The following is a 144,179-nucleotide window of genomic DNA, read 5'->3' on the forward strand; positions in this document are numbered from 1 at the left end:
TATGACCCTAACCCTGAGTAGCATCCTGCCATCACCCAGAATGATACCACAGTACAAGGACAAAATGATTGACTTCAACAATTGGCTAAGCTTCTGGTGTCATTCTAAGGGGATCCAGTATTTGTCTGCCTGGGACGACATGATTGACAGTCCACGATGCTTTGCCAGAGATGGCCTGCACCTGTCGCCCTTAGGATTCCGGATACTGGCTAAGGCTCTTGCCACCCCTATAGTGCCTTTTTTAGGCAAGGTTCAAATGACAAATTCACCACCGTAACAGGTACAAGCAAGCAAAATCTGAGGGTAATGCTACTCAATGCTAGAAGTCTAAACCTCAAAATGTACTCACTCGAGGCACTCCATAAAATGGAGAACATTGACATCTGTGCAGTGACAGAGATCTGGTTCAAAGCTCCAGAGAGCACCCCTGCATTACCAGGCTTCAATTCCTACCACACCTTTCGGCCACCTAACCCAGAAAGAAGCACTAAAGGCGGAGGCGTGTCCATATTCATTAAGGATATCCACATCTCCAGGCTAGTTGCACAGCATAATGCATCCGAGATTATCCAAGTGCAACTAACTCTGGGCAAGACCGCAATCCAAATTGTAGCTTGCTACAGACCCCCCACCATGCCCCAGGATTCGCACTCCTCATTTCATGATACACTGGAAAGTATTAGGGTACAATCCAACACCCTAATAATGGGTGATTTCAACTACCCCACCATTAACTGGGAAAACTACTCATATACCAACTCTTTTGCTCAACATTTTCTAGAATTCATAAATTCCAACGCCTTGGATCAACTTATTCACACCCCCACCAGGGGCAGCAATATTCTAGACCTGGTCATTACCAACATGGGAAACCGGTGTTCCACACCAGAGGTCAATTCCTCGTTGGTTAGATCCAACCACAAGCTAATCAGCCTAGACATCCACATCCCACCCCCAATTAGGGAAACCATTGTAAAAAACTTCTCCAAAGCCAACTTCACACTTCTTAAGACAGAAGTGGCAAACTTCATGACACCCATGCAGACTGACAATAGAGGTATGACTGCCGAATCCTACACAAATGCACTTTATAAGCACTTACATGAGTGCGTGGATCATGCTATCCCTAATAGAACCAAGATGTTATCCTCCAAAAAAAGGATGCCAATCTGGTGGTCCATTGCCATAAACAAACTCTACAACAGAAGAAAGAAACCGTTGCAAAAAAGAGTAAAATCCCATGACTGGAGGAACTCCCTGGTCAACCTCAGTAAGAAGCTGAGATCCCTCATAAAATCCTCCAAAGCTAGTTACGAAAACAAAATTGCCACTGACTCTAAAGACAACCACAAAGCATTGTATAGCTATGTCAAGAATCTAAATGGGAACACTCAGATCTGCTCTGAGTTACAGCACAATGGCACTAAATATACAGAACCAACTGATATTGCCAACATCCTAGCAAATAGGTTCAGTGCTAAATTTACCCCCCTCTCACCCCCTAGAGGGCCCATCTCTATACCGGAAGAATGCAAAGTTCCTATAATCACGGCTGCACAGGTAAAAAACACACTCTCCAAAGCCAAGAACACAGCATCCATGGGACCTGACAATATCCCAGGCTGCTTTCTACACGAACTACAGAATGAACTGGCACCCTTCCTAAGTACCATGTTCAATCATAGCCTCACCTCAGGCTTTGTACCCACTGAATGGCACACCGCGATGGTTATCCCACTCCACAAAGGGGGAGCCACGATGGACCCCGGGAACTACCGCCCCATTAGCCTGACGAGCCTGGTCTGCAAGGCCATGGAACGGATCATCGTGGAACTCATAAACAAAGACATTGGTAATCTCCAAACTCTGGACCCTACCCAGTTTGGATTTGTAAAAGGCAGATCATGTCTCCTAAACCTGATTGACTTCTTTGAAGCAGTCACCAAAGCCATAGATGAGGGTAAAATGGTTCACACAGCTTATCTAGATCTCGCCAAGGCTTTCGACACCATCCCCCACTCTGGAATTATAGATAAGCTCACTAAACTAGGTATAAATCCCTATGTCACAAGATGGGTTGCCAGCTGGCTCATGGACAGAATCCACACTGTGAAAGTAGTGGATTCCAAATCCGACATCAGACCAATGACAAGTGGAGTACCACAGGGTTCAGTCCTGGGTTCTCCCCTATTTGGTATCTACTTCTCTGAAGTGCAGGCCAACACAGAAGGTCTTTGGCTAACAAAGTTTGCAGATGACTGCAAACTAGGAGCCATAATCGAAACTCCTAACGATGTGGACAAAGTACAAAAGGGCCTCACTGAGACAGATGCTGGTGTCAAAGCCATGGCCTGAAACTCAATGCCAAAAAGTGTATTGTCATCCCCTTTGGTAAAAACTCTGTACCCATGAACTACCACATAGCTGGTAGTCTACTTAATGCCGAAAATGTTATAAGAGACCTTGGGACACAGGTGGACAGTAGTCTCTCCTTTGATAATCACATCGCCACAGTGGTCAGGAAATCCTTCTATATGGCTCATCTCATTACAAAAGGATTCTCATCCAGAAAAAAAGAGGTCATTGTTCCCCTCTACTCATCACTCATTACACCTATTATAGAGTACAACGCCCCTTTTGGTATGTACCTCACAAGACATCTACAACAACTGGAAAGACCACAGAAATACCTCACAAAGAGGATTACTGGCCTCAAACAGATGCCCTATGCAGACCGTCTCAAAAAACTACAGCTTTACTCCATCGCATATCGCCTACTCAGGGCCGATCTCTGCCTAACATACAAAGCTATGTCAAACCCAGAGCTGTTGGACATGCTCCACTTAAAGAAATCCCAATCCCTCCGAGCTACACGCTCTAGGGACCTAAACCTTGTCACCACAATAAACAGAACATGCTGGAGGGATAGATTCCTGTCCCAGAGACTTCCCATACTCTGGAACAGATTACCTATCTATGTCAGACAGAGCTCCTCATTAGCACTCTTCAAAAAAAATCTTGATTATTGGATGGGAAATGGGAAATTCACCCCAGGGATCACTTCTGTGGCTCTGCTCGACAGGGGCACAGGAAAATAATTTTCTTGGGTGGCGAAAGTCAGGGTACATTTTTTGGCTAGGCTTGTATGGGCCCTAGGGCCGATAGCCTAGTACCTAAAAAGAGGGTTGTCTGTGTACATGAGGCAGTTGTAACATTGCCTCAAGATTCCCAGATTCACCAGCTGGACCAGAGAGGAGATTGACAACTGACCTTTGGACATGCTAGAATAGTATTGGGATTTCCTTTATAATTGAAAAAAGGGCCAGTGGGGAACAAGGTACTCAAGGGGAGTTTGTGAGGGTGTAGTGCTTTTAATTTTTTAGTGCTGACTTATATAATTGCTTTAGTGAGCAAGTGGCAGGCTTTAGAGTAGGAATAGGGTGTTTATTATGAGAACTAGATCAGTTCTAAAGGAAAAAGTGAAGAGCAGACTTTGTGGAGCCGAGAATGGTTTAAACACAATTAAGCGGCACTGCCCGATGCTACGCTATGCGCAAAATCGCGCAAAGCCACGCTAAAGTGGGTTTTATACAGGGGGACTTGAAAGAGCTAGAAATTGGCCCAAAATGGCCAATAGACTACTAGATTCTTGTGCTAGGAACACTCCTCCAGGGATAGATAGGTTGCTCCAAGCTCCCCACTGCCACTGGTGAACAAAGAAGCCCCCCTTTATCCAAGAAAGGAAATGGGCAACACAGGAACTTTCCAAAAGTCCAAAATACAGCAAAGCCTGTATTTGGACTACTCTAGCTCAGGAAAGATGGGAAACAAGGATAATTTTTTTGTTTTTTTTCTTTTTTTGCAACAAACAGCAGGAAAATGCAATAAATATGTAACACAAGCTAGCGCACTTGAGTGTGTAGCCTCAACAGTTAAATGCAACAAACAGGACAAACTTTAAAAGTGCAGGTGCAAAAACAACTTTAAACAGTTTAAAACAGTTCAAGAAGAAGAAATACTTGCAGTTAAGCTAGATTGGACAGTCACCCTGGTAGTAGCAGGAAAAACACTTTTATCAGGTTAGCAGTCGCTCTTTTAGCCTCTCTGCTGCTAGCACCGCTCTGCAGGACCATGAGGAGTTTGGCTGAGTAGTAACAAGTGCAAAAACCGTGCCAAAGCGGGTTTTATACAGGGGGACTTGAAAGAGCTAGAAATTGGCCCAAAACGGCCAATAGACTACCAGATTCCTGTGCTGGGAACACTCCTCCAGGGATAGATAGGCTGCTCTAAGCTCCCCACTGCCACTGGTGAACAAAGAAGCCTCCCTTTATCCAAGAAAGGAAATGGGCAACACAGGAACTTTCCAAAAGTCTAGAATACAGCAAAGCCTGTATTTGGACTTAGTTTGCCTTCATCATTACCTCTGCACCTCATGGCTCTGAAGAGTAGTCTTCACCAGCCCAGTTCTGACACCATGTCACTTGCCAGGTCAGGAAGAAACAGGCGAATGTTGTGCATTTTTGTTCAAGCAGCTTTATTTTATACAAACACATTGTAAACAAAGTTAAGTAATTTGAACAGATAAACAAACTAGATATCATGCACATATATTGTAACACTCTGGCTGCACCTTCAAAATGGCACTGAAGATAACATGTGCTGGGAATTTATATGCATACACAGACTTAGAAATGCTTCTAATTTTAAAGGTAAAGCACACTTGTTATTCTACAAGTTTAGTCAAAGATAGAGTATTGTTGGCTGCTGGAGTACTCTGTGTGCTATGTTTAAATAAATATGCGAGATTTGATGTAAGAGTTCAAGTCTTTTTAGTGTGTCTAGGGATAAGCAGTGATGGACTCACTGTGGAAGAATGAAAGCACATTTACAAATTTTGTTATAATACTGTTATAGTACAGTTTAAGCTTAAGTTGGGTGGAACAGTGGAAATTAGTAAAGACAGATAAGATATAATGGAGGCTGTGAAGGAGAAAACTATTAGCTATTTAGGACATGTTTGGCTCTGTATAGGGAACCTAGTTTGATGTGTCTGTTTTTTCATTGCCAAGTAAATATGGAGATGAAATGTTAGTTTGTTGTCAATGGTGACATCTAGCAGTTTGGCATGGGTTACCTGATCTATTATTGTGTTGTTTGTTGAGACTATGTTGAGGGTGTTGGTAGATATTTTTTTAATTTTTGGGATGAAATAAAATCAATTTGGTTTTCTTTGGGTTTCGTAATATCTGAGAATCCTGGAGACATTTTGCAATGGAGAAAAATATATCTTAAGTGATGGTATTTCATGTTGTTAGACACTGAGACAAGCAGACTAAGGTAAAGTTGTCTGCATACTGTATGGTGTAGGTATAATGTAGGCAAGTTTTGATTCTTTGTGCGTGTCATTTATGATGATATTGAAGACAATGAATACTAGCATAGAACATTGAGGAACACTTGATAAGACTGGAAGGAAGCTGAACTGGGGGTTTAACCACTTCTCCGAGTGTAATTGTTGACATAGCTGATAAACCGGCTAAGAGTAGAGGGTGCCAGGCCAACGTGTTGAAGCCTATGGAGGAGGACTTAGTGGGAGAGCATTTGAAGGGCTTTAGAGAGATCAAAGAAGAGGATGAAGATGATTTGACCAGAGTTGCAACTCTGATTGACAGTATCACAGAAGTTCACTTGTGCTGACTCAGTAATATGGTAGGGTCAAAAACCTATTGAGTCAGAGACAGTAGTTGGTTTTCAAGAAGAAAGGATAGGATTTGTTGATAACTACATCTTTCTGGAACTTTAAATTGGGGAGATAAAATTGCAATAGGTCAATATTTGGATTATTCAGTGCTCCTTTGTGGAATTGTTAAAGACAATAGATTACAAGGTTGCTTATTTATTTGATTGCTATTGCAAGTTTTTTGCTTGGTAGGTTGTCTGGGGCTGGTGATATGAACTTTAGTTTTTGGAAGTATTTTCTAATGGTTTTACTGGGGGATGTAACTAGAGGTAAAGGAAGTTTGGGTGGATGGGTTGGGTTTATTGTTTGGGGTAGATGTAGGTGGCAGAAATGATGGGTTTGTTGAATGTGACAGCAAAGTTTATGTTACATTATGATGGGAAAGGATTCAGAGTGGGTTTTCTGCCTGGTTTCAAATTATTATTTAAGTTTAGCCAGAAATACTTGAAATTAGTATGATGAATGTTTTGGCTAGTTCAGAAAAAAAATTATTTTATCAGTTAGGATTTGTGTTTTGGTACAGTTTCATATGCAGTGTTATGCTTTAAGGTTGGTTTGGCTTCTGTGTGTGTGCCATTATTTCCAGACCTTATCTCTGGCTTTCATAACTTTTTGGCTTGGAGTTGGAAATGTGGTTTGTGGTTAGGAAAGACTTGTTGAAGGTAGGAAACAGCTTCATTTGGAGGAAGGCATTTCACAGGGTTCCAATCACATTGCGTGATGCTTTCATTAAACATGGTTTTATTGCAGTTATTTAGGTTTCTAACTGTGTTCAAACTGAGAGATTTTAAGGACCTTTGATAATGCCTGTAAATGAATGTGGAATGATGGTCACTAAAAGTATTTCATAGATTGCCAGTTTGTCTGATTTTCACTGGGTTTATTGAAAAGATACAGCCCAGGGAGGATACTCTACTGGATTGTTTGTCTCTTCTGGTTGGTTTGTTGACTAGTTGTCTGAAGCAAAATAGGCTGATGTGGTAAGGGTGAGAATTGTGTTTGCAGGTTATACAGCAAATCATAATGTTAGACAACAGAAATGGGGAGGGGGGTTCAGTTTATATGAATGAGAAATTAGTTTCAAATGTATTGAGTAACAGCAGGAGTTTTGTGACTATTTCAGTAAATATCTGCCTTAATAAATCCTTTGTTAGGGTATATTTATTTTATAGACCACCAAGTCTAAACACAAAAGAGATAAGGGAATTTAATAAGATTTGATATCTCATTTTCAGAATAATTAAGAGTTTACTGGAGGAGATTTTTAACCCCCACCCTCGACCCCAATTCAGTAGGAGAGCATCTCAAGTGTTACAGGGGTAATTGATTATGTGGTAAATTGTAGTGTAGTGTGGAGCACCAGTATACCCAGTTAATGAGCAAAAAAAAAACCTACAGAAGGAAGTATATTTGATGTCGTTTGGACAAATAATGATGCAAATGTGAGTGTATTACTGATCCTGAATTAGTAGAATCTGTCCACTCTAGTGTTTCACACGGATACCAGATAGTCCCCCTTAAATTACCTAAGAGGCAGAAAATTATTAGACAACCTTATTACAGAGCTGATTTCACCTAGGACTAAGAGACAAAGAAATGGAAGTGGGAGGAAGTTATATTTTCTGTGAACATTGTTACTGGATGTGAATGATTTATATCTGCATTTACCAACTTATAGATGAGTACATTCCTTTAGTAACTGTTAAATCTACAAAATTTAAGACCCCTTGGTGGAGCAGATAGCTGGATAAGGCTAGTAAAAGAACCAAGTACTTTTGGAATAAGTATATGCAGCAACTTAATGTCTGTAACAAAGGAAGATATAAACAAGCTAGGTCTAATTTTAGAAGACAAATGAGGTTTATTAAGAGTAAATATGAGAAGAAACTTGCCTGTCATACTACAGATAACACAAAAGCATTTTTAACACATTTGAAACAATATAAGTGCGACAATTCTAGTAACAACATTATGTGGAAGGCAGGTTAATGACTGACCCTTAGCAGATTTAGATTTAGATACTTTCTATATCTCAGATAGATAATCCTAATATGGGTTTGGTTTCCTTTAATCTTGATGGATGGTGTCCCAGTTTGTTTATAAACAAAACTGAAGATATGCTTGTCAAGATTAAACTTTGTTCAGTTGTTGGTCTGGATGAGATCAATGGATATTTTTTTAATTTATTGTTTAGACCCTTACTTCTTGTTTATTATATGTTTTCCAAATTTCATTGGAGACATGATTTGTTCCTCATTTATAGAAAGATATATTAGAAGTTCCAGTGCCTAAGGGTGGAGATTCGACTGTAATTGAGAATTACAGGTAGATTAGTTTGACATGTATCATGGGAATGTATTTTTAGAGAGTTATCTCTAAATATATACTTGACTCTTTGTGTCTAAAAAAGGATTTGATTCAGCACGGATTTGTTCAGGGGAGATCCTCCTTGTAGAATTTGTTGTTCTTTTATTAATCTTTATGGGAAGCCTTTGATGACGGGATGCCTGTTAATGTCATATATGTGGATATGGCAAAAGCCTTTGATACCATTCCTCACTACTGAGTAACCATGGTAATTGGGAAATGATATGAATCATTGGTTTCACTTTACATGCTAGAGATACTGAAATCTCTAATTTCAGTATCTTGACACCAGAAGCACAAAAGTGCAGTTGCTTGAAACTGCATATTATCGAATGTTAGTTTGTCCAATAATAGCTAGTATGCTGTAACTTTAAGGTAAGTGGTTTCTGGGTAGGAAAGATGGTGGCCGACGTGTGGTTATGTTCGGATGGTTAGGAAGGTGTATAGCTTTTAGTATTTTGTGTAGGAATGTGGTTTGGTGTAAATTTCTGAGAACTTTTAGAAGTTAGAGTAGGTAGGTGTGAGTGTGTGTGTGTGTGTGTGTGTGTGTTTATCGTGAGATAGGTAAAATAGTGTGGAATGGGTGAGTACTGTGCATTCCTTTAGGTTTGTCTTTTTTTTTGTGTGTTAGTTGCGACCTCAGAGTTTGGTATATATAAATAGCAGGGGTGTGGGGGTGCAGGCATCTTGCCCCCCCCGCTTATATGTGTGGCAGTGGTATGTGTTTTATTTTTTGTTGTTTTAGTATATTTATGTTGAGGGTAGGTTGGAATTTGCTTTTGGAGTGTTATTTTCGATGTTATGGGTATCGATGGTTTGGGTTTTCATGTTTTTGCGGTTTCTGTGTTTTGGTCTCGAGATACTGAAATTCGTGATTTCAGTATCTTGAGCTTGTAAAGTGAATCTGAATCTTTTTGTTGTAAAGTGGGTGAAGAACTTCTTATATCACAGATACTGCAGATTAAGATTTAGCGATATCCTCTCTGCAGTGAAATCAATTAATTTTGGTGTATCTCAGGGGTCTGCATTGTGTCTGGTTCTTTTTGGTTTGTTTATGGCATCTTTTCCTATATTTGATAGGTTATGTTCATGTAACTATGCCAATTACTCCAAAAGAGGTTCAGTTATAATAGACGAACATCGTCTGCACTTTTGATTTAATATCTCTGTAATCTGTACAACTGTTTTTACTCTCCTTCTTGTGCGATATAGCTGAATATCTCGTAGTGTTGACCTCAGTTTGTAGTAAAATCTTTTGTCTAGAGGCCTATCTGTTTTCTTAGTGAGAGAAAGTTTACAGAACTGGTTCAATCTAGCTGAGGTATTCCTGCATCTGTTATTGTTTCATAGGTTCATGGGCAGGTACTAGGCTATCAGCCCAAGGGCCTACGTAAGCCTAGCCAACAAGGTTCCCTGGCTTACGCCACCCAAGAAAGTTATTTTCCTGTGCCACTGTCAGCAGAGACACAGAAGTGATCCCAGGGGTGTATTTCCTATTTCCCATCATCAAGATTTTTCTTGAAGAGTGCTAATGAAGAACTTTGCTTGACATAGATGGTAGCCTGTTCCAGAGTATGGGAAGTCTCTGGGACAGGAATCCATCCCTCCATCATGTCCTGTTTATTGTGGTCACAAGGTTTAGGTCCCTAGAGCATGTAGCTTGGAGGGATTGGGATTTCTTTAGGTGTAGCATGTCCAACAGCTCTGGGTTTGACATAGCTTTATATGTTTGGCAGAGATCACCTCAAAGTAGGCAATATGCTATGGAGTAAAGCTGGAGTTTTTTGAGGCAGTCAGTGTAGGGCATTTGTTTGAGGCCAGTAATCCTCTTTGTGAGGTACTTCTATGGCCTTTCCAGCTGCTGCAGATGTCTTGTGAGGTACATTCCAAAAGGAGCGTTTTACTCTATAATGGGTCTAATGAGTGTCGAGTAGAGGGGAACAATGACCTCTTTTTTCCTGGATGAGAACCCTTTTATGATGAGGTGTCCCACATAGAAGGACTTCCTGACTACTGTGGCGATGTGACTATCAAAGGAGAGACTACTGTCCACCTGGGTCCCAAGGTCTCTTATCATGCATTCGGTGTTAAGTAGATTGCTGCCTATGTGGTAGTTCATGGGTACAGAGTTTTTACCAAAGGGGATGACACTGCACTTTTTGGCATTGAGCTTGAGGCCATGGCTCTGACACCAGGCATCTGTCTCAGCGAAGCCCTTCTGTAGGATGTCCACATCATTTGGTGACTTGACTATGGCTCCTGGTTTGCAGTCATCTGTGAACTTCATTAGCCAGAGGCCTTCTGTGTTAGCCTGTACTTCAGAGAAGTAGATACCAAACAGAAGAGGTCTCAGGACAGAAGCCTATGGTACTCCACTTGTCACTGCTTTGAGGTCAGATTTGGAGTCTGCAACTTTTACAGTGTGGGTTCTGTCAGTGAGAGAGTTGGCAACCCATCATGTGACATAGGGATTTATACCTAGTTTAGTGAGTTTAGCTATAATTCCAGAATGGGGGATGGTGTCGACAGCCTTGGCGAGGTCAAGATAGGCTGTGTGAACCACCTTACCCTCATCTACGACTTTGGTGACTGCCTTAAAGAAGTCGATCAGGTTCAGGAGGCATGATCTGCCTTTCACAAACCTGAACTGGGTGGGATCCAGAGTTTTGAGTTTACCAATGTCTTTGTTTATGAGTTCCATGATGATACGTTCCATGGCCTTGCAGACCAGGCCCGTCAGGCTAATAGGTCGATAGTTCCCGGGATCAGTGGTGGCTCCGCCTTTGTGGAGTGGGATAACTGTTGCTGTGCACCATTCAGTGGGCACAAAGCCTGATGCGAGGCTATTATTGCACATGCTGCTTAAGTGGGGAGCCAGTTTGTTCTGAAGTTCATGTAAAACGCAGCCTGCGATGTTGTCCGGTCCCATGGATGCTGTGTTTTTGGCTTTAGAGAGTGCTGCTTTTATCTGTGTAGTTGTGATTACAGGGACTCTGCATTCTTCCTGTATAGATATGGGCCCTTTAGGGGGTGAGAGGGGGGTAAAGTTAGCACTGAACCTATCTGCCAGGATGTTGGCAGTATCAGTTGGTTCTGTAATTTTCTTGCCTTTGTGCTGTAACTCAGAGCAGATCTGGGTGTTGCCATCCAGATTCTTGACATAGCTATAGAATGCTTTGTGGTTGTCCTTGGAATTAGTGGCAATTTTTTTTTGTAGGTAGGTTTGGAGGATCTTATAAGGGATCTCAGTTTCTTACTGAGGCTGACCAGGGAGCTCCTCCACTCATGGGATTTTACTCTCTTATGCAACAGTTTCTTCCTTCTGTTGTACAGTTTGTTTATGGCAGGGAACCACCAGATTGGCTTCCTCTTTTTGGAGGATAGCATCTTGGTTCTGTTTGGGATAGCACGATCCGTGCACTCGTGTAAGTGCTTATAGAGTGCATTTGTCTAGGATTCAGCAGTTGTAACTGTTTTGCCCATCTGCATGGGTGTCATGAAGTTAACCACTTCTGTCTTAAGAAGCATGAAGTTGGCTTTGGAGAAATTTTTACTGTGGTTTCCTTAATGGGGTGGTGGGGGCGGGATGTGGATATCAAGGGTGATTAGCTTATGGTCGGATTGGACCAACGAGGAGTTGACTTCAGGTGTGGAACACCGGTCACTCATGTTGGTAATGACTAGGTCTAAGATATTGTTGCCCCTGGTGGGGGTGTGGATAAGTTGATCCAGGGCATTGGAGTTTATGAATTCCAGAAAGCGTTGAGTTAAGGAGTTGGTACATGAGTAGTTTTCCCAGTTAATGGTGGGGTAGTTGAAGTCACCCATTATTAGGGTGTTTGGTTGAACCCTAATATTTTCCAGTACATCAAGAAAAGAGGAGTGGGAATCCTGGGGCATGGTGGGGGATCTGTAGCAAGCTACAATTTGGATTGCAGTTTTGCCCAGAGTTAGTTGCACTTGGATAACCTCGGATGCATTATGCTGAGCAAGTAGCCTGGAGGTGTTGTTATCCTTAATGAATATGGACACACCTCCGCCTTTGTTGTTTCGGTCCAGGTTACATGGCCGAAAGGTGTGGTATTAGTTATAGCCTGGCAGTGCAGGGGTGCTCTCTGGAGCCTTGAACCAGGTCTCAGTCACTGCACAGATATCGATGTTCTCTATTTTAAGGAGTGCCTCGAGTGAGTGCATTTTGAGATTTAGACTTCTAGCATGGAGTAGCATTACCCTCAGTTTTTGCATGTCTGTTCCTGTTATGGTGGTGAATTTGTTATTTGAACCTTGCCTATAAAAGGCACTATAGGGGCAGCAAGAGCCTTAGCCAGTATCCGGAATCCCAGGGGCGACAGGTGCAGGCCATCTGTGGCAAAGCATCGTGGTCTGTCGACCATGTCATCCCAAGCAGACAGATACTGGATCCCCTTAGAATGACACCAGAAGCTTAACCAATTGTTGAAGTCAATCATTTTGTCCTTGTACTGTGGTATCATTCGGGGCGATGGCAGAATGCTACTCAGGGCTAGGGTCATACCTGCCTGGGCTACAAGATCAGAGAGCTCTTCCATGTCTCTTTTCATGTAGTCCAGGGAGGTATATCTCAGGTCATTCACACCAACATGGACAATGACAGAGTCATATTTGTACTTGTTGTGGAGTGACCTGAGTGCATGGGTTATGTGGCAGATCCTGGCACCCAACAGGCAGCTGACAGTAACCTTCTCCTTGTTTAGCCTAGTGAGTGGGACATCAGTGTGCCTGACTATAGAGTCATCTATGACTAGTGTGTTGGGTACGTTGTTTTGCCTTATTGGCTGTGGTTGAGTGGCACACTGAGTCTGTGGGCTATGTGTCATTTAGGTTGTGTTGGGGGATGGAGGTTGCTTGTGTTTATGCTTTGGAGGTCTCTGTTGCTTAGACAGATTATTATTTAGAGCCTCTGCAAATATTTTTGTGTTACTATGTGTGGATTTTGGTGGTGTAGATTTAGTGAGACTATGTGATGAGTGTGGTGTGGTGCAAATGTTTACCTTCAACTCATGACTGTCAAGTTCAGTCTTGGTTGGAGAGAGCTTTATCTCCAGTTTAGCTAGATAAGTGCATCTCTCACAGGTTGTAGTATTGGGTGGTAGGAGGAGAGGGTTGTCTGTGTACATGAGGCAATTTCTACATTGCCTCTAGATGCCCAGATTCATCAGATAGACAGGAGAGAACACTGAGAGCTGACCCTTGGACATACCTGAATAAAAAACTATTTTCCTCTACAGGACAGAAACAAGTGCAAATGCAGGCTTTCAAATCAGAAAGTTGAGAGAGATGGAAGAGATTGCTCAAACGGCCAGTAACTACAATTTCTGGGCCAGAACCACACCTTATGTGGTAGACAGGTTACCTAGTGCTTACCACTCCCACTGATACGCTAGAAGGCTTCCCTCCAACACAGAAAGGCTGGGGGGGGGGGGGCTCAGAAGCTTACATACAGTCCTGGATACAGCAAATATGTATCTGGAACACTAGTTACAGGAAAGGTAGGAAACAGGCTTACAGTTTTTTTTTTTTTACAGAAAAGTACCAAAAACAGTAGTAAAACAATTCACATGCAGTACAAGCTAGCACACTTGAGTATGTAGCAATATTAGACCAAACACAGTTTAAAAAATGCAATTAAATTAAAAAGGACTAAAAGCAAGTGCAGAAAAAGTTTATTAGGTAGAATGTGGTAAAGAGATGGGACTGGGAGAGTGTCCCAGATCAAATCTACAGTGAGGCAGGCAACTGCAAAAGCCACCAAATTTGAACTACAAACCAAAAATAGAGAGGGTGGATGGAACAAAACAGTTTCAACAGAGATCTAAGCAACAATTAACAAACTCTATAACCAAAAAAATATATACTCAGCTCTGTATATTTGCAGATAGTCTGGAAGGCAGTCTCTCAGAACACAGATTCCAGCAATTAAATGCAGGCTGTTACTAACAGGTCAAATTAAATGATCCTTGAGTTAGATAACACACAAGCTGTAAAAAACAGTTATACCAACTGAAGACATGGCAGAAAAACAGAGATCTAAGCAATTTTGGTTAATTGGTCTAGTTTCTGTCCTGTGCCTTAAATAGCCAGTGTTTTAAATCAGATACACCTGTTGCTCAGGCTGCTGCAGAGGGACTGACCTACTGCCAGCTGGGATACTGAGAAAAGATAAGTGTTTATTCTCATTTATCATCTGCACTTTTGATTTAATATCTCTGTAATCTGTACAACTTTTTGGCTTAGTGAGAATTTAGCAAAGGCCCACCCCTTTAGCTTCTGCATATTGAATTATCTCATTATCTTCTGCCTCTTCACTTTCTACTAAAAAAAAAAAAAAAACTGTTTCCTACCTTTCCTGGCACTAGTGTAGCCCAGATACAGATTTGCTGCATTCAGGACTTTTTGTAAGCTTCTGAGCGGTTCTCTTCAATTTTATTCCCTTAGATCTGCTAGTTCTCTGCTCTCCTGCACTTTTATTAGCTTGTTAGTGTAGCACTTTAAACTATTCCTGGCGCCAGAAAGTCTGCTCTTCAAACTTTCCCTTAGAACTAGCTGGTTTCTCAGTAGTAGCACTAAAATCTGAATCCTTGTGACTAGCAATTGCTCTCAAACCTACTGGAAAGCACTAGAAGCCTTAAAATGATACAAGCACTCAACTCTCCTTGTTAATAAATAGAAATTAATTGTAGGGACTAAACAGCCTATAATTGCAAAGTACCTTGCCAAGGTAAGGGAAAACAGCTCTTGTACTTTACAAAAGAAACACCAAACCAGGCATGTCCAAGGGTCAGCTTCCGGTGATTTCTCCTGTCCACCTGTTGAATCTGGGCATACTGGGGCAATGCAGCAATTGCCTCATGTACACAGACAACCCTCTCCTCCTACCAACCAACCCTACAACCTGCGAGAGATGCACTTACATAGCCAAACTGGAAGCAAAACTCTCTCTAGCCAAGATTGTGCTAGACAGTCAAGAGGAGAAGGTTAACACCTGCACTACACCTTAAGCAACACATAGCCCTTCAAAACTCACACCACCAACATCCACACATAGTAACACTAAACCCACTTATGTGGAGGCCCTTAACATTAACCTGCCCAAGCAACAAGGACCACCGAAGCTGAAACGCAAAAAAACACCAATCACAACCAAAGTGACACAGCTCAAAACATCAGTGTGCCACCAAACAACAGCCGCTAAGGCAAGACAACATACCCAACACTTTAGTCATAGGTGACTCTATAGACAGACACACTGATGTCCCACTCACCAGGCTGACCAAGGAGAAAATTACTGTCAGCTGCCTTTCAGGTGCCAGGATCCGCCACATAACGCATGCACTCAAATCATTCCACAACAAGTACAAATACGACTCTTTCGTTGTCCATGTTGGAGTGAATGACTTGAGACATACCTCCCTGGGCTACATAAAAAGAGACATGGAAGAGCTGTCAGATCCTGTGGCCCAGACAGGTATGTCCCTAGCCCTGAGTAGCATCCTGCCTTCACCCAGAACGATACCACAGTATAAGGACAAAATGATTGACTTCAACAATTGGCTAAGCTTCTGATGTCATTCAAAGGGGATCCAGTATCTGTCTGGCTGGGACGACATGATCAACAAACCACAATGCTTTGCCAGAGATGGTCTGTACCTGTCGCCCCTGGGATTCAGGTTACTGGCTAAGGTTCTTGCCATGCCTATAGTGCCTTTTTTAGGCAAGGCTCAAATGACAAAACCACCACCGTAACAGATATAAGCATGCAAAATCTGAGGGTAATGCTACTCAATGCTAGAAGTCTAAACCGCAAAATGCACTCTCTCGAGGCACTCCTAAAAATGGAGAACATTGATATCTGTGCAGTAACTGAAACCTGGTTCAAGGCTCCAGAGAGCAGCCCTGCAATACCAGGCTACACCTCTTGCCACACTTTTCGGCCATCAAACCAAGAACAAAACACTAAAGGTGGAGGAGTGTCCATATTCACCAAGGATATTCACACCTCCAGGCTAGCTGCCCAACACATTGCATATGAAATTCTACAGGTGCAACCAACACTAGGTAAGACTGCAATCCAAATTGTAGCTTACTACAGATCCCCCACCATGCCCCAAGATTCTCACTACACCTTTCTAAATATACTGTAAAATATTATGATACAACCAAACACCCTAATACTGGGTGATTTCAACTACCCTGCAATTAATTGGGAAAACTACTCAGGTACCAACACCTTTGCCCAACGGTTCTTGGAATTCATAAATTCCAATGCCCTGGATCATCTAATCCATAGCCCCACCAGGGGCTCAAATATCCTAGACCTGATCATTACCAACATGGGTGATCGATGCTCCACACCAGTGGTCACCCCCTCGTTGGTCAGGTCTGACCATAAGCTAATCACCCTTGATGCCCACCCCCCCCACCCTCCAGTAGGGAAACCTCCATAAAAAACTTCTCCAAAGCCAACTTCATGCTACTCAAGTCAGAAGTGACAAACTTCATGACACCCATGCAGATGGGAACTGAAAGTTCGACTGCTGAATCTTACACTAAGGCACTGTACGAGCACATCCACTTGTGCATGAATCATGTCATTCCAAATAGAACCAAGACACTCTCCTCCAAAAAAAAAGAAGCCAATTTGGTGGTCTCCTGCCATACACAAACTATACAACAGAAGGAAGAAACTGTTGCAGAAAAGAGGAAAATCCCAGGATGCAAAAAACTCCCTTACCAGCCTCAGTAAGAGGCTGAGAGCCCTCATAAATTCCTCCAAAGCTAGTTACGAAAATAAAATTGCCAAAGATTCCAAGGACAACCACAAGCCATTCTATAGTTATGTTAAGAATCTAAATGGCAATGCTCAGATCTGCTCTGAGCTACAACAGAATGGCATTAAATATACCGATCCCAGGGATATTGCCAATATCCTGGCAGATCAATTCAGTGCCAACTTCACCCCCCTCTCACCCCCTAAAGGGCCCATCTCAATACCAAAAGATTGCCAAATTCCAGAAATCACGGCCACACAGGTAAAAAACGCACTCTCCAAAGCTAAGAATATAGCATCCATGGGACCAGACGACATCCTGGGCTGTGTACAACATGAACTACGAAATGAACTGGCACCTCACCTAAGTGTCATGTTTAATCATAGCCTCACCTCAGGCTACGTGCTCGATGAGTGGCGCACAGCTACAATTATCCCACTCCACAAGGGGGGATCCACCTTAGATCTCAAGATCTATCGTCCCATCAGTCTGACGAGCTTGATCTGCAAATCCATGGAGTGCATTATCATGGAACTTATAAACAAAGACATTGGCAGCCTTCAAACACTGGACTCCACCCAGTTTGGTTTCATAAAGGGCCGATCTTGTCTTCTCAACCTGATTGACTTCTTCAAATCAGTCTCCAGAGCCGTGGATGAGGGTAAGGCAGTCCATACAGCCTATCTGGACCTCGCCAAGGCCTTCGACACCATCCCCCAATCTGGAATCATAGATAAACTTACTAAGCTGGGCATTAATCCCTATGTCACTCGATGGGTTGCCAACTGGCTTACTGACAGAACCCACACTGTTAAAGTAGCCAATTCAAGATCCAGCTCCAGACAAGTGACAAGTGGAGTACCTCAGGGTTCAGTCCTGGGACCGCTCTTGTTTGGCATCAACTTCTCTGAAGTACAGGCCAGTACTATGGGACTTTGGCTAACAAAGTTCGCAGATGACTGCAAACTGAGAGCCATTATTGAATCCCCAAATGATGTGGATATTCTACAAAAGGGCCTTACAGAAACAGATGCTTGGTGTCAAAGCCATGAGCTCAAGTTCAATTCCAAGAAATGTATAGTTATCCCCTTTGGGAAAAACATGTACCCATGAATTACCACATAAGTGTCAGTACACTAAACACTGAAAGTGTGGTAAGGGACTTAGGGACACAGGTGGACAGTGGCCTCACCTTCGATAACCACATCACCACAACAGTCAGGAAATCCTTCTATGTGTCACACTTCATCACTAAGGGCTTTTCATCCAGAAAAAAGAAGGTTATTGTCCCACTGTACTCATCCCTCATTAGACCCATTATAGAGTACAACGCCCCATTTGGTATGTACCTCACAAGACATCTGCAACAACTGGAAAGGCCACAGAAATACCTCACTAAAAGAATCACAGGCCTAAAGCAGATGCCCTATGCTAACCATCTAAAAAAATACCAGCTATACTCTGCCGCATATATTATCACCTGCTCAAAGGCGATCTCTGCTTAACATACAGGGCCATGTCAAACCCAGAGCTGTTGGACATGCTACACTTAAAGAAATCCCAGTCCCTCAGAGCCACATGCCCCAGGGATCTAAACCTGGTCATCACAATGAACAAAACATGCTGGAGGGATAGGTTCCTGACCCAGAGACTCCCCATACTCTTGAATAGACTGCCCATACATGTCAAACTGAGCGCCTCTTTGGCTCTCTTCAAAAGGAACCTTGACGATTGGATGGGAGATAGGAAATTCACCCCGGGGATCATGTCAGTCTCCGTGCTAGACAGGGGACTAGCGAAGTAAATATTCTGGGAAGAAATAGCCAGGGAATTGTTATGGCTAGGCTTGTATAGGCCCTAGGGTCGATAGCCTAGTACCAGCCTATGAACCCATGAACCTATGAACATGTATTTGAGGAATATTTGGATGTGTTACTTTAGTGGGCTGCCTCTAATAGTATAGAGTTTAATAAAAAAAAAAAGATGTGTTGTGCATTATGGATGTGATAACCTATGCCACCCATATGTAATGAATAACTTTTTGTTTAGGGAGGTGGATGCTGTTAAAGACTTGGGAATAAAGTTTGATAATAACTTACATTTTTAGTCATACCTACAGGAAACTATCAGACAGTTTTATTATGAGATTAGAAATATATTGAGAACAGTTCAGAGTAGGGATAACAATGTTCTAATTCAAGTTTATAAAGCAATTAAAAGGCCAGTAATGGAATTTGGTATATCTCTTTGTACTTATAACACTCATAACTGTATAGATTAGAAAGAGTGAAGAAGTATTTCACCCATCAAATTACAGGTTTAAGGGGTATGAGTTATAGTAATAGATTAAAGTAGTTATCACTCTTTTCTGTTAAATATAGATTGCTAAGGGTTGACTTAATTCCTGTTTATAAAAGTTTACATACTGAAATTATGGTGCTAGCGTTGGGATAAATAGGATAAGTTATTATTCGAAATAACAACTATCTGGTGGAATCTGGTGGTTGTAAAATTAAAGGTTTTACAGAATTCCTTTCACTTTCATGTTGGTAGTTGGTAGAATTCTATTCCGCTTATAATTGCTTGATTCTGTTGCCCTATTTGATGGGTGATAGGGTGTTTAAATCAAGATATGCTAGTGGCAATCTCTTTGAAGGCCCTTCTAGGCTTTGAGTTTGTTTTCTGCACCACTGAATCATTGAATTATTAACATTTATGGACTAGTCTAGAATTAGGTCTCTTAATTTGATGATTTCTTGACTGATATTGGTAGCTAACAAGCTTATGGAGTTTTCAGTGGTACTGGCATTATTTTGAGATGGGTGGATGTAGATGGCTATAATGAATAAGTATTGCTGATTATTTTACTTGCGTTTGGGTATTAGTAATTCTTTACTGCTGATTTTTAGTATAGTGGAGTGACAGTTGTGCAGTTCTAGTGTGGCCTGAAAGATTATGACTACTCTGCCTGCACATTTATCAGTTAGATCTCTATCTTTTCTAATGATATGATAGCCGGGGCAAATTATTTCCTCATCTTTTGTGTCTGGTTTTAGTGGTTTCATTGCTAACTAAGATGCGGAGGTGGTAAAGCTCTACCTAAGCAATGACTTCAAGTATTTTGTTATAGATGCTGCAAGCGCTTTGATCAAATATTTGTAATCCATTGGTGTGGGGGAAGGGGTTGTTGTCTAACTCTCCTAGGAAGATTGAATAGAGGTATGGGTGGAGTCAGAGGTTAGGAAGCTGGGGGGTAAGTATGAAGATGGGTTAAGGCCAGTATTTGAGTGTATATCTCCACTTTGTGCAAATGTTTTAAATTTAATGTGAGTATATTTTTTGCCTAGATAGCAATAATTGTTTTGTTTTAATGGTCTGGAAACTGTAGTTTTTTTGTTAGCAGGTAGGACATGGCTTTTTTATAAGTACACTACAGAGGGGATGGTAAGATGGGGAGGAATAAGAAGGGAGGGCTGTAATGCTATTTGTGTCATTTTTGAGGTGAGGGAGATGACAGAGAGGTTTCACATTGGTTAGTTGCATGATCAGAGTTAAGGTGCATGGTGAAAGAAGTAAATTATGAGACCCGTTAAGCTGTGTTTGTTTGAAGATACACATATTGATAGGAGCTGGAAGTAATGGCAGATTGAGTGGGGGTAGAGAAAGAAGGGTGTTTTGAAAGGATGGATAGATGGGTCAGATTGGGAGGGTAGTGAATGAGGTATAGAGAGTACAGTCTATTAAATACAGAGAGTAGAGATGGTGAATAGAATGAAGGGTGCAGTATAGAGCTGATGTGAATGAATGCAGAGACAACTATGGCTGTCTTATAAAAGTGACTGTTCGGTGCAGGTCATGCTGATTGGTTCTAGAGTTGAGTATGAGGAAGGTTTTAGGTAATGCTATAAGCTGGTTAGTTGCGGGCTAAACACTGAATCATTTTTAGCTTGTTTTTTTTTTTTGAGTGTTCACATTGGTGTATTACTGGTACTACTGGTCAACTGGAGGTCAGGTGATGGGTGCTTATGGGAGGTTAGTTATAAATTAAATGGCATAGGGGAGTATGGGCATGGGGATAGTGTGGGGTCTAAAGAGTAGCGAGCACAACAGGGCTTACCCCACCTCCGCTGTACTGCTCCAAAAACAATCAAATGAGTAAAGACAGTAAGATAAGAGAAAGATGTAAGAATGAGGTAAAAATACAAAAAAGGTGTCAGTGACAGGTGATGAGGAAAAGGCAGTAAAGACCTTTTAGGAGTTATTTTGTGAGTGATCATCTCAAGGCCACAGCAGCAGGGAAAGTTGTTAAAAGATATTTTCAGTGTATTAACTTTTGTACAAAGAGGGTAGTTGAACGGAAAACAGAAGGATCCTCCAGAAAATAGCTTGAGAAAAGGAAGAGGGAAGTAAAAAATCAAAGACAGGCATACGGAATGTGCTAAATAAAAACAGTGCACTATATTCACTGATAGCAGGAAGGATCGAGGGAGAAGAAAAACAGGATAGCTGTTTTAGCAACACATAACTACAAGTTAACTATTTTCAGCAGCAGGTAATTGCTAGAATCCCAAAACAGTACCTCATGAGTGTCATGAAACAAAGTTGCATTGCCCTTAGTTAGAGAAGGCATGTTGTTGTAGGGCAAATTTCTTACTGGATTTCAGTCCCCATACTGCAATCTGCAGGGTCAAAGAGTTCCAAAGCCACATTTAAGTGAGGGGTGTGTGACACTGCCAGCCCACCTAGATAGAATTTTGTAAATAATTGTATGTCATTTGTAAATAATAATATGATTTGTATGCTTACCTTAAAAAAATGTAAGAAAACTGTATGTTCTGTACTGAGCTTCAAGATTGTAACCACAGTGCACCCAGCTGGAAAAGAGCAGAAATGTGTATAAACTCTATGCGTATGTAAATGTATTTTTCATAGCAGAAATTGGGATATGCAGAGTTAACTTGCAAAGCTCTAAGAACATAAGTTGTTAGGTAAAGAGTTTTATGATGTGTTATAAAGTCAGTTTATCTCAAGCTAAGAGACATGATGTCTAGGCTAGGGGCTTCTTTCTGTTGTCTGGAAACAGTGATCACTGTTGTCACTGTGCTGAGTTAATGTGTATTGTCTTGTGCTTTTATTTATTATTAAATATATTTAAACCTTTTAATTGTGGTTGGTTTGCTTACAGATATTTCAGCTCTTAGAGTACTTGCATGTATTTGGTAACACTGTACATGCCATTCTAGAATAGCCTTAAAACTTTGGTCACACTTACCATTTGGATAACAGTAACATTACACAGTGGAATCGGACACCCTTTGGGAAAGACCTTATAAGTAGGGGTTCTGGTGGCAGTGCTAACTACTTTCTGGTCTGGGCAGAAGGGGCATAGCTAGTAAAGCTGTGCCAGCCTTCTCCAGGTGTGTGTTTGTGTATAAATCAAATCTCAAAGTGTGTGTGTGTGTGTGTGTGTGTGTGTGTGTGTGTGTGTGTGTGTGTGTGTGTGTGTGTGTGTGTGTGTGTGTGTGTGTGTGTGTGTGTGTGTGTGTGTGTGTGTGTGTGTGTGTGTGTGTCTGTCAGCTACTTGGGCAGGGACATGAAGCACTGGTTGGACAGAGAGAGTGCTGGGAGGACATGGCTTGGAACCCTGGCTAAGGACTCTACTCTATAGCTGCTCCAGTGGCAGTCTTGTTGAGGATCTGGAGAGGGAGAGAGAGAGAGAAACCAGCCCCAGACTGACTGTGATCTCTGTGTGCTCTTAAGGGAAATTGTACTTTATTGTGTGTGTACTGTTCATCCTCCCAATGTGCAAGTCCCTCACTGGTGTTAATGGTAAGGATTGAGGCTCCTTGATTACTGGGCCAGTGCATGGGCGTCACAGGATGCTCCAGTTTCAGTAGCCTGTGCTCCTGTTAGAATAAATTAGAGATAGTTTGTAGTAACTGGTAAGTATGCACGTAATGTGTACACTTAAGATCTGCTGTTCTGAAACAGTATTGTAATAAGGATAAATGGAACAGCTTTTCTGACTATGTAATATATTCTTTACCAAAACTGTTCATAATAAGGCTATCAAACAAAAATGTAAATCCTTGTGCTGTCTTACTGTCTTTTATCAAGTAAAAATGATGGTAATATTCTTTACACAGGTACGCTAGATTGCTAGAGGGTTACTAGCCCTGAGGATAGCACCAAGATGGCAGCTCTTGACTTAGGGATACAGTGCCAAGAGGTAGTTAGTGTGGATGCTCTAATGGGGTGAAAGCAGCTAAGCAAATGGAATTTCTGCTGATTGCATGGCAATCAGCTCATGACTATAGTGCAAAGTGAGTGGGGAACAATATTTTACATCTCTGGACAGTAAAAACTGACTAGATAATAAAGGTCTAAGATGGATATAGGTTTGGCACATGTAACTGGGGAAGCTTACTGGTTATTTAATTACAGAAACTCCATTTGAGTGTTACAGCAGTGTTTAGATAATGTAAGCCAGGGTCAGGGCAAGCAAATAAATTTCAGCACACTTAAAGTACAAACAGAAGAGGTAGAGGTCATTGGAGTCTAATATCGATCAGATAGGGCTACAGTACTGCTTTAAACAAAAAGTTGCTAACTACTGAGTACAGTCAGTCTCAAGTTTTTAAAGACCAAAGAAAGGTTTCTCAGTGTTTACTGCATACCTGATTAAACACTACACATATATTACTGTGGTGCCCTAATGGGAGCGCACCTGACAAATCAATCTGTGAGCTTTTTGCTCCTTGCTATGTCATGAACTATCTGATTCATGGCAAAGCAAGTAGCAAAAAAACCTGTAAATATTACACAGCAAAATAGCAGTCCCAGTGCAAAATAACAGTATGGCAGTGATAGCATGAGATACGTTTTTTTTTTATCCTAGCAGACAACCTATTATAGACAGTGAACAGCATTGCATGATAAGTACTTTCCTTTGGAAACTGTCAAGCAACTGTGTTTGTGTTAAACAAAGTGAAAATACATTACTGTATGGCCATTATTTACTTTATTGAACTTTTTAAATTTTATCATAATCAGGCATCCGAAATGCACACAAAGTAGCTAAAATTGTTGGGTTTAGGACTGTATGCACATGAAAATGACTGAATGCTGTCACTTGGTCTGGCTTTGTAGGACTAGTATTATTTTTGTGAGATATGTTGAAAGACCTTACTGTGGCTAGTGTCTGTGTGTGAAGCAAACATGAAATACATTTACTATGGGCCATTATTTTTATCACAATCAGACATTTGAGATGTCCTCTGTTAACAATGTGGTTAGAACTCTTGTGTCTGGGGTTGGAGACTATCTGTCAGTTAAAATAGTTTACTCTCATCTGCTTATTTTAAACAGTCATTAATATGACTTTACAGGACTAGTGTGCATTTGTGTGAAGTAAGTTAGAATACTTTACTGTGGCTACTGTGTGTTCTTGTAAAACAAACTTGAAACATAATGCCATTATTTTTATCACAACCAGATGTGTCAGTTGCAACTAATCAAAACACTGACTGTAACTGCTTGCAAGGGGTGGAGTTCCCTGACTTCTCACCTCCTATCACCCCATCTGTCTTCTCTTACTACTGTCAAAAGTTATTGAGAATGCTAACTTATCTTTGATTCCCTCTTGTTTAAACTTTTATGACTTCCTCAGAAGGCAACAATATAGCTTGAGAAAAGGAAACAGGACATTGACTAACCCATTCTCCCTATGAAACAGCTTCCGTCAGAATTAGGGTAATGATGAGCTAACCACAATTATTTTACTGAATCTGTTAAAAAGTCTTAATTCAGTCCATCACCAAACTTTTGTCAAACTTTTCCCAAAGTGGTCTCTCAGATAGCTCATATTTAACAGGTGAGGAGCTACCCGACAGGTCAATATTTTCATGTCAAAACAAATAACTTTTGCCACTGGAGAGCAAGATGTCCTCAGTATTCTCACTGTATTGACCTGGTGTCACACTTACTTAATGTCCTCATAAATGTCTGTGATTTATCTGTTTAGCATTCCATTTATTTTTTACCCTGATGGCATGGTAATTTGGTCAGCTGGCAAGTTTCCTGTCAGCAGTAGTAATACATGGTTAGTGCTGTGGTGTAAAAGGATAAAACCATGACTATGACCAAGGCAACATGGATTTGATTAGTGTTCAAACTTCTAAGGCACTAGCAAAGAGGGATGGACATGCCTGTTCCAGGAGTGCAGGGTGGTTGCATGGATGTTTCTTGTGATAATCCCTGGTGAAAGCTGGGAACATATCTGTAAGGGGGCATGGTCTAAAGAAGAAAAAGAATGGTGGATTTGTCTGAGCTGCTGCGGAGGTTGGGTGATACTTCACACGTCCCACACTGCACACTCACCCATTGAACACAACCATGCAAACCATAAGGGAGAGGGGGGAGTAACAGGTTAGGCCATTAAGATAACCCCGTGGCTGAAGGTTGATGTCAAGACTCCCCATGACAGTCCTAGGTTCAGAGCTGTCCACAGACTAAATTAGAGGAAGCTAGAGGCATAAGAAGAAGCTGGTAGACCTGGCAGTGGTTGTGGGGCACAGGGATATAAATTGCAAGATAAAACAGATAAGTGAGAAAGTGCACCAAAGAAAAAATGTATCAGTAAGACATTGTCCAGAAAACTTTCCAAGATGTTATGCTTGATTTAGAACCAAAGAACTCTCTCTATAGTTCCAAAAAGTGAGGATATGCTCTTTGTCATGACCCAGTGTCTCTTTCATGTCCCTAATACTCATTCTGTCTTTACCACAATGAAGACTCCTTCATTCAATATACTGTTTCAAATACTTGGACTTCTGGATTGATCCTCAACTAACATTTTCAGACCATTTGTAAAATGTGTGCCAAATGCAAGGAACCATTCGATACCCTCTATAAAATCTTCTATACCTTAATATCTGTATTGAGAGCAACCATAACTAAAAGAGTCCCGTTACCAATTTTGGAATCTTGTTTACCAGCAATAACTGTAGGTCCTTTGTTTCTTCTACAGTAGATTGCAAATGATGTTGTAAAGGATAGGCAGATTTATGGTTAAGGATTGCAGGCTTAAGCACCATGCATCACTCGCATCAAAGCAAGGTTACTGCATATCCCACAAAAGGCAACATTGCCTCTTGTTCCCTGAACTTCAGATTTCTTTTCCTGAAGTACTTTCAGCTCTCTGCTTAGAGAAAAGCCATTCATCACAGTTTATATACAACATCATCCCTGTTTTCCCTTTATATTCATTAGTGTTTCAGTAAGGATTTTTCACTGTATGAGACAAAAGCTTGGAATGCATTATCATCACTGCCTAATAGAAGTATACCCACTTACCAGCAGTTTAACTTCATTCTAAAAACTATCATCAAAAGAACACTGTGTGATTGTGTGAATCATAAGTAAATAAACACTGTTTATTGTTTCATAGTTTAATTTGACTGCAAATGTTCTTCTTTGGCCTTAAGCATTGCAGAGTACATATTTATATTTATTTTCCCCATATAATCTTCCAACCTTTTTCCAAGAGCAACACTAAAGAAGAATTTCTGACATAAACAGGTATACCATTCCACAACTTAGAAATCCTTTGTGTTATAAACCTATTTCTTGTCTTTGTTCGATTTCTGTTTATTATATATTTAGGACCATGGTCCCATATAATAGGATATTCTACAGCCTTTATTAAACCAATTGTTTGCCTAACCCTTAGACAGCTATGCCTACAAATGTTGTTGCAAGTGCTAGCCTGCATGAAGTAGCAGGTAAAATGCGCTACTCTATTTGTGACTGTACCTGCATACACTGTCAATTTCATTTTTTTTTTCTTAGTTGATGTTGCACATAGGCTGTTTCTGAATATGGGCTTGGAAGATGGAAGGGTTTTGGGTAGGACTGAGACCAAGTAACTGAATTGCTACCTGGAAGAATGGTAGGATATAAAGGGTTTTGGTGTGAAGGGCAATATCAGGAATTAGGGAAATGACAAGTGGAGTACCACAGCAGTCTGTCCTGAGGGATCACAGAGAGCAGGATCATCCTCTTTGTTAATGATACAAAAGATGTCCGGCAGTAAAAGACAGAGGCAATAGTCTAATGAAGACTATGGTAAATGCTGACAAAGTGCACAGAATGGTGGCAGTTGAAGTTCAGTGTAGTCATATGCAGAGTACTACACCTGGGTTTCTCCCCCTGTTCCACCTTAGCATGCAGGTAACACTAACCCTACCTTGCATCTAAATTAAAAAAAAAAAAGAAACTTCCCATAACACTACCACTACAAAAGACAAGTTGGCACTCACCACACGCAAACACACACACACACACACACACACACACACACACACACACACACACACACACACACACGCACACACACACACACGCACACACAAACTAAATCTACTCCCTAACCTAACCTAAACCCTAAAACTAAAGATTTACAATCATAAACACTTAATCCATCCCCTTACCTAACTCTAACCATAACCCACACAGATTTGCAAACACACACACAAACACATACACACATGCACGCACGCACGCACACACATACACCTACTACATATCTCACTTACTTGTTTTGATGAAACACACACAATAAAACATCCATTTGATAAAGCAGAGGTTCACCCTTAAAACACCACACTTCCACCTGTCGGCAAATGCAAGCAACGACCAAACCCATTGTACCCATATGTGTAAATCTGACTTGCTTATATACACACATTATATATATATATATATATATATATATATATATATATATATATATATATATATATATATATATACATGGGTCTAGGGCTCTTGCACGAATGCACTTTTTACCGAATCACGAATGGGCGGGCATACTTACGCGAAAATGCTTTTCACTGAAGCAGCATTTTCGCATAACTATGCCTGTTGTGCCAATCGTACTATGGTAGAGTTAAAGGAAAATTCCCTTTTCCTCACTGTAGTGCGATCTCAGAGTGAGAATATTAAAGAAGGGGGGTGTAGCGGGGCGCATAAAAGTAGATTTAATGTTTTTTTTTTTAACACACTTTAGCAAAAGTGCTTTTTCAGTGAAAGCGCTTTCGTTAAAGTGTTTTCAGTGATAATGGATTCAGACTGTTGAACTTTCATTCAACGGCCCTAGATCCATATATATATATATATAGATATATATATATATATATATATATATATATATATATATATATATATGTATATATATATATATATATATATATATATATATATGTAGTGTAAAATAAAACTGTCTTTTGGCTTTTCCCAGTTAGGGGTCGCCACAGCAGAACTCCTTCAAGGAAGGCACAGCCACACACACATGCACCTACCTGCATGTTTTTAAATTCACTCGACCATGGGGAGAACATGCAGACTCTGCAGAGAAGGTGCTCCAGCAGGGAATCAAACCAGAGAACCTCTTGCTGTGAGGTGACAATGCTAACCGCTGCACCACCGCAGCCTCTCTCATATATATATATATATATATATATATATATATATATATATATATATATATATATATATATATATATATATATATATATATATATATATATATATATATATATATATATATCTGTGAGTGTGAGTGTGTGTGTGTGTGTGTGTGTGTGTGTGTGTGTGTGTGCACATCTGTATTCTGTATGTGCATATACACATACACATATGTATATTTTATATATATATTTACTTATTTATCAAGTTGACACAGTAAAAGCATAAAAATTATTTACAGAGCTAATTTGTTGTTTGACTTAAGATAGGTACAAGGACAGTATGCAGAGTTAAATAAGTACAGCCAGTCTAGTTAGAGTTGGCAAGGATTTGACAGGTAGTATATAAGTAGAAGTATTTTAAGAGTAAGTAACAGGTAATATATGCAGTACATATATATATATATATATATATATATATATATATATATATATATACACCTGACTTGTTTTGCTGATATTGAATTTTGCTTCTTCTCCTCACCCCCCCCCCCAAGTAAAGATCCAGTCCTGAACAGAATTCCCAGTGCAAATTACTTTGCAAGCTTAAGTATTGACATGTATATAAAATATGGCAGGCTGAACCTTCCTTATTTTATGTGATGGATGGGTGGAAAAGCATCAGGGGACTAAGTGAGTGGAATGCCATGGCAAACTGAAACTTACTACAATGAACTTCTAATAAGAGGCAAATTAAATCCACACTGAACGTATTAGAGAAACATAACAAGATGTCTGGCAAGGTGTTTTGCTTAGTATCATGAAAATACCTGCTGCTACATATCAGGATGAAGGAATGGGGGTCCTAACCACTGGACAGTAATCCCCATCCTGGAGTAGGGGCATGGGGCTGACTAATGTGACATGAAATATGAAAAAGTATAGCTCACGAAACAGTAAAGCAGATAGGGTCTTTGCACGTTATGTGCTACAGCATCAGTAGCGTATCACTAAAAAGTAGCTGAACTCACAGTTTTATAATTTTGCAGGCTATTTATACCCAAAGGGATTCAGCTTTGTTTCAAACTTCAGAGTTTTTCCCATGCAAGTAGCAGATGACTTCCCTTAAGTTGTACGAACTTCCTTTTAAGCAGAATTTTATTTGATGCCCAAGAAATGCTGTTGTCTCTACATCATTGTATGCAGTTTGTAGAGTGGAATGTATCATCTGTTCAAATACCATTTTTTATAATGGTTTGGCCAGAAACTGTATTAAATGTGTGGATTAATTTACAAGGTATATAAACCCAACTTTGCCTTTCTCTAGTCTGTATTCATGTGCCTAACACCAAGAAACTAGTTTATCTAGAGATAAAAGAGAAAATGTCACAAGATTTATCCTTGTATGTGCCTCGGACATGGCATGATTGTTACTCAGCAGATGCTAGATCCTTATTTATCACGGATTAAGACTCCATTTACTAGTCTTTAGTGAATAAATCAAGGATTAGCTAATCTGGCATTAAAACAGTCCCTGCAGAGCTGATGACATACCTATGAACTAGTATGTATAGGGGGTTGGCATTTGTGGGAACTAGGCATGAAAGAATGTCAGAAGTGAAAATACCCATTAGCATGAAAGAAAATTAAATTTAAAACAACACTTCTAAAAATAGAAAATGCTGTATATCAAATGGAAAAAAGTGGAAGGGTTTATGGAGTCTCTTAAAAGAATGCTGTCTTAGTGGTCACTTAGGGTAACTTTTGGCATGGAAGAAATATTGTTAGGCTTTTGTTTTCTTTGAATGCTTCCTAACCCAGGATGGTTTCCATGTGTAGCAGGTTTATGAAAGCACTGGACAACAGAGGTTAGGGAGCAGGAAAGAATGAAGCTGGAAGTTTTCATTTAAATGAAAAGGTCGAGGCCAGTCAGTGGACATGACATTACTCTCTTGTGAGGGATGTGGTGGGAGATAATAAATAAATGTGATTTGAATAAAGAAGAATTCAGAGCATGTTAGCTCCCACAAATGAACCCAGTAAAACTTCCAGCTACACCAGTAAGTACATCAATGCAAAAAACAATCAATCTGTACAGTCAAACATTGTTAGTGGTATGGCTAATGATAGAAATATACGCATAACTGTAAACTGGCATGCTTAATTTCATAAACAGGCAGATTGATGATGTTAGGTAATATGACTAGTTCTGTAATAGCAGGAGCTCCTTCTTTAAGTGAATCAGTCGTGTGTGTGTGTGTGTGTGCGTGTAGACAGACAAACAAACAGATAGATAAATAGGAGTGTTTTGAATAACCCTTCTGACAGAACTCATATAATTAGCAAAAATTTGCTGACTGCATGTTCAGTTGAAAGTCCAATAAAACACAGAAAATGCTTTTTTGCATGGGGGCAAGCACCCACAGGGCCCCCCGGTCCATGCTACTTATATAAAACCAACTCCAAGATCACACAACAGTAGTGAAAAATTAAAACTCTTTAAACCCCACTATCAGACGATCTCACAATAAGTCCACTCCCATACCTTCGACAAAGTGTGACTTGAATAAAGCATTTATCGGATTCATACTTTGCCAAAGTAAATATTTGACCACTGAAACTGCACCCATATAGACACACACACACTCACACACACACACACACACACACACACACACACACACACACACACGCACACACACACACATCTATTATATGTATACATTGTACGTACTAGTCACAGTTACTAAACATATTTTCTGTGTTGAACTTCTGCACGTGTAGGCTGTAGAAACACTGCATACTGTACACAATGAGGATGATAAGAATCTTTATATCTCTTGATCCAAATACATTAACTTAGTCATGGTAAATCATGTACTAATCTGTACCCTGTCATGCCTTGGTTTATTACTGTGACAAATTATCGTGATATTCTTCGCATGTCACCCCAAAGAGCATTCAAGTTTTAAATAGGCTCACTAAAATACAGTACAACTCACAACCATTTTATCAAAGCCAGCTAGTCTGAGACTACTCAACCAAGCAGAGCTTCACAAAAGTGTAGATAAATAGTGAATCTAACTTTTTAATACAGGTGGATTTTGCACCTCACGTCCTACACCACCTTCCTTAACTTGATAAGCTCTGAAGTCATTGACGTCTGGGAAAGTGACGTCCAAATTTCACTAAAGTTCTTTTCAACTAGTCTCAGATGAACACAGGCTTCAGTGAAACACCCATCAACCATTTGACATATTCCTCATCCATTCACATTCTATTAATTACTGTGATAAAATTATAATAGTGGGAAAAGAAGGGCTATATAAACAAAATACCAGATGATGTCAGGAATCAATTCATTGGAGAAACAGACATTGAACCTAAAGAGGTATGGTTAACAAGAATTACTCAACATGAAATTATGACTCCACCACAACTACAGTTAGCCTGAGAGCAGGCAACCAAAATTATAGTGTCAATAGCCAAAAGAGATGGTGTAATTGTTTGTGAAAGTCATATCTCAGTTTTTGTTAAGATGCCCTCCCAATTTGCTGTTTAGATACTGAAAGGAATCTGTCTGTACTTTTCTTTTGACCCAGCAGTTTCAGACGTCTGTCTTCTGTATCTTTTCATTTTGTATCAGTATCCTGGCCATTACTGCCAGGTGTCATTACTGATTATTCTTTATTCAAGTTTTTTTGACTGGAGAAATGGAGCGAAATGCCTACACGTGCAGCCATTTCAGTCACGGGCTTGTTTTTTTTAGTCATAATTCTGATGGAATGAGTAGATAGTATAACGTGACAGATTGTGCATTGGACAGTTTTAATGCTTGCTTAGACAGGTATGGTGAGGCAAAGAAAAAAAAGCAAAGACTGAATGCATCCCAGCTTGCTTAACCATATGTTAGAAATTACTAATCACATCCTTGGAGTAGTTTATTACATTTCTGATTTTGTTTTGTATTGACTGCATCAATTAAAAGTTATGAAGAGAGAACAGATGGTGTCAGATGGAGATTGTACCAGGTCTTAATGATGTTGTTGTTGTGTCTTTCAGCTTTTCCCGGTTAGGGGTCGCCACAGCGGAACTCCAGTCCACTAATGATTGGCAGTAGATTTTTATGTGCCGAGTTGCCAGCCCTAATGCGCACAACCTTCAACAAAGGTATGCCCATTCACGCATGTCTCCACACAGAAGATGCTCTAGCTGAGAATTGAACAGGACAACATCTTACTGTGAGGCAACAACGCTACCGCAGCACCACCACAAAGCTGACATTTAACATACATTTTAATGTTTAATACTGCAACATGCATCTGCTTAAATATGAAATAATCACTTATTTAATTAAATATTTTGTCTAATATTAAAGGTAGCATATGTGTTTTTATGCTCGTGAATATCATTAATTATTGGAACAAAATTCTTCATGTTATGAATTACTCCATATCGAATGATTTTAGGGTACTGAAAATAAATAATTATTTAAATTATATGACATGTTGGTATGTACTTTTAAATGTTGCAGAACTTTGTTGAAACGTACATTTTCCTTAAGGTGAGCTGGCATTTGGATGCTATGGGCCCAATTCCAAAAGACTTGTACTCAGTATAAGTGACTTATTCTAGTGTAAGGCCTCTTTATAAAGCAGGCTTACATGGGGATCTGATTCCAATAGACTTGCTCCTGACCTACGTGACTTACCCTCTGCTGTGGGTTTGCATCTCATATATTTTAAAGGCAAATTAGTGAGGTGGCACAGTGTTACAGTGGCTAGTGTTCCAGTCTCACAGCCCCAGGATCTATTTGAATTTCCAATTATTGGGTATTTTTGTTTCTTATTTCTATGACCGCACAGGTATTCTCTGGGAACTCCAGTTTCTTCCCATCTGAAGAAATGCTGTGAAAGATCAGTTCCTTAACAAGTGCAAACATAAATGATAAATGCTCTTTATTATGGACAGTTGGAGTTTTCTTTGTGGCCTTTCAGACATTAACCGTGTTATTAACAATGCAGTATTTCAGTGGGCACTGCTATTTCATATATATCTTGCTTTAAGTGGACAGTATTACTTTTGCATAAGGCAAAGGCTATACATAAGGGTGTCCGGAGGATTGTCAAGGCATTCTCTGGCATAAAAGGTGGTGGGGACCAAGTCATCCCTGTCTAGACTTTGAAGGATTTATTTTTCATTTATGGAGAATGATTTTAGGATTATAAGGAGTTTGCTCCCATTCTTGTGCCCAGTTGATGGAAAGTGGTTAATACCATCTGGGAGATCTGCCAAATTTTAGGAAAAACACAGGTTACATATACAGGAGTATTTTACAATGGAGATTGAGTTGTAACTGTTAACCTTGTATATAAAATTGAGATATTGTTTAAAATGCTGTGTACAGTTTGGATGGCCAGAAAAATTACTAAGTCACATAATATGGGCTGAATCAGTCCAGAGAACAACTACAGAGATGTTTTGTGAGTCTCATGAGCAGATGTACAGAGAGAGTATGACAGACTTATGTATTCACTGGAAGCAACAAGGATAGTGACGATGGAAAATGTAATTGTATTAAAGGCATAATTAACAATTGCATGCATCTTATAACTAAAAAGCTCTGAGTGTTTGTAATGATTTGAAATTGCAAAATCAAAGTTTTAAAATTAAACTGAGGCAATATAAGTTGCCAGCAAAAGTAGGAGAGAAATATCTTTCAGAATTTGCATTTATGTCTTTGTTTAACCAGGTAAGCCAACTAGGCACAAGTGCCTCTTTACAGGTGTGGCCTCCGAGCACTATCCGGTTAAATAAGTTGTTCAGAGTCCACAGTACACAAAAGGAGACCATGGGACTCAACAATGAAGCATGTTAGTAGCCTATATCCTTAATTCTTATCTGGCAATTATAATTAATTATGACCACTGCAAACTGAAAAAAATGAACAGTGGGTGGTAGTGGTGGTGGATGCTGAAAATATAAGCAATTTTTTTTTCCTTTTCACTGTATTTTCAATACTTGCAATGTATTATGTGAACTTCATCCCTACCCCTAACTCTTTCTGCACAACACATACAAGTGTAACATTTACAAAATCAATCTGAACATACCTATAAAGAATGAAATCTACAGTCATTGCTTGCCAGAAATGTTCCAGGCTGTTATGTCTCCCATACTTTGTCTGCAATGGAGGACCCCCCCTGCTGACAACTGTGCTTAAAAAAAAACAAAAGCTATGGGTATAGTCATCTTTTATAAATATATACACAAAAAAGAAATACTACTGTTATATATTTTTACATCTGTGAGTGCATCAGACCTACTCCCAGGTCTTACCCATGTATTTGAGGAACTCTGGTGATATTTCTCTACTTTGGTTTGGTAATTTGCATCTTGTACAGATTAATATCTTCACTATGTTCTCATTTTCTGCTTGTACCACTCATTCAGCTTTTCTGCAGGTATAACCAAGCTTGATCTAACAAGTATCAACAATATTTTTTTCTTCAGAAACCAAGAAACCATACACAATTACTGCAGACAGTGATAATGTAAGACAAAATTCCCAGGGCCTAATCACCTAAGCACAGAGTCACAGCAAAGCCGACTGAACAAATGGCTGACCCTGATTGATTACCCTGTTTTTATATTGTTGTAAAAGAACTTACAAGGATTACTTAAGCTCAGATACCCTGATCACCATTTTCATTGAAAGAAGAAAAGTAATTAATGGTTAGTATTGATGCCATTGCAGCAGAAAAACAATAATGAGGCAGATAAACTAGCTTTTGTTTTGTGTTGTTCATTGTATTTGTAATGCACTGTCTCTTAAGAGAATTGTCTTAACAAAAAAGAGCAAAGAACAAAGGTACTAGGCACAAAACTTTTACCTTACCTTTTAACATAAAACAAAACTGATTGTTAAGAATTTGCTATTTTTAATAGGAAACATATTTTAGTTCCATAACAAAGCAAATATCTTAAGGCTGGTATATTTAGATTAAAAGCCAGGAGAAAATAAAGATTTCAATAAGCATTTTGTCAAAGCAACTATAAATAATAAACCTATTAGTCTGATCTTATTTGTAATAAGAATAAATGATAAAAGCAGCATTTCAAAAACAATTTTATAGTTCTTTTGTCACTAAAAACATTTACAGCTGTGAATGGTAGTTTTCAGTCTGTGCAGTGCAGTGCTACTAGTTTAATGAAATACAATATTATATCCCTTCAGAAAAATAGGATTAGTAAATGAAAGACATCAAATTACACACACACACACACACACACACACGCACACACACATATATATATATATATATATATATATATATATATATATATATATATATATATAGAGAGAGAGAGAGAGAGAGAGAAAGTATTCTGCTTAGTCAGAATCATCGAAGTTAAAGGATAAATAAAGCTCTCGTTTGGGACTCAGACCCAAGATCTCCAGCATAAATGCGTATTAAAGGCAAGCTAGATAAGTATACTGCTTCCTTCTGCTATCAAGCAATTATTGTTTCCTTCTGCTAGCAAGCAAATGTGATATACTATATCAACATTAGTATGAGATGGAGTGCTAAGGATTGCTTCTTATGGCTCTTACATTGATATGGGTTTTTTAATGCGTACATCTGCATTGGGATTGCTCAGCTGGATGTTGTATGTGTGTGTGTGTGTGTATATATATATATATATATATATATATATATATATATATATATATATATATATATATATATATATATATACATACATGGATGAAAATGCAGTTCTTATACAACTGATCCTGCTAGCTGCAGTGACTGATTTTGCTTTTACAATGTCACAATTTCTTAGACACTATCAGGACCACCACCTTAGCAGAGCACAAACCTGTTTTGCTCAAATGATTTTAGAAGAAATGTTGTAATAAATCATCTGTAATTAATAATAATAACTAGTCAGAATATATGCTTCCTAAATAATCCAAAAACAGTGTTTCAGGATAATGGACTATCAAACGTAGTGTGGTTCTTACAGACTTGTATACATTTCCAATTTCTTTTCTTGATGACATTTTTAAATTTGGTGAGTAAATTATGTACAACTTCAAATTATTTACAATACCGACACATAATCAGTTCTTAAAAATAATGTATATTTTTAAATTAATTCCTCATTTCATTTTGGTCATGTCAGCATATTTTGTGTTTACTCACCTAACCTTCCAACTGAGAAGTACAGGTATACATCCATCAAAAACAGTACCTGCAGCCTTGGATGCTGATGCTATTGCCGCTTGTATTTCATATTTTTCATTGACAGCAGTCAGCTTCTTCATTTTTTTGAATGTCTCAATATCTTTCTATTGCTACATCTGCAATACTGTGCTTGCATTCCTGTGTTGCTGCAACTGAGGTGCATAGCCCCCTTGGAATAACTTTCAGCACTTTTTCCTCTGGAGGTAGAAATCTGTTTGTTAAAACATGGAACATTTAAAAGACAATTCTTTGCTAATCCACTTTTTTTGTCTAAGCTGCTGCTGACTCCATGATTTTCATCCTCTCCCATAACCAATTCATTTCTTTCTCAAACTCTTTGCCACTTTGTTCTCAGCATTATCCTTTAAGAGTACATCTATGTTGTCCCAATAACCACCCTCTACTGTATTTGATTGTGGTGATCAGTATGATGGGTGTGAATTGTGAGATTTCAGTGGTCAGTGGGCCATCATAGCTGTGTGGATGTCTTTTTTTCTGGTATGATATGCTAGCTTCCTAGGGCCACTGTCTTAAGTTAAAGTTCAAGTGGATATACCTTTCTGCTTCACTGTGTCACTCATCCCATGGTCACTGGCACAGAGATTTATCATTCAGTCTGGCACTTCAGACTAACTGTAGCCTCTGCTACAGTGACTCTGTGATGATGAGAAGCCCATTGGACAGTCTCCATAATGGTGGCCTTACAACTGATAAAGGCTATTACAGATGTATCAGTCCTACAAGCCTCATCTGCAAAGTCATGGAACATATAACTGACATCATAAAATGTGATATCAAGAATCTTGTTAGACTTTACCCCAACAGTTACCTTTTGTGAAGGGTAGAACCTGTCATCTGGTAAATTTCTTTGAAATGGTTATTGAGGCTGTAGATGGTGGCCATGCAGTGCACATGACATACCTTAACTTGGTTAACACCTTTGACACTATTCCACATGCTGTCACCATACACATGCTAATTGCTTTAAAAATCAACCCATACGCAGTAGGATGGATAACAAACTGGCTGAAAGCTAGAGCCTGTACAGTAACAGTTGCAGGTGCCTCATCATAAAGTATAAACACTGGTATTTATTCTCAGACTTTCAAGCAGAGAGCCAAGTCCTCTCCCTAATAAAGTAGCAGATGACTGCAAACTTGGGGTTGTTGTTATTATGTCGTCCTATGATACCCAAACCCTCCAGAATGAACTTTCCCTATTAAATTCTTGGTGTAGTAAAAATAGGCTCTAATTAAATGCAAAAAGTGCAGTATCATCACTTTTGATAGACAACCCCCCTTCCCTCATCACACTGTCTAGACAAAACACCTCTGCAAAGCATAATAGTAATTTGGGGACCTAGGTACTTGGGTTGATGGCTCCCTTTCTTTTGGCCATCATGTTTCAGTGGTTGTCAGGAAATCATTTCCCTTAACTCAGCATTGATCAGTCCAAACATCAAGTACAATGCCTCCTTTAGGATGCATCTCACTAAACATAAACATTTAGAAACACCCCAAACATTTCTAACTAAAAGATCACAGGCTTAAAGTCCCTGTGCTATCAGGAGAGAGACTTTGGGGGGATCTCTGTGTTGCATATGGATGATACATTTAGAGACTCAGTTACCCTGGACCTTGTGTCTTTCTACCAGTTGTCTATTTGTCTATCTGCACCAGTACTAGAAACAGAGACCTATATCTTTACAAACAGGTAAGTAAAATACAGTGGAGGGTCAGGTTTATTACCCAGTGCCTTCCAAACCTCTGGGATAAACTTCCCCTACAAGTTAAGCTGTATGACTCACTATTTTTCTTAAAAATAATCTAGATGACTGGATGGGTATCAACAAATTTTCTCTAGGATTAAATGGTACATCCATCCTGGAGGAAAGAGGTTCTACCTGAGGGAGTGTAGTGGGAAGGCAGAAATGGTCCTGAGACTCACTGACATTGTAATGTCTATGAATCTATACATCTATTTTTCTGTGTGGTATACCCTCCAATATGAACCCAGGTCACTGTATCACAAGTACGCACCTTTCTCTTGACAGTGTAAGACTTACATGTGGGACAGAATAATAGTTTTAAAACCATATGTTATAACATCTGATATGAACTGCTTGGTCCACTTTGTCCTCACACTTTTTTGCCTGTGGCATAAGCTGACAAACTGAGTTGGCTATTGGCATAGAATTAGGACATTCATCTGCATCACTGTTAACCAAGGTTTGATTGGTGGCCAGACGAGAAAAAAAGAGAAAAAGGAGTGAACAGTGACCAGCTCACCTTTCTTGAAGGAAGTGCAATGAATATTTTCAAGCACGTACAGACCTCTCATCCCCTAAGGATGCATTCAGTTCACTTCACTTTGAGCTACAGAAGTACTAGCATACCTGGATTTACCATTTTTGGTGCATAGAAATGCTCACTTATAAATGTTTGGGGGTCTTCACATGACCACACAAAGGTGGGATGGATTTGGGAATGTTGCATAACAGAACCCCCTACCTAGGTTACATTATAAAGTTTCTCTTTTTCATTGCTGAAACTCTGTACCCTGAACAAATGAAGACGATAATGATGGGCAAATGGAGGCCAACTGGACCCAGCAACAAGAAGTAAAAAAGCCACAAATCTTAGTAAATCAAACCTCATATTGCATGTAACTTGGGTTATCAGTGACAAATCCCACATACAAATCGGTAAGATCACTGACCCGTAGACATGATATATGAAAGTTATGTCTCTTCATAGATAGCTAGTGATGTCCCCTAGTGTAAATCTGTGTGTGGTTCCAGGAGCCCCACTGCCCTCACTACTCCCTCACATCTCCTCTGGTCTCAGGACAAAAAGCTCTGGTTTCTCTAGTCTGTGGTCATACCCCTTCCCTTCCATCCCAAAGATCTTTCCAGTTAGCTTTCCTCTGGAATCCTTCTAGCAGCATGATGTCCTCTTCCTCATGTGGCCCCGAGAACTGCATGCAGTGCTCAAGGTATAGTATAAGCTAGGCCTTTTGAAGCAGATGCATTACCACCTTGCTTCTGAAATCGATATCCCTGAGGATACATCCCAACATTCTGTTTGCTGATGCCACTGCCCTCCCAATTTGCTCTTGGTGGCTTAATACAGGTGGTATCAACACCCCCAGATTTTCTTTCTGCTCAGTTATCATCAGCTGTCTTACTGGCTGATATGTCATACAACAGTTTCTGTGGTGTAAGTGCAGTACTTTGCAATTTTAGTGAACTTCAGGTGTCCCCTTTTTGCCCACTTCTTCAGCTTTTTCAAATGCTTTGCTACACTCTTTCCTACACCATGTAAAGCTGCACTTTGTATCATCAACAATGAGGGTGCATTATTCTGTTGTCTGTGCCCTCGGATAGGAGTACTAGACTCAGGACAGACTCCGGTGGTACTCTAGTAGTTACTTCCCTGAATAATGACGTTATACATCTCACCACAACCCCCTGTATCCCATCATCTATTCATCTCCTAGCTCTTGGTCCTTCCCCAACTTTTCCAGTTTCTCTATCAGCTACTGGCGGGAAACTGAGTCAAAGGCCTAACCAAAGTCTTGGTAAACTGCACCTACTGATACTATCTTATTAAGTTGACCGATAACCAAATCATAAAGCTGGATTTAGTTCGACTGACAGACATTCTGGCCATGAGTATCGATTGCTCTCCTGGACATTGTTATCCTCTAAAAATGCTACCATCTTTCTCATCAAAGTACTCAACACGATTCTCCCTGCCACTGTGGTTAAGTTAATAGCCTGCAGTTGCCCAAATGCAAACCAATAAGATCACTGACCTGTAGGCATGATATACATGTGGTGCCCAGATGTTTAGGTTTTCCCCATGCAGTTGTACAAGAGCACCAGCATTGCTGTCTTTCATTCCTCTGACACTTTTACATTAAGCAGTCATCTGTTGAAGATCTCAGTCTGGGAGTCTGGCAACATACTGGCTATTTTCTAAGGATTCTGCAAAACAGCCCATCTGATCCTTGTGCCTCATCCTGCCAAACGGCAGACAATTCCCTCTGAATTTCTTTCTCTTTCTCTCTTGCAGTGTCTTTCCACTCTTTTCCCTTGTATGAATGCTGTCTCTCATCTCTGAAAGAGACATAAGACTCATTTAACCTTATCTCATCTCCAATTTTCAGTGAGGATCTTGATGAAATATGTACCATAAGACAAAAGCCATAATCCTCCACCCAGGAAGAAATGAGTAGGCAATGACACATTATTCCTAGTCAGCTCTTTTGGTACCGGTACAATAATTGAACTGAGGTTGTCTGGGTTTTAGTTAGGGCTTCATCCCTGTAGACTGAAGCAATGACTATATCATGTAACTAGTACATGGGTTTCTTTTTGACTTCTCCCACATCAATAAATTGTGCATTTTAAGTTTACATAGTATGTAGTTAGAAAGCTCTATGATTCATTGTTATTTAATGTGATCTATTTATTTTAAGACTTTTGGCAAACTATCAAAACAATGAGATTCACTTAAAATGTGAGCTGAATTATGTCGCATTATATGTCAGTCAAATAGTGTTGGTGTCACACTGACTAAAACAATATCATTATTAAATTAAGCCACCCTCCATGATATGACTGCAACATTAACACTTTGATGATATAATGTCAGTATCTCCTCTTAAGTGATTTTGTGTTCATCCCATTACTTTTAACTTCCAAGGCAGCAGAATGCATTATTTTTTTTTTATATTGACACATAATTTGCCATTTGACAGACCTACAAAACAAAATCCCCTCTTACATTTCCCAGCTTGTAATATATACCAACTTCTTCAGTGAAGTAAGTGTCTTTGCATAGCAAATGTAACACCCCTGTTAGTGCAACTTTGTTTAGAATATGCATCTTGCTTCCCCATTCCTCATAATCTGCTGCTGTGCAATTACACCCTTCTCTGCTTCTATTCTGAAATGCTCTGTGCAAACTTGTGTACCTAGCAATATAGATGTTTAGTATTTTCTTTCATTTTTTTTTCTTTTTTCTTTTTGTAGTTAGACGAGTCCACCCTGGCAAAGGTTTCTACTTTCAGCTAAGACCAGAAAAAAAAAAAACAAGAAAGCTATGTCTTGCTCACCCTACTAGCCTGTAGTGGTATAGGCAGCACACTGCATCAGTCGTAAGATCTTTGTCTCACTGGCCCAAGGTTCAGTCCTGAACATTATTCACTCTCATGGGTTCATAGGTATATATTAAGCTAATGATCACCAGGGCTTTTACAAGCTGAACTGTGCAACCCAACCCAATTGTGTCCCCATGTAACATGGGCATCTATTTGGTGGGGTATGTTAGTTAGGAGGTTGCTAAAGGTTTAGTGGGGGGGTGTTAGTTAGGGATTATTTACTGTAGGCCTCTGTCTGTCAGAGTCATGGGGGCCAGACCGGTGGGAAATTTTCGATTTCCCATACAATGGTCAAGGTTACATTTGAATAGGGTTAGGAATGGACTCTGTTTCACTTGGATGGGGAGCCTGTTCCAGAGCATGGGGATCCTTTGAGACACATATTCGTTTCACCAGCATGTTCTATTTATGTCACAAGCAAAGTTTAAATCCTTGGATCTAGTGCTTCTGGTGCTATTCATTTTATGGATGTGCAAAAAGTCCATCAAGGCTGGATCTGAGGATGCCTTACATGCCAGACATACATCTCTTAGTAACTTGTAGGAGACTGAGTAGAGCAGTAGGGCTTTAAGGTGATCTGTACAGGACAATGTGTACCCTGGCGTCTCCTGATGAAGACCCTCTATGGGCATTCCAGCTGTTGCATATGTCTGGTCAAGCACATACCAAAGCGGAAATGATGCTTGTGATAAGGGCAGAGTAGTGGTACCATAACTTCATTGGACCTGGATGCCGTAACCTTACTTATAAGTTGAATGACATTGAAAGATTTTCTTACTACCTTGGCTATGCATTAGTCAAAGGCCAGATTGCTGTTTATATATGTTCCCAGATCCCTAACTGCGGGAGTCAACTTTTAAGGGTGTCTTATTGATGGAGCAATTAACAAGCATGGGTGTTTTCCCAAAAGGCACTATAATGCACATCTTGGCATTGAGTTTTAATCCTTGGCTTCAGCACCAGACAGTTGTTTGTGTTAGACCCTCTTGCAGGATGTTAGTGTTATTGGGGAATGTATTATAGCTCTCAATTTGCAGTTGCCTGCAAACTTGGTAAGTCAGAGGCCCTTGACATTATGCTTGGCCTCTGAGAAGTAGATGCCAAACAGGTGCAAGCCCAGCACTGAGTCCTAGGGTACTCTGCTGGTGACCAGTTTCTTGGTGGAGGTGGTCTCACCAATCCTGACTTCTTCAATACTATCTGTAAGGTAGCTGGCAATCTGAGGAATTATGTAGGGATTTATGATTAGTTCAGTGAGTCTGTCAACAAAACCATAGTGGGGTAATGTACTGAAACTTTACCAAGGTCTAGGTAGATGGTATGCACCATTTTCCCCTTATCCACTGCCTTGGTGCCCTTCTCAAAGAAGTCTACCAGATGAAGTATTCTTGACCTTCCTTTGACAAAACCAAAGTGGAATGTGTCCAGGGTCTGTAGGTTGCCAAAGTCTTTGTTGATCATTTGCATAATAATTCATTCCATGGCTTTGCATATTAGACTAGTCAGACTAATGGGTCTGTAGTTTCCAGGTTTGGTTGATGTTCCACCCTTATGAAGAGGGATAATCATTGCAGTCCTCCATTCCCATGGTATATAGCCTGTTTTGAGGCTGTAGTTGAAAGGTGATGTAAGTGGTCCTGATAGGACATGTTTCAAGGTATTTAGGAGGCAACATATGATATTGTCTGGGCCCACTGAGGCCATGTTTTTGGCCTTAGTGAGCACCACCATGTCCTGCTTCCTGTTAATAGTTGGGGGAACATACTAGTAGGAATTTCATGAGGGTTGGCATAGAGAGTTTGGGGTTGAAGTTAGAGCATAATTTGCCAGTCTGCTTGGTGAAGGTGTTACCGTTTACCTCCAGTTCAGCATACTGCTGTGTGTTACCTTTAAGGTTTTGGACATAGCTGTAGAAGGCCTTCTGGTTGTCTTTAGCCTGAAATGCTATCTTGACCTTGTAATTGGCATTGCTGGATTTAATTAGCCCTCTAAGTTTCCTGTTCAGTTTAATGAGTGATTGCTCTTGTCTGATTTTGACCACGACCTTTTTTCCTTTTGTTATAAATCCAGTTAAGGTTAGAAGTCTACCAGTATGGTTTGTTTTTAGGGTTTGTTATGAGCTTACATCTGACAGGTACAGTAGCCTCTATGCCACTATTTAAATGGTTGTACAGAGTTTCTATGAATAATTCTGCATAGAACTTGGGGTTCAGAGGAGCACTGAACTTTGACAAACTGTCACTTAATGAGATAACTGTTACAGGTTTTTCTGGGTTTGCCAAGTTGTTTTTATTTTGAAGAGATGGCTTTGTAATCTGACTTCACCAGTGGAGACATGAAACAGGGGGCAGTGCAGTGCTTTCTTATATTGGTGAGTACTAGGTCCAGTATGTATGAACCTTTGGTTGGAGTGTGCACTATCTGGCCAAGGACATCTGTGTTATTAAAGTCCAGGAAATGCTGTACCTGGACGTTGGAGGAAGTGTATGTATCCAAGTTTATAGAGGGATAGCTGAAGTCTCCCATGAACAGGGTATTGGGCTGGATGGTATGTGCCTCCAGTAGGTCTAGGTATGAGTTATGGGATTCTTGGGGCATAGATGGTGCCCTGTAGCTTACTAGTTAGTGGTAAGGGACTTAATCTATGGTGATTTGCACATTGATGAACTCTAGGGCATCCTCCTGTTTAAGCAAGCTAGAGATATACTTGTTGCTAATGTAGACTGAGACACATTGCTAACGTAGATTGAGACACCTCCACCTTTAGTCCCTGTCTGTGCAGCTTATGGTCTAAATGTGTGGTTGGCACTGAAGCATTGCACTGCAGAAGTACTTTCTGCAGCTTTAAACTATGTCTTGCTAACAGCACAGATGTCTATATTCTCCAGAGTGAAAAGATCTTGTATTTATTTATTTATTTCACATTTATTAACCGGGTTAGTCCAACTGTGTTTGCAAACAAACCCATTTTCAGTGGAGGCCCGAGGGGAAAAGCCCCAGCAAACATAAATAAAGATAAAGTTACCATATACAAATATTAAATAATCACAGTACAAAATAATTATAAAAATAGAAAAGGTTATTAACTATTTGCATTGCATTGATAGTAAGCAACCCATTTTCAGTGGAGACCCAAGGGGAAAGAGCCCATAAGCAAAGATAAACATATAGGACAAAAACTATTAAAATAACAATGCAAATACGGAATTAATAAGAAGAGAAAAACACAAGAAAAAATTATGAACATTAAGGGCTGCACTGATAGCAGTGGTCTAAATTTGCTACATATAAGAGTAAAAACAAAAAGATAATTGTTCAAAAGAAGGAAAATGTACATGCAGACAGTGATAGGAAGTGGGGGGGTAAATAGTGAGGAGAATGGGAAGGGGGAGAGAAAGGAGGGGGCTATAGTAAGGTATGTATGCCTTGTAGGGTGTGGAGTTTCTTCGTAAGGTTCCTAACACTGAGCAGTAACACCTTTAGGTTGTATTTCGCTTTTATTTTCTAACTTTGTCAGTTTGGTATTGCCTAAAAAGGCTCTAAGGGGGTGGATGAAGTTTTAGCCAATATCCGGAAGCCCAGGACAGACAGGTACAGACCATCCTTGGCAGTGTGACTGGCCTTAGGACTGGTGCATTTTCCCAAACTTGGTTCATGCATATATCAGTTCAACACATTTCTGCTGCACTATGTGGGTGGGCCAATTAAAAAGTTATTGGGGTGGGGGATGGTTTAACATGTTTGTTCCATCCATTTAATTCAAGCTGCATTAGTTATATCAGACCTTACCTAGCCAACTCAGAGCGATTTACAAATGTTCTTGCAACTCAGGTTAAGCTGTCTTCTGCAAAATGAATGCTGTTAAAATCAGAGATGTTGGAGCTGCAGACAGTGATCTGATGTGATGGTATAGTCCTGATTTTTCTAGAAGATGCTCATGAATCTACACGGTAGAGCTCTTGCCACTTTGCACTAAATATGATGATGTTCTGAGCATTTCTACATAATCATTTTTTAATATTTCATTAGAAACTGGTTGATGGTAAGGTGTACTAATCATGATGAAAAATCTAGACTGGTGACATTAAGCTGAACCTAGAAACATTTATTTTATGGAGTTTTATGGTGAGTGGAGCACGTCCCAACGACTTGAACGAATGATGATGTCCATGTCCTTTGCTATGCAAAGCTGATTTTGCAGATTTGAATGGCATTTTATCAAACATCTGCTTCAGTGTTTTAATAAGATTTTGCCACCACGGAATGAAAAATATTGTTACTGTGATGTTGCCATTGTGTTGGACTGTATTTGACATTTTGTTGTCAGCCATGCTGCTAATGTTATGACTAATGCCACTGTGACAGGGCTCCATGCTTTTTGTGCCCTATTGCCATGTGTATGTTGCCCCTCTGCTATGTCGCATGCTCTACAAATGCAGAACAGAAGAAGCAAGACTCGTACTCTATTTCACATGATAGTCTCTAGTGACTGAAATCTTTCTAATTCACCTCTGCAGTCCTGGCAGGGTGACTAGTTGTCAGGGTTATGGTAAGGTGAGCTAAACTGCAGGGAAGACTAGCGTAGTTAGACTGTACGAACCTCAGCTGATAAGAGATGGTTGCTAAAAAAAGTGAGAAAATGCAATACAATCAGTTGTCATTTAGATGACTCCAGTGCTTGTAATGATAGAATTGCTTATAATAACATGGTTAGCTGTGAATCACCTATTAAAAAAATACTGAGACAAAGAACAGGAAAATTTATCTAGTGGTAACATACAGACTTCATTTACCTGCCATTTGAAGAGCAGAACAAATTTCTGAGAAAATGATGGTGACATTTTTGTTTGACTGGTAGTCACTAAATAATAGCACGGGGGGGGGCAACAAATGTTCTTTGAATATAAAAGAGGTGGAAATGGGGTGTAAGAGGTGGAGCTGTGTTACCAAGGAGCTTTGTCACAAATGTTGATGTCACCTCTGAACCCTTTAAATTGCCTAGCAGACTGGAGGGAAACAGAATGACCCGTCCTGAAACTCTCAGGGCAGAATAAAGAAAAAAAGAAGAAAGAAACAAAGAAATATAACAGAAATTGCACTAAATTTCAAAAGGAAACCTCTTCCACTGAGGAAAATTTTATTTCACTTCATTCTGGCAATCTTTTTTGTTTTGAAAGTTTTATTTAAAATTTGTTTTAACTTAACACCATTTGGCAGAGATGAACTTTGCACACATCTGCATGTTTTGTCTTTCTCTGCTGAATTTGACAATGTTGGTGTACTCACGGCCAACAGCACAACAAAAGCGACATAAGGTAAGTTTCCACATCTCCACCTGTAGCTGTTTCTCAATCCTTGAGCTAGAAAATACAAATCTGCTAGCTAGGGTGCTGCGTGTGCCTTTTAAAAAATGCTTTTATTGTTGTTTCTTTTCAAGAATCTGTCAATGTAACTACCATTTATTATGACATGCACAGATAGTGCTGCTTTGGATGACGAGAGCTGTAAGGTTCAAATTCCAGTAGAAACAGATGTAGCACAGTGAAAAAAAAAAAAAAAAACAGGTCCCCATCTGAAAACTGGATGATTGGATCTCTATGTATAACAGGGCAAGAAAACAATCTATGAGAAAACAGTGATTTTTGAGAGATAATGTTAAAAGGGAATTAGGAAAAAATCTTATTCTTTCACTATTGCAACTATTACACACGCACAAACACACATACACACACACATGTATATCTAGTTTTATATATATATATATATATATATATATATATATATATATATATATATATATATATATATATATATATGTATATAAATATATATAAAGAGAGAGATAGATATATAGCTATACATGCACATATACACAGTAGGTGGGTGTTTCTTTCACTGATTTACTGTTAATGTCCATTACTGATTTTTAAATCAGGATTGTATGCATCAGCTTATACAGTACTTATATCTGTTTAGATCTGTTTTGCGTGTAAATGGATTGTTTACTCTTTTTCTTTTCTGGGAACCAAAAGAGAAAAAAGTTTTGTAGCTTAAAATTATGTGGTCTAATAGGATCCAAATCCAGTATTGCAAAGTTGCTGACTGATTATAATCATACTTACAAATGAACTTTCTGCTTACTGATACTACTTGCCAAGATAAAAGCCCAAAGTTTTGCCAAGCTTAATCTTTTTATAGATGGTAATTTTGAAAGTTAGACATACCAAAACATTTATCACACAATGGTTACTTAGACTGCTGTTTTCTAAAACTGTTTTAAATGTGTACATGTTTTTATTTAAGGGCATTTCTGCAAATTTATTTGCAACTGGCAAATTAAGCAAATCATTGTAATGTCATTCCTTGTCAGACAAGCTAAGAGAACTACACATTTTTTTTTCAAAACTCCTCAGAATTTCTAGGAAATCTTGAGCAGTTTGAGTCTTATCAGAACATTTAATTTTACTTATTTCACTCAATTATAAACATTCAGATCAGTTTAATGTTTACTGAAAAAAATAAATGTTTTTGAAAACTGAAATAACAATAAAACAACAAACCACAAGTTTTATCTTCTTTAACTTTGCCCTTTTTTAATCTGAAATAATAAAGTATGTACATTAATAGTCTGGTTTAATATATTATTAGTATTAGCATGTTTGTTTTCTTCAGCATTCTTTGTAATACTTTCTGCATAATTAATTTGTTCTATTGAGTAAAATTAATTAGCATTCATGTGGGGGTTTCATATTCAGAGGTAGCATGATATTAGATGTACAACCATTAATTTGTAATGGTACATACTATCTGTATGTTAACAAAAAGATTACAGTAATAATTTAAATGAGAAACAAGATACTAAATGCAATAGAATTGATGAAGTAAGAATGCTATTCAAAGTAATATGGGGAAGTATGAGCCAGAAATGGTTAAATGAAAGTAATTGTCCAAAGTTGTAATGATGCTTTTAAGATGTTAGTTTGTCAGAACTTGTGTATTATATCATTCCTTGTTAATCGCATATTTGTTACTATTCTTTGACAGAGAAGAACAGAAACTTTGTTATTCTCCCAGTTGAAAGCAATTGTTTGCTAATGGATTTTAGACTTTATTTATTTATTTTTATTTTACATTTGTTTACTGGGTAATGTCTGACTGGGCTAGGAGCATATTTTCAGTGGAGACCCAGGAAGCAAAGTTCCAACTAATATCAAATGAATTCAGCATAATAAACATGATGAAGAAAATACACGTATTACAGCAGAACATAAACATGTTTAGGAATACATGTTACAAATATTTTTGCTTTATCAGTTAACATAAATACTATGTTAGTAAAAAATAGAAGTAATTTAAGAATTGTACATATAGCAAAGTATCATAAATTAGCAAAGAAGGCAAAACAGTGTAGATTTATTTTATAACAAGTCCAAGTTGTAGTCCTAACATAAGATATGTTGGTGGGAACATAGGTGGCCGAGACTAGACTAGGTGTTTGACAGATAGTGCAGGTAGACTAAAGAACATGCTAAATGTAGGCTATATGTATTGAGTGAAGAAACTGATGCAGTGGTGAGAGATACAGGAAAACAAAATTGGTATATACGTTTTTACAAATTTAGAATAATCGTTGCTACTTGAGTAAAAGTTTTTTTTTTTCCTCTGTTGTTTGCTTTTACTTAATGCCACTTTATCTGTTTTGGTAGGAGCAGCTACCATGCCTTTCTTTAGGACTAAGTATATATTACATCACAAAATAAAGCAAAAACCCATAGTTTCAATATATATATATATATATATATATATATATATATATATATATATATATATATATATATATTGTGTGCAACGGCTGAAGTTCAAGGGCCAAAAGGGGGAAAATCATTTTAAAAAGTTCATGAATTCTACCACCAAGAGCACCCTCAGTTATGAATTATGCATTTTGTAAAATAATTGACATATTCTTAAAACAAACATGCTGAGTGTCTTTTAAACACACTAACTTTCAAAGTCTGTCTGGGAGATATTTTAGCCCCTAAGAAAGATTAGAATGATTTACATTGAGTGTATAATATAACTTCTACAAAAAAAAAGTCTGGTTAGATGATCTGGTCCTTCTTGGAACCTCTTTTAACAACACCCAGGAAACCTAGACCACAAGATATAGTAGATTTGCAATTGCCTCCGTTAACTTGCAAGAGGTGGATATTTCCGTCACTCATTTACTGTTACTGACCATTACAGACAGTAGTTGTTAGCTGGCAAGGTTAGGTACATTACTGAATTTTTTAGGTTATTGCTAGGAATCAGCAACCTTGGAAATCAGCTACTTAGTATTAAAAGAGAAACATGAGTGATGATGAAAAACATTTTATTTAACTGAAATATGACTACAGGATTGCTTTCAATTCACAAAAGAAATCATTAATAAACTGTGATCCTTATGAGTTATATTCAGTCTGAAATGTTTAGTGTCTTCAAAATCATTAGTATGGTTTGCAGCTTAGGTCCTAGAAACAGGTACCCCTGAATGTTAAAGGGAAATCTCTGCACTACTGCAAGTTAGAGATAAGACGAGGGGCTATCATGCTTTTAGACTAATCTCAATCACATGTATCATATTTGTATCACCAACTCTGAAAATGAATGTCACTTGATCCACTGACTTCCTGCTGGCCAAGTCTGGATGAATCTGCCTAAGAACTAGCAGCAAACTATGGCTGCATAGTGCATTTAACTTTCTGGAGCTTTGTAGTAAGAATTGGTAGAAATGTTAAGGTGACCTTTTTTAAACATATATAAGATGAGAAAAGAGACTGTCACTTGACTTCTTCAAGTCTCTGTGACATAGTACACAAAGGGCAAGTATCCCTTTACAGGACAAAGTGTAAAGATTGTATAGTCTCGTTCATCAAAGTGAATCATATGTCTAAGGCACACAGTGAGTTTTACTCATTTTTTGTATGATTTTGATGGTCCTCTGTACTTAAGAAAAAAGGAAATTCCTAAAAGGACATATCACGTTGTGTCTTAGGAAAGGTGGAATTTGTGATTCCCAGCGGGTGTAGCACAAGCTTTTTTACACACATCATAACATCTCATGATCACTCTACATAGCAGAGATTGACTGCATTGTTTGTTTATTTTGTTAGTTTTAATGTGATGGCATTACTAGCCATCTGCTATATCCCATTGCCACTTACCAAAATGTCTGTATAGCAGGGCAGAGGGGAGATAGCAGTGCACTGTCACAGTACCATGCTGACAAGTGGGAAATAAAACCTGATATACAGCTTTCCTAATGGTAGACGATGCACATTTTTCCTCTGCTCTCTTCTAATCCACACCCAAACTATGTGGCATGCAGTGATGTTAGTGATGTTCATGCAATTCATATTCACATGCCACATGCACACCCCATACTATGCATGATCTGTCCGCACTTCTTCTTGTCTGATGTCTACCAGACCTACAGCATTTTAATCTCTAAAGGGGCAATAGCAGTGCAGTAAACAACTTCACACCATCCTCTTAAGAGTAAAACAGTTAGCCACCAGACAGCAGCTCTCTCTCTGCTCCTGTGCACTAGTCAGAGACTGAGTAAATCATGATGGCAGTACAGTGTATACCTCTGTTGCATACATGTAAGAGTTATCAGTGGAGTCTATTTCATGTACTGGTGGATGAATGAAATAACCAGCAGCGTTGCAGTCAACCTATTACATTGTAGTCCTTGCTATGCTGGAGAGTTCTGTCTCCTGCTGTCTGCTCTTCAGAATCATTTGTACCTTATGTAGCTCACTGATTTAGGAACAGACATGCTTATGTAACCTATATTCATGGCACGTAGATTGTATAGGTGTATTGTGTGCTGAAGTTGCTACATATATATGTACAACTTTCATGACTTTCTCACCACAAAAATAACAAGAAAGATGATGACGAGTGGCAGCTGTATATGCCTACCAACACACCAGATGTCATGACCATTGTCCCTGGACATCAGATCGGGTTAACATGTTTTTACTGTACCAAACTCTGTGTGCACTTGCAGTACATCTGGGCCGTATGTTACGCCTACTGCAACTTCTTAAATTAGAGGGGCACCCATCATCCTCAGCAGAGACTGGTATTTGCATACTGTCTTTGTAAAATAAACTTAATGTAACAAAAGGTGTCAGAGGTCACTAATGGCATTATTATTATTATCAGAACCTCTTTGTCTCTGAAATACAAATAGCCATATTGCACTTTATACCAGGTGCAAACCCAGCCCCACATCTGGTAAGTATTTTCATGAATCTTACTTATAAAAGGTATGTATCTATGTATGTATTTATTTATTTATTTGCATTTCTTAACCAGCATAGAGCACTAATCCATAGGAACATTTTTCATGGAGCACTGTTTGGTTAAGTGAATTCCTGATTGTCACACAGGTAGGCAAACAGAGGATGAGGAAAGCAAACTCTAAACCAAAGAAAGCAGCACAATAACAGGTCATAGTCTTATACTTCTGCACTAATAGCTTGCCATCAGTAGGATTCAGGTAACATTTATACATGCTGTTTCAATGTGTTAATAATTGCTTAGTGACTTTACTGTATTATAATTTGTTATGATAGGTTTTACCTTTGCCATTCTTACTGTTTATAAAATAAAATTTAGCTGAAACCTTTAATTCTGGAATTAGAAGTGACAGGCTATTAAATGTCTTGACATATTTCCCTGAAGAAACAGCAAATAATATATATTATATTATATTATATTGTATTATATTATATTATATTATATTATATCTATACAAACTACTGGGAATTTAAGATTTTCCCATATAACACCCTGTATTACAACAGCAGTATAACTGAAGATCTTGTGTGTGTCACCTGCATTTGATAACAGATTGTTGCCATTTCAATTGTGAAAATTAATAATAAATATTTTGCTATGAAACATCAATCAGCCCAAACTTAAATCAGCTAAATCCCCTACACCACAGACCTACCTCAGCTCTCCTCTTCTTAAACATCAATGTAAGAAGTATACTTAACAAACTTCATGACCTTCATGCCCTACTAGCTCTATACAAACCAGATATCGCTGTGTTAACTGAAACATGGCTCAAACCACAACATCACAATAATGAGATTACTGCCCCGGGTTGTAACATTATCCTAAGAGACAGATCAGAGAAAAAGGGCAGAGGTGTTGCAATATTATTCCAAAATCATCTTGCCTTAGAACAACTAGATTACAATACCCATGAATTCAAAGATGTAGAACTAATCCTTGCCAAATTAAAAATAAGTTCCAACAAGCATATAATTATTGCAGGTGGCTATATACCACCAGGCAATAACGTCACTGTAATGGAAAGCCTGCTTAATTGGACCTCCAACTCCCTTCGACATGAAACCATACTATTAGGAGACTTCAGTATTGACTGGCTTCACTGCTCCAGCCATAACCCCTCTGCCTTCATAAACCTCCACAGGTTTACCCAAACTAGAACCACCCCCACTCAAATTGACAAAACTTCCAAATGCCAGTCCATCTTAGACTGGATCCTGGTATCTGACCCCGCTCTTGCCCAGCAATCTGGTTGTCTTCTAGATACCCTAAGTGATCATCATCCAACCTACCTAATAAGGAACAGATCCCAAACCATCAACCAACCTATCCTCAGAGTAGTTAGAAGCAAAAAAACCTTTATAGCTACTGATCTCATTAATGCTCTAAAAAGCTGCAATTGGACCCCCGGAAAACATCTACCTCTAGACAATGCCATCAAGTACTTTAATACAACCTTCATAAAAATCTAAAACCATCATGCACCCCCTAGAACCATTAGAATAAAAACTAACTATGCCCCATGGCTAAGAAAAGATACTAAAACTATAATGAAAGAAAGGGACAAGGCCTGGATTCAATATCAGAAAAACAAAACCACTATTTTGAGACAAAACTGTGTAGAGCTCCAAAAACAAAGCCAAAAAACAAATCAAACTTGACAAATCCAGCTACTATACAAGCATGCAAGAAAAATATGTTCACAAACCACAAAAATTCTGGGCCTCAATAAATGGTATACTGCATCCAAGAAAGTCCACGACTCCAGCCACTGTGCTTCCAAATAACCATGAAAACATTCCTACTCAGTTTAACAATTTTTTTACCGAAACAGTCCAGACCTTTGCCAATGCCCAAAATAGTACTAGCAGCCCCACACCAATAACTACCCCAACCCACGCCAGTATACAAAACAACAGCCCCAATTTTCACCTCTACTCTGTATCCACCAAATCAATATCTAAACTCCTTGGTAAACTTAAACCAGCCACTCTAGTAGCTGATAAGCTGACAGCAGACTTCCTTCGGATCTCAGCTGAAGCTATAGCCTATCCTGTTTCTATTCTCATAAACAGATCTTTCTCAGAATGCAAAGTCCCCACCTCATGGAAGACATCATATATAATTCCATGGCTTTAGACCTTCCCATAGCACCACAACAGCACTACTATCATTCACCAACATAGTTAACCACCACAGAAACAAGGGTCTATTTGTTTCTTCCATATTCTTAGACCTATCAAAAGCCTTTGACATGGTAAACCACAGTCTGTTTCTTGATACCGTATCCACCCTAAATATAAGTCCCTCCTCTATATCATGGTTCAACAGCTACTTATCTGCCCATCAGCAAGCAGTCCTATGGCAGGACCAATTGTCCCCCCTGTTACCAGTAACCATAGGAGTCCCTCAAGGATCCACCCTTGGCCCATTGCTGTTCTCTCTATTTACTAATCAGATCTCTTCATCCTCTCCCACTGCCTCAATAGTACAATACGCAGATGACACTACCCTCATATGTGCTGCCCCTACCCTTAGTGAACTGCAAACCCTTACCCAAAATAACTTCACCCTAGACGAAACTTGGTTCACTAACATCAAACTTCTTATTCCCAAAAAACACAAAATAATTATTTTCAGTCCTGGCAGAGCTCCTCCCCTAAATAATAATTAGCTCCAAAAAAAACATTCAAATCAGTCCAACCACACACACTAAACTGCTAGACATAGAAATAGACAATAACCTGAAGTTCAACATCCACATAGCACAAACCATTAAAAAAGTTAATAAAAAACTTGGTCTCCTCTACAGGAACAAACAGTTTATGACAAAATGCACCAAAGTAACCATCGCAAGGACTCATCTTCTATTTACCCTTCTCTATGCCTCTCCCATCTTGACCAATCTCTGACAAAATGATCTAAATAAAATGGAATCTTACTACAAAAAGATTGCCAAGTTTGCTATTGAAGCCTCATATAGGTCCCACCACAATGTATCCCTTAAGCAACTCAACTGGCTTGAGTTGCCTCATATACTTCTACTCAATCAACTCTCTGTAGCACACAAACTCTACTACCTTCCTGAGATAACTCCAGCACTTCAGCACCTAATTCAGCCCCACATTCCCTCTAGAGCCTTAAGATCTAACAACCAGAACCTCATAACTGTCATCAAACATAAAAACGAAGCTAGTAAGTCCCTCTTTGCCAACACCATTGCCAAAACCTGGAACACATTACCAAGCCAAATAACTTCTGCCACCTCCTTTAGTCAATTCAAAAAACTCCTGAAAACCCACTATCTAAGTAACTGGCTATGCTCATGCCACTCACCAGGTTAATCCATACCAAGAGAATTTGTCAGGGTACAGCTATGTATAAACAGTTTCTCCCCTGAAAGCTTCCAAACCCGTATACATTTACCTTACAAAACTTACAACTGCAAAAGAAAAATAATTGTACCTCTGATTGTCTACTGTAAGAAATGTTAATCACTAGCATGATGTCCTGTTGTGTGTATATATGCTATATATATATATATATATATATATATATATATATATATATATATATATGTTTGTTAATCCCCAGCATGTTGTCCCAATGTGTATATACACCATATGTATGTATGTTCTACTTCTTTTTACTCTCATGTAATGTATTGTAATGTGGAGCTTTTCTCCCCGGGCCTCTGCTGAAAATGGACCTGTCTCCAGTCGGACTTTCCCGGTAAACAAATATAAAATAAAAAATAAAATAAATAAGTATTTTTTTTATCATCTTTTGTAAACTGTCATGTGTCCCACCTCGCAATGTATCATTTTCTTCCACCCATATCTCTAAACTTCTTTGTTCAAAAATTCTGCATAAAGCCAAAAATAATGGGAGAACAAAGGCCCAAAATCAAGACAATTTTTAAATATTACCAGAGAAAAGGATAATAGAGCAACATGTTTTATGTCAATGTGCACTTTCTGAACAATAAGAATTAAATTTGAATAGCTGGCATTACTGGCTAACTGTGGTCCTTGGGAGACTTACCAAAAAAATCAAAAATGTTATGAGGGACAGAACAAAAACATAAGCAAAATCAAGGGCATTCTGCAAAATCAGGGGCAACTGAAAGGTATACTTCAAATTTTTTTTTTTTTCTTCTCTCCTCCCTCCTCTCTTCCTTTCTTCTGTCTCCATTTAGAGCATAATTGTTTTTAATGGATGAAAATTTGTTCTTGGCCAAAACAAGCTTTCTCCGAATTAGGTCACTGTATGTAGAGTTTATCTTTGCCCCAAGATTCAGTATTCTTGTAACTGATCGTGCTAAGTTTGGAGGTGCAAGGGGCATGGAGAGTTTGGAGACTTGATCCCTACAGAAACCTTCTGTTTTTGGAAATCATGCTATTCATGTTGCTTTCAGCTGACAAGTTCATTTCACTTTACTGGATGGTACACTTCTGCTTTTTTTTGTCATTCGTATGATAACACTTTGTTGTACACCTGTCTTTCAGTAACTAATCATGTCTTCTGCAGTATGTTCATTTTTGCTCAGTCATTTCAATGCCTTCCTGTACTATGTTGACGTATGTTTGTAACTAACCAGACATTTGTAAAAAATGTCATCTTTGCTTACTTTCTCATAAGACTATGGCTGATGATTTACATAACTTTCATCAGAACCATCAAAAACAAAACAAAAATTAAAAAAAAAGCAATTTTAGGGGGACAAGACCCTCCCTCCTTCTCCCCATAACCCTGCATCTCTAAATATATTAACTCTAAGGTTGCACAACAATGCAATAGAAAGAAATGTCCTTATCCTCATGATTCTGTGATCCTGCTGTTAAACATAAAATGTTTTTCAATGTAATGGAAAGTTGCCAAAACTGTCTTGACAATTCCTGTTTCACTGAAAACCTATTTGATGAGCTGCAAGAATTTATACATATATATATATATATATATATATATATATATATATATATATATATATATATATATATATATATATTTATATATATATATATATATATGTATATAGTGTTTATATAAGTACCTTATAAAGTGGAAATAGACTGAAATTTATGTTTCAGTTTCTACTGATTAATGTGCAGGTACAAATGTTGCTTGCGCATTCACAATAAACACTATGAAGACAGCAAAACTGAAGGAAGCACGAAGCATCCTTCAAATAAAATATTGTTTATTTATTTATTTATTTATTTACATTTGTTGACTGGGAGTGTCCAACTGGACGTAGGTCCATTTTCAGTGGAGGCCCGGGGAGAAAAGCTCCACAGTTAAAATAAACAGACAGTAGTTACGTTGGATTACATAGCAATTAACAATTTAACATAGCAATTACTTACAACATATTTACAGATGAAGAACATAGTACATCAGTAGACAACTAGAATCTTTATCTGTGAAGTACATAACAGACATTAACAAATGTTACAATGAGAATTTCCTGCTGTATAGTAAGTCCTAGGCTTATGAGCATCTGAGCTTGCTATAATCAAGGTAGTTAGTGGAGTGGAAGGAAAGGTAGTGGTTGGATGGGGTGGGTGATATTAGAGTGGGAGTTGCAAGGGCATAGCCAGCATGTTTTTAGATGTGCTTTTAGTAAAGTTTTGAAGTGAGTGCATGATGGTACGGAGGTAATTGTGGGTGGAAGGGAGTTCCATAATTTGGCTATGGTGCAAGAGAATAGTGCTTCACCAGCAGAGTTATTGGCTTTAGTGATATGCAAGTGATTTTTGTTGCTGGATCTTAGTGGTCTGGTGGTGCGATAAGGTTGGAGTAGATTCTGGAGGGATGGGACATTTAGTGGATGGTTTACTAGTTTGTGGGCGAGTGAAAGTTGATACCACTGAAGGAGGTGAGGGAGTTCAAGCCAGCCCATTTCATCAAGTGATTGACAGTGGTGACTATGGTAGGATGCCCCTGTGGCGAATTTGGCGATTTTGTTGTAGCAGGTCTCTAGCTTGTTTAGATCGCATTGCCTTAGGTTGGTATATATTGGAGAGGCATAAAGTAGGGTGGAGATAAGGTGAGAATTTGCTGTTGAAATCTTTGCTGCTTTGGTGAGAAATTGCTTATTTCTGTATAACGCTCCTAGTTTTTGTGGACTTTTTTTATGGTCATAGATATGTGAATGTCAAATTTTAGTTTACTGTCTATTTTCACTCCTGGCAATTTGGTGCATTCAGTTGAGTATATAGTGGTGTTGTCTTTTGCTGTGATGTTAAAGTAAGAGTTGTTTTGAGTATGTTTGGTGGGTTGGAAGATGAGTAGTTTAGTTTTGTGTGAGTTGAGTATTAATTGAGGAAAAGGCTTCCTGTGTGACTTTTTGCAGTTTGGGTAGGGACTGGGCTGAGCAGATGATGGTTGAGTCATCTGCGTATTGTATGAGTGTGCCATGTTTGGTGGCAGAGGCTAGATTACTGGTGTAAACAGAGAAGAGTAGGGGTCCAAGGATGGATCCTTGGGGAACCCCTATGGAGACAGGTAGTTGGGGAGATATGTCATTCTGCCATACAATGGATTGTTGGTGGTCAGACAGGTAACTCTGAAACCATTGGTGACTGATTGAGAGAAGGATAGGTTATTGAGGACAGAGATAAGTTGTTTGTGTGGGACCATGTCAAATGCTTTAGATAGGTCTAGGAAAGTAGCAGAGGAGAGATAGCCATTGTTTTTATGCTGAAGGATAGTGTTAGTAAAGGAGAGTAAGGCAGTGGTGGTGCTATGGTTTGGTCAGAAACCATGCTGAGTACTGGAAAGGAGGTTGTTAGTAAGGAGGTAGTCTGAGACCTGAGAGTGTATGCATCTCTCTAGTATTTTGGAGAGTGGAGAGAGAATAGCTATGAGGTAAATTGGTTAGTTCTATGGAGGGTCCGCCTTTGTGGAGGGGAATTATATGTGATACTTTCCACAGTGTGGGAACGTAACTTTCTGACAGAGATCGGTTAATCAAAATGGATACTGGGTAGGCCAGAGCATCAGCTGCGATTTGTAGGTATTCACTTGGGAGGTTGTCTGCTACTAATTTGGTGGGTTTAAGTTTAGTTAAGAGTTTTTTTATGTTGGAGGTAGGTACAGGAGAAAAAGAGAAGGTAGTGGGGAGATTACTAGTTGAAGGTGTGGGTTGGAGGGGAGGGGGGTTATGTTGTTTAGCTAGTGATAGTATGGTTTGGGTGAAGTGTGTGCCGAATGAGGTAGCAATATTTTCTGAGGAGTGAGGGATGTTAGGAGGAGGGGTACTGACTTTACCTGGGTGGAGGATGGAGTTTATGGAGGACCAGAATTGTTTGGGACTGTGTTGTGAGGAGTCTAGGGCAGACTGGGAGTATTGGAATTTGTCCTGTTTTATTAGCTTTTTGACTCTATTGCGTAGTTCTAGGAATTTCTGTCTAGTTGAGGGGGTTTTGGTTTTGCGCCAGTGCTCCCAGGCTTTATCACTGTTTTTCATTTCTGACTTAGTGGTTTTCTGTAGCCATGGGGAGAGTTGTGTTTTGGTTCTAGAAAATTGTATGGAGGCATGGTAATTAAAGATGCTCAGGAAGGTAGTATTAAAAAATTCAACTGCGTCATCTAGACTGAGGTACTTTAGAGGATGCCAGTTACATTCTTTGAGGGATGAGATGAATGTGAGTGGGTTAAAGTTTAGTTTTTTACGTATTTGATGGTAGATGACAGGTTTAGCTTGGTATAGGTATTTTTTGAGTAGGAATGTTGGGGAGTGATCACTGAGGCCATCTGATAAGCAGCCTGTTATATATGACTGGGGGCTCTTACTGACTAGTATCCAATCCAGGGTAGTGTGCTTGCTGGAGTTTTTATTTATCCTGGTTTCAACAGTAAAACATCATTAGAGAAAGAGAGAAAACTAAATGGGCTGGTTTTACATCAGCCAGGGATCGGGACTGTCTGATGTCATTCTTAACATCACAGAGGAAGCACAGACCAGTAACATCGCAATTACTTTGACAGCAGAAATATCTGACAGGCCTGAAAGGTCACTATCATACAACTCAGCTGTCTAGATTTTTGCAGAATGTCCACATTTATGCCTTGTATTTTTGGTCTGTTCCTCTAAAATGTTGTTTTTTCTGGCAAATCACTGTGGAATGCTGTCACTAAATCATGACATACATTTACATTTCAGACTTTATTTCCTCCAGAAAATGCATGATAGCACAAGAACTGTTGATTATTCAAGCAACCTTGTAAGAGAAATATTTAAAACCTGTCCCTATTTTGGCCAGTTTGCTCACTACATATCTCAGCAGGAGTACGGCTTGGAAATGAGCCGTTTGCCCTCTTCGGAATGTGGTTGCGATAATATGGGATGGCTTTACATCACCAAGGATCAGGACTGTCTGATGTCATTGTTACCATCACAGGGTGAAGCACAGACCAGTGACATCGCAATTACTTTGATGGCAGAAATATTATCTGACAGGCCTGAAAGGTCACTATCATACAACTCAACTGTCTAGATTTTTGAAGGAGGTCCAGACTTATGCCTCGTATTTTTGGTCCGTTCCTCTTAAAAGTTGTGTTTTTCTGGCAAATCACTGTGGAATGCTGTCACTAAATAATGACATGCATTTGCATTTTGGACTTTATTTCTGACAGAAAATGCATGATAACACAAGTCCTGTTATTCTAGCAACCTTCTAAGAGCAATATTTAAAACCTGTCCCTATTTTGTTTCCTTTGCTCACTACATATCTCTGCAGGAGTACGGCTTGGAAATGAGCCGTTTGCCCTGTTCAGAATGTGGTTGCGATAATACGTTAAGTACCATATATATATTTTTATGTCTGTGTGTGTGCGTGTGTCTGTGTGTGTGTGTGTGTGTGTGTGTGTGTGTGTGTGTGTGTGTGTGTGTGTGTGTGTGTGTGTGTGTGTGTGTGTGTGTGTGTGTGTGTGTGTGTGTGTGTGTGTGTGTGTGTGTGTGTGTGTGTGAGTGTGTGTGTCTGCTCACATGCGTGTGTGAGTGTCTATATATTTAAACTATTTTCCAATTGTTATAATAAAAGACTGGTCTTAAAAAAACATTCATACCAAGTTTGCTATTTTCAATGTTTTAAGATCGATACTTGATATCAGAGATCAGTGAAGTGGGTGAAATTAATTTGAAAATAATTTATTACATTTCCAAAATACAATACTAGATCTTTTTCATATCTGAACAAATTCAATATCACCTGATGTCTTTTACCATCAGAGAACCTGGCTTGACAAACAACAATGTTCGGAGACATCAAATCAAGTCAACTAGGAGGAGGTCAGCTTTCATACTCTCACCTTTCCAATTAATTCATATAGTAAACATTATTCATTTTGTCTATCATAGCTTAAGATTTTTCCAACTGTACAAAGAGATGAAAAAATAACCAAAAATGCTACAAAACTCTTTACAATGCATTCATGTTAAAATTCCTTTTATTAGTACACATTGGTTTATAGTTCGTTACTAGACTATTGGACCAAGAACCATTTTAAGCTTAGTTAAGCTTACCACAAATTTACCAAAATATTGCTGACATGTCATGTGTCAAAACCCCAAGGAATTTTACATCTATGATATAGACTTGTACACATCAAGCATTCACATGCTGTCCTGTCCACTGGAAACTTGAGTACCAAACCAGAGAAAAATTTGCGATTTTCTATCCATTGTTCCAAGTTACATTTCATTAAGGCTAGGGGTGAGCTTTGCTTCACATGGATCAAAAGCATGTTTCAGAGAAGGGATAATCTTTGAGACACATACCTGTCCCTCCAACATGTCGCATTTTTGTCGCAAACAAGGCTGATGTCCTTAGAATGAGTATTTCTGATGCTGTTTTACAGATGTGCAACAAATCCATCAGTTTGGGATCAAAAGATGCCTTGCAGGCTAGGCATAGTTCACAGTGCAGCAGTCTGTAGGACACCGGCTTTATAGTATTGTTGGGCAGTACTCAGAATGCTTTCTCCAACTAATTGTTACTTTTTCTTATGTTTGAAAGGGTAGTAAGTTGCATCTAACATAAGCTAAGATTAAAGTGCTTCTGCTGAGCTCCATTTTACAATGCAATTGATATTTTTCTAGAATTTTGATATCACATTGAGGGACTGAAGGTAACATTTCCTGATATGCAGAAATGTATGATGACTGAACTGTGTGTTATACATGTAGGACTCGCTGACTACATCAATGTGCACATAATCGCTGACTGAAAATAACTGACTTACTAGTCCACATGTTAAATAATTGCATATTAAAAAATGCAATGGTCTGTCAACAATTCTGAGCACTCTAGTCCCAAGTTCATAAGTCCTACATAAATAGAATGCAACTAAGTGCACACTTTTATTTTATACAGCTCTAGAAATGTCATATTTAATTTAGCTGCAAGTAGCAGCTTTTGAACCTGGCTCCAGTACTGAAGTCATTAACAGGCTAACAGCTGTAAAATGGAACTCTGCAGCAAGCCTTGGTATGTTATCCAAGTTATTATCGTTCTAAAGTATTAGGAGCAGCAGTTAGCTGAAGTAACCTGTGAATGCAGTAGTCTGTAGTATTTAAACGACATGCGAAGGGAGAATTTCACTTAAATAGCAAAACATATAGTATGGAAATAATAGGTACAAGTATCCCTTTTCACCACTGCCAGTTTGAGTTCTCCAAGTATTTTATTTTATTTCCTGTTTTAATGATTACATTTCCTCTGAGATTGTCAGGAGGTGATTTCTTAGAAAATTGTAACAAGTTACTGCAGTGTCAGGTCTGTTTTATACATTGTGTCAAGGGAAACTCTCTGTTGGGTATGGGAACTAGAAAAAAAGTTACCTCTCAGAGAAGTTCTGTTTAAAGTCTGTACTTTGATGAGATTAATTTGCCAGTACTACAAATCTAAGCTCTGGTTACCTCTGCAGTTACTGTACATTAGTTTAAGTAGTTAAAAACAGATTAATGTCAGCTGCAAACAGAATCCTACCTCTGCAGTTACTGTACATTAGTTTAAGTAGTTAAAAACAGATTAATGTCAGCTGCAAACAGAATCCTACCTCTGCAGTTACTGTACATTAGTTTAAGTAGTTAAAAACAGATTAATGTCAGCTGCAAACAGAATCCTACCTTGGCAGAGTCTGGTATAGTAACTGCTCTATCAATGATGGTGATACTTCATTCACAAATTAAAGCTGCATTTATTATTATGTTAATCTCTTGCAGTTAACTGTTACTGCTTAAAAATAAGAAAAAGCAGCAATTGTGGTACAGACATCTGAAACAGAAAAAATAAAGTTAGTGACATCCCCTGTGTTTGTTGTAGATGCCTATAATACTGTTAGAATACACCATCAAATGTAAGATGTCATTCCCGAATAAGAAACTGACATTGAGTGACATTATTTCATATAGAAACTTCACTGTTTAAGTACAGAAAAATATATATTAATATATATAGGGCAGAAGACTGAGACAAAATCGAGGCAGCCCAGTACATCATGACTGGCTAATGATAAATTATCATTTATTTTTTATGTATGTATGCATCTAAGTATTTAATTACTTTTAATGTCAGCGGCACTTTATACGGTATTAAATACCACATTATAAGGATGAGAGGTAATGGGCACATGCTACATTTTAATGTATCTCTATGCAGCTAATTTATATTTTTAAATCTATGCAATGAGGAAAATGAAGTCATTACTTATAGAGTCTACTATCTTACATCAAAATGCACAGGCTCCGAACATTGTACTGAAACCAACTACTATATATATATATATATATATATATATATATATATATATATATATATATATATATATATATATATATATATATATATATATATATATATATATATATACACACACACACACACACATATATATATATATATATATATATATATATATATATATAAGTACTAGTCATATTTATTCAAGGTGATTAGGTTTTCATGTATATGTGAAAAAAAGTGTTTTAGCAGAGGAGCAAGCCTCCTTGTACCTCCCCATGGGTTTCACCATCCACATATTATTTATTTTCACTCTGAGGTCACTCCAGCTTCAAGAAAGAACAATCATTATTTAAATATTTAACCATTGGTCACTCTTTCTCTGCTATTTGTTCCTGAGTGGAATACCTTGTACCTCTATACATTGAGTGGTCAACTAGTAAAGCAAACAGCACCTCAAGCAAGAATAGTGCTAACAAATGCAAAACAAGCAAATACAGCTCAGGCAAATCAGGGCGAGCCTTACCCATCAACGTGCATGTTTATGTAATATTACCAGTTTTTAAACCATTAAAATGATTGGATAGAGTGGTGCATTTATGACTTTTTTGATCTGCTTTGATGGTTTTACATTAAACTGCCCCTGCCAATATCATCTTCCTTTCCAGTTTTGGCTCTACTTCCTAATACACCACAACATTTCATCATAATGATAGTGGGTCAGCTTGTCATCAAGCATTCACTGAATCCTTACCTTTCAAGCTTTGTCTTAGTAACTCTCAAACAAAAACACTTATTTTGTACTCTAATGTTATTGCTACTAAAATATTTCTGCTCCATCGTGTAGCACCATTTCTGGAGTTATTTATATTGATGGATTTGGGTGTCATAGAGGATGTCAAGGGCACAGACCCACAACCATACATACAGCAGAAGAAAAATTGTATTCACTTTTCAGTGAATTGTTTATCAGGAGCTTTTTAAGAATAAATAATTTGGATTCAGATTTCAGGACACACCATTTACTAACTTGTCCTCTACCTTGTATTATAAACAACTAAATGACAATAGCTCCAATGTCTATTTCTTCAGGTTGAGTCTGTTCCATGTTCTCAAAGTTGTTTCAGTAAAGGAGTGTTTTATAACACCACTCATAAAATTCACACATCATGATGTAGTGTCCAAAAAACAGAATCCTGCACCTTTCTTTACTGAACCCCACTTCCCACTTCCCTAACTGTAGGGGATTTTCAGATCCCTTTTAGGCTTTTTCTCCATCCAGGAGACCATGATTTTTGTGTCTTCTGTATATAAGCTGTTTGTTAATCATCCTCTCGGCCATACCGGAGATGAATATTTTTATAGTGATTCCCCAGTACTGATTCATGAAATATTCTAGCATTCTACTCATTTTCCTAACCTTGAAAGCCTGTCAGTACCATCACTGTCTGAATTCTTTGTTGTAGCCATTCCCCATCTAGTTTTTAAGGCTATGTCCTACCCCGCCCTTTCAGCTTACCAAATAGCTTTTGAAGTTGTAGTGATGCAAAAGCCTTACTGAAGTCCAGATAGAACACATCCATTGGCACAGCATCATTCATTTCTGCTATTAACCAGTCACAGAACTAAAATAAGTTTGACTGGTAGCTATTCGTGGCACTGAAACCATGCTGATTTGGGTAATTCAGCTGGGTGCCTTTTAGAAAAGTTTCAGGATTTTCTTAAAGGATCCTCTCCATCACCTTCTTAGCTAATGATATCAGGGTAACTGCCCTGTTGATGCCCGGACTTTTCTGTTATCTCTGTTAAGAAAGAGGACCAAGACGCCTATTTTCCAATAATCTGTTACTTCCCCGTTTCTGTTGATATGTTAAATATTTCTGTGAGTGATTCTGCCAGAATACTTTCTAGGTCTTTGAGTACTCTGGTATTCCATCAAGACTCTGTGCCTTGTCCTCATTCAAGTTGACCATTTCCTTTTCCAAGACTATCCCTTACTTAATGGCCCATCTCTCTATCTCTTACCTTCCTCTGTTTTCTTTCCCTTTCAGCATAGTACCCATTCCTCTTTTTCTTTTATGAATACAAAGAACTCATTCAGTACTTCAGCAATCCACTTGTCAGCCCTACCCTCCCTTCTATCCTTAATCAGCATCTTAGATTGGTTTCCCTTCTTTCTCTTGTGAAATAGACCTGAAAATTCTTTCCCTGGGGTTTTTCAATCTGTAGTTCTGCCTTGGCCTTCCTTACCAACATAGTTGATGCTCTCTCTCTCAACCTTAATACAATCTCATGTGTCTTCTTCCTCCCCTGCTACATCTTTTACTACTTAATGATTTCCCCTTATTGTTGACTATTGTCTTGCCTTCTCTGGATAGTCACTTAGGTCTCCTCTTAAGCTTTATCTTTCTTTTTCTGGACAGGCACTAATGCATACCTTTCAGAATGTGTTTTCTTCTGAATCTTACACAAGATTTTGTTGCCCCTTCCACTTCTCTCCTTCTTCCTCATTCTTTCTGTACCACGTCTCCTAGCTGCCTGTATTTCATGTTTCTGTTGTCACCATTATCTTTGTCTTTTGGGTTTCCTCTGCTCTGTTTACTGTAAACCAGACTCTAGTATGGCCACTATTTGCAAGACAAATCTCTTCTCATTATGATTTTTTTTTATGGTAGCTTCTTGAACCAAATTAACACATTATTCCGGATTCCAGATTTCTGTATGGATCTTTTGCTTTTCTATTCTGCATTTAGGAACTGACCATAACTGACCCCTCTGAAATGGAAGCATGAGACTTGCCCCATCACCAGCTCCACCGTCTTTTTCTGTCCTTAGCTCCTAAACCTATCCAACAATGGTTACACTCCTCCATCAGTAAGTTTGGAGGATGCTTTCTCCACAACATGCAAATAGTTTGTCAGTGTACTTGCCTCCTTTGTGACTCTGCCCTTTCCAGCTCCTCCTTCTTCCTATATCACCTCACAAGCTATCTCATTTTTAGAATAATCTGTCAGTCTTCCCTCTCTCCACTTTTTGTCATACTGGAGGATATGACAACCTAGAACTATCATACCCCAGTCCCTGTTTTCCGTTCTGTGCAATGCTAGTGATGTTCATATTGCCACATGGTCTGTATTTCCTCATCTTTTTTCCAGACTACTGGAATTTCGCAAAATAACTTCCAAAATTTCCAAGCCCTTTTTGCCTTTTTGCCACACCTTCATCTTTCTTTCCTTTCTGAACATCCTTTTCACTCATTTCCACTTTTCTCCTTTGCCCATTTCTGCCCTGTCCCCCTACTTCTTTTCCTGCAGTGTTTACTTGTTCCTTTTCTTCTTCCCCATATAACCCCTACTTCATATTAAAGGCACAAAAGTGTCCCCAGACCAGTAAAACTCTTTCAGTAACAGTGCACCACTCTTACTAAGGGGGAGCCTAACTGCAGAATAAAGTTAATTCCTATCCCATGTTACGCCCCCCAACATTGTTACCCACACAGCTGAATGTTTTCTTCTCTGCCTAACACCATGTATTGTAAACTCTTAGCTTTCTTGATGCAATGGCTGTAGGGTCTGGTAGGGCATCCAAGAAATCAACCATACAGTCAAGATCTTGACATCCTTTGGCCGCATCTTTTGCCTCCTGGATGGTTCCCATCCTGCCCCAAGAGGTTTAGATGAGTATTTAAAGGTAATTTGTGAGAGTGACAGTTGTGTGAGTCAACAGTTGCTGAAAACTACTTTCACTGATCATTGACTTTGCTGCATTCCCCACTGTAGTAATTTGTGCAAGTCAAAAATCACTGAAACCCACTTTTAGCATTGAAGTAATTGACTGTGCCCTTTCCTCAGTGTTGTGTGACCATGTGTGTGTGTGTTTGTGTGTGAAAAGGTTTAGTTTGTGAATCAGTGAAAGTGGTTTTCAGTGAAATGTATTTACATAAATGGTGATCAGAAAAATCACCTGTGATCAGTTGTTATGAATCTATTAGTTCAAATGTGAGGTATGAAATGGTCCTGGTCTTGACCTTCTATGCCTCCACTACCCAGCTTGTGATCAGTCCTGGTACTTCCTTAGCTATGGCTCCAAAATGCTCTTAAATTACACCTTATTAAAATAAATGTAAGTACTTCAGAGATGCTTGCTAATCCCCCAAACCATCTTACCATTCTGACAATTGCTTAATGTGTAAATACAATTTTTTTCTACATGCGGTTTCAGCTCTGTGTTGTAAAAACTGTCTTCTGTCCATTTTTCAATATCATGATGTAAATACTGCTAATGTTATTACATTTTGCTTGTAAATAAATTCTACCTCTTGACGTTTTTCTTTTTTCATTTGCATGTTGTAAATGCTACTGCTTTTATTATCATGTTAAAGTAAAAACTGATTCTATTTATTGATTATTTTTTATGTTTATGTTATCTGTTTTTATTGTAAAAATACTTCTGTGCTGTTTTTCATTTTGATATATTTGTCTTTGTCTGCCTAATCCCAGACCTGACTGAAAAGGGTTCACAGACCAACCCACCTACCCAGTTAACAAATGTGCTAGATAGATAGATAGATAGATAGATAGATAGATAGATAGATAGATAGATAGATAGATAGATAGATAGATAGATAGATAGATAGATAGATAGATAGATAGATAGATAGATAGATAGATAGATGGATAGCCCTGCTTCCCAATGACAATATTCTGGTGCCTTGATGAGAAAATCTCAGATTATCAGTAGCTTGCCTACATGCAAGCATTAACCTTCTGATCATGCTTGATCCCGCTACCCTCAAGTGCTGGATCTCCTTCTCTCAGCCCTTCCTGCACCCCTTATTGCCTCTTACTGTCTATTCATTTTCCTTTTTTCTCCTTTTGATTCCTCTCTCCATATTACATCCTCACTCTCCATCTTTCTGATCTCATCCATCTTCTCCAGGGGTTCCTGTGCTCCCACCTAACTCTGCTCCAGGTCAGTACCTCACTCCTTTTAGTTTCCCCCATCTCATCTGTACTCACTTCGTCCTCCTCCTTCCTACCCACTGTACCATGTTTTATTGCCCTCACACCCTGTAAGTTCCTCTCCAGCTGAGTTTCCCTTTTTTCGAGTCACTTGCTTCTCTGTTTCCACTCCTTCTCCTGTACTCCCCTTCAAAACTATCCCCTATTCTCATTTCCGACACCGGTATTCTGAAACCTGCATTTTGCATTTCAGACTCCATAGTTTTCTGCATTACACACAGCCTAATACCCATACCTGAAATACCTCACCCACCCTCACCTTTTTTTCCCTAGCCTATGCTACCCATATCTTAGCCTAGAAATCTACTTCACTGACACTGAAAAATGTTAGGAAAGACAACCAGGGGGTTGCATTGTGTCATATCTATCTCTGATTATTTTTTGTTGTAATCCAACCTAAACTAGAAGGAACTTTTCAGTTCTTGCTACTTTTTAACACCCAGAATATTAGCTATTACTTATGACTGAGCCTGTTTATTTAATTTGAGCTGATAAACCTCTTTCTGTGGTATTATTTTCCATTGCAGTGTGAATCATGGTTTTGAAGCCATGGTGTTGCAGCATTTAGCATTGTCGCCTCACAGCAAGAGGTTCTCCCGTTCGATTCTTGGCTGGAGTGCCTTCTGTGTGGAGTCTGCATGTTCTCCCCGCAGCTGAGTGATGTTTAAAGACATGCAGGTAGGTGCGTGCGTGAATGGGTGTGCCTTCTTTGAAGGTTGTGCGTCGGGCTGGCAACTCGGTACCGTAAAAAAATCAACTGCCAATCATTAGCGGACCGGAGTTCTGCTGTGGTGACCCCTAACTGGGAAAAGCCAAAAGACATTAGTTTTTTAGTGTGAATCATGGTTTCCCTGTCTTCAGTTGACATAAACAAGAATGACTTGCACTTTTTCTGAATGTTCAACACAGAACGTAACTCAAAAAAAAACCATTAAAAAACACAAACAAATTTTTTTGTACCCCTATATGAACTGTTGTCTCCAAACACTTTAATGTATATATACTCCACATTCACACTACAGTGGAGAAAAAAGCAAAAAGAACACCAAAGGTCAATGCCAGTTTGCACAATCAAACTGAATAATGCAAAGGGTACTGGGAAATTCTAAACTGGACAAAACAGCCACTTGGAGGAGTATGCCTGAATGCTGAATGGAGTGTAGGAATGTCATGAAGCGATAGTGCTGATTGATGGATTAGGATCTAAACTGACATATTTACATATTTTTTCTTTCCTCCCTATTCTGCTGCTTTTACTTGGTCAGATTTTCAGATCACTGTCACCTATCAATGCAGAGACATCGTGCATTTAAAACCAGTGGTAAACTTTGTAAAGGAATGACAAATGGCTTAAATTAGCTTGCAACAAGACTATTTGCAGCCTGACTGCCCTGACTGCTTGTGATGTCACTGGCTAATGGATTGGCTCTGGATTGGGTGGAAAGGGCTGATTAATGACAGCTCACTGATAACTGTACTCACCTCCAGAGATTTGGTTCCTATAATATGCATGGTAGGTTGAAGTCACAGCCTTAACTTATCTCACCTCCAAGGGAGTAAATCTCAGGCACTTGCAGCTACTTTTATCCTGGAACTTACCCTCCACTACAAGGCTCTGTTCTCAAGTTAGTTTGCTCCTCCACACAGAGCCTTATCTCTGAAAAGAGCCTTCTGTGGCTATATGAGCTCTGTCTTACTTCTCCTTTCTGTCTTCTTCACCATCGCTCTGCTGCACAGTTAATTTTCCACCCCCCCAACACACTGAGGAGATAAGCCTGTTCAAAAAGCCAGCAATGGAAATGTAATGTTTATCTGTTTCTTTCTTTCCTTTGATTATATCCTTTTTTTAAGTGTACCATTTTACCTAAATTCTCTGATGGTGTTTCTATATTCCTGAGATTTTGGTTAGGAACACTTAGAAAAACACAGGATATCATGAATACATGGTTGTGACATTGCAGTTTATGTGGGAGAAGCACTTCCTCATACAAGGTACAGTTATGGAATGAATACGGGTTTGTTTCTACATTTCAGGAAAGGAAATTCAATGAACTATTAATGGTACACTAAAACATTTTTATAAACAAACAGGCATATTTTATATGTAGATTTCTCTGTCTCTCAATTTATATATATAGATAAAGGGGTGTCATACCTTTCATCAACAATTTTTTCATTGAAAAGTGAAAAGTTGTTCAAAAATTACTGGCTTTTTTGTGAGATCAAGGAACAGCGAGGATCGGCAAGTTTACTCTTTCCCCACTATAGAGTGATCTCAGAGCTGGTATATAGAAATTTTGGGGGAGGGTGCAGGGGGACTATCCCCCTGCAAAAAACATGCTTTTATTTTTTTTCAGTTATGTGTAGATCAAACATTTGTGCTTCATTATTAGAGGTTAGATTTATTTTAGTGTCAATTTCATGTCCCATGGCATCGATCAAAAAGAGCCTGTATTATATACAACTATATACAAATTTACATATTTACAAAAAATTACATTAAATTTACATTCCTCCATCATTTACATCTTTTTGTTTCAGATTTATATAGATCCCGTCTCCTTTTTCCACAACCACCATTTAATTTTATGTATTATATTTGACATCATTCAATTTCCATTAAACATAATCACAAATAATCTTTCATTTCATATTACCCATACAAAATAAAACATATTCCTATCCACATTTTTGACATATTCCTTACTACATTTCTCATACAATCCATATTCAATTATATCCATGTTTTTCTGTTTGCAATCTCATATTTCTTTCAAAATATTCTTTTCTATTATTTTCCAATTTTTTTTACTCTTTTACATGTTAACTACAGTTTCTAATTCACCACAAAAATGACATATTCTTTCATTTACGTTTTTATCGAGCATATTTCCTTTTACAGTCAGTCTATTAATTTGTAACCTCCATAAAACATCTTGATATTCAGCATTCTTCATACATAATTTATTTCTTTGTTTTATAGCTTTTATTTTTTTCTGCTAAATTTCTCATGGATTCACACAGTGATGTTATATCATTATGTTTTCATACCATATTTTCTATTTTCTTTTATGTCCTCTGTTCTTAACTTCCATATTTTTACTTTGTCTTGATACATCTTCATTTTGTCATTTCTCTAATCTCTTTCCCTTTTATTTAATTTTATTAAATTCCACTCTCTTTCATATTTTTCTTAAGTAATCTTACTACCAGCTTGTCTTCTTTCCCATTTATCCATTTTAACACCCTATATAGATTGAACAATACCCTATATACTATAGGGTTCAACAAACCCAAATCCAAACTGTTTCTCCAAATGTTTTGGTATCATATATACTCCAGACATGTAATATATGTTTAATCCATATGGAATTAATCAGATACACTTTTTAAAAAAGGCAGTCTATACATACTCCACATAGCACTAAGTCCTATTGCTCAAGAAACCATTTTTTATTCCTATACCAAATTTTCTTTTGTTCCAAACTGAATTCCTTTTAACTGTTCATCTAATCCAAATCCCTTACTTTTTTCTCTATTCAGTGACATCCCCATTTCTTGTAAACTATTATTTACACACAAAATAATTTCTTCCATTGTTTTCCTGTCTTTGGTCTTAAGAATAATATAATCCACATTGGATATGATGACAGAAGATTCAATACCAGTATTCTGTATATACTGCACTTTTCTCATCTTTTCATATGTCTTTTTGATGGGTTCCTATCATATGATCGAAGTCTTACAACTTCAAATCATTAAAGAACGAACTTTAATGATCAAAGTTGTAAAACCTCGAAGCATATAACGGAAATCACCATAGAGCACGGAAAGGGAAGATTTCCCTTTACTGCACTGTAGTGTGATCTTGGACTTGGTATATGTAAGTAGCGAGGGGTGTACGGGGCGCAGCGGGCTTTCCCCCCTGCATAGATCGTTGTTTTGGGGTTTTTTTACTGTTTTTACTTTTTTTATGTGTGTTCAAAGTTCTGAGACTTCGGTCATTAAAGTTCGTCCTTTAATGATTTGAAGTTTTGGAACTTCACTCATATGATATAGACCCCTTTTTGACTATCCAATTCATTACTATTACAAATAAAATGCTACTCATTGGGCATTCTTGTTTTAAACCCCTATTCATCTCTGTTTCTTCACTTAACCAACCATTTATCAAAATACTTATTTTACTATTCCTATATTGTGATCTAATTACTTTCTGAATTTGTTTGCTAAAATTATATCCTACCATTATTTTCCATTACATCATGATCTATTGTATCAAATGTTCTACTTATATCTCCCAACAGTAACTTTCCTTCATTATTTTTTTAACATCATCTGCCATTTCCCTAATAATCATTAATAGTTCCTGACATCCTTTTCCTTTAACTCCATAGATATTCTCTTCTAATACCTTATCTGTTTTATTCTCTAATTGTATTTGCATTATCTTCATAAATATCTTATAATCAGTCACAGCAAGAGGTTCTCCCATTCGATTCTTGGATGGGGCGCCTTCTGTGTGGAGTCTGCATGTCCTCCCTGTGGTCGAGTGGCATTCGAAAGACATGTGTGAATGGGCGTGCCTTCATTGAAGGTCGGACGTCAGGCTGGCACCTTGGCACCATAAAAATATACTGCCAATCATTAGCGGACTGGAGTTCTGCTGTGGTGACCCCTAACCGGGAAAAGCCGAAAGAAGAACATTTTCTCACTTTTCTTCCAAATAAATCTCATAATTCCACTACAAATTTGTGTATAACAAGTAACATTCTTTAGCCATTCATTAAATACATATACTAAAATTTCTTTTTGCCATTGCTCCATATTCTTATACATTAAATAGCCTATAGCATCTGAACCTGCTGCAGAAATAATATTTACTTTCTTTATCATCATGTCAAATTCCATTAAAGTAGTCTATCCAGATCTTTATTTATTTCTTCTGTAAATTGCTTAACCTTCCATTTATTGTCATTTTCATCTCCCATTTCTTTATCTCTTTAACATGCTGTACTACAATATTCATAATAATTCCTTGTTATTTCTCAACTTTCCCATCTTTATTTTTCGTTTCTGTCATTATACCACGTTCTTCTTTTACTGTTTTACATAAATATGGAGATTCTCCTTTTTTTCTTGCAAAAAAGTATCTTTGTTTATGCAACATTTGTTTAATTTTTGCTTGATTTTTTCATCTATCTCTTCTTTTTTTCTATAATATACCTTTTAATTTCTCTCTTGTTGTTGTTGTGTCTTTCTGCTTTTCCCAATTAGGGGTCGCCACAGTGGAACTCCGGTCCGCTAATGATTGGCAGTAGATTTTTACGTGCCGAGTTGCAGACCCTGATGCACAACCTTCAACGAAGATACGCCCATTCACGCATGTCTCCACACAGAAAACGCTCTAGCTGAGAATCGAACAGGACAACGTCTTACTGTGAGGCGACAACGCTACCGCAGCACCACCACTGCAGTTACCTTTTCATTTGTCTCTAAACATTCTAGTACCTTATTCTGCATTTCCATGTATTCTTTTTTTGTCATATTCCATATTCCCATTGTATATAATTCTTTTAATATTTTTTTAAACACTATCCACTATTCTGACCAATTACAAAATCTCTCAGTCACATGATCTTTCCCTAATTCTAATGTGTTGTCTTTTCCTTTCTCATTCCACACTTTATAATTTATTCTTTTAATCCCTTTCCAATTTTTATATGTTCTTTATTTTCTTCTATTTCCATCCATATTGCCATATGATCCAAAAATCCTGTTTCCCCTGCTTTTTTCTATGACTATTTCTATACTTTTAGAAACTAAGAAATAATCAGTCTCTATTTTAACATTCCCTCTCCTATATGTACTCATGTTTATATTCCCTAATACTAAATTCCAACATTTCATGATTTCCCTCATTTTTCTTATCTACCCTATCTTTTTTTTATTTTTATTCCTTTAAGTCACAATTGAATTATAATATCCTTATTCAATATTGTATAATTCAGTATGTCTTGAAACATCGTTGCTCTCTCTTTATATTTTACATGCGCTTATACTGCTATTAAGTCTATAAATTCTATTTTCCCATCTACACTAATAATTATCCTAATCTAACTACGTAAAAGCCAATATTGTAATTGCTGTTATATAGTTCAGCTATCCATGCACAGGTTTCTCCTCCCAAATTCCATATTATACCTCCTCTCCAAAAAATGATGTTTGTAATCTCTCTTACAACACTCTAACACTCTAGTTCTGGTTAATAAACTTTTTATACTATTAACAGATAAAGTTCTAAGATGATTTGTTTCTCTCCTTAATCTATATGGACTTATGTATTTTTATTAATTTCTTTTAATTTTTAATTTCAAGCATGTGCCTTGGAATTTCCTTTTTTATGTTTTACTCTTTTTTCCAACATTTTTTCTTTTTAACTGCCATTCAGTCTATATTTTCCACATCACTAACCTCTGACTTACTATCTTCTTTCTGTATATTATTTGTATTTTCTACAAAATCACTTTTTTCTTCCTGTTGTAAATACACCTTATTATTTTTTCACCTTCACTTACATTTTCTTCTACAAAAACTTTTCTTTCTGCTCTTTGGTACAATCCATCCATAAATGCCCTGTCTATTTACATTTATAACTTCATTTCACATCTTTTGCATCATATCCAAACTCTCTACATACAAAACATTTCTTCTTATCACAATTACCTTCAAAATGTCCCTCTTTCCCACAAAAAAAACATGTTTTCCGTTGTCCCTAATGCTTTACAAGATCTCTACTTCCTTCAACATTAATCATGCTTGGAATATGTACAATTTTATCATTTTCCATTTTCAAAATAACATTGCAATTCCATCCCCAGCCCATAGTTCTTTGTTATCAATTACTTTTGAAATGTTTTTAAAATCTTTACAAACATTCTCTAATAAATATATTTTATAGTTTCTCTTTTTGTCTTTGTTCAAAAATGTATATACACTTTCTTTTGTGTTTCATTGTAAAAAATCTTAATCATATAGTTATTCTGTGGATGCACATCTTTTCTTTTACCATACTTCCTCCAAAAAGTCTCTAGTCCTGCAGCAATCTCAAAACAAATGTCATAATATGTCTCTTTGTTTCAGAATAAATGCTTTAACCTCTTGTGCTTTGATTCCTAAAGGCACAATCACTGTATCCCATATTTCATACCTGACCATCTGTTTGTCTTCCTTACTCTATATATGAACAGAATATTTTTTTCCATTTTCTCCATCTTCCTACTCTGTCTTTTTTCTTTTCTCTTCTGTCTTACTGCTTCTGCAAATGTTTACTTATTAATATCCTTCACCTCTTCCTTTTGGATCTTGTCCATAATCTCACCCCAGGATAGCCCTTTTCCAGTCTCTGGCTCACTTTCGTCAACCAAGTCCATCAATAAGTCATCCCACAACCCTCCTGACTGGAGGGCTGTAATAATAATATCCTCTTGTTACCGTCCTCTCTTCTTGAATCCTTAAACAGATTTTTCTGAAAAAAAAACCCTACTATTTCTCCACTACAAACTCTTTTGTGCTAAACATCTCCTCTGAATATTTCTGCAACAACCCCATGGAGTCAGAGTTCTCCTCAACTCCTGTCTCACTGCCTGCCAATTTGCCACCAGCCACCACTGCACCAGGAATGGAACGTGCAGACGCACTCATCAGACATATAGACAGCAAATGTGTGTGTGTGTGTGTGTGTGTGTGTGTGTGTGTGTGTGTGTGTGTGTGTGTGTGTGTGTGTGTGTGTGTGTGTGTGTGTGTGTGTGTGTGTGTGTGTGTGTGTGTGTGTGTGTATTTTAGATATTTGAGTGTCTGGAGTGTGCTGCATGACGTCTCTTGTACAAATTCATGATGAGTGCCTTTTAAGTGCCTTTAAGACATTCTATAAAGAGTAACCTTGGTGTCTATTTCTCATCCAGTATTGCAGGATTTGCTCTTCAGACTAAGGGAGTATGGAGGTATGGCAGCCCCCACAACACACACACACACACACACACACACACACACACACACACACACACACACACACACACACACACACACACAGCCTTTTCAACAATCTCACTCACAGACACACTTACTCATTCACCCATCCACCCCCACACACATCTGTCTTATCAATCCCCTAACTAACCATCCTACTTTGACTACCCAGGTAGACATACAAACACACACACCAAAAAACACTCATCCTTCTACATACATTCAGACATGCAGCAATAGGCAAACACACACACACACACACACACACACACACACACACACACACACACACACACACACACACACACACACACACAACACAACCTTGCCACTAAACTCCCTGTTAGTTACCTCTAATATGGTCTTACCCACTGGAAGCAATGAGTGAATGTGAACTTTTGGTCATGTTCATATACATAGCCCATTGACATAACTTATGCAGCTGAGCAATTCACTGAATCTTACAGGTAAATAAATGTCTTAGTGCAGGCACTTCCAGGGGAGAGGACATGGCTAATCAGCATAGGCCTCTACCTTGGGGTGCCTCATTAGCACTTGCAGTAGGCCATAGAGACAGCTCACCATGCTGGTGTACCTCTTTGTGTTACAGCACTGCAGATTAGCTGTCTCTAAACCAGAAATTGTTATCCCAAGGATAAAATATTATTACCACTCCTAGTAACCATTCAGAATTATGCCCATTGTTTCCTATTCATTTCAATAGGATGCTATAACCACATTGTTTACATAGTTTCTACTGAAATGGTATTTAGTTTTTTTTCCTGTGACTCTTATGAATAGACTGTCACGTGGGTGTTTTTTGACTCCATTTCTGAGGTGATATTTAATGTATGTTCTGAATATATTAGTTAAGTTTTTTGGTATTATTTCAGCAGCACAGTGAGGATTATTTTAGGACTTGTCAGTTTCATAGTTTAGTTATGGTTTGAGGTAGTGTAAACTTAATTTTTCCTGACAAAATCAGACTATTGCTTTCTTTTGCTAACAAAATTGTGTTGTCTTTCTGTTTCTATAGTTGCTGGCTGAATTATGGGGAGAAGAACTTGCCAGTTTGCTGTCTGCAGAAGAGAATGTTGATGCTGCCCTTGATGACTACGATAGCAGTGAAACAAGTAGATTCCTAGATGGTCAGAAACCTGAGTGGCGATCCCTAAGGGACACTGTAACTGAATCCCAGCCTAGTAATGACCGTGTCTGGCTCCGCTTTTTCAATGACTTTATGAGTAGTCAAAAGATGTTTCGTGGTAGAACAAAGAAGGCACCATCCCGAGGGTGCTTTGGAATGAAGTTGGACCGAATTGGAGCATTGAGTGGATTAGGATGTTAGAGACGACACCTATTTGGTGGTAAAAAAAATTTTTTTAATTTTTTTATTAGGAATTGTTGTAAGTAGTATTTGAAAATGTAAATCCATAAACCATGCTTGCAGTAACTGCAAAGCCTTAATAGTGATAAAAACAGTGATTTTTCTTTGGAAAAAATTAACATTATTTGATTTCTTTGATCTTTCTTTACTTTAGCTTACACTGGATAGCAGTCATTTACCTGCTGTCAGTTTGCTAAAGATGTAGTACCCAAACAGATAAATTAAAACAAATGCACAGATATCTGCAACCACAATATACTTAGATGGTTAATTTACAGTGCGAGTTGCAGGTGCCTCATCAGAAAATCAGAAAGTGTCTAGTGGTGTCCTTCAGTGTTCAGTGCTGGGACCGACCTCTGGCTAACAAAGTTTGCTAATGACTGTAAACTTCAGGATGTTGTTAAGTTACCAGATGACACCCAAACACTTTAAAATGCATAATCCTTAGCAAACTCCTGGTGTACTAAAAATGGGATCAGACTAAATGCTAAAAAGTGTAGTACTATCACTTTTGGTAGACAACCCTTCCCCTCAATATACTGTGTAGACAACACACTACTACAAAATGAAAATGTAATCAGTGACCTGAAAACTTGGGTTGATAACTCCCTCTTTTTTTTTGATGATCATTTAACAATGGTTGACAGGAAATCATTTTATGGAACACAGATGATTGTCAAAGGAATAGCATCAAGGTCTAAAGAGGTAATCACTGTTCAAACTACTTTCCCTCAGTTGTCCTGTCTGAATATAAATTCTTACCAAGTTATAGAAGTATGGGTACAGCTTCATTATTTGGAAGTCATTCTTCAATCATGGTAAGTGTTTCTATGAGTATTTCTCTTACATCAAGACGTGTTGGGCAAAGCTGTCTTAAGGAGGTGCATTCCAAGTGTACTGTGAGAAGTAGATTGTAGCCTTTTAAGGTTGATAAAAGACACCTTCCTGGGCTCATATTCTGCGTACACTTCATTACTATTTTACTGTTGTGTGCCTCATATATATGTAATTAGCTACAACCCTATTTAAACTGCATTAGACTAATAACTGAGGCTAACACCCTGTTTGGTATGTACCTCTCCAAACATCTGCACCAACTGGATAGGCCATAGAAATACCTCACAAAGAGAATCCCTGGCCTCTAACACCTGTCCTATGTGGACAGGCTCAAATCACTATCACTCTACTCAGTACTGTACAGCTTGTTCAGAGGTGATCTGTGTCTATAAGGCAATCTTGGACCCTGCCCTACTAAGAGGCTCCATATCCGTAAGTCTAACACCTCACACATTACCAACTCGAAAGGCCTGAATCACCAATATGCGGCATCAACAAAACCTGCTGGATAGACAGGTTTGTCTCCCAGAGGCTGCCCCGTTTCTGCAATAGACTTCCCATACACATCAAACAGAGTACCTCGCTGATCCTCTTCAAGCACAACCTTGATGAATGGAAGGGAAACCGCAAATTTGTCCCAGGGCTTCCACCTGTGTCTCTCATTGACAGGGGCAACAGTTCCTGACTGAGGTTTATTTTTTGGGATAAACTCTTGGCTAGGCTTGTAAGGGCCCCAGGGCCATTAGCCTAGTAACCTCCTATGATCCTGCGATCCTATGTAATGGTCAAGGTTATTGCTTACTTTTACTTCTGTAATTGTTTTGTGGGGAATATGTGCTCAGTGCACATACCATCCCTGACATTTTCTTAAAGATTGTGGGTAGTCATGTATAAACTGTAAGCATAAATCATGCATGTTATATGGCCTAATAGGATAGGAGTTTTTTACAGATGTTTTACAGTTATACAAGAACAAAGCTAACAATTCCCTTGTTTTCTATGCCAACAGAGCAATGTCTAAAAAACAGAACGTAAAAAAAAATAAGTGATGGATCTGGAGGCCTATCCACAAAATTTATGGATGTGGAAAATTAGGTTGTATTACAGGCCCTCCATCTCCATGGCCGACAGCTTTTCACTGTCCATGCCTATGACCAGCTGTTCCATGTCCATGCCTGGCTGATATGGTCAGTGATTCATACATACATATATACTTACATACCAATATTTCAGGCAAGGGCAATAATGCCCTTCTAGCCTGCCAATATACTAGAACACTCATTCATATAATAAGTGTTCAAGCTGCTCTTAAAAATATCTAAACCAGTGTTTGTTTTAATATAATTTCGTAGTCTATTCCATGCATCTGTTTCTTTCTCAGAGAACCAATTAGTGCATCTCTCATTCTTATATAATCTCTTATACAAGATGCCTGATGATTGTCTTCTACTAATGACTTATCACTAACTTAATCACTATCAACATTTACACTATTGGAAAGGTCAGTGTCTGCTGAACAACTTTCGCATTTACATTTTTAGTCTAGCTGTTATGATTAGAGAGTTATGAACATTTATTTTCTGTATGGTATTACAAATGGATTATCTGAAAATAAGCTCAGGCTGCACTGTTGTTCCTATGGTGGAAGTAAGCAGTCAGCATTTTCTGAGCTGCTCCAGAGTGAATGAATTAATAACCCCAAGCATTTCCCAATGGTAGTTGTCTCTATATGCCCTATATACTTGGATAAGATCTCTTAAATATCTGTTTGAAACACTGTGCAAGTTAAGATATTTTAATCTTTTATAATAGCTTTAATTTTCACATCCATGGATGCCTTTTGTATATTCCACTTTACTCCTTCCAATTTACTCATGCCGATTTTCTTATAAGATTTCCATATTACTATTCCATGTTCTAATCTAGGACTTATGTAACTTACAATGATTTCATTATTTCTGATTTCCTGTATTTTATAAATCTTTTTATACAGCCTACAGTTTTATAACTGTTATCAACCAATTGGATGATACAATCAGAAAACCTCAAAGCTGGAGCTACCCATACTCATCCCTGCTGCTGGCTCCTCCTCTGACTCATCTGCCTCAGTTGGTGCTGCCTGTGGTGCTAGAACCCATGGTCATGTAAAAGGTTTTCCTGCTGCAATTGCTTCCTAACTATCATATTATGTAACACAGCACATACAGTCAGTATTTTTGCACATGTGGTGGGGTCATTCTGTAAGGCAGCACTGGATGTATCCGGAGAGTAAAAGTGTGACTTCAGCAGCCCAAACACATATCCTATAATATTTCTGGTTTGCGATAATGCATGGTTAAACCCCTGCTCAGTTTGATTGTGTAGATTTCTGATGGGTGCCATGAACCAGGGTTCTATGGAATTTATAACATCTTGCAAACCATTAGTAAAGGCCCAGGTGTGCCAAATGTGTCAGCTGTGAAAGCTGCCTAGGTGGCCAGCACACACAATGTAGATGATACCTTGTTAATTACAACCCACCTGGCAATTCACCAGGTAGGGGCCTTAATTTCAGTGTGGTTACAGTCTATGGCCCTTAGAACCTCAGAGAAATAGTAAATGTCACAGAACTCCAAAATAGTGTTTACTACCCCCCCATGGTATGGGGAAACCTTTTATGCGCTCCCACGTGCTGAAGCATGACATTGAGGAAATGATGGAGTATTCTTTTTTAATACATTTATTAAATTATTACTTAAGACATAAGCAAACATTTATTAATATAAAGAAAGCAAACTATATTAATATGTTTCCAGTTACATACATTATCACATATGTTCTTTTTTATAACTATCATCAGTCTTATAGTACATAAATTGCTCAATTCCTGCCTTCCCTTAAACCTCTCTGATCCTGTTGAACATCATTCTGCATGCACTGTTGTCAGTTTCCATTTGTTTCTATGTAATTTGCTCCTTCCATTTTCTAAAGTCCCTATTTCTAGTTCTTTAATGTCTGTTACAATATTCAATATTTCAAATACAGTGACTTTGATTTCTGTTTTCCAGTAATTACTTTCTTGGCAGCCACTAGAATTAAACTTAACAAGGCCTTACTGTGTCTAGGCAATTCAGATTTCATGTCCCAGTTCAAAATAATTATTTCCTTAGTTACACCCATTTGGTCACCCAACACTTTTGACGAGTACTCAGAAAATTCCAGCCCCCCCCTCTTGCCTATTCTACTTCCAATTATCCTTAATGGCAAGATTTCCTTTCTCCATTCACATGCCTTAGCTTTTAGAATACTTTCTAATACTTAATGAATATAATATTCTGTGTGGCTATAATTCTCCTTAAGGATCTGCCTCCAAAATCCCACTTTCTCCTTATTTCTTAATTTCCTCCTGCTTCATCATCATCCCTTTCCACTTTGAACTATAACCTTCTACTTGTGCTGTGTATATGAGCCTTAATTGTTTAGCTCTAAAATATCCCTTTAAATCGGGTAATCCTAAACCATCTTGCTCTGTTGGAAATATCAACATATCCTACTTAACACTTGCTGTCTTCCCCTCCAAGATAAATTCCTTCAACTTTTGATTAATTATTGACCATGACTTCTCTGGTTGGTAAAATATACCTGACCTGTATGTAAACACAAAAGGACTAAAAACATTTTCACTGCTAGTATCTTACTATCCATATCCATAAACAAGAGCTTCCAGTTTCTTAGCTTTTGTAATATCTTTTGTTTAGTATCTTCCCACATATCCTTAGCTGCCATAATAAAAGCCTTTTTAATCCATACTGCAAAATACTTCATCTTATTGTGACCCCAGAAATATGGGGTCTACTTCAGTTTGTTGAACGCTTAATTGAACAAATTGCTGTTCATCGAACCCTATTCAGCCGAAAGCTCAATTAAGCAAATGACAATTTCAGTGAAAATTCTCCCGGGGAAAGAATGTGGTTGGCTGCTATTGGGTATTTGCCCTTTCCCCCATTGTAGTGCAATCTCGGAGTTGGTATATTTAGTTGGGGGGGGGCATAGCCCCCCCACTTTGTAGAGTTTTACATTTTGTTGTCTTTGTTACGTTCGGATGCTGGCCCAGTGGTTATTTTGCCTGGGAAAGTTTTCGCTGAAATTGTTGTTCGCTTAGTTGAACTTTCGCTTAATTGAGTTTGATGAATAGCGATTCACTCAATTAAGTGTTCGACAATGTGATACAGACCTGAAATTTGGGTATTGCTGAATCAATTCATGTGTGGTTGCATAATTTATAGTAATAGCCTTTGTTTTATCTTCATTTATTTTATATCTCAAAAAGATGTGCAACTGTCTCAAAATGTTCCACAACACCGAGATGTCCTTTTCTGGTTTTATCAGGTACAAAGTAATATTGTCTGCAAAGAAAAAAAATCTTGATTACTATACCAAATATAGCCTTGAATTTCTGAGCCCCTTATCATATATCCTCCTAATTAACCTTATTATTGTATCAAGAAAAGCAAATGCTTCTACTGCCCTAGTCATAAAAATCACAATTTACTCTGTCAAATGCTTTCTCTGCATCAAGACCCACCAACAATAGCAGCATTTTCTTGCATTCTGCTTCCCTCTGGATCATCATTGTTATATTAATGTTGCCAGATGTTAAGCCTCCCCTCCGCAAAACCACATTGATCTATATCTATCAATTTTGCCCACACCTTTGCCATTCTTTTAGGTAGTATAAACACAAACACTTTATAATAATGATTTAAAATTGAAATGGGTCTATATGAAGCTGGATCTGACAGGTCTTTACCATCTTTAGGTATTATAGCCACCACAGATTTCTTCCAATATGTTGGTGCTGCCCCTCCTTTTAAATAAATCCTTCTACGTCTATATCATTTTATTCCCTCCTAACTTCCATACTTCCACAGGAGTACCATCTGTTCCTGGAGGCTTTCCTGAGATTGATTATATATAACTGTTTTTATCTCATCTTCCTCTATTTTCACTGTTAATCGTCGAGGCTCATCTAACTCTAACCATGGCATAATTGAGTCTTCCATAAATATTTCCATTTGTGTTCTTTCTTGATTTCCACATTTCTCTGCTTTATACAAATTTTCATAACATTTCTGAAATACCTCTAGTACTTCTACAGGATCTCTGGTTATTTTTCTTGTTATAGTCTTACTAAGTTTGGTGATAACCCTTTCCACTTTCTGTTGCCTAAGTCATTGTGTTAAAGGTTTTTGTGCTCTGGGGTTATTATCAAAAAATAGTTGCTTAACAGCATTTTTCTAAACTTGTGCATATTATCCAGATACTCCCTTATCTTCTTAGCACTCTGCAGTTGTGCCTCTTCTAGTTCTGTGAGATTTCTGCAGTACTTTAACCTTTATCAGCCTCTCTACATAACTCATATTCATTCTTAAACTTATCTCTTTCTCTTTTATTTCTACCCTATTTTTAAACCTCACTCTCATTTTATCCCACTCAGTAGTTATAAAGTCTGAAGAAATTTCTATCTTCCCTAATAACTCTTGAATAACTTCCATTACTCATTCCTTAACTTCCTCTTTTTAATATGTAGGAATGAAAGTACCAGTGTCTTATTTTTACTTCATTACCCTGCATTTTTATCTTAGCTTTTATTGGTGCATGATGTGAAACAGTTATTGGATATGTGTTGAAGCTTTCATATAAACGCATGTGTTCCTGTGAAATATCATTTTTATAGCACATAAAAAGGAGAGCACTTCATGTAAATTTGACCTCGTCTAACACAGTTGTTATACCTTTGGAAATAATATTCAAATTTTCTTCCAGTTCCTACTATCACATCTTCCATACCAAATATTTTCATAAATTTCTTCAGAAATCACCCTCTTTTTTATATTTTCTCTTCAGGATTCCCCTGATACATCCACACTGTCGCAAATCAAATACCAGTCCCCATCTATAGTAATATTCTCTGCTGAAAGCTGATTATTTCTCCCCCAAATTTTTTAAGCTTCATAATAACAGTTTATATATATATATATATATATATATATATATATATATATATATATATATATATATATATATATATACACACACACACACACACACACACACACACACACACACACACACACACACACACACACTCCAGCATAATCCTCCTCCCTCACCAGCACTGGTAGAGATTTTAGTAGAATCTGGAAAAGCATATAAATATTGCACAATATCTATAACTATTAATCAGGTGAGGTTAGAAATGACTGGGAAGAGAGACTGGCTAAGCAATTTATAAAGGAACAATGGGGGAAATACATGTATGTTTCCTAAATATGTAACAAAATCTAGAAGCTTTACCGTCTTTGCTTGGAAGTATTTACATAGGTATTTTATACCTCCAAGTAGACTCAAAAGATTTTTTTCCTCAAGTAGATGGCAAATGTTGGAGGTTTAATGGGAAGAAAGAGGTAACTGGGAACATATTTTTGGGAATGTAGTGAGCTGGCAGACTTAAAAAAATCCCTACTCTATCAGAAATATTAGGTGAGCAAATTGGCATAACTTAGGAAATGAATTTTTGAACTATGATACAGAATCAGAATTGCGTAGATATAGTAAGGCTTTGCTGAGTCTAATTATGGTGGCTGCCAAAAAAAGCAATTACTAGAAAATGGAAATCAGAGTCTAAACCAACTGTTCCAGAAGTAGTGAATATAGTAACAGAGATTAGCAGTTGGAAATAGGATCTTTAAAAAAGGGTAGGAGCAAATTATGAAGGAGCTATGTAATGTTTGATGGACAATGCCTCCATAGATTATAAGTGATTTATAATTTTTGCAACAAAATATGTCAATATGGTTTGTTTTCCTTTATATAAACGTATGATTGCCTATGTCATAAGTGATAATTTAATAAAGACGTTTCTTGTTTAAAAAATCATCCTCACTGGCCAATAGCCCCTTACTACCACAAATCTACAATTATTATCTTTTCTTTCTTCTAACACTATTGGAATTCATCTAGCATTTAGTATAATTGCTCCCCTTTTCCTTTGTTCCTGATATTCTCATAGGTTGATAGGTAGGTACGAGGCTTTTGGCCCTAGGGCCTATATAAGCCTAGCCAAATGGTACCCTGGCTTTTGCCATCCAAGAAAATGATTTTCCTGTGCCCCTGTCAAGCAGAGCCACAGAAGTGATGCCCGGGGTGAATTTCCTATCTCCCATCCAATCATCAAGATTTTTCTTGAAGAGTGCTAATAAGGAGCTTTGTTTGATATAGATAGGTAGTTTATTCCAGAGTATGGGAAGTCTCTGGGACAGGAATGTATCCCTCCAGCATGTTCTGTTTATTCTGGTGACAAGGTTTAGGTCCCTAGAGCGTGTAGCTCGGAGGGATTGGGATTTCGTTAAGTGGAGCATGTCCAACAGCTCTGGGTTTGACATAGCTTTGTATGTTAGGCAGAGATCGCCTCTGAGTAGGCGATATGTGACAGAGTAAAGCTGGAGTTTTTTGAGACAGTCTGCATAGGACATCAGTTTGAGGCCTGTAATCCTCTTTGTGAGGTATTTCTGTGGCCTTTCCAGTTGTTGTAGATGTCTTGTGAGGTACATACAAAAAGGGGAGTTGTACTCTATAAAGGGTCTAATGAGTGATGAGTAGGGGGGAACAATGACCTCTTTTTTCCTGGATGAGAAACCTTTTATGATGAGGTGTGCCACGTAGAAGGATTTCCTGACTACTGTGGCGATGTGATTATCAAAGGAGAGACTACTGTCCACCTGTGTCCCAAGCTCTCTTATCACACTTTCAGTGTTAAATAGACTACCGCCTTTGTGGTAGTTCATGAGTACAGAGTTTTTACCAAAAGCGATGACAATACACTTTTTGGCATTGAGCTTGAGGCCATGGCTTTGACACCAGGCATCTGTCTCAGTGAGGCCCTTTTGTAGGATGTCCACATTGTTAGGAGTTTTGATTATGGCTCCTAGTTTGCAGTCATCTGTAAACTTTGTTAGCCAAAGACCTTCTGTGTTAGCCTGTACTTCAGAGAAGTAGATACAAAACAGGAGAGGACCTAGGACTTAACCCTGTGGTACACCACTTGTCACTGGTCTGAAGTTGGATTTAGAGTCTGCTACTTTCACAGTGTGGGTTCTGTCAGTGCGCCAGTTGGCAATCAATCTTGTGACATAGGGATTTATACCTAGTTTAGTGAGTTTATCTATAATTCCAGAGTGGGGGATGGTGTCAAAAGCCTTGGCGAGATCTAGATAGATAAGTTGTGTGAACCACCTTACCCTCATCTACAGCTTTGGTGACCGCTTCAAAGAAGTCTATCAGGTTTAGGAGACATGATCTGCCTTTTACAAACCCGAACTGGGTAGGGTCCAGAGTTTGGAGATTACCAATGTCATTGTTTATAAGTTCCATGATGATACGTTCCATTGCCTTGCAGACCAGGCTCGTTAGGCTAATGGGGCGGTTGTTCCCGGGTCCGTGGTGGCTCCCCCTTTGTGGATTGGGATAACCATTGCTGTGTGCTATTCAGTGGGCACAAAGCCTGAGGTGAGGCTATGATTGAACATGGTACTTAGGTGGGGTGCCAGTTTGTTCTGTAGTTCATGTAGAACGCAGCCTGGGATGTTGTCATGTCCCATGGATACTGTGTTCTTGGCTTTGGAGAATGTGTTTTTTACCTGTGCAGCTGTGATTATAGGAACTTTGCATTCTTCCGGTATAGAGGTGGGCCCTTTAGGGGATAAGAGAAGGGTAAAGCACTGAACCTATCTGCCAGGATGTTGGCAATATCAGTTGGTTCTATATATTTAGTGCCATTGTGCTGTAACTCAGAGCAGATCTGAGTGTTGCCCTTAAGATTTTTAACATAGCTATAGAATGCTTTGTGTTTGTCTTTAGAATCAGTGGCGATTTTGTTTTCGTAACTAGCTTTGGAGGATTTTATGAGGGATCTCAGCTTCTTACTGAGGCTGACCACAGAGTTCCTCCATTCATGGGATTTTACTCTTTTTTGCTTCTGTTGTAGAGTTTGTTTATGCAGGGGACCACCAGATTGGCTTCCTTTTTTTGGAGGATAGCATCTTGGTTCTGTTAGGGATTGTACAATCCATGCACTTGTGTAAGTGCTTATAAAGTGCAATTGTATAGGATTCAGCAGTCGTACCTCTATTGTCCATCAGCATGGGTGTCGTGAAGTTTGCTACTTCTATCTTAAGAAGCATGAAGTTGGCTTTGGAGAAATTTTTTATGATGGTTTCTCTAATGGGGGGTGGGGAGGGGGGATGTGGATGTCTAGGGTGATTTGCTTGTGGTTGGATATGACCAACGAGGAATTGACCTCTGGTGTGGAACACCGGTTGCCCATGTTGGTAATGACCAGGTCTTGGATATTGCTACCCCGGTGGGGGTGTGGATAAGTTGATCCAAGGTGTTGGAATTTATGAATTCCAGAAAATGTTGAGCACAAGAGTTGGTACATGAGTTATTTTCCCAGTTAATGGTGGGGTAGTTGAACTCGCCCATTATTAGGGTGTTAGGTTTTACCCCAATATTTTCCAGTGTATCAAGAAATGAGGAGCGAGAATCCTGGGGCATGGTACGGGATCTGTAGCAAGCTACAGTTTGGATTGCGGTCTTGCCCAGAGTTAGTTGCACTTGGATAACCTCGGCTGCATTATGCTGAGCAACTAGCCTGGAGTGTGGATATCCTTAATGAATATGGACACACCTCCACCCTTAGTGCTTTGGTCCAGGTTAGGTGGCTGAAAGGTGTGGTATGAATTATAGCCTGGTAATGCAGGGGTGCTCTCTGGAGCCTTGAACCAGGTCTCTGTCACTGCACAGATGTCGATGTTTTCCATTTTTAGGAGTGCCTCGAGTGAGGGCATTTTGAGGTTTAAACTTCTAGCATTAAGTAGCATTACCCTATTCTGCTGGATATCCATCCTAAAATCTTTCCTTATCAAATTCATATGGTCATTTCTTTCCAAATGTGTCTCCTTTGGCATTGCTATTTGCACTGTGTATTTCTTAATATAATTTTATACTCTTTCCTTTTTATATATAACTCTAAGGCAATGCATGTTCCAAGATAATATGTATACTGTAGCCATTATGATAAGAAGTTATTATTTCCACCAGGTCTATGTTATGTCCTCGAAAACTGAATTTGCTGAACTGCATCTACATCGGAAATGCAGTTCAGCAAACTGATAATAGTGAAACCATGGTACAGTGAAGATTGGAAAATTTGCCCTTCCCTCACTGTAGTGTGATCTCAGAGTTGGTATATATAATTAGCAGGAAGTGTGTGGAAGAGAAAATATGCTGAACTGCATTTCCGATGCAGATGCAGGTTGGCGAATTCAGTTTTTGATAAGATAATATAGGCCCGTTCCCACCTACTATACATGACAGTTTTTTTGAATATGTATTCCACTTTTCTATTACATGCACCCAGTAATGTTTGGCAGGCTAATCTTTTAGACAGTTCTTTCTTGTCATCACATTTGAACCTATAACACATTTTCAAGACTTTTTCCTTTAATAAAAGCCCTCAAACAAACAAAAAAAAAACTAAATAAATTTTCAGAACACAACCATAACCTAAAAAAAAAAAATTCTAAGCTTGTTTCCTGCCTTTCCTGTAACTAGTCTAGTCCAGATACAGATTTCCTGTATCCAGGACTGTTTGTAAGCTTCTGAGCCCCCCAAGCCTTTCTGTGTTGTAGGGAAGCCTTCTAGCTTATCAGTGGGAGTGGTAAGCACTAGGTAGCCTATCTACCACAGGAGGAGTGGTTTCTGGCTCAGAAATTGTAGTTTATTGGACGTTTGGGCAGTTTTTTTCCATCTCTTTAAACTTTCTGGTTTAGAAGCCTGCATTTGCACTTGTTTCCTGCCTTTCCTGTAACTAGTCTAGTCCAGATACAGATTTGCTGTATCCAGGACTGTTTGTAAGCTTCTGAGTCCCCCAAGCCTTTCTGTGTTGGAGGGAAGCCTTCTAGCTTGTTAGTGGGAATGGTAAGTACTGGGTAGCCTATCTGCCACAAGAGGAGTGGTTCCTGGCCCAGAAATTGTAGTTTATTGACCGTTTGGACAGTTTTTCCATCTCTTTCAACTTTCTGGTTTAAAACCCTGGATTTGCACTTTTCCCCTCCTTTCCTGTAACTAGTCTAGTCCAGATACAGATTTGCTGTATCCAGGACTGTATGTGAGCTTCTGAGTCCCCTAAGCCATTCTGTGTGGGAGGGAAGCCTTCTAGCTTATCAATGGGAGTGGTAAACACTAGGTAGCCTATCTACCACAAGAGGAGTGGTTTCTGGCCCAGAAATTGTAGTTTATTGGCCGTATGGGCAGTTTTTCCATCTCTTTCAACTTTCTGGTTTAAAAGCCTGCATTTGCACTTGTTTCCTGCCTTTCCTGTAACTAGTCTAGCCCAGAAAAGACTTGCTGTATCTAAGACTGTTTGTAAGCTTCTGAGTGGTGCCAAAGTCTGCTCTTCAATTTTTTTTCCTTAGATCTGCTAGTTCTCTCCTCTCCTGCACTTTTACTAGCTTATTAGTCTAGCACTTTACCAGACTTCTTGTAGCAATTATTATAGCACACAAAAGTGCTACCAGCACTAAACATTCTACAAGGAAACAGCTCCAGTACTTATTATTAATGCCCACCCCTCCAGGCATGTCTAAAGGTCAGTTCCCTGTGCTGTTCTACTATTAACCTGGTGAACTTTGGCATCTTGAGGCAATGTAGCAACTGCCTCATGTACACCGACAAACCTCTACTCTTACCTCCCAACACTCAGACTTGTGAGAGATGCACTTATATATCCAAACTGGAAGCCACGTGCTCTCCAGCCAAGACTGGAATAGCTGGTCAAGAGGATAAGGTCAACACTTGCACCACACCACATGGAACACATAGCCCTCCAGAACACACACCAACACTGCCTTCACATAAAAACACAATCCACACACCCAACTTCATGGAGGCTCTCAATAAAAATCTACCCAAACAGCAGAGACCTCCAAGGCAGAAATACACTCGACCACCACAACACAACACAACACTAATCATGAGACACATAACTCTCCTAAACAGTGTGACACTCAACCAAAGCCCCTAAGGCAAAACAGCATGCCCAACATACTAGTCATAGGTGACTCGATAGTGAGGCACACTGATGTCCAACTCACTAGGTTGAATAAGGAGAATGTAACTGTCAGATGCCTGTCAGGTGCCAGGATCCACCACATAATGCACGCACTCAGGTTCCTGAACAACAGGTACAAATATGACTCTGTCATTGTACATGTCGGTGTGAATGACCTGAGACATACCTCCCTGACTACATGAAAAGAGACATGGAGGAGCTCTCAGATTATGTATCCCAGTGGGTATGACCCTAGCCCTGAGCAGCATCCTACCATCACCCAGAATGATACCACAGTGCAAGCAGAAAATGATTGATTTCAACAATTAGCTAAGTTTCTGGTGTCATTCTAAGGGGATCCAGTATCTGTCTGCCTGGGATGACATGATTGACAGACCTCGATGCTTTGCCAGAGATGGCCTGCATCTGTTACCCCTGGCCTTCCAGATACTGGCCATAGCTCTTACCACCCCTATATTGCCTTTTTTATGTGGTGTCCCAAAGACCACATTACCACCGTAACAGCTACAAACAAATGCAATCTGAGGGTCATTCTGCTCAATGCTAGAAGTCTAAATCTCAAAATGCACTTGCTTGAAGCACTCCTTAAAATGGAGAACATTGACATTTCTGCTGTAACAGAGACCAAGTTCAAGGCAGCAGGAAGCACCCCTGCACTACCAGGATTTAACTCATTCCACACCTTTTGGCCTCAGAACTTAGATCGAAGCTCCAAAGGTGGTAGTGTTTCCAAATTCATAAAGGATGCTCACACCTCCAGAATGGTAGCCCAACATAACACATCAGAGATACTTCAGGTGCAGCTAACACTGGGTAAGACAGCGATTCAGGTTGTAGCCTGCTATAGGTCCCCAATCATGCCCCAAGACTCATACTTCATGTTCCTAAGCACCCTGGAGAATATTAGGGTCCAACCTAACACTCCCATACTGGGTGACTTCAACTACCGCTCAATTTACTGGGAAAACTACTCATGTACCAATACACTTGCCCAACATTTCCTGAAATTCATTAATTCCAATGCCCTGGACCAGCTCGTTCTTACCCCAGTAGAGATAGCAACATCCTTGACCTGGTCATTGCTAACATGGGCAACTGTTGCTCTACACCAATAGTCAACTCCTCCCTAGTTAGATCCAACCACACACTAATCACCTTGGAAATCCACATCCCTCCCATCCCCCACCCCCCCAGAAAGGTAACCACCATAAAAAACTTCTCCCAAGCTAACTTTGGGGTCCTAAAAAAAGGGGTGGCTAACTTCATGGCACCCATGCAAATGGAGAATAGTTGCATGGCCACCGAATTATACACCAATGCACTGTACGAACATGTACACAAATGCATGGATCTCACCATACCCAATAGAACCAAGACACTCTCCTCCAAAAAAATGAAGCCAATCTGGTGGTCCCCTGCCTTAAACAAACTCTACAACAGAAGGAAGAAAGTGATGCGGAATAAGGTGAAGTCCCAAGAATGGAAAAACTCTCTTATCAGCCTCAACGAAAAGTTGAGATCCCTCATCTTATTATTTCCACCAGGTCTATGTTATGTCCTCGAAAACTGAATTCGCTGAACTGCATCTACATCGGAAATGCAGTTCAGCAAACTGATAATAGTGAAACCATGGTACAGTGAAGATTGGAAATTTTTCCCTTCCCTCACTGTAGTGTGATCTCAGAGTTGGTATATATAATTAGCAGGAAGTGTGTGGAAGAGCAAATATGCTGAACTCCATTTCCGATGCAGATGCAGTTCGGCGAATTCAGTTTTTGATAAGATAATATAGGCCCGTTCCCACCTACTATACATGACAGTTTTTTTGAATATGTATTCCACTTTTCTATTACATGCACCCAGTAATGTTTGGCAGGCTAATCTTTTAGACAGTTCTTTCTTGTCATCACATTTGAACCTATGACACATTTTCAAGACTTTTTCCTTTAATAAAAGCCCTCAAACAAACAAAAAAAAAACTAAATAAATTTTCAGAGCACAACCATAACCTAAAAAAAAAAAAATTCTAAGCTTGTTTCCTGCCTTTCCTGTAACTAGTCTAATCCAGATACAGATTTCCTGTATCCAGGACTGTTTGTAAGCTTCTGAGCCCCCCAAGCCTTTCTGTGTTGTAGGGAAGCCTTCCAGCTTATCAGTGGGAGTGGTAAGCACTAGGTAGCCTATCTACCACAGGAGGAGTGGTTTCCGGCTCAGAAATTGTAGTTTATTGGCTGTTTGGGCAGTTTTTTTCCATCTCTTTAAACTTTCTGGTTTAGAAGCCTGCATTTGCACTTGTTTCCTGCCTTTCCTGTAACTAGTCTAGTCCAGATACAGATTTGCTGTATCCAGGACTGTTTGTAAGCTTTTGAGTCCCCCAAGCCTTTCTGTGATGGAGGGAAGCCTTCTAGCTTGTCAGTGGGAATGGTAAGTACTGGGTAGCCTATCTGCCACAAGAGGAGTGGTTCCTGGCCCAGAAATTGTAGTTTATTGACCGTTTGGACAGTTTTTCCATCTCTTTCAACTTTCTGGTTTAAAACCCTGGATTTGCACTTTTCCCCTCCTTTCCTGTAACTAGTCTAGTCCAGATACAGATTTGCTGTATCCAGGACTGTATGTGAGCTTCCGAGTCCCCCAAGCCATTCTGTGTGGGAGGGAAGCCTTCTAGCTTATCAATGGGAGTGGTAAGCACTAGGTAGCCTATCTACCACAAGAGGAGTGGTTTCTGGCCCAGAAATTGTAGTTTATTGGCCGTTTGGGCAGTTTTTCCATCTCTTTCAACTTTCTGGTTTAAAAGCCTGCATTTGCACTTGTTTCCTGCCTTTCCTGTAACTAGTCTAGTCCAGATAAAGACTTGCTGCATCTAAGACTGTTTGTAAGCTTCTGAGTGGTGCCAAAGTCTGCTCTTCAATTTTTTTTCCGTAGATATGCTAGTTCTCTCCTCTCCTGCACTTTTACTAGCTTATTAGTCTAGCACTTTACCAGACTTCTTGTAGCAATTATTGTAGCACACAAAAGTGCTGCAAGCACTAAACGTTCTACAAGGAAACAGCTCCAGTACTTATTATTAATGCCCACCCCTCCAGGCATGTCTAAAGGTCAGTTCCCTGTGCTGTACTACTATTAACCTGGTGAACTTTGGCATCTTGAGGCAATGTAGCAACTGCCTCATGTACACCGACAAACCTCTACTCTTACCTCCCAACACTCAGACTTGTGAGAGATGCACTTATATATCCAAATTGGAAGCCACGCGCTCTCCAGCCAAGACTGGAATAGCTGGTCAAGAGGATAAGGTCAACACTTCCACCACACCACATGGAACACATAACCCTCCAGAACACACACCAACACTGCCTTCACATAAAAACACAATCCACACACCCAACTTCATGGAGGCTCTCAATAAAAATCTACCCAAACAGCAGAGACCTCCAAGGCAGAAAAATACTCGACCACCACAACACAACACTAATCACAAGACACATAACTCTCCTAAACAGTGTGACACTCAACCAAAGCCCCTAAGGCAAAACAGCATGCCCAACACACTAGTCATAGGTGACTCGATAGTGAGGCACACTGATGTCCAACTCACTCGGTTGAATAAGGAGAATGTAACTGTCAGATGCCTGTCAGGTGACAGGATCCACCACATAACGCACGCACTCAGGTTCCTGAACAACAGGTACAAATATGACTCTGTCATTGTACATGTCAGTGTGAATGACCTGAGACATACCTCCCTGACTACATGAAAAGAGACATGGAGGAGCTCTCAGATTATGTATCCCAGTGGGTATGACCCTAGCCCTGAGCAGCATCCTACCATCACCCAGAATGACACCACAGTGCAAGCAGAAAATGATTGATTTCAACAATTGGCTAAGTTTCTGGTGTCATTCTAAGGGGATCCAGTATCTGCCTGCCTGGGATGACATGATTGACAGACCTCGATGCTTTGCCAGAGATGGCCTGCATCTGTTACCCCTGGCCTTCCAGATACTGGCCAAAGCTCTTACCACCCCTATAGTGCCTTTTTTTATGTGGTGTCCCAAAGACCAAATTACCACCGTAGCAGCTACAAACAAATGCAATCTGAGGGTCATTCTGCTCAATGCTAGAAGTATAAATCTCAAAATGCACTTGCTTGAAGCACTCCTTAAAATGGAGAACATTGATATTTCTGCTGTAAAAGAGACCAAGTTCAAGGCTGCAGAAAGCACCCCTGCACTACCAGGCTTTAACTCATTCCACACCTTTCGGCCTCAGAACTTAGATCGAAGCTATAGGGGACTTGCAGACATTGGACCCGACCCAGTTTGGCTTCGTCAAGGGAAGATCATGCCTTTTGAACTTGGTCGACTTCTTTGAAACAGTCACCAAGGCCATTGATGAGGGAAAGGCAGTCCATACAGCCTACCTTGACCTTGCAAAGGCTTTCGACACAATACCCCACTCCGGTATTGTAGAAAAACTTACCAGCTTAAATGTAAACCCATATGTCACAAGATGGGTTGCAAACTGGCTTAAGGACAAAACCCACAGGGTTAGAGTTGCTGGCGCTATGTCAGACTCCAAGCCAGTCACAAGTGGTGTCCCACAGGGCTCGGTCCTTGGCCCCCTATTGTTCGGCATCTACTTCTCAGAAGTACAGGCCAACATGGGAGGACTTTGGCTGACAAAGTTTGCAGACGACTGCAAACTGGGCGCCATAGTGGAAAGTGCATCGGACATGGATATCCTTCAGAAGGGACTCACGGAAACAGATAGTTGGTGCCAGAGCCATGGCCTGAAGTTAAACGCCAAAAAATGTATAGTCATACCCTTCGGGAAAAACAAGGTAACCCCAAGCTACCATATAGGTGGCAATCCACTAAGCACAGAAGAGGTTATCAGGGACCTGGGGACCCAGGTTGACAGTGGCCTTTCTTTTGACACTCAGCGTTGCTAAAGTGGTTAGAAAGACCTTCTCGTTGCCCACCTGATCATGAAGGGATTCACATCCAGATCTAGTGAGGTCATTGTTCCCCTGTACTCTAAACTTATCAGACCAATGATCAAGTACAATGCCCCATTCGGGATGTATCTCACCCGACATCTGCAGCAATTGGAGAGACCCCAAAAGTTCCTCACCAAAAGGATAAAGGGACTCCAAAATCTGTCATATGCTGCCAGATTGAAGAAACTCCAGCTCTATTCAGTTGCATACCGTCTGCTCAGAGGTGACATGTGCCTGACATACAAGGCCATATCCAACCCGGAATTAATGGACATGCTCCACCTCAAAAAATCCAAATCCACCAAAACCACTAGAGCAAGCGACTTAAACCTTAGCACAGATATAAATAGAACGTGCTGGAGGGATAGATTTATCACTCAGAGACTCCCTATGCTGTGGAATAAAACCCCAGTCCATGTGAGGCAGAGCACCTCGCTGGCTCTGTTCAAGAGAAATCTTGACCTGTGGATGGGAGATCGTAGGTTTACCCCGGGAATCATCTCTGTGTCACTGCTGGACAGAGGCACAACAAACTAATGGGCACAGTATTTTTTCATATAAGGGGTGGTGTAAGCCACAAAAATTTGGGCTAGGCTTATAAATGCCTTAGGGCAGATATTCTAGTATAAACCTATGAACCTATGAACCTATAAAGGTGGTGGTGTTTCCAAATTCATAAAGGATGCTCACACCTCCAGAATGGTAGCCCAACATAACGCATCAGAGATACTTCAGGTGCAGCTAACACTGGGTAAGACAGCGATTCAGGTTGTAGCCTGCTATAGGTCCCCAATCATGCCCCAAGACTCATACTTCATGTTCCTAAGCACCCTGGAGAATATTAGGGTCCAACCTAACACTCCCATACTGGGCGACTTCAACTACCGCTCAGTTTACTGGGAAAACTACTCATGTACCAATACACTTGCCCAACATTTCCTGAAATTCATTAATTCCAATGCCCTGGACCAGCTCGTTCTTACCCCAGTAGAGATAGCAACATCCTTGACCTGGTCATTGCTAACATGGGCAACTGTTGCTCTACACCAATAGTCAACTCCTCCCTAGTTAGATCCAACCACAAACTAATCACCTTGGAAATCCACATCCCTCCCATCCCCTCCACCCCCTCCACAAAGGTAACCACCATGAAAAACTTCTCCAAAGCTAACTTTGGGCTCCTAAAAACAGAGGTGGCTAACTTCACGGCACCCATGCAAATGGAGAATAGTTGCATGGCCACCGAATTATACACTAATGCACTGTACGAACATGTACACAAATGCATGGATCTCACCATACCCAATAGAACCAAGACACTCTCCTCCAAAAATATGAAGCCAATCTGGTGGTCCCCTGCCTTAAACAAACTCTACAACAGAAGGAAGAAACTGATGCGGAATAAGGTGAAGTCCCAAGAATGGAAAAACTCTCTTATCAGCCTCAACGAAAAGTTGAGATCCCTCATCAAATCCTCTAAAGCTAGGTATGAAAACAGAATTGCAGCAGATAGTAAAGACAACCACAAGGCCTTCTGTAGTTATGTAAAGAATCTCCACAGCAATACCCATATCTGTTCTGAGCTACTGCACAATGGTACCTCCTATACCGAGCCAACAGATATTGCCGATATACTGGCAGACAGATTCAGTGCCAACTTTACCCCTCCCCCCAAGGACCAATCACAATACCAGTAGATTGCCAGGCACCCAGTATTGCTGCTACACAGGTTAAAACATCACTGTCCAAGGCCACGAATACAGCTTCTATGGGACCTGACAATATCCCTGGCTGTGTTCTACATGAACTACAGAGTGAACTGGCACCTCACCTGTGTGCCCTGTTCAGTCACAGCCTCACCTCAGGCTTTGTCCCTACCGAATGGCACACTGCTACAGTCATCCCTCTCCAGAAAGGAGGAGTGACTACAGACCCTGGGAACTATCGCCCATTAGCCTGACAAGTCTGATATGCAAAGCTATGGAGCACATCATCATGGACCTAATAAACAAGGATATAGGTAATCCCCAAACTCTAGATCCCACACAATTTGGTTTCGTGAAGGGTAGATCATGCCTGTTCAACTTGGTTTGACTTCTCTGACTTAGTCACCAGAGCTGTGGTTGAAGGCAAAGTGGTTCATACAGCCTACCTTGATCTGGCTAAGGCCTTTGATACCATTCCCCACTCAGGAATCATAGAAAAACTCAATAAGCTAGGCATCAACCCCTGTATCACTAGGTGGGTTGCAAACTGGCTCACAGTTAGAACCCACCGTGTGAAAGTAGCTGACTCTAAGTCAGACTGCCAACTAGTCAAAAGTGGAGTCCCACAGGGTTTGGTCCTGGGTCCTCTCCTGTTTGGTATCTACTTCTCTGAAGTCCATGTCAACATGAAGGGACTCAGGCTGACAAAGTTCACAGACAATTGCAAGTTGGGAACTATTAGTAACTCTCCAAATGATGTCGACACCCTACAGAATGGCCCTACTGAGACCAATGACTGGTGTCAGAACCATGGCCTTAAGCTCAATGACAAAAAATGTGTCGTCATCCTCTTTGGGAAAACCTGGTTCCCATGAATTACCACATCGATAGTAGTCCACTGAGCACAGAAGGCATTATAAGAGGTCTGGGAACACAGGTTGACAGCAAGCTCTCTTTTGATCACCACGTTGCCACTCTGGTCAGAAAGCCCTTCTATGTGGCACATCTCATTACTAAGGGTTTTGCATCTAGGAAGAAAGAGGTCATTGTCTCCCTCTACTCTTCTCTCATTAGGCCAGTCATCGAGTACAATGCCCCATTTGGCATGTACCTCACTAGATACCTGCAACAACTGCAGAGGGCACAAAAGTACCTCACAAAGAGGATCCTAGCCTTAAACACTTGTCCTATATGGACAGACTCAAAAAACTCCAACTATTCTCTGTCTCATATCGCGTACTTAGAGACAATCTCTGCTTGACTTACAAAGCCATGTCTGACTGAGCTCTGTTTGAAATGTTACATCTAAAGAAATTCCAATCCCTCCACACCACATGCTCCAGAGACCTCAACCACATTACTACAATCAACAGAATGTACTAAAGGGACAGGTTTATAACCCAGGGACTGCCCATGCTATGGAATAGACTTCCCATACATGTCAAGCAGAGCACCTCGCTGACCCTCTTCAAGAGAAATCTTGATGAGTGGATGGGAAATAGAAAATTCACTCAGGGATAGCTCCAGTGGCTCTACTCGACAGAGGCACTGGGAACTAAGGTCAGGTGGCACGATGTCAGGGTAATCCTATGGCTAGGCTTGTAACGGCCAAGGGCCATTAGCCTAGTACACACTTATGAATCTATGAACTTAGAATGAAACACACAAAAAAATGAGTATATCTTCAAAAAATGAAGTTTAACCCTCCAGATATAAACAATTACCCAAAATCAGCAGCTGCACCCCCAGGCCTTACCAAACCTAAAATTAAGGTTGCTCATGCTAAATGGCATGTTGGAGCCAGTGCTACCACTTACACTGATTGGTGTCTGTTTTTTATCATTCTCCTCCTCCCAGATGTAAAAAATGGCTTGTGAGATCAAGTATGTTTTCACCTCTTGTGGGATGGTGACTAGTTGTTCCATGGCATTTGAGTTTATGAACTCCAGGAACCTTGGGGCCCTAGAGTGTTTGCTTGAGTAGTGATCCCAGTCTATATTAGAGTGTCAGTCTAGTATAGTGGTGTTTGGAGATACATTTATCCCTCCTTATCCCTCAGTGTTTAGCGGAATGTGAGTGAGTTTGAGGAGTGTTTGAGAACATGCCTGCAAAATTGCAGAGCAGTCATCCTTTTAGAAAACAGTAACCTTTAGCACTAAGAAAAAGTACAGTAAATTATACACTGTGCAACTAAATGTGTTAAAGTATTAAGGCTGCTAGGGAAGCTGCTATCTCTTATTCACTTCCAATAATTTCTAACTTTATTTTTCACTGAACTGCTTGCCCTTGTACCTTTGAATCCTGTATTTCCCTCAGCAAAGAATGCTCAGAACAGTCAAGGTTAATTGCTTGCACATGCAGATAGCCTGTGTCAATGGAAACTTAGTCAGCAATGACAGAAAGAAAACTAAAAAGGTAAGTCTGCAGATGCATGAAGGAATATGTGTCCATTTCACTCAGCACAGAACAGAAAGTGCAACTGCTTTCAACTGTAGACATATTGGGTCTATATTATGTCCTCAAAGAGGTATTCCATTGAACGCCTCTTCATCGACCCTTAAAATGCGAACTCTCAGAACAGCGAACAGCCACATCAATGAATTCTTCCCTGGGAAAGAAATGGCTTGGCCATCCTTGTTAGTTTCCCCACTGTAGTGCAATCTTGGAGTTGGAATATTTAGTTAGGGGGTGTGGTCGCGAACCCCCCCACACTTTGTAATGTTTGTAGTGATGTGTTTTTTTTGTTAGAACAAGTGATTTCGCATTTTAAGGGTCTATGAAGAGGCGTTCGATTTAATGCCTCTTCGAGGATATAATATAGACCCGACTTATAGATTCCTACTCTACATTTGCTAATGGAGAAATACAAGCTAATATTACTGGATTTACAAGAAACGTAGAATTACTCATGGCTTTCATTTGTCTTATTTTTCAAGCCTACTTGCTTAAAAACACTTGTTTATAGATTAAGCCAAGGACACTAACCCAGATATTTAACTTTACAAAACTATGAAAAAACAACTCAACCCTATGTATAATATAATCCGTGTACTTTTACATCCCACCCCACCGCAGCAGCCCAAGATCCCAACATACTAAGTTCAGCATTCTTCTGTTCAGCCTTTCTTCTATTACATTGTAAACCCTATTAAAAATACTTGTTTACTTTAATATTTTTATTTCATACAACAATCACTAAAAAGACTCCCCCACCCCCACATTTAACATACCCATGATTACATACTGCACAAAGCTGATTTACTATATGACAAAAGTGGGGTATATAGTTTACAGTCCACCCACAAGTTTTACAAAGTGAGCAAAAGTCCAATCTTTCTCATCCACTTTTTCTTGCAAAGCCACATTTCAGAAATGTGACTTATGATTTATAATCTCATGTTTATTCACTAATTTCAGTGTTGCTAGTCTTCTTCCTGTTAGTCCATCTCCTTGTTCAAGTCTTAAGTACTCCAGATTCTTCTAGTCACCTTCTTTGCTTTTTTTCCATCTCTCAAGCATTTTCCTTTGGAGTATTGGAAAATATTTCACTTACAAATTCTCTCTGTGAGCTTTATTGTCATAAGAATTAGAAGTAGAGTCCCCTTCTGTTTGATGGCTCGCTTTTTTCTTGGATACACTTTTGTATTTCCTCATTAGCCTGTTCTGCACCAAAAATGCCTTTGATCTTCCAGAAAAAAAATGCTCTGAAGACAGATGGATACAGCAGCTTGAATCTCACACCTGTTTCTCAACATTCCCTGATTACTGGGATACGTTTGCTTCTCTTATACATGGTGTACAGTCTCCAGTGTTTAATACTTTTCCTTTATGCCACAGTTTTGTCTGGATCAACTCTTTCTACTGGTATGATTCCAATTGAACTTAACTAATTTGACTGCTTTCTCCTGGCCAGGTTTGAAGCATATTCTATGTGTGCCCTTTCAATTAACAAATCCTACTCTAGAATACCAGTCCAGTTGCTTATTTGTGCTTTCATAATATTAATACAGTCTTTTCCTTCAAGTTTCTATGGTGCAGCAGAAAATCTTAAGTTTTTCTCTTCTAACTGTACCAATTTTTTGAAACAGCTTTTCTTGAGAAATCTCATACCCAGTCAGTCTTTTCTTCATTTTCTTCATTTCAACCTCTGGTTTTTGCAGTTTTATCAGTTCATCTGACTAGCTAGTTAAAGCTTCTTCTATTTTTTCCAGCCATTTGTTATTTGAGTTGCTATGCTCCTTCAGTGTTTCATTTATTTTAATGACCTCAGGAAGATTTGATTTACTTTTTCCTTGAAATTACTGGAAACCATCTCTTTTACCAATGCTGAAGCTTGAACTGTTTTTTTTATGAACAGCTGCATGATTCTTTCCAGCCAGTGTTTTCTCTTCACCTTTTTAAGTTGGTTTTCTTTCAGCTTATTTAAATTTCTTCTTTGCTAGAATCCAGACAGTGTGCTTACTAGCCAGTAACTGAATTTTACTCAAGCTGGCAGAATTACTAGATCTTACTTCTCAGTTTCTTTTTTCATACTGTAAGAGCTGAAATTATGCTGTTACTCAGTGGCAGCCATCTTGGAAGTCATTGATGGAGTATTTGTGAGGCAGATGCCTGCGATATCCCCATTGAGTCTCTAGTAAGTCAATGAAAGGTCCCTCTAACTAATACGTCTAAAGCCACACATACTTTAGTACCTACTGGGATAGATATTACATGACTCCCATGGGGCTGTAGATGAGGCCAACATATGCCCATAAAGGCCTACACTGTGTCCCTGTCCATGCTGTACCACTGCACTTTGTCAGTGTCTTAGAGGGCAAGAGAAGGTAAGCGTGGCTGGATGATTATGCAACTCCAGGCAACACTGGGCAAAGTGGTTGCAGTGAAAGCCTCTTGTAGATACACATTTATAATGGCTGTGGCAGACCCAAGTATATTTGCACAATGACATTTCTCAGCACAGCCATATGGCAGAGTTCAAATCAAACGCAAGCACAGTATCACTGTGCTGCACTTAAACTTTTCTGAATCACTATGCCATGTTTTTGTCTATTAAACATGCTTCATTATGCAATCATTATCATATAGCACGACTTGAGATTATTTGGCCTGGCCTTTTCATCTAGTTGTACTTTCTGAATCACACTCTTCCAGCATGTAGCTGCTCATCACACAAATTCACTGACCATGATAAGGCAAAGTTCTCTGAATCTGGCACTATGTACGTGTGTGTGTGTGTGTGTGTGTGTGTGTGTGTGTGTGTGTGTGTGTGTGTGTGTGTGTGTGTGTGTGTGTGTGTGTGTGTGTGTGTGCGTGTGTGCATGCATGCATGTGTATATGTGTGTGCATGTGCAGGTGTGTACATGTGTGTGCGCATGTGTGCATGTGTTTACCCATTCTAAGAGTCAGTAAATAAATACTGAAGAATAAAAAAGACATAGGTCTAGGATTTATAACAACAGGGGACCTTTTTTCTATTTTTATAGGTGCATTTTGAAGTCTAACAGGGAAAAAAATCATTAAACAGTTGCCTGACATGAAAGAAAATAAAAAAGTGACTTCTAAGTTGCTTTGTTTCTCATGTCTCCATGATGTATGGGGGCTTTATCCCAGTATTTCCTTTTTAATATAAGTATGCTGAAGGAATGAGGGACAGTATGAACACAAATTCAATCAACCAGGATCAGTTTATAACACTACAGTCAATAGTGCATTTTTTTCAAAAATAACAGTACCCACTACCCTCAATACCACCACAACCCCAAATGGTGCTGAATCCCCACTAATACATGCATTGTACCTGTATTACTGTATTTCAGGTGAAAGAAAAAACACTCTTTGTTTCTGGTAATCCTGGAGTTAAAGGGTTGTTTTGTTTTGGTCTCAACCAAACAGTCATCCCCTCAGTTTTGCAGCACTACTATTGTGACTCCATTCTTGTGGACATGAATTTGCTGTAATGTTTAATACCCACTCTGAGATTTTAGCACCTCAGGCTGATTATCAGCTATTTTGGCCAAATATAAGCCAATCAGTTCAAGTTCAGTCCTACAAACAGATCCCATTTTTATTACTAAGATTGTATTAGCTCTAAGATATGATGATAATTGGTCCTTAACCATTTAGCATTATATTTTAAGCTTTTGTTGTGTTTCAGAAATCTTGTAGGTATTAAAAGTGTCTTCCTGCAGTTTCCTATCTACTTTACAGTTCTTTAGAAGTTCATTCCCAGCCGGCAGCACTGAAAGATGCTACTTTCTTTTCATCAAATATAATGTCATCAGAAAGAATAACTATGAACAATTAAGCACATTCCCACCATGAATGAGTGATATCCAGTGGTAAAAATACATCTACACTGCAGTTAGCATTGTTACCTCACAGTGCTTGGTTCACCAATGTGGCTCTCAGCCGGGGTGTCTTCTGAACAGCGTCTGTACATTCTTCTTGTGTCTGCATGAGTTTTATTGGGTGCTCCAGTTCCACCCACAGACCAAAGGCATGCAGTAAGTGAAATGGTATTCTTCCAAACTGACTGTAACTTTGCATTGTGTGTGTGTGTGTGTGTGGGTGTGTGTGTGTGTGTGTGTGTGTGTGTGTGTGTGTGTGTGTGTGTGTGTGTGTGTGTGTGTGTGTGTGTGTGTGTGTGTGTGTGTGTGTGTGTGTGTGTGTGTACGAATGCACTTGTGCAATGTCAACCAACAAGTACACTGAAGGGTTAATCAGTATGTGAACTTACCAACCTGAAGCATGTAGAGTGGAAGTTGTAACACTATTGCTTGCTGTCACCAGGACGTTGGTGCTCAGTAAATAAAATAAATGCCACTTGAGGTTGATTATCATCATTATCAGTCCCCTTTTCCCATTTTCTACATGGGGTTGGGGGTGTTGACCAATTGTCACCATCTCTGTCTCTATTCTGTGCCACTCTCCTACCTTCTTCAACATTCATGTCTGCCTGTCACAGGTCTTTTCTCAAACAATCCATCCACCTCTTTGCTGGATGCCATGTTTCCTCTTGTCTTCTTCCTGAATGTCACAACTCTTCTTCACCAGTTATCTTCTGCTTTTCTGCACACATGCACAGACCACCATAATCTGTTTTATTTCTTTTGAACTTCTCTGCAATTGGAGCTACTTTGGCTTCTGCTCTTATGTCCTCATTTCTTCATCTGTCCCACAGTGTGCAGCCTACCACCTACTTTAGGCACTTCATCTCCATTACTTCTAGCTTTCTCAACTGCTCTGTCTTTACTTTCTATGTTTCTATACCATACCACACAGTAGTACTGGTTACACCACTGTATTGTACACCAAACATTTCAGCTTTTTTGGCATTTTTCTGTCGTATACTATACCTGTCACTCTGTGCCAGTCGGCTGCAGCACCTTTGATTCTAGCTTTGACCTCCTCATTCAAACATCTTTTCTCCTCAACCTCCCCTCCCAGATACTTGAACCTGTTAACCTGTTCCACTGTTTTCCCTTCTGTCTCATCTCTCATCTTCTTCTGATTTCCCCCATAAGCTGCCATTACAACTGTCTTATCTGTACTCAGTTTCATCCCATGTGCCTTCAGTTTTGCATTCCATTCTCCTATCTGTTGCTGAAGTTCTTGCTCATAGTCTACCTGTTATACCACATCGTCTGTATACAGCAACTTTGTTGATCGGTCCTCTCCAACCTGTCCATCACCATTATGAACAGCAGTGGGCCCAGAGCTGAACTCTGATGCACACTCACACCCACTAAGAACCAATCAGTAAGACCAAACACTGTTCGTATTTGAGTCATTGGGTCCTTGTACACAGCTTGAACTAATTCTACCAGTGTTTCTGGGACTTCATCTCAAGACTGACTAGATCAGCTTTCTTGGGGCCTTGTCATATGCTTTCTCCAAGTCTAGGAATGGCCAGTTGGACTCTTTCCTCATCTCTAGCTTCTTCTCTACTACCTGTTGCATTGCAAGCATCAGGTCACCTGTGTTGCATCCTGATCTGAATCTGAATTACTTATCTCTCATCTTTCAGCTACTCTGCATATTCCTTTATCAGTTACCCTCTCCAGAACTTTCATGCAATGTGACAGGAGTTTGATCCCTCACATTTGTGAATGTCCCCTTTGTACACTGGCACTAGTATGCTTATTCTCCAGTCATCTGGGATATGCCTTTCTCTCCACACTGCTATGAGTACCCTTAGGAGCCATTTCTCCTCTATCACATCCAACATCTTTATCATATCTGCTATTAGCTCATCTGAGCCTGCTGCTTTCCCTGACTTCATTTTCCTTAACACTATTCTTACTTCTTCTATGGTGGGTTGCTTCTCTTCTCAAATCATAGGCTGTGCCTGGGGCATATAGCTTCTGTGGGGGTTTCTTCATTCAGAAGCTGCTGGACTGCAAGCAGGTTGTTGCTGGCATCCCTTAGGAGGGGTGTCTATTTTCTTTATCTTTCTGTCTTTGGCTTGCAACCTGATATAGCTTATTTGTGCCATCTACTAAGTCACTTTCCAGAAGGTGGTAGAGTGTCTTTGATGCAACTTGTGGTTGAATAATATTATCTAATCCCAAACTCTTGCGTATTTTACCTGGTAGAATTTCTGGTTTGGACAGACTTTGTAAAAGTGAATTTTATTGCATGCACAGTTTCACTGTTAGCATATCTTGCATGCCAACTGCCAAAGTGTTTACCTACCTGTACTGTTCATCATCCGCTGTTGCAATTTCTAAAGTCAACACTCTCTGTCTCCCTGTTGATGGTTTCTTATGAAGTCGGCAGTTTATAAATCTGCTTTGTCCTATTGCTGTAGCATTCTCCATTTCATTTAATATAACAACAAATGCATCAACTGACAAATCATGCAAAGCAATTCTGCAGTTTTAGTAGTCATACATACGTTTCACCTTATTTTCATTTCTTAATTTGCTAAATTTTCATGATCTTATTTATTTTATTTCTGATAATATTTATTGCTTTCTTTCTTTGTTAATATTAGTAGTTCTATGTTGTTAAATAAAAGCATTTTCAGTATCTGAAGAATCCAGTATGTATCCTGTAAAATGGATAGATGGTTAAGTAGTTAAACATTAATGCACTGTTCAGTTTGGAGTAAAAAATATGTAAAAGAATCATATGTCTCTAGTAGGTTTGGCTGGATAACTTGGCAGTGTAAAGTTCTACACTGCTGTAAAAGTAAATGGGAAAAAAAGGGCTGACATTTGAAGCTACAAAAAGTGCTGGCCTTAAACACAACCTTGTAATAAGAGCACTGTAGTCAAAGTCTAGTAAATCCAGTGCAAAGAATTAGTACTATAAAGTGCTAATGAGCTTCATCCTGTAGTAGTACAATGCTTGATTCCTTCAGATGTCTACTCTATGACTTTGATAAGTCATTTAACCAGACAGTGCTCCTGAGTTGTCTGTGACCTGTGGCTTGTGCCTAGTAGGTTTACATGGTTAAAAATGAATAATGTACAAAGGTAATACGTTAGGCACATGCAAAATGTAATGCAACAGTAACAAACTGCTTTTCCATCTGTCTGCATTTGCTTCATGTGTCTTCTTTAAGGATCATGGATATTTCTCTATGTGTACTAGATGACGTACTGTACACTGTCCTAGATAAGTCCACAAAACAAAATATGTACATCCATGTGACATAGAAAAGCATAACTACTTCTAGCTAAATTTTGACCTTTTCTAAACAATAACTTAGGTACAACCGAAGCAGGAATAATCATTTTTCTATATGTTATTTTCAAAACTGCTTTTATAATGTATTTGGATTGCTAAAACATCAAATTTTAAAACACATTATCCATTGCACTACATATTTGTATTTTAGGAATATACTGTAACTTTGTGCCTAAGTCAGTGGCTGAAAAATGATTCTTGGGCAGCCAGTACACTGATACACAAATTAATACATGTAATTGCAAACATCAAATATTAATTTAATCCTGATACTACACCTGTCTGTCCTGTTTGAACTTATTTTATGTGTAGTAGCCAGTAATATTTTATTTATTTTATTTTATTTATTTTACATTTGTTGACCGGGCTAGTCTGGCTGGATACACATTTTTTTCAGCAGGAGGGAGAAGGAGAAAAAACTACTACCAACTACCACATAAAAAAAATAAAAAATCATTGAATAGCATAAAATTTAAAGTCATAAAAGTACACAGAGCGACAGAAAATAACACAAGATAATAACAAACAGAACAAACTATATTTCATGCAGTATATTACATGTTTACTATTTTGCTTAACATATACTAATGAGGATGAGACAGGAGAAAAGGAAGAGGAGTGAGGGGAAGAAGAGAAGAAAAGAGGAGGGGAAAAAGAGTTAAAATGATTTAAGATTGCAATAGTTATATTGATTTTTTGATTTTTGATTGATTTGTTGAGCGTTGAATTGTAAGGGATCGAGTCAGAGGTAGAGAGATTCCAAGTAAGAGATTCCAAGTTAGAAGTTAAGCAAAGTGTGAAATACCTTTGTGCTTTTTTGTTTGTTTTTTGAGTTTGTCAGAGTGAGTTCAGAGTGCTGTAAGGAGTTAGAGATGTTGAGAGGGTTGTAGGTGTGGTGAGTTATGTTGTAGTTGTTGTGAAAGGTACAGTATGTTTGAATATTTATTGGGTTAGGTTATTGAGGCTTCCCTGAATCCATATTGAGTCAGTTTCATTAGGCGTCATTATAGTGAAATGTTGTTTCCTTGAGTTTACTTCCTATAATTTCATAGTTAGTTGGTTGCCATATGGTCCACAAGATCACTGAGGAGTCTAGCCCAATTTCAAATGGCCAGTGAGCACCATCTAGTTAAGTAACTTGCTCAGAGTCATACAGTAGATAAGTGGAGATGAAGAGTATTGGATCCTGATCTATAAGAAGGAGTTTGTTAGCAGCCCATAGGCTTAATCTTCTGTAATAACTGCTAGAGTCACCATAACATAGCACATGTTGGAGTTTTGATGGGAGGCTGTGTTGCCTGGTTTCCAAGTATGGAGTTTCACTCTATACCCTCCCTTTTACTCAACTAGTCAAGATCCATGGTAACACAGCTTCTAGAAAATGGATCAGCTTTACAAAATTGTCAAATCTTGACTGACTGAATGGGAATAATTTGAAAAAATAGACTGATCCCTTCAGTCCTCTGTTAGTTGTCTGTTCTGTAACTTTATAACTATATTTCAGTATGATCACAGAATTAGCATTTTTTTTGTCATTTGTATCCCCCTTTAAAGTGCTTAGACTTGCGTTTTACTTTCTTCTGAAAGGCTAAGCTCAAGTTACAAGTTAATTATTTGTAGAGATACCTCTTAGTGCAGTACTGTACCCATTTTATGGGTCATCTTTTTTTTTTTTTGCAAAGAAATCTACATGAATAGCTAGGGCAGGGTGAAAGGGATGTTTGCACTGGGTGCATGCTGTTTAGGAGGATTCATCAGCACTGTAGCAGTGGTATTCTTTTAAAAGCAGAAATAGAAATAATTTGAGCATTTAACTAAAAGGCTGTAACAAGGTACTTTTGTAGGTCTTTGTTACAGTTTATCAAAAAGTCTGTGTATAATTGAAGCAGGCAGCTATAACATACACAGAATAGTTATAAAGTGCAGTAGAGAGTCAATTATCCAAACACTGATTATCTGAAATGTCAATTATCCGAACGCAGCTTTCCAAAGTTTTTGGGTATGAAAAATCATAAATTCTGAATATGTAAGCATTATACATATTCGCCTGTGCATGTTTTTTGAGCTTGTAGCCTGTTCTTGTGTGAAAAATATTCTTTATTGTCCACTGGAATCACTGAGTGGTTGAAAAGTGTATTCCCTCCCTGCAGATAAAACAAGATTTTAGAAGTTTTTTTATCCGGTTCAATATTCATTTGATTATCCGAACTACCCTAGATCCCAATTAGTTTGGATAATCGACTCTTTGCTAAGCTGACTGCATAAAGGCTGATTTGAAGGTACTTCTGCAAATATGCATGAGCATGTTTTTTTTTCCCTTTTTTTTTGCTCCTGAAACCCCAAGTCTTGATAGAGTGACACCAAAAGGTAGCACGGGTGCCAGACAACCTTGCTACTGCTGTGAAGAAGCCATTTATTAATATATAAAGCCTCACTTTTACTTACCATCTCTCCCCACTTTTTATTTTCTCATAATTCCCCCTTACGCTACCTCCTTTTCTCAAAAGTGTAAGATTAAGTTACACTATTATAATGTTGAATAAACTGAATACCACTGTCAAAGATCTTTATATTAATAGTTATCCTAGAATTCTATGTATTAGAGCACTTCTCTAAGTTGTTTCTATTCTTTTTGTAACACTTTTATTTGATGGCATAACGGTTGAATTGTTAATGTACTTACCTCACAGACAAGAGGTGCATTGTTTGATTCGCACTAAGGGGAAATTGGCTTGGCTTAAAATAGTCTAAAAGGATACTTAGCCTAGTATTTAACTATGAATTATCACTTGTGACACAGGCAGATTTACATTTATGCAAAAGTAATCAAACTATATTAACAAGTTCACATTTACAAACATTATACATCACGTATTTTATTATATGTGCTATAATCTAGGCAACATTACATAAATTGTTCAATTCCTGCCTTCGCTTAAACACCATTCCTCTACCAAAACATTTTTCTGCATGTATTGTTCTCACAATTTCTATTTTCCTATGTAATTTACTCCTACCCTTTTCAAAAGATCCCATCTCCTGTTCTTTTATATCTGTTACACTATTCACAACTTCAGTTATAGTTGGTTTACATTTTGAGTTCCGTTTTCTAGTAACTGCTTTTTTGGCAGCCACCAGAATGAAACTTAATAAGGTATTACTGTTTTGTTTATATTCTTAATGAAGTGCTGCATTAGAACTTTATACATTAGGTCATTACTGCATGTTATCTCTATTTTTATTGTAGTGCTTTTCTTAGAGCTCTATGTATTAGGTCATTACTGTATATATTCCTTCTCGTTGTTTGGAGCTTTTCTGTCCAGGCACTCCACTTAAATGGGGCTTTTCTTGCCTAGTCAAACCATCCCAATCAACAAAAATAAGTAAGTAAGCAAATATTCTTACTACAACCAAGCTTTACCCTATAATCCTCTCCAAGTTGCACCTTATATTATGGTTAAAAAGCCCACTCTCATACATCATATAACCTGGGAAGGAGCTACTCCTACTATAAAAGAGTAACCACTTAACATTCATCCTTAATGGCTGCCATGCATCCACCCTCTGTTCAGATCTGGCCTCTTTAAACTTAATAACCTTTATGATTCTATGCACCCGACCTTACTGCATAAATACGTTATCAGATATCACTGAATCTCAGATAATCCTATAACAGTGCTTCACACAAAACATAAGTGCTATTAACAACAATGAAAGGTAACCATCTGAAACATCAGTACCCGCTACGGCAAGTCCCAAAATACGGAGACTGAATGGCCCAAAAAACTGACTTGCATATACCAACTCTGAGATGGACATTTCCTGGAATATTCCCTTTTCTCCAAGTTATGGCAATCTCAGAGATGGTATATATATATATATATATATATATATATATATATATATATATATATATATATATATATATATAAGTTTGGGGTAGTGTGGGGGCTTGTCCCCCATATTGAGGGTGATGGGGGCTTACCCCTGTAAAAAAAGAAGTTTAAAGGAGAAGAGCAATGTTTGAGATTCACTTCTCACCTGGATTTTTAATATTTTTTTTGTTTCTTGGCACTCAGCATTACAGGTGCTGACATTTCAATAGAGAACCATCCCTGAAATGTATCCTTGCAGGGCCGGTGTTAGCATGGGGCCCCAGCAAATGTCAAGTGGTTGGGGACCTTTCAGTATTGTGTATAGTAATCTACATCACATCCCATCCATCCCAACACTTCATTTTTTGTACTAATTCTTTTTGTTTAGTAGGAGTAACCACAGACAGCAAGCTACAAGCTTTACATTACAACAGGCCTATATCACACTATCACTATGTACAGCTGTCTAACAAAGAGGCAGTTAGACTTACTGGCACTTAGCTGCAACAGTGATGCATCCTTCCTTGCAAAAGCTCTTGACAAACATTGCTTCATCTGAGCAATCCTCCTTAATAAATTTTAGTAAAGTATAAAAATAACAATAGCAAATAAGAACAAAAATCCCTTCATTTAATCATAGCTAATCTTATGCTTGGAATGCTGCCTCTAAAAACAAAATAAACAAAAAGTAAAAGAACCTCTCCAGCTTACCCCCCACCTAATGCTCAGCCAAGTCTCAAATATACTAAATCAACCTCCAGCCCTGTAAAATGTTCATACCATTTATGTATCTGATCAGATAAACTCCACCTCTACCCTGACCAATAAACTCTTCTAGAATGTCGTGACACAACTGACCATAACAATGCATCCTGTTGACTGGTGAGGATTTTTCATACATACCCTTATATAGTAATGTGTACGGTATAACTTATGCTAATCATTCACAAAACATGTACTTCTGTCACTACCTGCAGTCTGTTTGTGACACTGTGCAGTATAAATGAGTTTATAATTATTGTTCATTCATAATTCTGTCAAAGTATTAAATGCATGTTGATGATGTTCAAATCCTTTACCTAGGCCTGTGTAATATGTAGCTTATTACCCAGTTAGTATATCTTGTTTTCCTGTTTGTTACTGTTTAATGTTGCCTGTAAGACAGTATTCTGTAATACCTATCGAGTGTATCAGTTGGTCTACACTGTAATCCCTGTAGTTTCTATGTCAGGCTAATGATATGCACCAAGGTACAGACAGGATTAAGGTGTATCTTTGCTATGTGTACTCTGCTTCATTATATGCTAAGGTGAAAAGCTTAAGCATGGGGGAAGTTCTGACAGGTAAGGAAGAAAAACTGTCTGGTGGCTTCAGGGAGGTTCAAGCAAGCCAGTAAATGCCACGTGAGCAGAAACTGAGACTTCAGGCATGCTTTGCCAACCAAGACCGTCACTGGGAAGATTGTTAAGAGAGGGAAGGAACATTCCAAGGAATTTCCTAATCTACTAAATATGCCTTACTATAATGTGTGTGAATGCCTGAAATCTCTGAAAGGATTTAGCAAGAGCTACAAGTCAATGCTCTATACCAAAAGCTAGTTAAATGAGATGGAATTCCATCTGAAGAAACTACATGCTGTTCTTATGAGATCCTGTAGATGGCCACACCACTTTAGTTTCAGTGGCCATAAAAAAGGATTTTACTGCTCTATATTAACAATTAATCTGAGGAAGATGAAGTACATGTAATATGATGCATGGGAAATGGGGACAATACTTTTAGAGTGGTGAACTGGACCAGTGGTTCTCACTCTGGTGATGTGGAGCAGTAGTCCTCACTTTAGTAATCTGGAACAGTGGTTCTCACTTTAGTGATCTGGAGCAGTGGTTCTCACTTTGGTGATGTGGAGCAGTGATTCTCACTTCGGTGATCTGGAGCAGTGATTCTCACATTGGTGATGTGGAGCAGTGGTCCTCACTTTAGTGTCTGGAACAGTAGTCCTCATCTTTTTGAGAGAGAGCCAGAGGCTGTGTTTAAATTTTAAAAATTCACATTTCTCAAGTCTCCCTGAGAAAATGTATGCCAGAGTACTAAAGAACAGATTCCACATTACAGTTGAACCTTGGGTTCATATTTTGCCTAGGCTATATTATCTAGTCATCTCTGTTCCAGTGTACTTAGAATGTTTAATGTCATCTCTATGAATTGCAATCTGTAAAAACTTTAACTATTGACAATGTTATTTTTCATTAAGTTAAACTGCTGCGCAAACCCACAATCCAGTGTAGAGAAATAGAGGAAGAAAGGCACCACAGTTCACCAGAGTCCTTTGATTTTTGGAACAAAAGAGCTAAGGTTTTATTGTTTTTCACAATAAACAAAGTTTTTATTACTAACTTGGATTCTACATTGATTTACACTGCCTTTGAGCCTATTGAAGTGAACTGTGTTGCCGTTCTTCCTCTATTTCCCTACACTAGAGTGTGTGAATGTTCTTTTTTGTCTTGTTATATCTGTCCAGATATTTGCACTATGTACTTATATGTTCACACTATATAAATTGAAGTTGAATTTTTACTTAGTCAATATGTCGTTCTTCAGTATTAGGTTTTGTAATAACTTTATTTAACAGTAACCATGTTATGTCAATATGGAGCTTTTCTTCCTGGGCCTCTGATGAAAATAGGATATTATCCCAATCGGGCTTTCCTGGTAAACAAATGTCAAATAATAAAAATAAAATAAAATGAATATAAATTCCATCCAGCCTGTACAAATGTGAGGGATTAAGGGAGTTTGCTTATCCAGTCTAAAGCTGTTTTATAGATTTGAAGAAAGGTTATAGCGCCATGCCCTGGCATGTTCTGTGAGAGGTCCTGCAGTAGTTCAGGGATGTGCTGTGAGAGGTTCTGCAGGAGTTCAGGCATGTGCTGTGAGAGGTCCTGTAGGAACTCTGGCATGTGTTGCATGAGGTCCTGCAGCAGCTCAGGCATGTGCTGTGAAACATCCTGCAAGAGCTCAGGCATGTGCTGTGAGAGACACATACATCTACAATGACACAAGATGTCTACAACAACTGGAAAGGCCGCAGAAATACCTCACAAAGAGGATTACCGGCCTCAAACAGATGCCCTACGCAGACCATCTCAAAAAACTCCAGCTTTACTCCGTCGCATATCGCCTACTCAGAGGTGATCTCTGCCTAACATACAAAGCTATGTCAAACCCAGAGCTTTTGGACATGCTCCACTTAAATAAATCCCAATCCCCCTGAGCTACACGCTCAAGGGACTTAAACCTTGTTACCACAATAAACAGAATATGCTGGAGGGATAGATTCCTGTCCCAGAGACTTCCCATACTCTGGAACAAACTACCTATCTATATCAAACAAAGCTCCTCATTAGCACTCTTCAAGGAAAGTCTTGATGATTGGATGGGAAATAGGAAATTCACCCCGGGGATCACCTCTGTGGCTCTGCTCGACAGGAGCACAGGAAAATAATTTTCTTGGGTGGCGAAAGCCAGGGTATCTTTTTGGCTAGGCTTCTATAGGCCCTATGGCCAATAGCCTAATACCTACCTATGAACTTATGACCCTATGTGAGGTCCTGCAGGAACTCAGACATGCGCTGTGACAGGTCCTGCAGGACTTCAGGCATGTGCTCTGAGAGGTCCTGCAGAAGTGTGATGCACCAGGGTGGCTATTGCTGCATGCTATCTGGTCCCTTTAGTAATTCAGTGATAGTTACTCTCATATTTCTGCCATTAAACTAACTTTATTCAAGGCAGGTGCCGGGCTCATTCAACAGTGTATTTATAACCACTGCTATTTCTGATCATCATGATAAGAATGTCAAGATACAGTTACGACTGGAATGGAGTATAATTTGGAGGCCTAAAGGTAATATGTTGTTGCATGTAGATGATACTGTCCTTTTGGCCTTATATAATTGTGATCTTTAAAGTGGACGTGAATGATTTGTTGATTAATCTAAAGACACTAGGAACATAATTGGCATCTCTAAATTATGTTCATAGCATTCTCTCATAAAAAGCTAGATTGCTGCGATCAGGTAGTGGTGATGGGGAGAGAGAAATTATCAGGGGTGTTATTCATTGCTGATGACAAGGAGAATGAGACTGAAAAGATACTGGGTTGTGGTGATGATGGAGAAATGTAATTCTTTGACAAAGCTCTTGGTTTACAGATCAGCATATACCCCATCCTCATTGAAAGTCATAAGCAACAGGACGTAATTGAATGAGATCATGGATATAGCAGGTGGAAGTTGGGTTTCTCCACAGGGTCATTGGGTTAACCTATGATAAGTTGGGGATCTCAGTGATTTGAGAGAGCCTCAGAGCAAAGTTGATGCTTCTTCATATCAAGAAGTGCCAACTGTAATAGTCTGGATGTCTTACAAAGCTTTGGATAAGTAGCTTATAATTAGCACAAAGGCTTAAGTCTCCTTACTGTTATTTGGTACTTCATCATTCAGTACTGCAAGGTGTGAGTACCTCAAGTCTTGATCTGTGTACCATGTGTTTCTTAACATGTAGCATAACTAGATTGTTGCTCGTGGGCTGTGACTGAAATGGGTCTCTGTGGATCAGTCTTCTACCCCAGTTAAAAACATAGTAATTATTATTAGCTCTTATTAGAACTATCCTACTTGAACATCAAAACATATATGGGCTCTAAAAGATTCAGAACAAAAAAAGACAAAGACTTATTTACATATACCAAATCTGAGATTGCACTACACTGAGGAAAGGACAAATTCCCAATCCCTGGTGTACTAAGTTTGAAAGGTGAATTTTTGAACTATTTTGCCATTATTTCAAATGCTTGAACTTTTGATAGCTTGAACATTTATCAGGAATCCATATATGAATATAGACAGACAGACAGACAGACAGATAGAATTAAATGTAGACATAAGTAGATGTAGAAATGGATCACTATTAGGAGAGCAAAATTTGATAGTACAAGTCCTGACACTTTGAAAATCTAAATGCGATTCTGAAAAAAAAAAAAAATAGCAAAACTTATTGTAAATTTTGAAAGCATTTCTTTGAGGGGGAGCTTTATCTCATGTACATCCACACCCCTGCTACGTATACTATCCCTGAGGTCATCGAACCTTGAATAGGGAGAATAGCCCAGGATACTGTCATCTTGGTAACATGAGATGACGCTCTCTCCTCAAAGAAATACTTACAAAATTTAACAATGAGTTTTGTTATTATTTTTTTCAGACTTGCATTTAGATTTTCAAAGTTTCAGTCCTTGTACAATCAAATTGTGCTCTTCTAATAGCCCAAGGAAAGCCCATGTGATCATATGAAGAACATGCAAGTTTACACAGACAAAAATTGAATATTTGGGATGAAGAGACAGAAATTATATCTAGGCATACTATGTGAGTTTGATAAGTGTTGGGCAGAAATGAGAGACATATCTGATCCTAGTGTGGATCACTACTAACATGCAGTTGATTTCATATTTATAAAAAAGACTGAGATTGCAGAGACTTCCCCTTATGTTAAGGTACACTGATCTCAGAATATATAAAGCAGTGATGTGGGGGGTGGTCAGGTAAGTGACAGCCCCTGCAAAAACACATTTTTAAGGGCTACAGAAGTTTTTGCTGACCAGTGTTGTGTTGAGCAATCACAGGCTTGTGCCTGTAGTTTTTTCTTGTCAGTCACTACTGGATCACCTTTCTGTCATGGAGTTGGTTTGGCATTGAAAAGAAAATAAAGTTTAAATTATTTCAGCAAGTTAATTTAAAAGAGCAAATACCCTGTCCTTGGTTTGATTTCATGAGAAAATTATTTTTTATTCACAGAAAAAAGCTTTGTTGTTTTGTTTCTGTTGTTGTATGGATTATGCTAGGAGGGTTATAGTGTACTACTAATACAAACAGCTTTTCAGTGTTAGGAGGAAGACGTCATGTCTGACGAGTGAGCATGTGAAGCACACTTGGTTCTTGGAAGTTTTTTTTTAATATTTATTTGTTAACTGGGTAATTGAAATGGTCTTTCTCAGACCCCTTTCATATTGTGATCTAGTCTGCAATGTCAGGAGTAAATACAACATATATGAGGTTAATTTTAGAGTAACCAATCAAACAATATGTCTTGAGGAGGAAATTAGACCACCTGGAGAAACCCCCCATACACTGATATGGGGAGAACATGCAGAACTCTACACAAATAGAAACTTGAAGTTAGGCTTGATCCCCAAACCAGAACCAAGAGCTGTGAAGCAGAAATGATTTTAAATTAAAAAAAAATTATCTAAGCTGAAGTAATTGCTGGAGAATTTTTGGAAGGAAACTATTTTAATTAAAAAGGGCTGTTCAGATATTTCTTAGCTATTTGCCAGACTGAAAAAAAAGCCTGTTTTCAGGATGACTAAAAACCATGATGCCCATGGTAGTAAAACAGCATGGATTATAGCAATAACCCACGCCTGGGTTTGGGTAATGCTGGATTTACCCACGGTTGGTGTGGTTTGGTCATGAGGGCGAAGCCCGAGTGGCCAAACAAAGCCAACCGTGGGTAAATCCAGCATTACCCACACCCAGAAGTGGGTTATTGCTATTATACAATGACATTATTTAAGAAAAAAAAAATTACTTTTCTTAAATAATGGCATTGTATAATGCCTCCTTGCTGCCCTTCCACAGCTGTCTGGTATTCTGCAGCAGTTCTGATGTACTGCGCATACGCATGCCTACGCAGTACATCAGAGCTGTGGGCAAAAGCAACGGAGAAAGCAAGATCTCCATTGCTTTTTAAAAACTGTTTCGCTATGTTAAATGAGTTTAACATAGCGAGACAGCTTTAAAAAAAAGCAATGAAGAATATCCGTTGCTTTTTTAAAGCTGTCTCGCTATGTTAAACTTGTTTAACATAGCGAGACAGTGTGAAGCAACGGAGATCTTGCGTTCTCCGTTGCTGTAAAAAAAAGCATTATAGTAATGGAAAAAGTCCGGGCAACCGGACCTTTTCCTTTTTCCATTACTATAACTCTGATTTACAACGTGCACGCTGACCAATCAGCGTGCACGTTTTTTAATATTTAATGGGGGGGTCGTTGTATAATATACAATAACCTGTGGCAGTAACACACTGCCCTGTTATTTAGTGAGCTCTCAAAGTTCTGTACTAAGTTCCTTCAATATGGGCATACAGTCTGTAAATCTATTAAAATAAAAACAAATCTCACATGAGAAAGTTCACCATTGGGGTAGGTGTACAGTAAATATTTTATTCTATTGCATAATGATTCAGAAACATCAAGCGTATCATTTGTTGGAAGCATTCCTTCAGACTTTTATTGAAAACTAAACACCTCAGTTGATGAAACAGGTACTTACTTAGTCATCTATATTTGCAGTTTTTCTTAGTTCTTAGAAGTGACAAAGGTGTTTGCAAAATTTGTATTGCACAGTTGACCACAAGAAATAAATGTACAGATTGTAAAATATGTTGTTAGCATAAATACTCCATAGTTTATACATCTCACTTTTTTTTTTTTTTTACAGAATCTGTTCTGGACCAGAGGCTTCACACTGGACATCTACAGTATTTTCTGGCCTCAGCTTAAGTCTGCTGTTAAATATATTTACTTAGTTATTAGCATCTGTGACATCTGGTCTGCAAGAGACCAGCAATGTTTTGTGTTGTTTGAAACAAATGTGTCTTTGCAAGTTTATTATAAAAAAAAAATACTTCCATCCAAGTCTCTTAACTGTGCATACTTTTTTGAACCATTTTATTTATATAGATTCTATGTATATATATATTTTATATGTATATATTTGCTTGCTGATATGCTGATATATTTATTTTATTATTTATATGTTTATGCACACCAGTGTTCCCCTGTAATGTGACGAATGAATCTTCTGAATTATTAGTCATTGTGAGGTGAAAGACCCTAACAGAATTCTGGATTCATTAAAGCTTCTTCTGTCTAAGTCATTAAAATAAGATTTTAAACAACTGGAAACTGATTACCTTGTTGTTGGTGAAAAATCAGTACACTCAGCTTGTAAATGGAGATTATATGTTTATTTTTACTCATGTTAACCACACTGGTAAGTGCCTGGCTACCAGTTTACTTCAATTCTTCATTTAAAGAATTAAATGAAAAGTTTTATTTAAAAATGCCAGTGTCTTATCAGGTAAATCTTTGCCTCCTTTGGTTTGTAAATAAGATTTACCATGATGCACAATGAAGGGTGGACTTTTAATCAACAAGGGAGTGGTGTTATGGTAGCAAGTATTTTTGTTTAATATTTATCAGGAAGTTTGCCTAGTCATGATTTCTCACAGTCCATTTGAAGGTGCCTCTTCATGTCTGTGTCACTACCTCTGCAGGCCTATCTGTGGTGACGTTCTCATGGCTCCTATCAGTTTGATGTGGAGGAACTTCTTCTTTGTTAAGCACACATACACACACACACACACACACACACACACACACACACACACACACACACACACACACACACACTAAACATTCTAGGACATCATGCTAAAGCAGGCACTTTGCCATACTCCTGGTGAGTGGATAGTTGTGTATTAGTGATGCTGTGTATCACTAACCACATAAACACCATAGTGTCAGAGATAAGGCAATGCCACCAGCAAACCCTCCTCAATTAAAAACACAGCAAACTGCATAGCACTTCACTATTTCTCCCCCTTGACTGACTCTACCAGTCCTGTGAGATTTTTACCAACCCACAGTCACTGCTAACATGACAGGACACTTTGCATTAGCACTGTAAGTTTTGGTAGAAGGTCTTGTGCGTCAAAAACAAGCATTGCCTCAAAATCTCATAATAAAGAAGGTTTACATATATCTGCTTGCAGAACAGCAAAAGCACTCATTTTTTTGCTGTGTCTGTGCTGGCTGCATCACAGTACTGGTTATTTCAACAGCTGCTGCCCAGTTTTCTGTGTTTTTATTTTATAGGTTCTAGAAGATCGATACTGCTTATTTCTTCAACAGTGGGTACCCGGTTGTCTGGGTTTTCATTTTATAAGTACTAGAAGACATAAAAGTATTAAGTTTGAGTCTGACATTTACTACTTAAGTGCACATAAATGGCAGTTTGTGCCAACAACATGTAAAGGCATGTATTACTATAGTGGCTTCCTTCAGAAAAGCCCCACCATCAATATCTTTACTGTGCTTTTATGGGTCAGTATGTGCTCAGATGTAACCAACTCTTAGCGAGGAAGACCTGGGTGTTTATCTAATGCTGTTGAAACAATACTATCTATAAATTAGAAATATAGAAAATGTTGGTAGACAAGGATTGTCCTTCATCATTCTATCCATTTTCCTGCCTGTTGTAAATAAGTTAATCTGCTAGTTTATTTTCCCCTTCCTTATTGCAATGGTTTGCACATAAGTGTTCCATTAAAGCATTATTCTATTGCTTTTCATCTGACAGTAATAAACAAAGGTCTGTATAAACTATTTAGTTGGAAGAACATCATAATAAAGTAGAAAATATTTCTGACCTGAAAGCAGAAGTAAAGAAAGAAAAAATATATAAATACAGGCATCCCAAGTACTGTTTTGGAAAATTATTAATTGGGTGAGTCATGCTTATCTGACAAGACTACTACAGACTGTGACCATTTACCCTTTCATTTGCGTATGCAGGCCCTATATCACAGTTAGTACCATAGACACTCAGGGTGATTCATCAGATTATCCCAGTGATGCAACAGTTAGTAAATGTGCTGTCAATGTCATTAAAGTACAGCATCCATAAAGATGAAAGCACTTTCATTTCAATGATGTATTTCAGAGGAAATTATGGCAATGTGAAAATTAAGTCCAACTCTTCTTTATTTTTCAATGTATGGACTACCTCATTGGTTATTTGTGGACACCTGACTCCTTCACTGTTGTAGCTGCATTTTCAAAAGGTATTTATTGGCTGATTTGCATGATTCATCTCTTGGGAGGGTAGTCACTAAATAATTCAAGGTAAATATAGATTTTTATTATGTCCAGTCAAAACAAGTAGGTGAAACCAAAGCACGGTCCAGGTCTAAGCACTAAGAAAACAGCATGTTTTAATAAAAGTAAACTTTAATTGACATAAAAATAACAAAGAAGTAAACGCTTTTGCAATAAAACTTATTGCTTCATCAGACTTAAAAACTATTCAGGTTAATCACAGATATATAGTGCTAGTACCCAATCAAATCTGTTCCACAAGTTCAACCCCCCAATTAACATCCATGACAATAAGGTATACAAATACAAATCAGGAAGACTCTTAAAGGTATAAGCATAAAAATGCAATTGCATATTCATAGACCATAGGAATCACCTAACCCCTCTCATTTTCAAAAAAGGTACTAGGGGAATATGATCATTTAACCCTTTCCCATGATCTGCACGTAGTCTAATAATCCATTTCGCTTCTACTACTTCTGTATATTTATTGACGTCACCCTTTCAATCACTCTCCTTGATAACATCCACTACCATAAACTTCAAAATATGTTCAGGGCCTTTCTGTCTAACATGCTTGGCAAGAGCATTATTAGGTGCAGATACCCTAATATCATACATATGTTCCCTAATCCTATGTTTCAATACTCTATATCCATTTTACCAATATAAAACGCACTGCATACTTGGCATACAGCTAGGTAAACAACATGACAGGTATTACAATCTGCACTAACCTTAAACTTATAACAGCAACCTGTATCGGGGTGTATAAACTCAAATGTATCACTAATATACCAGCAAAAATTACAAGAATGACACGGTTTAGTACCCCTATCCTGTTACTGATGATATTCTTGTAATGTATGTGGATAACATAACATACTACATATTGACTTCTTATTCTTGTAACTAAATTTCGGTCATTCACCAACTAAATCTTTAATCTCTGGAGATAGCATTAAAACTGACCAATGTTTCTGAATAATATCAGAAATATCCTTAGAATTGCTACTAAAAAACATAGGAACACTAAGTGTATTGGACCTAGCAGTTATATCACTAGTCTCTCTACATATACTGTTATTACGAATGATGTTATAATGAGAATGCAACAACGGATTTTTAACATGTTAGATGAGTGGTCACTTATATTGACAACAAATCTTTTCGAATTGGGTCTATTATCTTCACACAATATTTTTTGGTGTCCCATTGTTAATAGTTGTGAAGCATTCATTTCTTTTCAAGTGTGCTTTCTGGAAACTATATTTGACAACAGACTTATTTTGAGCAACCTTGGCCAGATTAATTTCAGTAAAATTTAAACAAAAATACAAATACTACAGGAACACATATGTGCTACAATGGGCCTTGTGTACACCAATTCTCTATTAAACAGATTGCCAAGATTAAAAAAAAAAAATGACATTGCAAGAGTTTTGTCATTGTTGTTTCTTATGGTGACAGAATGATGCCATAATGATAATTCTCCCACTTTTGTATTGATGTGGTTGACAAGGGTTTGAATTCCAAGTTTGAGTTCCAGTATCCCCGCACACACCAACCGCATTTAATGACTTTTCTAGTGATATAAAAAGATGTATTGGTGAGAAAGGATTTATTTTAATTCCTTGAGATGTACTGCAAAGGTTGCACTGAATATTGTATATTATGAACACCAAAGTGTGTGTGTGTGTGTGTGTGTGTGTTTATGTGTTGTGAGGAACAAACAATGAGAGAAAGGCCAATGTATAGCAATCACAATCTCAACAGAGGTAACAGTAATATTTAATGAATAATCCTGTCCCTGTAAGTAGACTCAACCTGTCATAAATATTTTTGAATGAAAGTGAAACTTAATAAATACCAACATTCAAGGAAACAGTTGAGCATAACACTACCAAAATCTGAAGTTCCTAGCTGCCAGGTCAAGCCTGAAAGTTTCTACTGTGAAACTTGTTAGTGAAGTTACTAAGAAACTTTGGAATGCCACACCAAGGGTAGATGTACATTGGCAAGCAAAGTATCCAGTTTTGCTTTTAAAAGTCTGGCCTGAATGAGGTGATAAATTGAATTTTTTCCACTTGCAGAAAACATGGTTGACAAAATGTATTTTGTAATGGAGTAAATGTGGAAAAGAAAAAGGTTGAACTACAAATAACATTGCACTTGAAATGGTGAACATTGTTAGTATTGCAGAAATGTGATCAACTGATAGGAGAGGGTGAGATATGGAGGTGTCTGGATATTATTTATTTTTGCAATACATCCTTATGAGCTACAAGTTAAAGAAAGATGAAGCTGGAGTGTCATGATTGCTAACTGAGAATATTAAATGTGTTGTAAGTGAAAATGAAAAATATCACATGACATGTTAGAAGATTAACCATAAGAGTCAGAGCATAAAGTGCCTAGAAGTCATGAGGGAGTGGTGGTATAACGATTTGGATATGCTTGAAGCAATTTGGGAAATGTCATATTCTAATACTGACAGATAGCGGGAGATGTTTGAAATTTTAGATCACAAGGGGTTGAACCATCCTAAGTGGGACAGATATCGAACAGTGTCTTAATGAGTGCTAATGGAATATTCAATAGGATTTAGGGAGACAGTGACAGTCACATTTCTGGAAGGGTTAGGTGACATCAGGCTAATTATACGAAATGATAAAAATAGTAATTTTTTTTTTTATGACCACATTACCTGATGGTTCTTCTACCTGTACCCAACTGACCTATTCATTCATTTTGGGAGGATGGGAGCAAAGCATTCCTAGGCTAGGCAAGAGTCATATAGACCACTCATTCCCAGAAAGGAATCCCAATCAGCTACCCCACTCTCTGGCAAGAGTCTGGTAAGAGAAAATATGCCAGCTTTCTGGGCCTGCTGGACAGCCTACCCTCACCTCTTGGGAGCTCTCCCTCACCTGTTACACCTCCTTTGAGCTTTGTTATTGCTATATTCTGAAGGGAAGCATGCCACCACATGCAAGTTCTCCAATGTTACAATGTAGATGTACTCAGAGTGAGCTCGGTAGGCTCATTCACCACTGGGTAAAACATACTGCTCTCCTTAGGTGTCAGCCATTGGGTGAGGCAGAATCACCTCCCTCCCCCCAGGGTGGATAACCTAGCAGTGCCTACTAACTCACATCATCCTCTTGCCAGCTTCTACAGGCAGCAGAGCCACTAACTGAACTTGGGCACCTGTGCTGTATGTGCCATAGTCAGAGCTTTATCTCTATATACAATGGGGCTTGCATATTTAGCCTGACAGTTAAGTGCATTTAACATGCTCCATCCCATGTATCCCTTACTTTATTATACTTAACATTTCTTTGCCTGTCTAATGTCACTGTCTGATGCCTCTGTGGATTCATTATCCACCACCAATACTGATAGTCCAGAACCATCACTGTGAGGAAAGACTTTCTGAGATGTAAGAGTACTTGGTCCCTAAAAATTAATTGGCTACTCCTCCTCCTCCATCCCTGTGCCCTTTCATCTTGTACACCTATATAATGTCCTCTGCATTTTCTGGTCTTTAGCGAGAAGAGCTCTAGTCATAGTGGCCCGTCCATATCACACACATACTTCTGGAGGCTTTACTCTATACTCAGTCCAGCAGCAGTTTTTTCTTTCTTTCTTTTTATGGTCTCTATCACTCCATAGAGTCCTTAACAAGTGGCCTAGACAGGGTCTGTAAAGTGGAAGGTTTCCCTGTTTACTTCTGGACTCTTTTCTTGAGACTACACTCCTGAACTCTATCGGCTGCTGCCACTGCTTTCTCACTGTGGTCCTAGCGGGCTAACGCAGATGTGATTAATGACACTTATTCTATTCCTGCTCTGTTTTCATTAGGTTAACTTCCCTTAGCTTATGTATAACACTAGGTGGGAGGTTGGCATAATGGTTAAGGTGTTTACCTTGCAAACACAAGGTGCAGGGTTTGATTCTCACATGGGGTAGTTGGTTAGGCTTAAAATGACCCACAAGGGGAGTTAGCCTAGTAATAATCTATGAACCTATAAACCAAGGTTGGTTACTGTGGCCCAAGTGAATTACCTTGCACTTGTCTGCACTGAATCTCAGCTCCTACTTTTCTGCCTACTCAAACAGTCTTTCCATATTCTTCTATTTGCTCTTCCATTCAGCCTCTGTTGTTGGAACTGTATTTGCTGTTAGAAAAGGTTGTAAAAAGGTACACTAATGTCACCTACTAAGGCTAATTAAAAATTATGGAGGAAATGGAAAAGAGGGATGGAAAGATGGAGAAGGTGAAGTAAAAAGAGTCATGCAAAAAAAGTTAAAATGGAGGTAAGGGAAACAATGTCAATAATTTAAAGGGTACTGACAGAAGGAAATAAGAAATGGGATAAAGACTTTTAAGGATATTGATTAAAGGAAGAGGAAAGAGGCCATGGTGGTGCAGTGGCTAGCGTTGTCGCCTCACAGCATGAGGTTTTCCCGTTCGATTCTCAGCTGGAGCACCTTCCGTGTGGTCTGCATGTCCTCCCCGTGGTTGAGTGACATTAAAGACATGCAGGTAGGTGCAAGCATGAATGAGTGTGCTTTCTTTGAAGGCTGGGCATCGGGTTGGCAACTCGGCACCGTAAAAAATCCACTGCCAATCATGAGCAGACCGGAGTACTGTTGTGGCGACCCCTAACAGGGAAAAGCCAAAAGACAAGAGAGAGATTAAAGGAAGAGGAAAAAGTAAGCAAAGGTACTAAATGAATACAATGCATCAGTATTCATAAAGGAAAAGAATGGCAGGGTGCCAAGCCAACATAGTACTAAGGAAAACAGTGGAGAGCAACAGAAAGGTACCAGGAAATATACTGAGCAGACACAGACAGAAAATGTCTAGCTCATGGAGTAAATAAGGTTCAAAGGTCAAAGCTGCTGATTCTAAGAGTATTATAAAAGCTGACCTACATGATGACAAATTTCCCAAGATCTTTGGTATATCACTAATCAGTGTACAATTACTTAAAGACTAAAGAAGTGCAAATGTGATACCCTTGCATTGGGTAAAACCGTAATAACCCAGGTAATCAGAGGTCTGCTAGTTTGCCAGTAGTGGCTAGAGAAGTCTTGCAGAAAATTGTAAGAATAAGAATAGCTGCTTCATACAAGACAAGACAAGAACCAACAAGGGTTCATGTCAAGAAAAAAAATTCTGTGTCAAACCTGATCTAACGTTATCACATAGTTACTGGAGTGCTTGATACCAGATTCCATTTGATGTGTTTTATTTGGATTTCTGTAAAACATTTAATGCTACACCACACAAGAGATTACTAGGAAAACTACAGATGTTAGTGGTAGATTTAAGTTTAAGAAATTAAACTGTGGCTTGGTTGAAGGTTAGGACAGAAACGGTTATATTTTGAAAGACATTAACATCTATAGAAGAAATGATTATCAGTGTGACATACAAGGTTCATATTGTCCACTACTTTCTCTTTTGCACATTTTAAATATATCTACAAATATAATAAACATAGGGCAGGATTCACGAAGGCTTGCACGGAGTCTAAGAGTAGTGTAAGACTCCATGCAGCCTTCACGATCCAGGAACAGCCCAAAGTCCATGTAAGAGACCAGCTAAAGCGTCTCTTACACGCAGTGGGCGTGGATAAGCTAATTACCTCACTTACAGCAGAATAGCATGCAAATGAGGTAGATTAGCAATCCAGGAAGCCCAAAGCAGCCTGTGTAAGAGCCGTTTTAGCTGCAGAAATGTACTCAGTTGACAACTGAGTACGTTTCTGCAAAAACCACAATGGAGCCATGTCAGCTCCAAATAAAGGGTGCATATGTGTCAGGCAGCATGCCAATGGCCAAGTATGTGGCCATTGGCAAGGTAACCTGATGCAAAATTAATAAAGATATATATATATTTTTAAACCCAGCGCAGCCCTGCGCAAACGGGCTGCTCTGTATAAAACATTAAAATGAAGGTTATAAACCCACAAATGTGGGTTTTATGCAATACATGGATTTACAATGCAGGGATCAGCAGACCAAAAACAACATGGCCACCGTGTAGTGGTTGCTAAGTGGGGAAGCTGAGTCTAAGACATGTAACTAAGCATTAGTAGGCAATATGATGCAAATGAGTGTTAGGATACTGAATTCCACTGTCACATAGCAAATAAGCACATTCTGAGTAGTGTAAGAGTTACAGAAAGGGGAGGAACAGAGTAGGAGATAGGTGACATCACAGGGGGGAATGGCAGAAAGAAATGCAGTTCATTGGAGGTCAGAGTTACATGACAGATGTCAGACACATATCATGGAAAGAGGAGTGCCACAAAATAAGCATGGAAAAGTCAAGAAATGGAAGGTGTACACTGTTGCCTACACCAAAGTTTCTTGCTGGGCGTGCATCTTGCGTGTGCCCATGAAGCGCGAGTAAGACAGTGTGCATGCGTGTAAGGCAGACTGAGCATGTGGGATCATGTTGGGAGATGTTTAACACTGTTTGCATGGGTGTGCATGCGTTTTAACCCGAATAAGCAGATTCTGAACCGTGTAAGCATGTGCGCGTGCGTGTAAGCCACTGTGAGCATGTTTCTGCTAGTATGCACGCTGCTCCCCCCTGAGGAAACATAAAGGAAAAAGGAAGCAACAGAATTAGTAGGAAGCTAGCAGGAAATACTGCTGGAGCTAGCAGGTGAAAACAATTAGAAGCAGGCAATTACACAGGCAGAATAGTAGCCCAGCCCAACACTTAAAACTCTGCAAACAGCAGTGCAGGATGTTTCTCTCAAGAGACACTGCAAGACAGGAGTAAGCAGAAATGTTAGGGGCTGCCATAGCTGTCATAATGAGACATAGGCGACTTGCTGAGGGTGGTGACAATGCAGATGGTGCCAGACAACCCACAGTGAGGAGACGGAGAAGAGTGTACAGGCCCAGGGTCACCTACCACGGGTTACATGAGCTGGAGATAGTAGAGCGCTATAGAGTGGACAGAGACCTCCTGCAGCAAATAGTGGAGCTGTGCAGGCCACTCGTCACACACAGAACCAACAGAGGGGAACCCATCCCAGTGGAAACCAAGGTATTTGTTGGCCTAAGAATACTAGCAACAGGTACCTTCCAGAGGCCAACTGGTGATATGATGGGGATATCACAGGCATCAGCCTCCAGGGTACTGCACCAGTTCCTGGATGCCATGTCAGCACATGTCGGTGATTATGTATATTTCCCCAATGCCCGTGAGGTATTGGCCAGCAATATGCGTCTCTTCCAGCAAATAGCGGAATACCCTGAGGTAGTGGGTGTAATAGACTGCACACACATACACATCAAAGCACCAGCCGGTGAGCAGGATAGGGCCTACATTAACCGCAAAGGCTTCACCTCCATCAACTGCCAGGTCGTGTGTGTTGCCCAGGGCATAATAATGAATGTGTGTGCTGGCTGCCCTGGGAGTTACCATGATTCCCACATCTGGCATTTGACGCAGTTGTACCAGACATTTGCCAATGGGGACATCCCACACGGACACCTAGTGGGGGATGCAGGTTATGCACTGGAGCTGTGGCTGATGACACCCATCAGAAACGCACACACACCTGAACAGGAACGCCATAATGAGGCACACGCACAAACACGTAATGTAATAGAGCGTGTGTTTGGGCTGCTCAAGTCACGGTTCCGGTGACTGGACACATCTGGTGGAGCCTTGCAGTACACACCAACTACATGTACACAAATTGTCATGGTATGTGCTATGCTACATAATATGATCTTGTGAAAACAGCTGCAGCAGGACCAGCATAGGGCTGGGCCAAACAGCCCCCCACCATTGCCAAGGCCATCACAGGCAGAGCGTGACTCGGAGGAGGAACAACCTGAGCCTGCCCCAGTAGGCCTAAGGGGGCGTGCCCAGTATGCCCTGGCCTTGGCAAAGAGGCAACACATAGCACATACACTGGCTCAGTAGGAACCCTGGGAATGATACCCCCTCTGACTCACTCAAATAATAACAGGGATGCCTAAAATGACATGACCTGCTCACAAACATGTACAGGGAGTGTAATATGTGCATCCGACAGAGGCAGCCCTGCATCACCACCTGAGGCATGAATGCCATGTGTTAAGTAATGTAACACCATGTACTATATGCACACCTGAGGACCGTGACTAACATCCTACCCTCACCAAGCATCATGCCACAATATGACAATGAGATGATCAAGTGCAATAATTGGCTCAAGTATCGCAGTTAGTCAAAGGGGATCCAATGTGTGCCAGCCTGGGATGACATGCTGAGCATGACATGATGCCCCACCTGCTAGGACTGGCGTGCACCTATCAGTGCAGGCCGTATGGATACTGGCAAAGGCTGTTGTTACCCACAGCATGCCCTGAATATGTAAGGCTCAAAACACAAACCTACCTCCATAGGTATCAGAAGGGATAAGAACCTAGATGTAATGCTACCCAATGCCAGAAGTCTAAACAGCAAGATGCATGCAGTCTAAACTCACCCAGTATGGAGAATGTTGATATCTGTGCTGTAACAGAAAACTGGGTCAAGGCTCACAACAGCACCCTAACACTACCAGGTTACACCTCATACTGTGCTGTACAGCCTCAAAACATGGAACAAGCTACAAAAGGAGGGTGACCAGCAATAATTGTCAAGGATAACCACACCCCCATGTTGGTACCACAACAAGAAGCAGCATGGACTAGCCATGGTCAAGTAACAGTGGCTAAAACTGCCCCCCAGTTTATAGCCTGCTACAGACTACCATCTCAACACCAGGAACTGCACCTGGCCTATGCTGGAATACATGAATATATCAAGTCCTCCAAACCACATTATATTGGGTGACTGAAAATACCCAGACATAGACTGGGAGCATTATACTAGCTCCAACACTGTAGGACAAAAGTTCATAGAATCCATAAACCAAAATGCCCAGGAACAACGTACCACTCCCACAAGAGGGGTAAGCATACTGGATGTGATAATCAGCAACATGGGTACTGGATGGCAAGATGAGAAGTGTATTGCTCACTGGTAAAACCAGACCATAGAGTAATCACACTGGATATACAAATCCTGACCACAGTCCCTGGCAAGAAAACCACAGTGAAAAACATGTGTAAAGCAATATTTGCACTCCTCCAAACTGATATGGAATCCATTAAAGGTCCTGTGCAGGTGCAAAATATGGGCCACACCTCAGAACATGTAATACAGCCATTCCATGAACACTGCCAGGAATGCTTGGATTATGCAATCTTAAATTAAAACAAGACACAATGCCATACACACAGGCATCTGGCATGGTGGACACCAGCCATAACCAAACCATGCAAGAGAATGAGGAAGCTACTACATGATAGAGTAAACATAAAAAAAGAAGTAATCACTGATCAGTAGTATGGCAATAAAATATGTCCACACATACAATCCACTAAGGCCAGCCACAACAAGTTGAATCTGTGAATCTTGAGGCAATGTTACACCTGCCCCAAGTACACAGACAACCCCAACTCCCCAAGAAATACAAATATATGTGAGAGATGCAACCATCTATCCAAACTGGAGGCTGAGCTCCCTCAACTCAGTACTCCCAAAACTAGTCAGGATGAGAAGGTAACCACACACACCACAAACCCAGTCCCACATAGGCCTATCACAACTGCAAACCAAAGACATAAACACAGAAAAACATTCCCGGAGGCCCAAATTACAAACACACCACACCAACAGAGGCCTCCAAACCAGACACCCAATCAAACAACCTCCAAACATGGCACATGCAACACATAGTACACAAAGCTGGTGTGCCAAACAATCACAGGCCAGAAGGAGAAACAACATGCCTGATACAGTTGTAATAGGTGACTCCATAGTGAGACACGCTGCTGTCCCGCACACCAGACTGAACAAGTGAAAGGGTACAGTAAGCTGCCTGTAGGCTGCTACAATATGCCACATAACACAAGTATGCAGGTCACCCCAAAGCAAGTAGAAATATGATGCAGTCATAGTCCATGCTGGTGTGAATGACCTGAGATGTACCTCCCCGGACTACATGAAAAGAGACATAGATGAGCACTCCGATTATGTAGTCCAGGCCAGTATGACACTGACCGTTTGCAGCATCCTACCCTCACGAAGAATGATGCCACAGTACAAACACGGAATGATCAGTTATAACAAGTGGCACAATTGCTGGTGTCATTCCAAGGGGATCCAATGTCTGTCTGCTTGGGACGTCAAGCTTGACAAGCCACGCAGCTGTTCCAGGGATGGCTTGCACCTGTTACCCCTGGGCGTCTGGATATTGGATAAGGCTTTTGCCACCTCCATAGAGCCTTTCGTAGGCAAGGCTGAAAAGACTAACCCACCACCCTACAAAACATAAGTGGAAAGAAACATAAGGGTAATGCTGACCAATGCCAGATGTGTAAACCCCAATATGCATGCTTCTGAGGCCATCCCCAGTATGGAGAACATTGATGTCTGTGCAGTGACAGAAACCTGCTGCAAGCCTCCTGACAGCACACCAGCACTACCAGGTCATACCACATATCATGTGTCATGGCCCCAAAACCTGGAACAAAACATAAAAGGAGGGTGAGTATCCATATTCAGCACAGACACCCATATGTCCAGGTAACTGACAATGCACAAGGCATTGGAGTCCACCCATGTGCAACTAACCATAGGCAAGACTGCTGTACAGTCTGTAGCATGCTACAGACCACACTCTCACACACAGGAACCCCACCCAGCCGTCCTGAAGACACTGGACAGTATGAATGTCCCACCAAATACCAAACAAGGTACTCACAAATTACCACATAGGTGGTAAACCATTATGTATGGAAGGAGTAATCAGGGACCTAGGGACACAAGTGGACAGTAACCTGTTATGTGACACTCACATTGCCAATGTGGCTAGGAAGACTGTCTATATTGGACACCGTATCATGAAAGGATTCACATCTACTTCAACAGAGGTCATTGTGCCCCTATACTGTTCTCTTATCACACCCATAATCTAGTACAATGCCTCATTTGGGATGTACCTTACCTGACACATGCAGCAGTTAGAAAGACCTCAAAGGTACCTCGCCAAGAGGATAAAGGGTCTCAAATATATGTCATATACTGCCTGGCTGTAGACACCCCAGCTGAATGCAATCACATACTGCCTACACAGAGGCATTGCATGCCTGTTGTACAAGGCCATGTCCAACACAGGAGTAATGGACATGCTCCACCCCCGAAAACTCAAAGCCATCGGAGCTGTGAGAGTGAGAGATGTCAACCTCCACACATAATGAAATAGGATGTGCTGGAGGGACAGATACATAACCCAGAGGCTCCCCACACCCTGGAACAGAATCCCACCCCATGTTAGGCAGAGCCCCTCACTGACACTCTTCAACAGGAATCTTTCCAAGTGGATGGATGATCGTAGAGTTACACTGGGGGTCTTCACTGTGTCACGTCCAGACAGAGGCACAGCAAAGAAAATCATAAATGGCCATAATATTCACATAGCAAGGGGTGGCGAAAGACACACACACTCTGGCTAGGCTTACAAATGCCCTAGGGTGGATAGCCTAGTATGAACCTATGAACCTATGAGGATACAAATTGTACAGGACACTAAGGATAATCCCAAGGCTTCCACAACTGATGTTAGGAACCGTGATGGGAATTCACAGATATGCTCTGAATCACACAAATATTACAAACAACATACCAAACACACACACATATTGCCAACATACATCCTGACAGGTGCAGTGCAAACCCCCCCCCCACCCAATGCAAAATATCTATCCCAGCAGACTGCTGGCCCCGACATTGCAGATGCTGAGGTAACAGCCAGCATCTACAAAGCAAAACACACAGCAGCAATGGTATGAGATGGTGTCCTGGGCTGAGTCCAACATGGACTCCAAGAAGAATGGAATGCCAAATCACACTACTGCTCAATGTCAGCCTTACCACAGGATATATACCCAAAGAGCAGTGTACAACAACAGTGGTCTTTCTCAACAAAGGTGTTGCCTGAATGGATACTGAAAACTACCACCCCAGAATCCTGAGAAGCTCGGTCTGCACAGCTATGGAAAGGATCAGCATGTACCGCAGACATAAAGATATTGGCGACCTACTGACACCGGACCCTACCCAGTGTGGCTTTCTTAAGTGCAGATCCTGCCTCTAAACATGTTTGACTCATATGAAACAGTCATTAAAGTCATTGATGAGGGCAATGTGGTCCACACAGCGTAGCTGGACCTTGCAAAGGCTTCTATACAATACCCAATGTGTTCATTATAGATATGCTCACCAGTTTAAATATAAACCCCTATGTCAGTAGAGGGGTTGCAAACCAGACCAAGGACAGAACTGACATGGTCAGTCATGCTGCAGCAATGTCAGACTACAAACCAGATATAACTGGCATCCCACAAGGCTTGGTCCTGGGACCTCCCTCGTCTGGTATATATGTCCCATAGGTACAGGCCAACATGGAAGGACTGTGTCTGAACATGTTTGCAGAGGACTACAAACTGCTCACCACATGTGACCCTCCAGCTGACACAAGCATCCCACAAAAGGGCCACATAGGAACAGACAACTGGTGCCATAGCCATGTCAGCAAGCTAATTGCAGAAAAGTGAATAGTCAACCCCCGTGGATATACAGTAAGTGCCCACCAATTACCACATAGGTGTTAACCCATTACGTACTTAACATGTAATGAGAGACCTGGGGACACAAGGTGATAGATATCCTGCATTGGACAAACATGTGGCTGTAGTGTTTACAGAAACATACCATATACCCACCTAATCATGAAGGTTGCCAGATCTAGATTAGGGGAGGTCATTGTGGCTCTGCAGTCATCCTTCATCAGCGTTACAATTGACTACAATAGCCCCTGTGGGATGTACCTCAGCAGACACCTCCATCAACTGTAAAGTCCCCAACAGTACCTCACCAGGAGTATCAAAAAGCTTGCACAGATGCCATGTGTTGCCTGATTAAACAAACTACAGCTACACACTGCCATACTGCCCACCCAGAGGCAAGCTGTGCCTGATGTATAAAGCCATGTCCAAGCTGGTATCAATAAACATGCTGCACCTTGTACAATCTGAATGGCAGTGAGCTATGCACATGAGAGACCTGAACCCCAGCACTGACATACATAGGACAAGCTGTACTGCATGAGCCATAACACAGAAGCCACTCCCACCCATGAGTAAACTCCCAGTACAGGCTATCCATAGAGTCACTCATCGATTCTCCTCAAGAGGAATCTTGATGAGTGGATGGGAGATGGTAGGTTTACCCTGGGTATCACTGTTATGTCACAGGTAGACAGAGGCACAGTATACTAGCCATGACGTATGTCATGGCAAACTCCACTTACAATGTGTGTCGAAGGACAAACACACTCTCCGACTAGCATTAGAAATGGCCTAGGGCACATCGCTAGTGTTTGCAAATGTACACCTATGTTGTGGAATAACTACCAATGTTGGACAAGCCTGGTTTAAGTAGTTCATATCTGAACATAATGCAACATGGTCAGATGTGCACAACTGGCCCCTAACCAGGCTGTTGTGCTCACTATGGAAATGTAAAGCAGTGATAGGACTAAAGCCCAGGATACTGTCCACCACAGTCAAAGTACTGAACCAGTACACTATACAGTACTACAGGGTTAGGTCAGTATGAAAGGATGTTGACAACTGTATGCAAAGTATCCCATGCAAACCCTTCAGGCACAGTATAATCCCTGTTGTGTTCACACACAAAGCAGTTGGACAGTAACTACACAACATGACACACAACACACAACCATAAACGGGAGATTTTTGTTGAAGTTCACACTCATCCACAAATGTGATGGGCTGCAGAGTTCAACATATGGAAAGCTCACACTGGGCATGCTCACACACTTTGATAAATGAGACATATGTCAGACAACATGCCATGGGAAGGCTGAACTGGGCATGCTCACACACTTTGGCCAAATCTCAGTTTAGCAGTTGGCCACACATATCTGGTATTTGTACGTGTTATTCCAGGAACCAACCACATTACAGCAATCTGCCCAGTGCACACAGTTAAATGACTACAGAGACATACGTGATATAGTGGATCCCTCCCATATGCAAACATTTTCCACAGATACACAAGTTGTTCATACAAACAGGGAATGCTATGGCAATAAAGACCTGCAAACAGTCTATCAGCAACAAATAATGTGCATTTGACAATTAAACATATGGGTGTAGAGGTCAACACTAGGCTGTTTGCCCTAGGGAATGACAGCTAAGCCAGAGTGTGCTTGGTGTCTGCCTCCCCACAGGATGCACATTCCCCTTTCTAAACACTGAGTACAGCAGGAGAAGAGAAACCTCCCAGTAATGCGAATAGCGCGCTCTGCTAATGCGTCCATCTCAAGTGTCATAACATAGTTAGGTAGGGGTTTGAATCCTGCAAATGCTTAGTGTGTGGGTGTGTGTGAGTGGGGTTGGTGTGTGTGCAAGTCTGTGTGAGGGAAATGGCCCTTTTGGCAACTGGTAAAACACACTACAGGATGCACATTTCCCTTTCTAAACACTGATGATGTCAGCACCCTACAAGTACAGCAGGAGAAGGTATGTGGCATGGACAATGACTTGAGTCATATGTGTCCATGCATCTGACTGACCTGTATGCTTGTGTTATGTGGTGGACCATAGTGCCCCACAGGCATATCACTGTGACCTTCACCTTCTCCAGCCTGGTGAGCGTGACCACACTGTACCGGACAATAAAGGTAGCTAACACAACTGTGGCAGGTGTGTTGTCTAGCCGTACAGGCTGTGACTGTTTGGCACACAGGATTTGTGTGCTATGTGTTATGCGTGATGTGTTCAGGCATAACGTATGCCTGTGTGCCAGCTGCAGAAGTGTGTGCCGCTCAGGCAGGATGCTATTCTAAGGCTCCACAAATGGCCCAGTGTGTTCACGTGCTTGTATTGCTGTCAGTATAGGTCTACATCAGACTGGTATTGTAGTCACTGTAGTATTGCATGCCACCTGACAGGTTATGCCAGTACTGGGTTCAGAGTGCTTAGTCCCCAGTTTGGCTATGTGGTGCCATCTCATACATGTGTTGTATGTCCATGTGGAGGGGAGAGGGTTGACTGTGTACATGTGGCAGCTGTGACATTGCCACATGACCCACATATTCCACAACTGTACCATAGAGGTGACTGACAACTGACCTTTGCACATGCTACCATAGTATTGTGATTGCCATGGATATTAACAGCACATAGGGCCAATGGGGAACAAGGTACATAGGTTCATAGGTTCATACTAGGCTATCTGCCCTAGGGCATTTAAGAACCTAGCCAGAATGTGTTTGGCTGTCGCCATCCATTGTAAACATATCTTGCCATGCCCTTTTCCGAGGTTAGTATACTGTGCCTCTGTCTAACAGTGACACAGAAGTGATACCCAGGGTAAACCTACAATGTCCCATCCACTCATCAAGATCCCTCTTGAAGAGAGTCAATGAGGACTCTGCCTAACCTGGACTGGGATTTTATTCCAGAGTGAAGTGAGCCTCTGGGTTATGAATCTGTCCCTCCAGCATGTCCTATTTATTTCAGTGCTGAGGTTCAGGTCTCTCAAGCGTGTAGCCCGATGGGATTTGGATATTCTCAGGTGCAGCATGCCCATTAATTCCGGGTTTGACATGGCGTTATACATTAGGCACAGAACGCCTCTGAACAGGCGGTATGCCACTGAGTAGAGCTGGGGTTTCTTTAACCGGTCAGCATATGGCATCTGTTTGATCCCTTTGGTCCTCTTGGTGAGGTACTTTCCAGTTGCTGCAGGTGTCTGGTAAGGTACATCCCAACAGGGGGATTGTACTCAATTATGGGCCTGATGAGGGATGAGTAAAGAGGCATGATGCCCTCCCCTGATGTAGATGTGAATCCCTTCATGATGGGGTGGGCTATATAAAATGTCTTTCTAACCACTTTGGCCACGTGGTTGTCAAATGAGAGATTGCTATCAACTTGGGTCCCCAGGTCCCTAATTACTTCCTCTGTACGTAATGGAGTACCACCTATGTGGTACTTTGTGGGCACTTTGTTTTTGCCAAAGGGGATGACCATACACTTGTTTGCATTCAGCTGGAGGCCATGGCTCTGGCACAAGTAGTCTGTTTCTATGAGGCCCTTTTGGAAGATGCTTGTGTCGGCTGGAGAGTCGATTATGGCGGCCAGTTTGCAGTCATCTGCATATTTGGTCAGCCACAGTCCTTCCGTGTTGGCCTGTACCTCCAATAAATATATATACCAAACAAGAGAGGTCCCAGGAATGAGCCTTGTGGGACACCACTTGTAACTGGTTTGGAGTCTGGCATGGCTCCAGCAATTCTAACCATGTGGGTTCTGTCCTTGAGCCAGTGTGCAATCCATCTAGTGACATAGGGGCTTATATTTAAGCTGGTGAGCTTCTCTAGAATGCCCGAGTGGGGTATTGTATCGAAGGCTTTTGCGAGGTCCAGGTAGGCTGTGTGGACCACTTTCCCCTCGTCAATGGCCTTGGTGACTGTATCAAAGAAATCAACCAGGTTTGAGAGGCATGATCTGCCCTTAACAAAACCAAACTGGGTATGAACCAGTGTCTGTAGGTCCCCAATATCTATATTTATGTGGTCCATGATGATCCTTTCCATAGATCTGCAGACCAAGCTAGTGTGGCTTATGGGGCGATAGTGTCCAGGATCCGTTGAGGCACCACCTTTCTGTAGAGGGACCACTGTTGCTGTACGCCACTCTTTGGACACATATCCTGTAGTAAGGCTGGGATTGAACAGTAGTTTTATGTTTGGTTGTAGCATGTCTTGGAGTTCATGTAGGACACAGCCCGGGACACTGTCTGGTCCCATTGATGCAGTGTGTATTGCTTTTGAGAGGGCGGCTCTTACCTGAGCATCTGAGATGTCGGGGGGCAGCGCTCTGCTGGGATACATATTTGCACTTTTGGTGTGGAGGGGGGGATGTTTGCGCTGAACCTGTCAGCTAGAATGTTGGCAATGTCTGTGGGTTTGGTGTTTCTATTGACATTTTGGACTACCTCTGAGCATATCTGGGAATTACCACCCAGGTTCCTAACATAACTAAAGAAAGCATTGTGATTATCCTTAGTGTCCTGTGCAATTTCTCTCAAAGCTGGCCTTAGACAATCTTATGAGTGCCTGTAGTTATTTGCTAATACTGATCAGTGATGCCTTCCCTTTTTGGGATTCTGCTGTATCATTTAGTAGCTTCCTCCTTCTATTCTGTAGTTTGTTAATGGCTGGGGTCCACCAGACAGGACGTCTGCCTTTGGAGGATTGGGTCTTGGTTTTATTCGGGATCACATGATCCATGCATTCCTGAAGGTGTCCATAGAATGCATTTATAGAGGAATCTGCGGTCTGGTCTGTACTTTCCACAGGCCCGGGGGCTTTGAAGGTTTCCACCTCAGTTTTGAGGAGTGTGAATTTGCTTTAGAGAAGTTGTTCACTGTGGTATTCTGGGCAGGGGGTCGGGTCGGGATGTGAATATCCAGTAAGATTAGTTTATGGTCTGATCTTACCAGTGAGGGATACACTTCTGGTCTGGAGCATAGAGTCCCCATGTTGGTGATGATCAGGTCCAGTATGTTTCCCCTTCTTGTGGGAGTGGTAACAAGTTGTTCCATAGCATTTGAGCTCATATAGTCTAGGTATCTTTGGCCTAGGGTGTTGGAGCTAGAGTCATGCTCCCAGTCTATGTTTGGGTAGTTGACGTCACCCAATATAATGGTGTTTGGAGAGACCTTCATATGTCCACTGTTCACAGGACGGCCGAGTGCAGTTCTTGGGTTTGGGAGGATGGTCTGTAGCAGGCTACAACCTGGAAGGCAGTTTCACCCATTGTTAGTTGCACATGGATAGTCTCTGATGCTTGGTGCTTTGCCACCAACCTGGAGGTGTGGGTATCTTTGATGAATATCAATACTCCCCCTCCATTTGTGGTTCGTTCCAAGTTTTGGGGCTGAAAATCATGGTATGAGGTATAACCTGGTAGTGCTGGGGTGCTCTCAGTAGCCCTGAACCGGGCATCTGTTACTGCACAGATATCGATGTTCTCCATGCCAAGGAGAGTTTCGGGTGCATGCATCTTGAGGTTTAGACTTCTGGCATTGAGTAGCATTACTCTTAGTTTCTTATCCCTTGTGATACCTATGAAGGTGGGTTTTCATTTGAGCCTTGCCTAACATAGGCACTATGGGGGTAGCAAGAGCCTTTGCCAATATCTGAAAGCCCACGGGTGACAGGTGCAAGCCATCCCTAGCGAAGCAGGTGGTTCAACAGAAGATGAATATGTGAGGGTGTAGTGCCTGTGATTAGTTAGCAGTAGCATATATGACTGCTCACATGGACAAATGCCAGGTAAGTCATATGCAATGTGTCACAGGCAACGTACATGTGAACAGGGCAAACAGTGACATTCTGTCAAGTGAGACATGGACATACATATAGTAAGCTATGCAGATGTCACTAGGAGTCCACAGAAGCTCTGTAACTATGCATTGCAGGTGGGATCAGTATTCCAGGGTAATTGCAAGCAAACATGCATGCAAACACAGCCACAGTAAGCAGGGCTGCATGTAGTTCATTGTACAACAAACAAGCTGTACCACTTCCAGTAGATAACACTGCAAATATGCAGGCACTATGCACATGTACATGGAAATACACAGGTCAGATGGCTAGGGTCCAGTCTCTGTGCACACAAGTGTACAGACCATGTACTGTCAGGATGTACAATAACTGGATGGAAACCCATGTGCTCATACCTGCAGTAATACACATGTCAAATAACAGACACTGAGCCTTCACTCAGTGGTTCCATACTTAGTAGGATGTATGCTACCTGGCCTGCCACCACAGTATCCCTGACATGTATGGGGACTCTCCCTCCTGTGACAGTTAGTTTTGTGTGTTGGGGCTGTCTAGCATGGTATGAGATGTGAGCTTGCAGTGCTAGGGTGCTCCTGTGTGTCCTGTACCAGTCGTGTAGTACTGCACACATATCAACATCCACAGACATCCACATTGCAGAGTCCAGTGTGGGCAACATGCCACTTGCAGTTTACATGTCCATCAATGCGTATTAATACATTCATTACCTTATCCCCTGTGCTACCTATGTATGTAGCCTTCTGTTAACATCCTTACCACCAGTATGCCAACATGTGCAGATGATACACTATGGTACTTACCATGGGTGTAGACAACAGTACATGACAATCACACCCTTACTGCATCAGGCATGCTGTGATATACCCACAATTATTTCATCACACATTACTATTAACAACATGATACTGTTACTACACGTCTATGTAGTCACCCTGTGCATCAGCAACATGTTAACCTGTACCTGCACTGATGTTACAGATTGCAGGAGGTGGCACAGTTTCATCATATGCACAGGGTGTGAACTTGGTATGCCTGAGTCAGCCACCGATACCACCGATTGACATGTATGTGTATGTGTGTTGGTGAGGGACAGCAGTACAAGGTGGGGCAATGTTGATGCAGTGTGTGCGTGTATGCAGTAACCCTAGGTGTTGTCAATTTGCATGTGTGTATGGATGCACACAGTTCCATCTCATGGCTGCCATATACTGTTGTTTGTGGACAGCCACAGACTGTACCTGCCAGGTCATACAGATCAGTGTCTCTGGCCACAGACACGGTACCTGTGCCTTGCAGGGGTGCTATGGACTGTATCCAGTACCAACCCAGACTGGGTACTGTCATCAGAAGCAGGTGTTCATTGACTGGACACAGATCCCTGTCGGGCCTGGCCAGAGCCACTTGCACGTGGTTTCCTGGGGTGGTCTGATGACAGCAGAGACCCAGCATTGCTGGGGCTGCTGCTGGCACTATGGTGGCGGCCGCGGCCCTGTTGTTGTCCGCGATGACTGCCAGCTGCTGCTGTTGCTGGCATACACCCACGTCGATGCTTCAACCGTCCACCATCACCCTGGCTCATGGACATGTAGTTGTGGAACCGGTCTAATATGTCCCCACAACGTCTGTCTATGACATCGGTGAAATTATGGATGGCAGCCGCAATGTCACGCATACTGTCAGTCATGGCTGTGCGACATGCTGTCAGCTCCCTCAGACCCTGTCTGGTGTACCGTTCCATACGTGACTGTGCCTGCATGACAGCCCAAAACATAGCTGAGGTTGTAAGTCCTCTGTGGGCACATCTGACAGGGGCAGTACGCCCACGGATGCTCCCACGAGAACCCCTGGACATCTGTCTGTGTGGTACCATCTCTGGGCCATGTCCATGGCTGCTGTGTGGGGATGCATGTGCCACAGATACCACATTACCCTGGTCAATGCCCACTGTATGCTGTCCATCACCTAGGGACATTGGTGACAAAGGGTGCATTGGCAGGATAACTGTGCTCATTGATGGGGTTGACAGCTGTGTACTGTCAATCGGCTGACCAGTGATGGACCTGGCATACCTTCCTGTGCCATTACCCAGATGTCATCATTTTCAGTACCCATGGCACCTAATTCAGGTTCCCTGCTGCATGACACCAGAACAGCACCAGAACCTGTGGGAGGGAAACAGGAAACACAGTTTACAATGTCTACACATTACCAGTGATGCACACATCCACACATGCACAGGTCCAGACATGCACACATGCACACTTGCAAACATGCACACATGCACACGTGCACACATGCACACATGCACACATGCACAGGTGCACACATGCTCACATGCACACATGCGCACATGCACACATGCACACATGCACAGGTGCACACATGCACACATGCACACATGCACACATGCACATGTACACACATGCACACATGCACAGGTGCACAGGTGCACACATGCACACATGCGCACATGCACACATGCACACATGCACGTGCATGCACATGCACACATGCACAGGTGCACACATGCGCACATGCACACATGCGCACATGCACACATGCACACATGCACACATGCACACATACACATGCACACATACACATGCACACAGTTTCACACAATTGTACAGTACTCAGTATGCGTGATATCAACACACAGACACAGACACACCTACATGCATACAAAGAGCACTACTAAGTGAGCCTAATATTACTATTACTATCAAGACTATTACAGGTATTGTTAATACACACTCACCAGCATGGATAGGCTGCATTACTGTTACACCGGAGGGGCCTGCAGACATGAAGAAACTAATGTCAGTGGGCACAGCTGTGCCATTGTTACTGAGTATGATACAGGTCAGTAGTACAACAGTCGCCTTTCACAGGTCAGCTGCTAATATTGAGGATATCACACTTGCACATTAAATACTATGGTGACAGCTACAAACCAAGGACACACCTCACACATGCATTAACTACCAGTGTACACAACAGTCAACTATACATATGGCATATTACCTGAACGCTCACTGTCTTGCTGCTGCGTGGCTCCAGCCTCCATCATAATGCATGTCTGCTGCTGTTGTTGTTGCTGGTGGACTGGAGCCACTACACTCATTAGTAGTCCCTCCAGTCTGGTGAGTGGGGGATGTGTAGCCACCCCAACACCTGTGGCGACCTGTTGCCTGTGGATATCCGACGCACGCTGACGGACATTTCTGATTAAATCACTGCAGTGATGTCGTACCTGCTCATATGTCCTATTATGAGTGCCTATGTCATTTACCCGACGGACCAGGTCTTGCCACAGTGCAGCCCTCTCCTGCTGATTCTGGCTGGTGCGGGAAAAGAGTATTGCATAATCCCACACCAGGCTCTGGTGTATCTCCTCATCCTCAGCTGTGGAGTAAGCAGGATTCCGCAGGTGAGCCATGTACCTGAAAAAGAAAATAACCTGATATCAGCAATATATGTCAGCAGAATTTGGCACACATACTACACATGCTACTCGACTGTTATGATACAACATATCTCACATATATAGCATCTGTCTGTCTATTGGTGGATACACATGTAAATGGCCAGGTATCAGTGCTCAGCCAGCAACTGTGCAACATTACCTGGCACACTCCATACGACATACTACCAAACCCCAGCAGTCAGAACACTGATTCAGGTCCAGAGCACCTCCTCACTCTGGGGTTTGTATCTAGGTACTGTATGGCCTACATCATCAACTACTGTGAGCTGACCACACACTAATTGCCCTGGATATACATATCCCACCTCCACCACCAGCGCAAGCGACTATAGTGAATAACATTGCAGATGCAAACTTTACACTTTGTAACAGTGACATGGTATCCTTTCAGCCCACTGGGCCAGTGGCAGATACAACCCACAATGCTGACCCCTACACAAATGCTTTCTACAGACATCTCTGAGAATGCATGGATCATGCAATCCCATATATGACCAAGACACTCTCCACAAAGGGACAGCATCCTGTCTGGTGGACCCCA

At 39.8% G+C, this 144,179-nt stretch overlaps 1 protein-coding gene across 1 annotated transcript; it reads left to right on the top strand.

Moving 5' to 3' along the window:
• Nucleotides 1–46,829: 46,829 nt before the first annotated feature.
• On the top strand, nt 46,830–119,641 carry LOC122805819 (C-type natriuretic peptide-like). Its single transcript, XM_044076080.1, has 3 exons — nt 46,830–47,112; nt 77,980–78,310; nt 119,175–119,641. The coding sequence occupies exons 1-2, from the start codon at nt 47,017–47,019 to the stop codon at nt 78,289–78,291; spliced, it is 408 nt and encodes a 135-aa protein (XP_043932015.1). The 5' UTR covers nt 46,830–47,016; the 3' UTR covers nt 78,292–78,310; nt 119,175–119,641.
• Nucleotides 119,642–144,179: the final 24,538 nt, after the last annotated feature.

The sequence above is a fragment of the Protopterus annectens genome, chromosome 7.part0, assembly GCF_019279795.1.
Source record: "Protopterus annectens isolate FY-2018-M chromosome 7.part0, PAN1.0, whole genome shotgun sequence".
NCBI classification, from domain to species: Eukaryota; Metazoa; Chordata; order Ceratodontiformes; family Protopteridae; genus Protopterus; species Protopterus annectens.

Bases quoted from the DNA above. Each gene is read 5' to 3' on its own strand.
- LOC122805819 (XM_044076080.1), top strand. From the start codon at position 47,017: ATGAACTTTGCACACATCTGCATGTTTTGTCTTTCTCTGCTGAATTTG. The intron at 47,113-77,979 runs GTAAGTTTCCAC...CTGTTTCTATAG, and splicing joins CACAACAAAAGCGACATAAG to TTGCTGGCTGAATTATGGGG.